The sequence below is a fragment of the Gigantopelta aegis genome, chromosome 6, assembly GCF_016097555.1.
Source record: "Gigantopelta aegis isolate Gae_Host chromosome 6, Gae_host_genome, whole genome shotgun sequence".
Classification (NCBI taxonomy): Eukaryota; Metazoa; Mollusca; class Gastropoda; order Neomphalida; family Peltospiridae; genus Gigantopelta; species Gigantopelta aegis.
In genome coordinates this window covers 20,485,248-20,600,804 of record NC_054704.1, presented here as the reverse complement: position 1 = coordinate 20,600,804, position 115,557 = coordinate 20,485,248, and the positions used below count along the sequence as shown (strand labels likewise).

At 33.4% G+C, this 115,557-nt stretch overlaps 4 protein-coding genes across 9 annotated transcripts; 2 read left to right on the top strand and 2 right to left on the bottom strand.

Moving 5' to 3' along the window:
- Positions 1-1,582: 1,582 nt before the first annotated feature.
- LOC121373870 (beta-sarcoglycan-like) lies at positions 1,583-9,608 on the bottom strand. Its single transcript, XM_041500652.1, has 7 exons — positions 9,556-9,608; positions 7,869-8,102; positions 6,267-6,452; positions 5,224-5,260; positions 4,598-4,719; positions 4,040-4,186; positions 1,583-2,127 (listed from the first exon to the last, which is right to left on the bottom strand). The coding sequence occupies exons 2-7, from the start codon at positions 8,085-8,087 to the stop codon at positions 1,918-1,920; spliced, it is 921 nt and encodes a 306-aa protein (XP_041356586.1). The 5' UTR covers positions 8,088-8,102; positions 9,556-9,608; the 3' UTR covers positions 1,583-1,917.
- Positions 9,609-13,667: 4,059 nt separating this feature from the next.
- Positions 13,668-80,021, bottom strand: LOC121374134 (transmembrane protein 131-like). 3 transcript variants are annotated; one of them, XM_041501086.1, is made up of 38 exons: positions 79,901-80,021; positions 75,074-75,138; positions 70,422-70,450; positions 58,155-58,223; positions 57,074-57,197; positions 56,407-56,520; positions 55,883-56,005; positions 55,345-55,425; positions 54,188-54,338; positions 53,400-53,518; positions 52,491-52,599; positions 51,660-51,765; positions 50,240-50,390; positions 49,722-49,892; positions 49,140-49,250; positions 48,313-48,435; positions 47,897-48,001; positions 47,269-47,355; positions 46,030-46,182; positions 45,446-45,521; positions 44,972-45,089; positions 43,998-44,133; positions 43,501-43,610; positions 42,994-43,072; positions 42,268-42,425; positions 41,764-41,903; positions 40,780-40,981; positions 39,144-40,233; positions 37,687-37,904; positions 36,210-36,322; positions 33,622-33,720; positions 29,185-29,448; positions 28,165-28,264; positions 25,814-25,920; positions 25,086-25,232; positions 24,725-24,846; positions 16,906-17,058; positions 13,668-15,691 (listed from the first exon to the last, which is right to left on the bottom strand). In XM_041501086.1, the coding sequence occupies exons 1-38, from the start codon at positions 80,019-80,021 to the stop codon at positions 15,572-15,574; spliced, it is 5,664 nt and encodes a 1,887-aa protein (XP_041357020.1). In that variant the 3' UTR covers positions 13,668-15,571. The 3 variants fall into 3 exon arrangements, with proteins under 3 accessions (XP_041357020.1, XP_041357022.1, XP_041357021.1); XM_041501088.1 differs by lacking the exon at positions 16,906-17,058; XM_041501087.1 differs by lacking the exon at positions 33,622-33,720.
- Positions 80,022-80,251: 230 nt separating this feature from the next.
- Positions 80,252-96,660, top strand: LOC121375503 (ELMO domain-containing protein 1-like). Of its 4 annotated transcripts, XM_041502985.1 has the most exons (9): positions 80,304-80,335; positions 80,754-80,853; positions 84,491-84,698; positions 85,554-85,680; positions 90,447-90,576; positions 90,861-90,994; positions 93,730-93,798; positions 94,213-94,346; positions 95,095-96,660. In XM_041502985.1, the coding sequence occupies exons 3-9, from the start codon at positions 84,542-84,544 to the stop codon at positions 95,253-95,255; spliced, it is 912 nt and encodes a 303-aa protein (XP_041358919.1). In that variant the 5' UTR covers positions 80,304-80,335; positions 80,754-80,853; positions 84,491-84,541; the 3' UTR covers positions 95,256-96,660. The 4 variants fall into 4 exon arrangements, with proteins under 4 accessions (XP_041358917.1, XP_041358919.1, XP_041358918.1 ...); XM_041502983.1 differs by lacking the exon at positions 80,754-80,853 and having other exon boundaries at positions 80,252-80,335; XM_041502984.1 differs by lacking the exon at positions 80,304-80,335 and having other exon boundaries at positions 80,364-80,853.
- A 6,919-nt stretch (positions 96,661-103,579) lies between these two features.
- Positions 103,580-107,929, top strand: LOC121375760 (zinc finger protein 729-like). Its single transcript, XM_041503375.1, has one exon. It carries the CDS (start codon positions 103,992-103,994, stop codon positions 106,434-106,436), a length of 2,445 nt encoding a protein of 814 aa, XP_041359309.1. The 5' UTR covers positions 103,580-103,991; the 3' UTR covers positions 106,437-107,929.
- Positions 107,930-115,557: the final 7,628 nt, after the last annotated feature.

Genomic DNA, 115,557 nt, shown 5'->3' with positions numbered 1-115,557 from the left:
TCTAGTCAAAAGTGAGGCACAAATTACCTGTAACAAATAAAGTCTACATAAACAATATGTAACAAACAGTCCATAAGGGCTATTCTAGAATCACACATTGGGCTGGGGTTGAGTAGGGTATGAGATTAGCACCTAGCGGGTCAGCTGTATTTTTTTTCTCCTATGCATACATAGTTTAAATAAATACTACACTTTACACTGAGTTTTTCCCCAAAATCTGTGTAGATAGTCAGCCCTCATTAGCCGAGACTATATAAATGGCTGATGTGTATATAGCCAGAGTTCAACAAATCCGCTAGCCCAATGCCCAGAGCTAGTGCTTTTTAATACAGGGCTAGTGGCTTTAAAAAAACAAAAATCAAAACACAGCTAGCTCACGTTTTTCCTCCACTGATATATGTTTGATAAATGTTATCCTGACATTGGTCATCCACAATGTCAACAAATCAATTAATATTCAACTTGAACTAGATTTCTACAAAATGCAGTAACAAGAGTTTCTACATCGTCAATACAGACTTTCTTTTCTTTTCATTTCATGGACAGGAAACCTTAATAAAACGCGTGTTTGAATTGGTTGTACAAGTCACGTGGTAGTAAAATCTCACATGTCAGCAAGGTAACAAATGTGTGAATGGCCAGTCCCAATTAATTAACAGGCTAGTAGAACTGAAATACAACCCCAGCCATGTTTAGAATTACTGTGTTTGTCTTATTTGTCTTCTATTTTAATGCCTTGCTCACTTAGGGATGTTGGCAATCAAGAAACAAAGCCGGCTTGACCTGTTTAATGTGCGTAGCAGTTTGGATAACGTTTCACATTTGTACAAGATAATAAGTTTTTATGTCCATCATTGAATTACAGAGTTAAATCTTGCCAATATATTTGTTGATATCTGTCTGACATAGGATATATTGCCCTGTAGGCTATTTAAGCAACTGACATCACTGTTTCTGTTGACAATTCACTACCGAATACACTGAACAGAATGCATTATCATGTTACATTGTATTGTGCATTAAATTCTTTTGTTTTCGGTGGTTAGAGAGAGAAGTTCGTTAAATTGCTTACCCACTCCAGATGAAGAGGGGATTTTTAAAAGTGAAAACGGGACAATGGTTTAGGATCAAACTTGACAAAATAGGGAAGATCATGCAGCTTAAAACTAAATTAATAATTTATTTTTGAAACCTGTACAGGTCAAGATAAATTTTCACTAAAATAATACTAATACTAATTTTAAAAATAATTTGTTTATACTCATATACATAAAGGAGGAGCAGAATACAGGTCAGCGTTTTTTTTTTAGGTACTATAGGTACTATATTATAGGTACTATAGGTACTATACTATAGGTATATAGGTACTATAGGTACTATACTATAGGTACTATATTATAGGTACTATACTATAGGTACTATACTATAGGTACTATATAGGTACTATACTATAGGTACTATATAGGTACTATACTATAGGTACTATACTGTAGATACTATACTATAGGTACTATAGGTACTATACTATAGGTACTATATGTACTATACTATAGGTACTATACTATAGGTACTAGTGGAATTTACAAACTTTAACAAAAAAATGTCATACCCTGATATAGCCACTTCTGTGTTAAGTAACAAATATGGCTACCTCCATTGCTGTTGTATTAATGAAATCATCTGTATACACAATATTTAGCACAACGTGTGTATGGTAGTCAAATGGACCTGAGCATAAAAATAGCCTTGCTAAATGTGGTTAAGTACAAAGAAGGTGGTTGGTAAATACAAATCAAAAGAGAAGCAGTGGTCAGAATGATGACCTTGTTATAGATTATTTTGTGAGTGGTGAGTGTACTAAAGAACTGTATCATGTGATCAAGTCTGGAACAGCCCTAACAAAGACACATTGTCCAACTATTTATCACATGGATTCACTGTGTCATGCAGAGTATTGCAACCAGCACCAGGCCGCGTGACTGGAACGGCAAAAAGACGACCACTGGGCATGCATACACACAGCTTGTAGTTCAGTAGCGAGATATCGGCAGCAGATCCTTGTGCAAGCAGAGGTAGATTCCTACTGATGTACAGTCCATGAGAGGCATTGAATAGCAGTGAACCCTGCTGCAAAGATTTAATGAGAAGAAAAAATAATATGTGGGTCATGGCAGTACTTATTTAAGAATATTCCAATCTGTTTAAATGTTAATTTTTAACTATTCATTAAGGCATTAAAGTGACAGATCCTAGTTTTTAAACATATTTTTAAGGCATATTGTAAAATATTTTTGATAATCAAATTCAGATATTCTACAATTGTACTGCTTCGATTATCCATTCCCAAAAAATTTGAAGTGTTTCTGGTCATTTTGGTATTTGTAAATATCACGAACTGCATTTTTCACATTTTTAAAAATGCACATACATGTGAGAAGTAACGGTTATGAAAACGAGCTCTAGTCTACTTTTAGAGAGTATTTCTCTGTTTCAATGTCATAGATTTTTTATTCAAACTATTGTAACTTTATCCATATGTGTAGAGGTTTGTAGATTAACCAAACATTGGGTCCATTTTTACGTGTTGAATGTAGGGTCTGCGACTTTAACATGAGCCGGTTTAAAAAGCTGCCTTCAACCTATTCAACAAATTTAAACTGGAAAAATAAAGCCATTTTAGGTGAAAACTTCACATTTAAGTTTTCAAAACTAAATTTGCATTCAGTAATGTTTTTGTATTGTAATTTTGCATTCTTTTAAAACAGCTTTAGCTTCCAATTTTAGATCCAGTTGTTACTGTATTCTCTTAAAGGGACATTCCTGAGTTTGCTGCAATTTTTAAGATGTTATCGACTAACAGAGACTTTTTAACGATTGTAATTACATATTAAATATATTTTTCTGCATAGACTATTGGTGGCTGTATATAAAATGTGTTTCTGATCGTTCTAATATTTGTACTAGGTTAAATTTTATTTTATTTCCTAAAATATTTGTTTTTCGTACGTACAAAATTATTTGAAGACAATATCCTGTTTGGGCTTCTTACAAATATTAAAGGGACACACCCTAGTTACGGCTATTTGTTAACCATTACGGCATTGTTTTTCGCTATTAAACCCCATTTTTCACAAATAAAATTGCACTTTACTTACATTTTATTATTTAGAATACACATTTCCATTCACCTGAAGTGCTTTTTGGTAATCCTGATGTTTGTAAAACCACGAAATGCATTTTTTGCATTTTTTCACAAGACGTGCTGTCGAGAAAACACCGTTAAGCAAGCGAGGTCCAATCTATTTTTAGAGGGAATCTTCCTGTGTAAACGTCAGAGATGTTGGTATACCACGTGACCGTTATCATTTTGGTTCGGTTTGTTTTCTCGTGCACGGTTTGCGCAATCAACATCCGATTGTTGTTGTTCATTTGTGAGATTTTTCTTCACAGTGCGTGAAATTTTCAGTAACAATAAAGTTCAGACAAGTAAGTGTCTCAATACAAAACGTTACAAACCCTTAAAACCAATAATTTTGCTATGTCTTACGAATATCTGGAGAGGGGATACAACCAGGACAGAACAGTTGGAACATGTCCAGGAGAGGTGAAAAGAACGCACCCCAAGTCTGTGCGCACTCTGTGAAATTTGTCGTGACGTAGGCATTGTTGTGCTTTGAGCGATATCTACCGGTGACATCAGAATACTAACTTTCAAAATTATTTCAAGCAATTGGGACATGGGGATTCCCATGGTATTTATCGATATAAAACCTGCTTTTTCACTCCATTTGATAAAAATGTGATCTAAGTGTGTTACAGGTTTGTAGATTAACCAAATTATAATTTATTTTCGCTGGATGGAACTAGGGTGTGCAGCTTTAAGATGACCAAAAACACATTGAATATACAGACACTGTTATTCTAAACAAGAACATATATTTAATATGTAAGTTTAATCGTAGAACTATTTTATTAGTCTGAAACATCTTACAATGCAGCAAACTCAGGAATGTCCCTTTAAGCTAGTTAAAAAACTCACTGAAGCATTCAGGTGTATGGATCCAAGAGACGACTCTACATCTAAAGTCTTCTGGTTGCTTTCCAACGTCACACCTTCAGAACCCATGAACATGACTCTTTTGTTAGACTCGATGAATAGGTCGGGGTAGCCACGACGACTGGTAAGCTTTAGTAAAAAAAAAAAAAAAAAAAAAATTCAAATAAAGTATAACAATATAATCTTCCTCCTCTTATGATATGTACATCATAATATGCTGAGCCAGAACATGTTAAATTATTTGCAAATACAAAATGTATATTAAAAGTAAAAAAGTTAAAAGTTAGTTTTTTTATATACCATTAGTACACATTGATATATTAAGCATTGGCTTTTGGATGTCAATCATTTGGTAATTCTGACTTAGTTTTAGAGAAGAAACCTGCTACATTTTTTCATTAGTAGCAAGGGATCTTTTATATGCACCATCCCACAGACAGAATAGTACATACCACAGCTTTGATATACCAGTAGTGGTGTACCGAGTGGAATGCGAAATAGCCCAATAGGCCCACCGATAGGCATTAAAAAATAAAGTACCTTATCAACTACCATAGACAAGGCATGAAGATTCAGAGCATTTTTCAAAGGAAGCTGGGTGCTGGTTTTGATCAGGCTGATGTTATTTGTCTCAAATACTGTCTTCTCGTCATCAATAGTAACTATATAAAACAAAAACGCCATTCATTAATTATACTTTTTCAACATTCTTCAGGTGCCAAGAGACCAGCCAATACGACATAAACTTGGAGGGAAAACTAGAAGAAATGTCTTGGAATTTTGTTGCAGAAGATATTTAGATTTTTGAAAAACTGAAGAAAACTTTGACCATTTTATCTTCCCAGTAAGGAAAAACAGCTTAAACTAGAGTCTTAAACTAGAGTCTCAAACTAGAGCGTCAAACCAGGATAATTTGACAGTGACAATAGAAACTGTCCCAGACTGTAAGGAAGAGGTTGAAATTGACACTCTTGACATTTATAAAGGAAGGACATTTGATTGACTAAAGAGATGTTTAAATCAGTCTATACATTTGGTGAGATGTCAGGTTAACTTATTATTACATTACCACTATGAAATAGATACAGAACAATAAATGAGTTACCACATTATCTCCCCAAAAAATAATGTTTAACTGTCAACATAAATGGCTCAAAATCACTTACTAGATGATCCATTTAGCACATTACTTCTGACAATTAGCTGAAAACAAAATAATGAAAGAACTTATTAATATAAGCATTTCTAATTATTCATTATAATTGTGTTTAAGCTGCAATATCAATATACGTTTAATATGACAACTATAATCATTAAGCAATCTTTAGCATTCATTGTGCCACATTAGAACAAAATGGATATGCACCATTCCACAGAACAGTAAAGGATCTTGTATAAGCTCTGAGTTGACATACATGTGGACAGCACATACCATGATGGATGAGTTTTGCAGTACTGATTAAAACAGGAAATACTCGGAGAGGGATTGATCCTACAGTACACTGTCTACACTTCAAATGCTATATTATTAAGGACCCTTGGTAAGTGATCAACATCACATGGCAAACGAAATCAAGCACAACACCTTGATTGATAAATCTATAATAATAAAAAAAATCTGATATAAATGTTTTTAACATTTCTTTCATACAGATTTACAAAATTCAAATGACATCCCGCAAGTATTTAACAGAATAATCTATTCAAAACACATCAGCAATATACTTTCAACATAAACAAGCCATTTCTAGGGACTATTGGCTCTGTTTCCGTCATCAATGCAGTATATGTATCGTGTACTTCGTCATCATTCTGAACCATTTGTTTGAATGGAGTCAAGGATTTGATGGAGAAAAATAAAATAAAATAATAATAAAATTGGTCAGCCTGAAAAAGAGAGTTCGCCTGTCAGACTGGTAGTTGCATTTTAAAACTCAACCATCAGAATTTTTACTCACATTTGGCGAGCGGGCGAGTACTTTCTGCACCCCTGATCATGTGAACTAATTTCCAGATATCTACGATTTTGAAATGTGGTCCCGTTTTACAGCACTAACATAAATAGAATGCATGTGAATTCTTGTTAAAAAGTAAAGCAGGTCACATATTATGTGTAAATTACATTACCAGAGTGTTAAAATTGTTATAAATAATTGGAAAAATCCTATGTAAAATATATTACAGATATTACAGTCAAGCTGAAACTGACCGGTGAATTAACACCACTGATTTTCAAATCCTTCAAATATCTTGCTCCTAGACTCGAGTGGTGAACAGAGACTGTATCAAAATCTGTATTTTGTAAGAATCTCAATAATGGTCCTGATGAGACAAATTCCAAACCTTCCATGCCAGTGTGGTATATGTGCAAGAAATACACCAGACTTGCTGTTAGCTAGTTAAATAAACAAGAAAAAAAAGAAATATATAATAATAACCATACACACATTTGTATTTAATATCATCATGCTTAAATACCTTTTTTTAATTGTCAGGTATTTTATAAACTTGAATTTATTCAGAATCCAAAAACACACAGATAAGGAAAGTATGTGAAGTAATAATTAAAATTATGTCTTACGTTTATGAGTCAAGCATTTTACAATAAAAAAAATTATATATATATATTCCAACACAATATTTTCTGTCATTTATTAATTTATTTTAAAAAGTGGAACATACTATAAACTAACCAAAATAGTACTATACAACAAACAAACAAAACTGTAACATGTAATTAGTAAAGAAATAAGATAAAAACAACTGTACTATAAGTTTAAACAAGAGAACCGGTGAGGTACATGATACACCTGTTAGGAGTTTGATGGAAAACAATAGATATTAATGAATACGTTACGGGTATGATTCAGTTCTAATTATGTGACATTTTTGCAATGGGATGCATGAACAGTTTGCGTTGGACCAACTACTGATGATAATGTATCCATTGGAGAAGATACTGTCTGATTAATGAAGCTATTGTTCTTTATTAGAAAGGGAAATTTTGTTTAGCATGGGCGACACATTTATATTGACAGAGAAACAGTTTATGTATGTAACAACACAGTGATCTAGTAATAGTATGTGATACACTGGCATTCTAAGTTGTTTCTACATGTAAGGTTTGTCTGTCCTGTATGCATCTGTATGCAAGATATGATCCAGACAAAAATTTACTGTTATGTGCAGTAGACCATGAAAAGTAGGTCACAGTGACCTAGTAATAGTACGAGACACACCGCCATCCCAAGTTGTTCTTACATGTGATGTCCTGTATGCATCTGTATGCAAGATACGATCCGGACAAGGATTTACTGTTATGTGCAGTAGACCATGAAAAGTAGGTCACAGTGACCTAGTAATAGTATGCAACACACCACTATCCCAAGTTGTTCCTACATGTGAGGTTTGATAGTCTTGTATGCATCTGTATACAAGATATGGTCTGGACAAGAAAAATTAACAGACAGATGTATGGATGGACAGATGGACAATGCCATACCATAATATGACCCATCATAGACGGGCGTAACAAAAATGCTGGGCATGTCAGTGGAAACAATTTAAAGAAAAACATTTTTGACAGACTCAGAATTACCAAAACATTATACAGCATGCTTGAACCTTAACTGGATATAATCACAAAAATAAGTTGAAATGAAAAAGTTACTTTTTTTTTTTTTAAATAAATGTGTTTTACCGACTCCATCCTGGAATATTCAATATGGTACGAGACAAAAAGTTGAAAAACTGCAGACAGGACAGAGACTAGAATAAATACAGACACTAGCAACTATGTACAAACTCTTACCAAAGCATTGAGAATAGCTATGATGACCAAGCTGGTAATGAAACAATAAAAGAGGTATCGCTTTCTGCCACGGATCCCAGTTTTGTGGAGGTATTCTTCATTTATGTTGATATACCCTGCACGGAAGTTGCTGTTGTGTTCTCTGGTGACACGTCTTTTCATTTGTGCTTTCTCCCGCATAGATAAGGTGCCAGTATCACCAGCATCTGAATGCTCCATGGCGATAAAATATGCCTAAAAACAAACAAATACAGTCAACTCCCGTTATAACGGTATCCATTATATAACGGAATATTCGGGTGCTGGCAAACTTTTAGTTTTACTGGGAACCAACATGTCTCCATGTTAATCTGATCGTTATAACAGAATATTTGAGTTCCTGCACCAGCAGTCATTTCATTATTGTTTGATCTGTATTGTGTAAAATATGTTGCAGCCTGCACCGAAAAGATGCCGTACGAATTAGTATATTAGTGAGAAAAATGAAATATATTCATGTAACTAACATTAAACAAAAGTCATCCAAAATATATGAGATGAAATTGCAAGCCACGTCAGCAGAGAATGTTAGCAGACTGACAGTAATATTTTGTGTGATAAAGCAAAATGGGCCAGTGTACCTAAAGATTGTAACAAGTTGGATCAACCAGCAAATTAATGTTGCTGTTTTTTGTTTTTCTTCTTGTTTCTTTGTTAGTAATTTATTATATAATATAGTATTACTAATTAGTTAAACAAAATATACAAGCTGTGGAAGATAACTCTTAACTTGGTGGCATGTGTCTTACGTATGAATCTGTTGCTTTGAAGGCGGGGTTGGGGAAGGGGTAAAATTGGTTGTTGGTTTTTACTACCCACCCCCACCCCAATATAAAATCCTGCACCAATGGCGGGTACCAAGCTTAGAACGATAAAAAAATTATGCGGCCAGTATTTCATAATTGAATACAACCGTTGTTGTGTGGTGTGTGGTGTGTAGTGTGTGTGTGTGTGTGTGTGTGTGGTCATTTGGCTCGCTGGATCATCGTTGTATTCCGGCTCAAATTTATTGGGACGTACAACATATTTTCTCCTTCTTCCTCACCAATTGAGGTACCATTAGAGTAGATGGACAAATGTGATAAGACCAAAATGTCCAAACTAGCGTCTGTTAAGAATCAACCTATTAACAAAATGAGTGGAATCCACCACATGCTACATCACAGGTCTGATCAACTGAGCAGTAGGGCCTAGGGTTTTTCCTCCCCCAAGCAATTTACAAAAAGTCACTTTATTAATAATTGGGGTGGTATGTTTGTTTTATTTAGAATATTGTAATGTTTATGTATTTTAATATGCCATGACTGCCTTGACACTAATTTAACTGCACAGTTGAACTTGATGGAGGCTTCAGAAATATATCTGCTGATAGTTTAAATGATTTTTGTTTTATTAACAAAATATGAAGCAATAAAAGATCTCACTCACACTAGAGTTTTTTGTTTGATAGAAGAACGCAAAACTAAAAATAAAATGGGACGGATTTCGATGGGGGACGGTTTTCGATCTTATCATCGTATATTTAAACAGTTTAAAATTTTGGTATTATTTTGAGACAGCGATGATAAATGACTAAAATATATTTATATATAACTTTCTATATAAGTTAAAGATTGAAATAAGCTGCAATAAAGTACGTTTAACTAACTTTGTAAACTTGTTTAACTTTATCCCAGTTCTGTAGCCATCACACATCTTCCGTTTTACTTCTAGCCATTGCGGATCCTCGTTAAAGAAACACACAAAATAAATTGCAGGCGCGCACGCGCACACACACACAGACCAACCACATACATTTGTGTTTGTCAGTTAATAACAAGCCTTGTTGCGAATTAATTTTGCTTTAAACAGGTCCATAGGAACCAGCCGGGGTGGTGCCCCCACCACCACAATTGAGGACGAAAATGTATGAGATCTTTTGTGTATGTCCTACTCTATATAAATAAAGATTTAAATGTGGCTTGTGCCACTCCATTAGATATTGTGGCCCACTCACCAGAGATGGTGTCCCCATGCACCCTCTCTCCAGAGATCGTTCCTACGGACCTGTTAAAGCGGTAATCTCTTTCCCATCCTCCATACTTTTCGGTAAAACTTGGCCAAAATTTTATACTGGGTGGGTGGGACAACCAGACTGTACGATTTCATTTTAACTTATTTCCGTGCTTATATCCAATTAAGGTTCAAGCACCCTGTCCTGGGCACACACTTCAGCTATCTGGGCGGTCTATCCACGACAGTGGGCTAGTTATTAGTGAGAAAGAAGAGGGTGTATTGGCCGTACATCTATCCATTGAACCCTTAAGAACTCACACTGGGTTGGAGCCGGTACACAGCTGTGAACCCTGTACCTACCAGCCTGTAGTCTGATGGCTTAACTACTGCACCACAAAGGCCGGTACTGTTTATGAGTTGTGTTATTGAGTTAGGATAAACATAAAAGGTGGTGGGAAAGTGGGGGACAAAGATGTGCGATTGCCTCTACACCCGTCCCCAACCCTCAGCATTGGTTTTAATATGGTTGTTTTTGCTATTTATTCTAATTGCTTAAATATATAATCTGACAAGTGAGAGGACTTCAACTTGAGGATACTAATTGTGGTAATCAAAGCTATAATTTAGAAATATGAAATAATCACTTTTACAAATAAATTTTATAAAAAAGAATAGGAATCTTTTAAGTTATTTATAAAATTAATGTTCTGCTTGTAAAATTGTTTGATTAAACAGTTTTGTGTTGATGCTAATGTTTTTGGGGTTTTTCAGTTTAAATATCATTGCTTCAAAATGGTGCAGCATGGATCATATACAGTATGATTTTCAAACATTCTACTTTTAGTGTTAGCATGACATCTTGTATACAAGAAATGACTAAACATTTTATTTATTTTTGTACTTGTATCCAATTTAGTAGATTAGTGGTTAGTGTAGTGGCCTATCCATAGAGTTGTGAGAGCCTGTACCAGGATGTGAACCCAGTACCTACCAGCCTCAAATCTAATGGATTAACCACTACACTGCTGATGCTAGTATGATCAAACACAAATGTTTGATACTTTATACCTGTTAACGATTACATAATTTAGATATGGGTACCCTCTCATATAATAAACAACCCTCCTTCTTCTCCCCACAACACAATACTATCCTAGAATGTTTCATATTGTTGAATATTCCCCAAAGACCAACAGCAATGTTAAAGCTAAACCAACAAACAAATAAGATAACATCATTTGCAGTAAAAACAGAACTTTTTATTCTTGTATTTTGTAAGTAAAACGTACACAGATTCTGCAGCAGAAGTTTTAACAGCACTCCTTTTTTCCACAGACCAGTGATTAAGACAAACTGATATATATGTGATCGACTTCTCCTCAGCCGCCTCGGCATCCTGCCTTTATAAGTGGCAGCCAAGGAGTGGGCACAGTCATCACGTAATGGCATGTTCTGCCATAATAAGGGTAAAATAAAACTATGACCAATCACAGATGGCCACAAAGACTCAATATTAAAAGAAAAGATACACACAATAAAATAGCAAGTCTAGACAAAGTGTCAAGGTTGGCCCATGACTGTCTCATGTGTGACAAGCATGCCTCAACAGCTTTGAAAAATCACCGAAACGTTCAAGGTATATGATTGTATTCCTTCCAGTTCCAGTTGGTACTACTTTTCATCTTTCCGACATTAAAACAATACAACATATAATCATGTTAACTAAATGCTAGATTTTCTATTAATAGCAATTAAACTATAAAAGCAAATGTGATATGTTTGTTAAACCAAAACTTAAAAATCTGTCTTTAAAAGATGGGTTTTTTCTTACAATAACAAAGAAAAGTATCGAACATTTTTATCGAAGTAAAACATCTATATCTTTGATAATCATTTATTTCAATTAAAAAAAAATCATTAAAAAAAAATCATGCCATTTGCATTTTTAAAAATAAAAATAAACTCAAATATTTTTTAGGTTAAACAAAAATCAAGTTACTGACTTATGAACATGAAATAGCAATTTTAACTTGTGATAAATATTGACATTTAAAATAAACATAACTTTGTTCAAACTTTAATATCTCATTTCCTGAGAATAAAAATGTTCCAACTACCATTTTGTTTTACTTCTAAAAAAATCAATGTGTAAGTTGCACGACTGGTTTTTGATGTAATTTTAAGAAATGATAACATTTTAATATTCTGAACTAAATACAATTATAAAGAATTTACATTTATATGTTAGAATTTTTTTAATAAAAGGATAAAATCATGGGTGGGAAGACAGAACAAAATGTAACTATATATTTATATATAGAACCTTTTATTCCAAATCTAATAATACCAAATACCAGTACCTTTTTTTTTTAATGGAGATAAAACATTTCTATTCAAACGCAATGAAAACTTGTTAATTTGTGATTACAAACCAAAAGGCTTAAAATAATCCAAATTTTACTTACGATCCAAAATTAAAAGTGCACACAGTATGAAATTTGAAATACACAAAACTGAAAACCACTGATAGTTTTTAAAACAGTTCCAAAATTACTGTTACTATAAAGAACAGCTTTTTTGTGTTTTATTTATTATTAAAAGACACTTGCTTATACTTGTATAGCTTTGTACATGGTGTTAGTGTTTCATACTTAGTACTTATATTCTTATCCTATATAGATAACTATTGCTACAACACTGATTGGTACAATAATTGATGTACTTATGGTTAGTTTAATTATGGCAATAAATAATATTATAATAAATAAAATAAAATAATCTTGCTTGATAGTAGGCCTACTATTAAAATTTAAAATCACTAGTATGCAAGTTCTAACATGTTTTACACAATACACAAAAACACCAACCTTTAAACAATTCAAATTCAGTTAAGTTATCAATACCATGTGTCTGCAACACTTGAATGTGTGGTTGTTGAACCAAGACCCTATTTCCAACAATTCTCTGTGGATACAAGTCTCTGAGGTTTATTTCTCGACACAAAATGACTGGCAAAAAGATTAAGACAAAAGTATCAGAAAATGTGGGTACAAGTCAATTTCAACACTTTTGAAACCCTGTATTCCACCATATTCAAATATTGGGTCTTATCCTTCATGCCTACACCTTGGGTGATGTCATGATGGAATAATGCCAAACAATATAAATTGTGTCACATACCAGTAAATATATGTCATCTCTGATGTTTCTAAGATAGGGATAAATGTCAAATTCAGTGTGGATCAATTCTGTGAAATGTTGTGCTCTAGTAGTAGTAACACAATCGCCTTGTGTGGGGTTTTTTTTTACACTTTAATAGGGATCACTTTTTATTAAGCATGGTACAGTGTGCTCCATCTTGATGTTTTTATTTCTTCTAATTTTCAGTGGTCACTTTCTGTGCTCCAGTTAACACAACTTTTGTCACTTTCGTGTAACATTAAAAATGTTCATCTTTGTTACGTCACTTTCGTGTAACATTAAAATGTCAATCCAGGGAAATGTCAAAATGGGTTTTGTGAAATAAATCACTGTTAGTAGCAGGTCACCTGCTTCTCACATTGTATCAGGATTGTAACCCATAAGTAATTTGTCTAAATGGGTTTGTGAATAAATCACTTGTTTCTCATATTATATCTGGATTCTAACCCATGTCATTTTCTGAAGCTACACTGTTATCAATTCATAGCAGAATAGACAAATTTGTTCCTTTTAAAATAATTGCAATTACAAAATACCCCCCCCCCCCCCCCCCCCCCCCCCCCCAAAAAAAAAAAAAAAAAAAAAAAGAACTGATTAAAAAAAAAAAAATCCAGATTAAACCATACCGGTATTGAATGTTTAACTACAAATTTAAGGAAGATATATTATTTATAAACAATATAAGGTATAAGAATTATTTCGACTAAATGGAAATGATTATCTGTATTTACTCAAATAATTAAAATAAAATAAACTTACATTCTTGTCTGACTTAATAAAACATTTATTAAAAATAAGTTTGCTAAATTTACCTATTCACTATGAATCCGTAACAGGTTTGTTGTTGTTTTTTGTTCAACTTCCATAAAATCTTTTACAACAAAAAATAAACAGAATACATTCAGAGTGATCTCCCTTACAACATACAGAAGGAAAACCCCAGATACAAACAGTATATATACTATCTAAACACAGCACTTTTATAGCAAAACAACATACATGTCAACATAGTAAAGAACATGCACGGATACATATTTAAACAAAATAAACATTTTATTCTTATTTTGTTTTTCTAACCTTGGACTTAAACAGAATTTTTCCAAATCTATTACACCTTCAAAACCCACCCCCTAAAAGACAAAAAAAACAAGCCCAAACCACTTATTGCTTTACTTATTGGGAAAAGCAGGCGTAACACTTGAACTTAAAACTAACACAAACCAAAATCTATTTATTAAAATCACCGAGTTTCCTACAACGGATATTTATAAATTCTACTTTTCAGTGCTAAATGTTAGAACAACAAAAGTTATTATGCAAGGAACATTTTTGAAATAAACAAGTATTTTCACTTTTGTATTCATCCTGATGCATACCAACACTATAAGCTATAACGTTAATAACTGATATATCAACAACATTTATGTCATGCAGTCCTACTCACAAAGTTCTGTCATACAAATAAACTTGGTGATTAGGGTTGCACTTCAGGAAATTTATTGTTATAATATCATTGTTTATGAACTAAATTATTATGCAATCTGCTTGAGGTCAGAGTGCATGCTACAAAAAGAGAAGACTATGATTTAATTAATCAAGTGAACTGACAAAAATAAGCCAGTTAATGTGACATGCTGTCAAGTCTTTAATAAGTTACTAAAATCAGGATCTTTACAGAACGTGTAGGACATCTAAATAATAATAATAAAATCTTGTTTTCACAAAACATACAATATAATGAAAAGAATACCATAACAATATTTAACACTCCTTTAGTTGTCGTTTACTTTTAACAAATAAAAATACCATAAAAATTGTACAAAAAACAAAAATATATCACAGATGTACATCAAAAACAACATACAAATCAACAAAATTAAAATATAGTACACTCGGTTTACAATTTATTAGAAATAGAATGGCATTACAATGATTTTTATATTATTTTAATATAACTTTATCACTTTGCTTACAACTTTGATATGTAAATATAAAAATCAACTGCAAAACTTTTAGATTTTGGTTTTACAGTAAGTTTCATAAAAATTGATTTTTTTTATTTTTTAAATAAGTAATTTATCACTAGTGGTCAAGTATCTATTTTTTATATGATGATACTCACTTGGTATCATTATTGCAATTAACATTAAATTTAAAATGATAATAACACAATAAAATTATCTAAAAAACATAATCACTAAACAATTATCAAACCACAAAACAAATAAAGCAAAACACAACAATTAGCAACAAGTTAAGCTGAAAATTTTGAAACCTATATACTGCTTAGCTTTGTCATTTCCATAAATAATTGCTCAAAAAGAAAAACTCTATTTTTTTTAACATTCTCACTTCACAAAGGGTTTCAAATCACAGATAAAACACAATATAAAACTACAACATGATGATAAAATCAATTTCCAAAATGTAAATAAAGTAAGGGAGATCACACTACTATAAGTTTGTGTTTATTTCTTATTTTCATTGCTCTCTGGCATAAACTGCCCCCAGTTTGTATCTGCAGGTATGTTGGTTGAATTTGGTCCCCAGATATCAGCCATTGAGTTGAATGGGTTGAATGTAGTCACCTATAAAAAGCAAACAAAGCTTTTAATACATGAATAATATATAATTTATATAAGAACTCTTTTTCAATAATTTTGGAATTTATAGATGTACAGCAGTCATAAATTTAAATTTTTAGTGACGTCATACTATAAAAAAAAAACCCAGTAAATCAGATCACACCAGAAAATATGTAATAATAGGGCCAATGTTCTACTGGTTTTAAAAAAGAAAATGCTTTTTTTTTTTACTATTTTAATTTAATTCCATATTCATTCATCAATGTAGGCTTTAAAACATTTTTGTACTTCAATCTGCATGTCATATGGAAATTTACTGAAATGACCAAAAACCTATATTAAAAAAAAAAAAAAAAAATGGTTAGGCATGCTAGAGTATATTATTGTATTTCATGTTTTGTTAACATTCTGAAACAATTAGTATGGAATAAACCAAACATGACCACCACCATCCCCTCACCCAAAAAACACCCCAACAAAAACAAACATTCACAGTACAGCTAAAGCAATACATGTCCCCTACACACGAAGTTCAAGGGCCATAACTCTGTGACAAATGAGTAAATTGCCAAGACCTGTAACAGTATATGATAAAGATGTACACAAAATTTCAGCTCAATATCTTAAGGCATTGTAAAAAAAAAAAAAAAGTCTGGAAACCTATATGTGGGACAGACGAACAGACAGAAGGATGGAGATGAAACCTATAGTCCCCTCTGGTTGGACCAGTAGGGGACTAAAAACAACACACCAACATTCATTAAGTGAATTTGAATGGCATTGGATAGGGGTAACTTACATTTAATATTTTCCCATCATTCTACTGATGCTGACCTATTTTTTAATAGGAATCTAAAAATGATAACCCCATTGGGTTATTTCTCGTTCTGGCCAGTGCACCATGACTGGTATAATCAAAGGCTGTGGTCTGTGTTATCAAGTCTGTGGGATGAAGCATATAAAAGATCCCTTGCTACTATGGAAAAATGTAGTGGATTTCTTCTCTAAGACTATATGCCATATTACCAAATGTTTGTATCCAATAGCCAATGATTGATAAATCAATGTGCTCTAGTGGTGTTGTTAAACAAAACAAAACTTTAACTTTAAAAATTATATGGCTCCTAACATATTGGAGGTTTATTAACCCCTGAACAATGGCATATTATTTTACCCTGGCATAAGTATGAAATTTGTCAGTATTTTCAATAGCTCACTTGAGGGTTAGCACCGTCATTGAACACAGGGACACATGGTTTTTCTTTTTCAAGAACAGATGCAGTGGAGGTAGGCGTGTTATTCCAGATCGCTTGAAGAGAATTCCAACCACTATGTGCCGAGTTAGTGATAGCATTCCATAATCCTCCAGCCTATAAAATAATTTATTACATACCCATTTAATCTTACTATAGTAATAAAGACAATTCTTAATGCAAAAAAAAACCTTTTTTTATTTTTTTTAACATATGTGTGATACAAAATTTCACATGCATATTACATGTTCACCCAAATGATATCATGTCTCTAGCCAGGAATGACATTATACTCCTAGCCAGGATGCTCAGTGTTCCGTCAATTTCATAAAATTCAACCAACTTTCCAGAAGAAGTTGTGTTATTTAATCAAACTTTTGTTAATCATAAAAATGATTGGTGGTATGTAATAAATACACATACTAGTTGTTTTGCTATGTTATTTATTGCATGAGTTTACAGTGCGCAAAATTTATACCACTCTACCTCCTACGTGGACTCTTGGTAGAAAATTCTTGTGCACTATACAGGCTGTGGCAATATATAACATGGCAAAACAACTGGTATGTGGTTCTATCTATTTATATGGACAAAACCCTCAAAACAGTGTCAGTAAATTATATGAAAAAAAATAACCGTGAAACCTATTTATAAATTACTAGAAAACTAGAATTCAATGGACATTGACACAAACAATGTCTTGAGACAGGATGCGGTAAACTCGTATGGAAACTAACTCGTATGAACGGAAAACTCGTATGGAAAATGAACTCGTATGGAAAAAATAACCGTGAACTCGTATGGGGATGTATGGACAGTGTTCTAGCTAACAATAAATAGAGGGGCGCTGCGCCCTGCCCCCGTTTTGTGCCGCCCTGCCGTGTTTGTTTTCGCACCGCCCTGATTATCGCTGCCCTGCCCTAATTCATTGTCAAAGAAAAACACAAAGTCTTGCTTTCCTCTCAAAGTGTGTACAATGTTGTTACGAGTCTGAATTTCCAACTAAAAAACGTTTGACAATATATTGTTTGGCCACAGTTGTGAAAGCAGACAGCAGTAACGTGAATGCGAAGTAATCCTCACACCGTCACGCACATAACCACACACCACCTAGCCAACACCTAGTTGAAAGTAGACCATCATGATAAAAAGTACATTTTTGAAAGTAATTGTTGCCTTTGTAAATACCCAGACCAAGATACATATAGTTTTAACTGATGTCAGTAGTCCTTACCAATGATACATTGATTGCATCTTTATAATATTTTTAATAGTGTCTATATTTAGTACATTAGTACAATAATATTGCATACAGCGATTAATGTACTGTTTCATCAAACATCCAAATTTAAGAATAATAAATTTGGGTTTAGAAATTGATTGTCCCCCTCCTTACAAAAACGTTTTGTAAATTAAAACCAGCATAGATATTCCTACATGTATATTTATTTTCGCGTTAAAAATGCCCTACAATTAAATTAGCGCCCTGCCCCATCAAAATCCTAGCTAGAACACTGTATGGATATGCAGATATACTTTGATATTTCTCTTAAATGTGTATTTTGATGATCGAACCGAACACCACCAGTAGACCAGAGCGGGAGCCTTCCGTACTGTGTAAACAAAGCAAACATTAATAACCATTGCTAATAAAAATTGTTTAATAATAATAGGACTGCTTGTAATTCAGTTACAACTGTGTACTTTACAATTCTTGATATTACAATATATAGATATAAATATTTAGTGCATTTAAATTTTTATAAACGTGTATAATTTGATGTAGAAAATAAAAATAAAATTAGTTTCTTAGCCTAAAACATTATACGCGAGATTAACTACGTGAGTTGTCCATCCAATCAAAACACGCATGTCATTAGACTTATTTCCTGCGACAGAAACCGTAAACAATGCATGCATGTTTTGCGTTTCTCACTAGCCCGAACTTAATTACCACTAGCCACGGACTTCGGGCTAGCGGATTTGTCGAACTCTGCATAAAAACTACACTATTGGATATATCAGTTTTCATTACCCATATGGGCTCAAATATACGGGGTAATATTTTTTCGATCTCTGCACAGTGTGCAGATTGCTTCTACAGTCACTGATTGGCTGGCTTTAAAAAGACAAGATTTGATTGGCAATTACATATTGCCGGGACTACTTTTTGTTCATTCATGATTCCATTCATCGGTCTAACTATTACTACGAACTTCAAATATTTTTTTACGATACGAACATTTACGGAATTAAAAATCAAAATATATGTACAAATGTTTAAAAATGTTTTTATTTTATTATTTTGACTGGGTTTTTTTGGAACTATTCTTTGGTGGATACTGTTGGGTGTGCACTAGTAACGGTGCGTATAAATATATTGTTATGGCTGGTAGAGCTTGTTAGTTGTTACAGCAGTGAGAACGTAAATATACTTTTAAAATGGTTAAAGATTGACAATGGGTAATAAAGAGAATAACCAACTCACTACGAGGAATTACGGATTATCGCCAGAGGCTCAGGTTTACAACATTAATTCACTCGGGACAGATAATCCGTAATTCCTCGTAGCTCGTTAGTTATTCTCTAAGTAATTTCCATACGAGTTCACTGCATTTTCCCCATACGAGTAAGTCTTCCATACGAGTTAACTTGTGGATTTCCATATGAGTTCACTGCATTTTCCCCCATACGAGTAAGTTTTCCATACGAGTTCACCGCAAGCCCTTGAGACATTACTAAAAAAAACAACTTATAAATATTGAAGTATTTCTTATTTTCAGCACATGAGAACAATAATGTACAATATTTGAACAAAAGAAAATTATTTTACAAACTTCGTTTTTCACGTTTTGTACATCACATTCAAACTACATAGCATTAAAACGAAATATTCCCTTAGTAGATAGTGAAAGCTGTTTGACTGTTACCGTATGACACTGTACAGCATAGTTTTGTGCACAGAAAACAACTTTATTTATAAACACTGCCAACAGATCACTACGATAAAACTGAAAGTATCAGTTAATCACATGTTTTGCCGCCATATTAATACATGTAAGGAGGATAACTCTGGAAAGTACACTGGTTTTTGTACCAAATGATGTATGTCCCTATTGCTCTATTGAACTGCAGGGATCAGTCTAAGCTGTTTTAAAGCCGCACACCCTAGTTCCATCCAGCGAAAATAAATTATAATTTGGTTAATCTACAAACCTGTAACACACTTAGATCACGTTTTTATCAAATGGAGTGAAAAAGCAGGTTTTATATTGATAAATACCATGGGAATCCCCATGTCCCAATTGCTTGAAATAATTTTGAAAGTTAGTATTCTGATGTCGCTCGAAGTACAACAATGCCTACGTCACGACAAATTTCACAGACTTGGGGTGCGTTCCTTTCACCTCTCCAACTGTTCTGTCCTGGATGTATCCCCTCTCCAGATATTGTAAGACTTAGCAAAATTATTGGTTTTAAGGGTTTGTAATGTTTTGTATTGAGACACTTACTTGTCTGAATTTTATTGTTACTGAAAATGTTCAAGAAAAATCTCACAAATGAACAACAAATCGGATGTTGATTGCGCGAGAAAACAAACCGAACCAAAATGATAACGGTAACGTGGTATACCAATGTCTGTAACATTGAAATGGAAATATCCCCTCTAAAAATAGATTAGTCCTTGTCTGCTCAACGGTTTTTTCTCAGAGGCCCGTGCCATTTTATGAAATACGAAAAATGCATTTTGTGGTATTACAAAAATTAGGATTACCAGGATTATCCAAAAACACTTCAGGTGAATGGAAATGTATATTCTAAATAATAAACAGTAAGTAAAGTGCAATTTTATTTGTGAAAAAATGGGTTTAATAGCGAAAAACAACGCCGTAATGGTTAACAACTAGCCGTAACTAGGGTGTGTCCCTTTAAGGGAAAGCTCAGTAATATTCATGAAGTTAATCACCAACAAAACATTGTTTGAACAACCATTAATGCCAGTGACCAGATTTCAAAATAAACTCAGGCAACAGGTAGTTAGTATTGTTTACATTTTTGCTATTAGTGATGACTGTTATTTTAACTAAGTGGACTGTTCTCTTGGCAAGTGAGTGAGATCGCACGCCTTTTTGCATAACCAAAACCGTTCTAATGCCCCCCTCCAAAAAAAGGTTATTAAAAATGAATGTGTCAAATTAACATATTTGAGTATCAATACAGGGCCATACTTCAACAATAAAACTTGTAAAATAATCCCCAAAACGGTCATATTTTTGGGTGAATTTTTTTTACCCTCTTATAAGTCGACCACACTCCCCCCCCCCCCCCCCCCCCCAAGTTATAAAATAATTTTTGGGTGAAAAAAAATCGACTTATAGGTGAAAATATATGGTACATGATAAACTATACCCAAAATTACCACTCACTGAGAAAAATTGTATATGGGACCAACGGACCAACAGGTGGACAGACAGACAGACAGGACAGACACGAAAGCTATAGTCCCCTCCGGTTGGACCAGTAGGGGACTAATAAATGTCTTTTTGTCATTTTTTTTGTTTCTGTGTTCTTTTTTGGTAATGTTTATTAACAATGATCATTACAGCATTAATTTATTTAATTATCCCCTACTATTTTCTCAACCTGGACCTCGTAAAAGTTGCCGTTATTAACAGGTGGCTGTTATATACAGGTAAATAAAAACACAATAATTTACTCTGTTATTCAAAGCATAAATTGAACACATTTTATTGACAGTTTCTCTATTATTCACCACTGCATTCTTTTACCTATTAAATTAGTCCACGAGACACTTAGGTTGCAGGTAAGAAATCATTATACAATAAGAAAAGAGCCAATTTTCCAATGTGTAATGGCTGAGCAAACATTGTGGCAGACTGCTACAAACTGTATGTCATGTCTGACTAGCAGCAATCACACATTTTGGAATACACTACCTTTCATTGTTGACGAGTTGGATGTATGTTAGATGGTAGACTTCCAGGCCTTTCCCCAGGATTTTTTTAAGGCGCTTACGTTTTAACCAAATCAAGCCAAAATAAGTGGGGTAGGCTGCTGAGCAACTCCGACACCCCCATCCCCACCAATCCTCCCTAGTCATTCCAAGTAAATCAGAATTTTGTTTGAATAAATCTGATCAACAAAACCGTATTACCTGATCAAAATCCAAAACAGCAATGTGGGTAGGGTAGTTAATATATTACTTGGATTTTTCAGCAGGGTGATGTATTATCTTCAGAGTTGAAAGTCAGTACCCCGTACACCCAACCCCACTTCTAAAGCCTATGATCTTAAATTAACAAACATACAGAAATATGTGTGTAGATGTTTATGGAGGGTGTTGTTTTTTCTTTCCCAAATAAAAATTCTAGAGCTTTTTTTAAATATAGAGCTCATTATTTCTTTAAATAGCAATCTTTATGTTAGTTTGTACTGCTTTTTTAAAAACTTTTTAAAGTAACCCATCAATTCCTCACCCCCAACAATTTCTTAATTTGCGCCATGCTGTTGCTGTTGATTTCAGCGTCATGTGAAGTTCTTGTTATGATTTCTGCTTGTAAAATACATAGGCTTCACAGTATATTCCATTTATATATATATATATATATATTTAAAAAAGGTTAATGAAATTAAAATTTACGGTCTTTTTAAAATCCAGCTAACTTATTAAATGTCACCTCACAGTGTTACAAATATATCTAACATTATCTAATAAATATGATTATTGTAAACTAATTCAGTGTACGTTTAACTGCAATTTGTATAAATACTGCATGTTCATTTCCCACGATCGCGATCTGGACCATAGGTACGAAATTAACGAAGACAAAGGAAATAACGAAACTGCAGTTAGGTATTCATAGATCTATGCAAACAACTATTGTTTTTCTAAAAATTTACATTAAGATTTACTTCTGTGTAATCATGTTGTTTAATGTCTGCAACGATGTCTTTTGACACGTGGGCGTCAGCTGACCCTGATGTGTGACGTATATTCGCGCCGAGTGCTCTCCTCAGTTCAGCCAACGAACGTTCTCCCTAACGTTTGCAAACTATTTGATTGGTGTCCGTCATGTCTATTTGGTTTAACGTGAAGCGCACAAACCAGTGTAGCGAACGTTTTGTTTTCGCTCGGTCTGGCTGAAATCAGCCATTGGGATAGCTTACAAATCTTTCGGCCCTGAACTGGCATGTGTATTAAAATTGACATGCATTGTCGGGTTGTTTCTATTACTTTGGTTCAAAGACTTTACAAAGTTAACATAACAAGTTACAAATCTTCCAGACATTGAATGACCATCACTTTGCTGTCATACATGTTGAATGCATGCCGTTAAAATTAATAACCGTGATTATTAAAATAAGCAAACATCATTAAAAAGAAAGAAATGTTTTATTTAACGATGCACTCAACACATTTTTATTTACGGTTATATGGCATCAGACATATGGTTAAGGACCACACAGATTTTGAGAGAAAACCCGCATTCCCATTATATGGGCTACTCTTCCGATTAGCAGCAGGGATCTTTTATTTGCACTTCCCACAGGCAGGATAGCACAAACCATGGCCTTTGTTGACCCAGTTATGGATCACTGGTCGGTGCAAGTGGTTTATACCTACCCATTGAGCCTTGCGGAGCACTCACTCAGGGTTTGGAGTCGGTATCTGGATTAAAAATCGCATGCCTCGACTGGGATCCGAACCCAGTACCTACCAGCCTGTAGACCGATGGCCTACCATGACGCCACCGAGGCCGGTTAAATATCATTAGGCCTACGCTGTATTCTGGATAACACCGTTTCTCGTTACCGGTCGCGAAATCGTTATTACGCTAATTATTGATATGTGTTTTGGGAAGGGGTGTTAGGATAGAAATGATTGATTGCCAACTTAACTATACTTTTAAAAAGTGCTTCACCTATTATTTATTCAGTTAAATGGTACAGTTGATTCTGTCAATTGGCATCTTCTTTGATCGGCCTTGAAGCTTGATTGCTTGGCACGGGAATCCCGTTACGCGTAAGCGCCTTCCTGGCAGATTAGCGGTCCCAGTAGATGTGGTAAAATTACCAAACACCGATTGTGAACAGACAACTGGCCCATTGTTTGGTATTTAGGAAGTGTTTTACCTGTCATAGTGATAAGGTGTGCTTGATATACTGGTACACAAGTTGTCTGCAAGAGGTAGTCGACTGCCACACTCGTACTTGTGATAATTTTTTCTAAAGCATTTCAAATCAAGGCGTAGCGGCAATTGATTTAAGGAGCTTACTTTATGGACTAAGGCATGTCGGGCCGCTACGCTTAACGGCCCTGGGGAAACCCCTGAAGTCGCCTTGCATATGACCAATAACATCACAGATATAAGATGCAAATATGATTAATAATGCATTGGAGCATGGACTCATTTTGTTTAAACTTAAGTAAAACAATGACTTTATATTGTGACTAGCATAGGCCAATGTACATATATATCTTGTGACCGTTATGGCAAATTAATCTGTTAATTGGACAGAAAAAAATAAATGGTCAATATATTTTGTGGCAGTTATAATAGGTTCAATCATCAATTTTTGTCCAAAAATAGTGCTTGCTGGCCACATTGTGCAGGTGGCTGTTATCATCAAGTACAATAAAGAAGGAAATGCACTGGGTGGGATTTAGGGTGGCCGTTATGAGACAGGTTGCTGTTAGACCAATCTCGACTGTATAAACAATATTCAATCCTTTACACTGGTGATATTTCTATGAACTCACATTAGGATTAGGTGGTGAGTCAGTAGCAGCCGACCAGGCGTTAGGTCTAAGGGGATTATAGTCCGAGTCCCACAAACTGTCACTTCTCACTGGTGGCACGTCAAACCCTGGCCAATCCTCACCTGGGAAACAAGAATTCCATGGAATTGAATGTCTCATCTGTCATAAATTGTTTGGTATTGTACACAGATTCATTGTATCTCAATGAATGTTAAAAAATTAAAATTAGATTTTTAATTAATTTTATGATATGAAATTCACCATCTAGTTCAATTTAAAAAAAAGAAGAAGAAACAGGTAGAGAATTTTTATTTTTAATTTTTAATTGTTTTCTAGATTGTCAATATTTAAAACAACATACCCTTGGTAAGAATCTTCATCTGATGTTCTTGGTACCGCCGTCTTCGATCAGCCATTAATTGCTGCATCATCGTAGGTTGTTTGGACATAGTCAACTGGTCCATAGGAGTCAGGTATCCTGGGTACATTGGGTCTGTAGCACCTGCCACTGACAATAACGAAATAACATTTTTACAGAAGTAAGAGATAATTATTAAACAAGGAAATAACTCCTTTCTATATTTTGAAGGACCATGTCATTCATATTTGAATTATTTCTTTATTTTACTTTTTTAACTTTAATACATTCAAGCTTGAGAAAACTAACACCTGATGCACCAAATCAGAAATGTTTTAAAAGCCAACTGTTTTTATTTAAACATTGGCCATAAGATTGTTAATCAAACAATTCCAACCCAAAAAGAATGTAATGATGCAAATCACCTGCTATCAAGGAAAATATATTTACTTATACTGATTATTATTACATTAAAATAAAAATTAAAACACAAAAAACAAATCATTGTGCCATTGTTTAAAAATTAATAAAGCGATGACAAAATACATGGCATTAAATTTTAAGTAAATTAAACAAAACTTTCAGCTATAAACTTTCAGTTATAAACTTTCAGCTATGAGTTTCACTACCGAATATGTTTTAACAAAGCATTTTATATTTTGTCAATGAGGAATCTTTCAGTGATATAGTCTACATTTAAAAAGGGTCATATGAAATGTCTTCATTATTACCTCCAGCATTAAAGGCATAATCGCCATTGGAAAAGGTATCCACAGGCGACGGCTGACTGCCAAATGTTGTCTTGTCATTTTCCTCTATAGTCTGAAGGCCAAATCCACTGTAAAAATAGAAGCTTAAAGTGCTATCTAAACAGTAATATACATAGGATATTATAAAATAAACTATAAAATATAGCCAGTTCAAAATGTTTTGCCAATTAAACACTATTAATCCTATAAACAGTTACTTAAAGGATATCAGCAGCATATTTAGTCATATCTTTTAAGCTGTTCTGAAAAAGTATAAGATATCGGAACTAGTCAACAACTACTGAAACAGAACTAGACGTGACTTTTTTTTCTTCTTTTTGGGGGGTTGGGGTGGGAGGGGGAGTGAGGGGGTGGGTGGGTTGATGGGTGGTGGCAAGGTAATTTTCCAAAGCAGCATTAGATAGTCAGAAATTTGCTATCTTAGATTTTAATGCAGATTGAAAGATAAATATTCTAAACTAAAACTTTGCATGTTATGCACAATTGAGTTCAGTCTTATTAAGCTAAAATGGTTAATGTCCACAGAAAACTTTGAATGATGAAATATAGGCAATAATAGAATCAATGATTACTTAAAGGGACACACCCTAGTTACGGCTAGTTGTTAACCATTACGGAGTTGTTTTTCGCTATTAAACCCATTTTTTCACAAATGAAATTGCTCTTTACTTACCGTTTATTATTTAGAATATACATTTCCATTCACCTGAAGTGTTTTTGGGTAATCCTGGTAATCCTGGTGTTTGTAATACCACAAAATAAATTTTTCGTATTTCTTAAAAACGGACGCACGTTTGAGAAAAAAACGTTGAGCAGACAAGGTCTAATCTATTTTTAGAGGGGATATTTCCATTTCAATGTCACAGACGTTGGTATACCACGTGACTGTTATCATTTTGGTTCGGTTTGTTTTCTCGTGCACGGTTCGCGCAATCAACATCCGATTTGTTGTTGTTCATTTGTGAGATTTTTCTTCACAGTTCGTGAACATTTTCAGTAACAATAAAGTTCAGACAAGTAAGTGTCTCAATACAAAACGTTACAAACCCTTAAAACCAATAATTTTGCTAAGTCTTACGATATCTGGAGAGGGGATACAACCAGGACAGAACAGTTGGAACATGTCCAGGAGAGGTGAAAGAAACGCACCCCAAGTCTGTGAAATTTGTTGTGACGTAGGCATTGTTGTGCTTCGAGCGACATCTACCGGTGACATCAAAATACTAACTTTCAAAATTATTTCAAGCAATTGGGACATGGGGATTCCCATGGTATTTATCGATATAAAACCTGCTTTTTCACTCCATTTGATAAAAACGTGATCTAAGTGTGTTACAGGTTTGTAGATTAACCAAATTATAATTTATTTTCGCTGGATGGAACTAGGGTGTGCGGCTTTAATCAATGTGCTCTAGTGGTGATGTTAAACAAAACAAACTTTAATAGAATCATACATGAATCACAAGCTGGTTAAAAGTTTTGATAGAATTTCAACCGCCTTGTTCAAGCAAATTAAGACAATAATAATAAAGTTGGTATTTTTAGAGTAACTGAAAACAGAACAAATAAACAGGAGGAAGGAAAGACTGCTTTATTTAACGACATACTTAACCCATATTAATTATAATTATATGGCGTCGGATAAATGGATAAGGACCACATAGATAAAAGGGCTACTCTTTCCAATTAGCAGTAAGGGATCTTTTATATGCAGCATCTCACAGACAGGATAGTACATACCACAGTCTTTGTTATACCAGTTCAGGAACACTGGCTGGAACAAGAAAGAGCCCAAAAGACTCACCCACAGGGATCGATCCCAGACTGACTGTGCATCAGGTGAGCACTTTACCACTGAGCTATGTCCCACCCCCAAATGAATAGAAAGAAAAGAAAGAAATGTTTATTTAACGACGCACTCAACACATTTTATTTACAGTTATATGGCATCAGACATATGGTTATGGACCACACAGATTTTGAGAGGAAACCCGCTGTCGCCACTACATGGGCTACTCTTTCCGATTAGCAGCAATGGATCTTTTATTTGCGCTTCCTACAGGCAGGATAGCACAAACCATGGCCTTTGTTGAACCAGTTATGGATCACTGGTCAGTGCAAGTAGTTTACACCTACCCATTGAGCCTTGCGGAGCACTCACTCAGGGTTTGGAGTCGATATCTGGATTAAAAATCCCATGCCTCGACTGGGATCCGAACCCAGTACCTACCAGCCTGTAGACCGATGGCCTAACCACGACGCCACCGAGGCCGGTAACCCAAATGAATAGAGAACATAATATGGTTACTTACATGTTATCAGGAGATGGAGGACTGCCTGTCCAAGGATTGCGAGACTTTTCTGTGGTAGACAGCTTTGTCAGTGGTGGAGACGTCTTTATTCCAAGTGGACCTGATAATAATAATAACATTGCTTATTAATGTTTGGGGTGGTGTCGTTAAACAATACAAACTATAACTTTTAATGTCTGGGGTAAACATAAATTTACATAAAGCAGAGAATGATTACCAGTCAAGCAGATATATGAATTTATGAAAAAAAATATACAATCAAATAATACATTGACAACATTTGACCTTAACTGACAATGGACTGAAGACAAAGGCTGGAAGCAAACTAAACAAGTCCATGCAGACATGTGAAAGATATACTGTAAACCGGGAAAACAAATTGCGTGAGTATTAATTTCGTGTCGTTCGTGCCCAACCTCAAGTCGCGAAATTTATATGCATGCATTATTTTCACAAGTGTTATTTTTTACAGATGCCAACGGTCATTCACGAAATTTAATGTCGCGAACATGCGTTACGGTGTGTATTCAAGAAAAAAACCATGTTGCAATATTAATCCAGTTTACAGTAGTCAAACATTGTTATCATAACCTTTCTAATGTCAAGGTTGTATAATTTTCACAAACAATTATAGTTTGTCTTGATCTACTAAATCTTCATCATGTTGGTTAGGTCCCATCAACATCAAAATAATGAAATTTCACATGATTTTAACACTAAGAATAAGCATGAAGTTTGTCATTTTGTACCATCATAATTCTTGAAAGAATAATTGGGAAAACCTACATGAAAAAAAATAATATATACACATGTATATCTATATATATTTTTGGAAATAACCTTGAAAAAATAAATCTCAGGTATTAGCACTCTACCTTAATTATATGTTGCAAAAAATGCAGCTTCAATGACTTCACTTTTTTTAACATCAAAGTAAATAACATCAACTTCGGAGCTGTGTTTACTTGTCTTCCGATGTCATGCTAAGTTGTAGGTTTTTGAGTGTGACAAACATTTTACCTGGTAGTGGTAAACCATTATCTCCAAATGGGTTGAATCCTGCCGGCTGCCGTTTGGCTTCACTTGTCGTCTGCTTGGCCTTGGTCTTCAGTCCATTAACCTCACTACTGCTGCTGCTCACGATGCTGCTGTAGCTGCTAGACCGACTAGAGCTGGACAGAGCGTCCGGTGAAAAGCCATTGATGTTGTTGTTACCACTGCCTAGTGGTTTCAGATGCTTTTGTGCAAATGTTTCTGTCTGTATTGAAAGCTCACTGAAGTCACCTACAGAGACGAAATGGAGCATGTTCTTTACAAAAAGATATCATAAAGTATAGGAGAGAATTATTTCAATTGAAAAATTGAGATTGAGCATTGATTTAATGTTGGTGCTATCACGTCATACAATACTTAATTATTTAACATATATGTCGAAGAAAATATAACATTTTGCATGCAAAATAGCCATGTTATAAAACATTATTCATTGCAAATCCACACAATCTGCAGAATATAGGTCAACATTAGAAATTCAGAGTTATATTTAATATAGAAAATGAATGTTACATAAAAAAGCTCCCTTTTTTCAAAAATTAAAAATATATGGATGTGCTAATTTGTTTTTCACATTTCAACTTGGGTGGATTAATAATTCATATTATACACTAACATTAGCATATAGAATACATAAGCATAATTTTATTAATTTAAAAAAATATATAATTTATATCTGGAATGAATAAACATCAAAATATTACACAATGATTACAGAATATCAAAACATTGATTTAAAAAAATGCACAAGTAAATGGGGAAACATTCAGTTATAAATTAAATAACATGCAACACTACAACAGTCATGCTTAAACTACAATAGTGAACATATAACGAGAGCATAGAATAGGGACTGGATCACTATTACAAATAATAATGCAATATTAGTAAAGAATTGTAATATTCGGGTATATAGGATTTGAACTTAGCAATGTTTCTGGGAAAAAAAAGAAAAAGAAAAGACTAAGCACATTTTTTAAAAGCTACTATATAAACATAATACAATATTTTCATCCAACGTTACTCAATATCAGCTATCAAGATTATGCACAGTAAGGTGTTTTAAAAACGAATATTGCCAATATTTTTCTATCAAAGTCACAGACCCTAGTTTCAGCCTGTGAAAATGGACACCAAGTTTGTTTATCTACAAACTTGTAACGTATCTCAATGAAGTTACAATAGAGTGTAATACCCCTAAACATAGAATACCGCTTTTTTTCATAACCATTACTTTTCAGAGGTGCGTGCGTTTTTAGAATTAATAAAAATACATTTCATGGTACATGTATTACAAATACCAAGATGACCAGATGTACAGAAATGGATAATCTAAACCATAATATATAAGTAATGTCTGATTTCAATTAAAGAATACAACAAATGCTTATATCTATTCAGTATATATTTAGTTACTTTATGTAATTTACTTTTGCAAGTTAACAAATTTTATATATTTATTTTTATTACAAAAAACAAGTTTGTGAAAAACAATCAGTAAAACATAGCAAGGCTTATCTGCCCATTATAAACAGACCTGTGACATAAGCAGGGGAAAACAAAGTTATATGGTTTGTGTTTTACAAATTACATGCATTCGAGCATGGAGAAAAAAGGAAGAACACTGATTAGAACAATCAAACTTGTAAATGGTTGAATGCTATTGTTTAGCCAACTGTCAACCTTCTTTTGTTTGCTAATAACTGCTAGATCTCATAACAAAATGGACTGCTTTTGTAAAGCTGACAGAAGCTCACTGGAAAGGGCCATAGCCAGTTCACGTCAGTCTTTGTTTTATAACTATAATCTGGTTATTATAAAATCATTTATAAATGCAAAACAAAAACCAAAGCATTGTTCGGGTCCTGGTTTATGTTTCTGGGTGTTTACTTAATTTGTTAATATTAATGAATGAAATGTGTCGAGCGTGCTATGTGGGACATTTGACACAGCGATCAAACAGATCCCCACTCACTGAAAATGCCCACTGTATACTAAAAAGCAACATTTACCCCAAAAATTCTATATCGGTCAACTACTAGAATGATAATCTTTCTATCTATACCATTTAAAGGAATACTCGCGCAAGGCTTTTGGACTGGTATGCATATTCAACGATATATAACACACATTATTGCTTAATATCAAGAAGTATAATCTTATATTTAATTAATAACACGGTTAAACGGGACAGCTATTATATATAACAGGCAACACATTTTGTACCATCCCAGTGACTACTCCCTCCGGCGAGCCGGTGGTTACATAATACTTAACATGTCACATCAGGAATTAGTCTTAGAACTGAAGACACAAATGTACCTGATTTTTGCAGATGCATCAAAGTGTTCTGGAATAATATCCATACCAGTAAGCCAGCAATAGGTATATATTATTTTTCAATACAAAATAAACCACCATTGTCGAAGTGTCGGAATAACTGTATTATGTTTTGTCCATACATTAACCCACATACTGAAATGATAATCGGAGTGTTTTCTTAGTTAATTGGTCTTTTCTTTTCGTGGCCTGTACCTGTGGTTCCTGACTGGCAGGTGCATATATTTATGGTCACCAGTCAAGGTAATTACCACTATTTAGACACAAAAAAATATGTGCCTGTTTTATTAAGATCACAACCTGCCAACTCTAAAATGGTAATGGACATTATCAGCCGTCCTGCTTTATTATTATAAATCATTCTGTTAAACCCTTGATTAAGTAGACTTTCCCATCTAAAATCACAAAACTGACCAAGTAGTCACAAAGAAAAGAAAAATATCACATGGGTATCGTGAGTGGTCGTTTTTGCTCCAATGTATCCTACCAATAGGCCTAATAATATGTTTGTTTTTTTCTTTGGATTTTTTTAACTCCGTTTCGTTCTATTGATGCAAATTGAAATATATTTAGTTAAATAGTTTATTACACTATCAAGTCATTTATGTTGTTTTACAAGTTAGGTTGATGAAAGCGAAGCGCCTTGTTGTAAATTAGAGTGCCAAGCTATAGTGCCGAACACCATGAAAATGAAAGGAAATGGCTGCCCCCAGTCAGCAGGAATATCACGGGGTTTTTTTTATTAACTCTAAAATTACGCATTTTTCATTTCTTAAAGTGTCAGTTTGTGTTCGGGTATGCATCTTTCCAACACATAAGGCTCATGTTTGAGTTTACTGTCCCTTTAACATGGAACAATGTTCAAGTCACATTCACTGAAAACTTAAGTAACTTTGTTCCGATTACTAAGCTCCACCCACTTGGTCAGTAGACTAGTTCGTATTGATGTCACAAGTTTGTATAGCATACTGGTAGGTGATCAGTGTTTTCATTATGATATACTGAAGATAAATATGTGGAAACTGGTAGAAATATTCTATCTCTGCTTTCAAGTTTTATTGTTAAAATCACTTCGTCTTTAAATCTTTCTTCTCTTCCTCCACTCCCACTTGCTTGAAAGCAGGCTATAGTCAAACCACATGACTAAATGTTTTCCTCTGCTGATGTCACAGCTGTTTTTAATGGGCAGATATACCAAAGTATGTTTTTGCAAATAATTTTTCACCTGCTTTTTTTGTCACTTTAAAAAAATATTAATGCTTTATCAGAAAGACTTTATTTTTTAATATATTTTTAAGACTTATAATAGTGTTATTAACTATTTTTAATAACAAACTCTGCTGTATACTATTCATAGTATCCTTTAATTAAAAAATGACTCTAATGCTGAAAATATGTGGTAGTGTTTAAAAATGAGGGTCTGCTACTTTCAGACTAAGTCTTAAAACATTACTGTAAAATGTTTGTTAGCTGGGATTCCATTATAGTCACAATGAGAACACTAAACAAAGTACATTTTAATAACAGGTACTTAAAATTAATACATTGATTAATAAATGCAAGTTAATTATATAATTTCAGCATTATATAAAACAATTTCAGCATTATGTAAAATAATTTCAAATTACTGCAAAGCTGTATAAACATAATATTAAAACAAAGGCTTTCCAGTAAGAGAAAGCAAACAAAGATATTAATAAATTATATTGCAAACTTTCTCAAAAGGTTTTCTTTGATTGTGCTTTAAATAAGATATATACAATGATTCGAATACAAGGTGGTAAAACATTTATTGTAAGTATTTGTTGAGTTTGTGGGGATTGTATGTGATTATTTTAATTGGACATATTCTCAGTATAATTTGCAACAGTAGTTTATTCATTGCATCCCACCTATACTATTGTAATTTTAAAATGACAAATTGTTACCATTATTTATAAATGCAATCACATAATTACTATAAACCTTAATATTAACCTAGCCTTAAACTTATGACCAAAAACTGTTAATAGATTCCTAGCTATTGACAATTCATCGGACAAAGAAACAAAGTTGAGCGCTAACCAGGAGGTGGTGCAAGACTCGGCGCGTCCCATGATGGCGGGGGAGAGTCTTTATCTTGGTCGCTGCTGTCGCTCGTGACCACTTGTAACAATGAAACACCTACACAACACAACACAGTAGCCAATCAGCATGCAGAAAAGTGGGCAGCAAAATGGAATCACAAACACTCAACTGCATAACACATGCCAACAACATTAAACTCAACTACAAGTGTAAGCATTGTTATGTTTGTCCCTCGGCTTTAATTAACACTGTCCTATATTTTTCAAAATGGATTATCATTATTTTTAAAATTAAAATTGTACTGAATATTAACTTGATACAAAATGTATGACGTAAAAGATTAAAATCTTTATAGCCATTTAAGGTTAACGCATGCACTGTTACGTTTCTTTGTCCCTCGCTTTTAATTAAGACTGTCCTATATTTTTTAATTTTTAAAAAGGATTGTCATTATTTCAGAATTAAATTTGTATTCAGTTTAAAGTTTATACTTAGCTTTACATTTCTACTAAATGTATGACGGAAAAGATTAAAATGCTATTATTTAATGTACAACATGCTTTCCTACACATACACTCCTCAGCTATCTGGGCTGTATGTGCAGGACAGGGGATAACGGTTAGTTGTTAGTGGTTAGTGAGAGAGAGATATCAGTGTAGATGTCTTTCACCTCCCTCATGAGATGTTCAAATCACTAATAGTCTATAGGTGGGAGCTGGTAATGAGATATGAACACTTTAATACTGAAGGCTTAATCACTGAGGTGAATATAACATCCTGCTGTTCCATTTCCTTTCTTCACTTGAGGTCAATATTTTTGACATAAATTGATTCTTTTTGTCTTTTTCTTATGCATATGAATAACAAACATTATATCAATGTCATTTGCACATACATGTATATTTAATTTTGAGTTTTGGTATTTTGTTTCATGATTTTGATATTTAAAATTTGAAAATATTTCAAATTTATCCATTTACAATACCATACAAGATTATAAAAAGGCCAAGGGACAGTACACAAATATTACTTACAACAATCAACAACAACACAATGTGCTAAAAACAACAAGATCTCTACGTGTCAACTTCATTCACCTAAACAATATATGTAACGTTCAGGTAATTTTGGTAACTGAATCACTAGTTTATTAAACATTTCACTCACGAAGAATAGACGAACAATGTTATATTTAGTTATACACATAAACCTATTCAACGTATCTTAGAATAATTGCCAATATTTTATAAGTCAGTTCCGAAACCGTTTTTATTGTTTCTTGCACATATATTCTGAGGCTTAAAGTTATGATTGTGCAATGATATATAAAAAAAATTTAAAGAGAGAAAAGCTAATAAATACACCTGATATGCCGACATCCATCTGGCCATAGTAGCTATAACAACTTTCCAATTAATTAAACAATGTAAGAGATTTGTTCTTAACATGTGGTCATCATGACCTCTAAAATATAATCACATCCAGTAATGAAAGTCAAAAGGCTTTAACACTGGAATTAACCAGTCCACGTGCATTTAATTAACATATGAGGAAAATGTGGGTAAACTTAAATGATGATCAGTACTTTCTAAGAATGGAAGACAAAGAGTCTTGAGGATGATATGGTTATTTTATGGGGGTTCTAACACAGCACTTACTACCAATGGGACTTGTAAACAAAACTGTTAGTTTGATTTATCAGCCTTTATGTATTTGAGTTAATTTGTAAGATTGATTTAAAAGTTAATATAATCACGAGGTGGATAACATATTATTATTATGTATGTTAATGTTAGAGATAAAGCACAGATAAAGTACAGTTAATATGCCAGAAGCTAACAACGTATTTATTTTTGTTTTGTACTTGTGGTTTAAAATGTCTGAATATCTAATAAATTTGACCAAAACAAATATCACCACACTGGATTTGGACAGAGATTACAGCAACAATATATTTAAAATAAGTGTATAATCTAAAATGCACTAAAAGCAATACAAAATTATTTTTACAACTAATACACTATCAATCTAGTACTCTACTGTGCAACTACAGGTGTTTAGGAGAACAAACTCAAAATGGATGACACAGTTCAGAGGCCAGGATGCCAAAACATTTATAAAAATCTACAATAAAGAAGACAGCCATTTCTCTATTTTTATGTTTCATTGTTTTGCTGTTATACTCAAAAGTTCCATATAATCCAAAATGGTTGTTTTACAACAGATTCGACAAATCAGCATTTACTGTATATCAAAATCCGGAATATTTACTAAATATCTTAAACACCATGTTACAAACCAAACTATTTTTATCCCCTCAACTGAAAATATATTCTATTAAAAAGAAAATAATAAATAAATAAAATTTACTAGCAAAATGTTTCCATTTGAAACAAAATGATAAAAAATACTCAAAGATTCCCATATGACAACTATAAAAACTTTAGCTATTAATCCGTAAGGGATTTACATGATAGAGATTAATCATCCACTTTGAGTTTGAAAGAGAAAAAAGTTAACATTTCAAGAAAAGTTAAAGAAACAAAGAGAGCAAACATAAATAAATGAAAGATTTTCTTTCTTACTTTTAAGCTTTGTCTTAGGTTTGGGTGCTCGCTTTTTCAGTGGCTCGTCAGATGTCTGGTTGTTATGGTCTTTGATTATTTTTGGATCAAGAGTATAAGGCAGCTCCAAAGTACTTTAATAAAGAGTATAAAAATTATAAACATTTACAAAATTAAGTCATGTTACATAATTCAAATTAACCAAGTTGCTGTATTATTTTCAATCAGTTGATCCTTAATTGTTATTATTTTTGTAAAGATCTGGCCTAGTCAAGACAATGTCATACGAATTGTATGCGTGTGACATCATTAGAGATGGAGTCTGGACTCTTTTAAAAGTTTTATAAGCACGTGCCCTGGAATAAAACACATTCTTGTAAGTAACAGTTATTTTGTTTTTGCCATCATAAGTAATAAAATGTCAAAGATTTGTTCTTAACATGTGGTCATCATGACCTCTAAAATATAATCACATCCAGTAATGAAAGTCAAAAGGCTTTAACACTGGAATTAACCAGTTCACGTGCAATTAATGAACATATGAGGAAAATGTGGATAAACTTAAATGATGATCAGTACTTTCTAAGAATGGAAGACAAAGAGTCTTGAGGATGATATGGTTATTTTATGGGGTTCTAACACAGCACTTACTACCAATGGGATTTGTAAACAAAACTGTTAGTTTGATTTATTAGCCTTTATGTATTTGAGTTAATTAGTAAGATTGATTTAAAAGTTAATATAATCACAAGGTGGATAACATATTATTATTATGTATGTTAATGTTAGAGATAAAGCATTTGTACAGTTAATATGCCAGAAGCTAACAACGTATTTATTTTTGTTCTGTACTTGTGATTTAAAATGTCTGAATATCTAATAAATTTGACCCCCAAAAATATCACCACACTGGATTTGGACAGAGATTACAGCAACAATATATTTAAAATAAGTGTATAATCTAAAATGCACTAAAAGCAATACAAAATTATAAGCTTTGTCTTAGGTTTGGGTGCTTGCTTTTTCAGTGGCTCGTCAGATGTCTGGTTGTTATGATCTTTGATTATTTTTGGATCAAGAGTATAAGGCAGCTCCAAAGTACTTTAATAAAGAGTATAAAAATTATAAACATTTACAAAATTAAGTCATGTTACATAATTCAAATTAACCAAGTTGCTGTATTATTTTCAATCAGTTGATCCTTATTTGTTATTATTTTTGTAAAGATCTGGCCTAGTCAAGACAATGTCATACGAATTGTATGCGTGTGACATCATTAGAGATGGAGTCTGGACTCTTTAAAAGTTTTATAAGCACGTGCCCTGGAATAAAACACATTCTTGTAAGCAACAGTTATTTTGTTTTTGCCATCATAAGTAGTAAAATGTCAAAGATTAAAATGTCAAAGCTTTTGGTTAAATAAAAATTAATAAAAACAAATAAATGATTACTGACAATTATATTCAATGTTTTCCTTTCTTCATTTATAAACACATACCTTGGTCGAAGTACATTTCCGCCAAATGTCTCTTTTGGGTTCACTCGAATGTTGCGGTGAGCCTTTGACTTCGATTTGAGTTCAAAATGGTCATCATCATTATAGTCGTCAGCCAAGACAGCAGCTACAGCTCTATCGATTGGCTTCAACTTTTTGTTTCTTCGTGTCATTGTGCAGGAAATCAGTGGCTCGGGAGTAGAGTCCCGTGCACTAGAGTTCTGGAAATAACAAGTAATTAAAAGAAATATTTAACAACTGCCTTATTTATCCATCTAATGATAGTAATGGTTAGGCCAAACAAAAAAATAGGTGTGTTTCCGATTGCATCCCCCAAAAAATTAGGGTAGGTAGGTAGGTTTTTTTGTTGCTTTTTCGTTTTTTTTTTTTAAATTGAATACCATCATAATAATAATAATAATAATAATAATTATTATTATTATTTTATCATCATTATTATTGTTATTGTTGTTGTCATTGTTGTAGTAGTAGTAGCAGTAGTATTGGTATGCACTGTTTGTGTATTTCCTTAAATTAATGGGACATTTTAAATAATTTCGTTGTCCTTAATTTAAATACTTTATGCAAACATTTGAGATGCATTAATAATAAGACCTGTTGATTTAAGTGAAGACGAGAATTAAGCTGAATTGATACGATTATATTTAATCGAAATAACCTGTACCAAGGCTATGTTCGTACATTCGGTTACTTCCGTGACCGACTAAGCTGTTCAGTGGTAGCTAATCAGTGGAAGGAACTCTATTACAAAAGCTTTTCCATAATTTCTCGATGTTTTTCAGAAAGGAATTACATACATGTGCAAAATGTATCGTATAATAGTACATAAACAATGTGCAAGGAAGGAAATACTCTTGTTTGGTGATGTTGTCCTCTTTTATTTTTACTTTTTTTTTATATATTTTTTTTTATTATTATTATTATTATTTTTTTTTTTTTTCAGTTTAAGAGAAAAAAAATTAGGGTCGGGGGGGGGTAAAACTAGGGACGGTCGGTCGACCGGAAAAACACCTATTTTTTTGTTTGGCCTTAGCCAATATCTTTTATCTAGGATATTTAAAAAGAATATTCATACAGTAGTTCTTTAACCACTAAGGACGTGGAATCAAAATATTTAGGTATTGCAGAATTGAATCGCATGTAAAAAGTAACGTCACCGTATATCATTACTAGATATAAAGCTTATATTTTTATTTAGTTTTATTAATATACTTACTGAAAAACAAAAGCTGAAATAATCTTTTAAAAAGGTAATTTTTAAGAACTGTAGGTCAAAATGAATATTTTTTGTGAACCTATTTGTTAAGTTTGAGCAATTCTGTATATTAACTGATAAAATTAGGAAAACCAAGTGCAGGGATTTTAAATCAATACTAATGACAAAAATCCAGAAACAATACCTGTCATAAAGATACAAAGCCAATACATTTAAAACCAACCTTTTCTTCAACATCGCCTGCTGAAGAGTCAGTAGTAGTTGAAGATATCTCATCTTTATCATCCAGTCCGTGATTTTCACGGACTCCTATTCTCTCCTTGAGAAATTCTCGCTCCATCCTATTACGGCTCTTCTTGCGAGATTTCAGTCTATTTACTGGTCGATTCGCATTGATGTCTTCTTTGACAAAAGTTTCGCTGACAATGTCAGTTGTGTCATTGGTTGATTCCCATTTATGGGTGACTGAGGATCGTGTGTGCTGTGAAGCATCTCCATCAGCCATTTCGTTATCGGTTGTCTTCTTGTTGTCTGTATTAGTGGAGTCTCTCACCTTTCGGTCACCTGATCCCAACAGAGCGTGCCCATCGCTCGTATTGGGATCACTGTGACGCTTCTGAGAAGACTTGGTCTTTCTCAGCCTATGCACACTAAGAGATTTCTCAGTTGTGCTCTCCGGTAGTATCGGTGGGGTAGAAGGTTGTTTGTCTTTATCACTGGTCACTGGTTTAAGAGAGTTCTGTTCAGGAACTGGCTTAGTTTCCTTCTCTCGAGAAGTCTGCCGGTCCACATGGTGCTTCCGAGAGGAGAATACTTTTTGTGGAATGAGATTTCTTAGCAAACTGAGTATGCTGCCAAGGAAGGGTTCTTTATTCTGTTGTCTGTATTCAATATGGCCATTAACTTCCACCATCTGCCTTGGGACAGGCCTCAATTCCGGTGCTGGTACCGGGTTTGCAGGTTTAAGATTGAGCTGTAAACCGGCAACATTTCTCAGGTCGAAAACTTTTCCTTTCTCAAAGGGTTGAGTACCATTATTCATTCTAATTTTGCGTTTCAGGATGTCGGCTACTATTATTCTGTCTGCTTCAAAATACGCTGCCACAAGTATGCAGAAGAGCAGAAAGCTCATGACACATACGATTGAGTAATATAGCACCGGTTCCCAGTTGGGGCGGGGTAACGCTGCAGAGCATTTGGACAGCAGATATGATGGAACTGTTGCCTGAAGTGTGTAGTTTGCTGGAGGCCCCAGGCTAGTGTGTATTGTCAGAGATCTCCGAATACGTGACATTGTAAAGTCTGGTGTAAAGCTGAAAAGAAAAGTGAACAAAAATTATATTTACTTAATTCATTTAGCTATAACACACAAAATTATGATAATGATCACCTATGATAGACTTAATTTACTATAATATTATATAGTCAAACGTTCTTGGCCACCATCAGCCTCGGTGATGTAGTGGTTAAGTCATCAGGCTTAAGGCTGGTAGGTATTGGGTTCGCCTCTCACTACTAACTTCCACCCAGAGCAAGTTTTGCAACTCATTGGGTAGGTGTTAAGGCCACTACACCAACTTCACTCTCAATAACCACAAACAGTCCAGAAAGCTGACGTATGTGTCCAGGACAGCAAACTTGAACATAATTGGATAGAAGCATGAAAATAAGTATGAATGAATAAATGAATGTATAAGTGGCCACTTTTTTTATTATCCCGATCATCTAATATAGTACAAGCTGACTTATACTTTGCAGCTACCAAAGTCTTGAAAGGTCACCTTTTGATACTCCCTTTGGCTGCTAAACATACTCCCTTTGGCTGCTAAACACAGGTTTGACAGTATAAAAATACTTACGCTATATCGATTTTGCGGCTTGTATTTGGTAGCATTTCAAAACCATCACAATCGAGTATTTTAAATCCATAGCCTTCACAAGCTGCATCATTTATGCTAAATCCCTTCACATAAAACGAAAGATCCCCTGTGTTCCGCAGCGTAAATGTTCTCCGCACAGTAAAATGAGGCATCATACTTTTGCTTTGCTTCTTATCAGAGACTGAAAAATAAATTTAATATACCAATTTTACCAAATGTATACTTGTGGAAAAAAAAACTTTCTTTATTTTGTTTAACGACACCACTAGAGCAGATTGATTTATTAATCACTGGCTATTGGATGTTGAACATTTGGTAATTTTGACATTTAGTCTTACAGAGGAAACTCGCTACATTTTTCCATTAGTAGTAAGGGATCTTTTATATGCACTATCTCAAATACCACGGCAGTAATGTTGCACTGGTTGGAATGAGAAATAGCCACAGATGGGGATCGATCCTAGACCGATCATGCATCAAGATCATGGGAAAAATTCCTATGCATGTATTATACAAGATATATGTTTAATGGAAATGACAAAAACCCAAAATGAGATGATTTGCCAAATTATGATGTGTCTACATGATCACAAATTTCAACCATTTAAAAACTTTCACAATTGGTTTGAGACCATTTTTTTAGTGCACAGAAACCTTTCTCTGCAAGTATATAAACATAGCAGTAAAATTGAACTGGAATAAACAAAACATATTTTAAAACACATCTTATTTGTAATAGTCAAATAGCTAGTATAAAATTATGCAACTGCTTACAAAGCTTGAATGTTGTCCATCAAATGAAGGATGTACTTTTATTAACACAACTCATGAACAGTAATGCTTCATTATGTCCCTATTGCTTGGTCTTTAATTGTTTTAAAAGATGTAGAGCGCCTACAAAATTGTGAAAACCCCCAGAAAGAAACACTGACAAACTGAGTACAGAAATATTGGAATACTTACTATCACAGTTTTTTAGATGCTTGTCGTTCATGTCGAACAACAGTGGGTAATTCGAGCCTGGTTTTTTGTTGCTGAATCTCATCTCGCCACGACAACCCTGCCCCTGAACCACCAGAGTGTCTAATATGGTCAAATTATTTCTGAAAACAACAAATTGGTATGGACTTGTCACTAAATATTTTGATTAAAATAACAATTTCAGAATTTTTTTTATAAAAGGTATAATTCTGTAGTCTTTTAGAGAAAAGATTTTCAGCCATTTATCAATTACACAACATATATAATATACCATTATTAGAAGGTAAATTAATAAAATAAGAGGTAAATATGAGATTCAATATCACCCAAATCAATTTATTATCAACATATATAAAACGACAGTGGTTTAAAAAATTGGGCAAATTTTGCTGGGTTTTGAAAGGTAAGAGGTTTTTCATCAGAAAACAAGGGAAGAAATTTTTGAAATATTTAGAAATTTAAATTTTATCTCCAATTTTTTCTTACCTAATGAGGATGACAGATGTCCTAGAGAAGTCATCCTTTGGGTGAAATCCTATTTTAATTTTCATCTTCGCATTTGGCTGCAGTACAGCAGTAATGGATTGTGGATGAGCTTTTACTCCAAGTGTACTTTCTATGGTCTTTCGGAACTCTTGAGTAGTCTGCAATACAAAACATTTTGAGTCTTAATATATCATTGAAACCTTTTACCTTTTTTTAGTGGATTTTTACTTTTCTTAAATGTTTTTATAAATAATGTTGTATTATTTTGTAAAGCGTCTTAATGACATCTAATACAAATCCATATGTTTTAAATTCTTCATTATCTTACAACATGATTCAAGTAAAGTTAAAAAGTTAAAACTTTGTTTTGTTTAACACTATAGCACATTGATTTATTAATCATCGGCTATTGTATACAAATTTTTGGTAATATGGCATATAGTCTTAAAGAGGGAACCTAGTAAAATTTTTGTAATTGTAGCAAGGGATCTTTTATATGCACTATCCCAGACAGGACAACACATACCATGGCCGTTGATATATCAGTTGTGGTGCTCTAGTTGAAATGAGAAATAGCCTTATCGATGTTAGACCGACCACTCATCAGGCGAGCGCTTTATCACTAGGCTACATCCCACCCCTGATTTAAGTAAATGACCTGCATAAAAATATTTCAAGATTTTATCAAATGAACACACACCATAAAAACCATGCAAACAGACTTACATTGAATTCTTCAAGATCTTGTAAGGTAAAAGTTTCTAGATCCTCTGTTTCAATGAAATCTGTAAGATCTGTTGACAATCTATAAAATATATGCAACAAACTATAAGTTACATGTATATAAATTAAATTTAACCATTCTCCCCAAAGCCTATAATGAAGACAAGCACATTAAACCTTATATCAAGTAAAACAAAACAGCACACATTAAGCTTATTTTTAAAAACATAAAATCAACCAGAGAATAAAGTTAAGAATACTGTAAGTAATTTCAAAACAATTTTTTAATTACATTAAAAACATTCAAGAAGCCATTATCAAAAACAACCTGCATTAAGTAGAAATAACAATCTGGACTACCAGGTAATCAAAGCTAATTAGGTGGGGGTTTTCTAAACCTAGAACACTTGTACTTAGTTGCACCAACAGCTATGAAGAATATACCAAGCACTATGAATTGGCATAAATATAATAACTTTTAGTTTGAATGTATTAAAGAGTTAAAGGTACCTCTGACTGAGAAGATCAATAATGGTGTGTGGATTAGGATACAGGGAAAGTGGCAGAATCTGAATCAGCACAGGCACATCTCCCGGATTTTCCACAATAAAATCAGAATACTGAAAAAATAAATATAATAGTTTAAGTAGGTTTTTTTGTTTTTTTTGATGAAATGAAATAGTAGACTGTTTGCATAAATGAATATGCAGTCAATAAATAAAAGCAGAGAAAACTGTTATTTTTGTCTTCGGAAATTAAATATAACATGGGAACACTAATATCCTATATTAATCCATTTTCATTTTAACACATTTCAAATTTAGCTTGTTTAAAGTGTTAGTAATTACTCTGAGATTACACAATAACAATTTTATGCAATTATAATTGCTAGTCAAAGGCAACATTGTTATTTCATTGATATTTCCAGATATTTCATAATGCTATTAACAAAATGCACAATTAAGCAACAAAAACCAGCTAAATCGATTTTCTATTCCGATACTTACAGATGTATTCCCTATCTGTGTCAAAGGAAACTTGATCTTGCACCTACGGACCAGTGATGGCCAGTGCAGATGTGCCTGTGCCGAGAATAAAAAACCCCGCACATGGTTTGTGTCTAACTCTATGGTCACATTGGCTCTGTAAAATAACAAACAACAGATCAAGTGCATGTCTTACAGGAAATAACAATAAGCCTACTATTTTCTTTGTCACTTGTTTAGAGTACCTGAAAATAGTATGTATTCTGCATGACAATCCAAAAATGAAGGAAAATAATTTTTAGCTTTAACTGTCAACTGGACCCTTTTGAAACAGACAGTAGTATGATTACCTTCCTCTTTTGACTGGTAAAAGTTGTTATAATAACTTTAACACTTTGTCAAACAAACACTGGTCAGTATTAAAGCTATTGATCCTAGTTTCCTACAATTTTTTGTTTCACATAAAATTCGTTTTGAACTACTGTGAAATTCTTTATTTTCTTGGGCTTAAATTTTTGTGGCTTTGCTAAAAAAACAACCCACACATTTTGGTGGGTATATAAATTTGAAGAACAAAAAAGTAGAATCATAAATTCATATTATATTAATATATTAATGTATACATGTATTATATTTTAATTTCTTTCTTAAATTCATTGATTGCACAAAGAACACGAAATTTATACCACCATGACCAAAAGTGACTTTAGACCAGGATGACCAAAACCACATAGATTTGCCAAAATTGATCATTTAAACAAAATATTTGTTAGTAATGTTTAATAGTAAAAAAAGCTATTATTAGCTGAAAATATGCTACATTGCTGAATAACTAGGACAAGTAGCTTTAATACATTTATATATATATATAACAACACAGACAGGTTTTGGCTTTGAATCGTACAAATTTAACATTTGTTCATCAGGTACAGTGATACCACAAATGTTTGTAGCTAAGAATCAAACTACAAATCAGACATGCACAGATGACTTACATGCTTTGTTCTGATTTTTGTAAGGATTCCCACTTCTGCTGTAATCGGGTGTAAAGATACTGATCTGTGTCGGCCACCTCTTTGTCCAGCGACAGCCCAAGAAGCCACTGGTGACCAGCTGATACAAGAAAACAGTCAAACTAAGTTTCAGGACACAACAGTTGTTCTCGTACTACCAGTTGTTCTCGTACTACCAGTTGTTCTCGTACTACCAATCAATACAGTACTTTAACATGACCTGTGTTAACACTCTCAGTGTTAGGATTCTACTCAATTAAATACTGAATAAAATGATGAGGTAAAATTGCTGGTGTTGTCTTAATACATTAATTAACATTAATATATCAGCAGTAAATGTGGAAATAAAAATTATTTTTAAATGCTGATTCACTGAGCAATGATTACTACTGAAATTTACTTACTGTTAGGCTGAGAATATTAATAGTCATACTGTTAAAGCAAAATGAAACTTACCTGGTGTGTATGTTGGTAACCCTACATAACATTCTTCATTGCATTCTTTCTTGGGATCAAAATAAATTTTTCCAACCTAAAATAAAAAATAGTAAGTGTATTAGTACATTTTCTGCCAGATTTTGTATATTGCACTACATAAAATCAGATTTGTAAAATTAAAATACAAATCAGCTTTAGTCATAAAGGTAGAAAACAATTTGAAAAAACCAACTTGAATTCCTAATTATAAACATATCATTTTATTCAATTGTTAAACCCATTGTTAGTTCATCACATATATGGATAACTTAATAATGCAGCATTTTCTCTATGTATAAAACCAAGTGGTCCAAATTTTAGCTAAAAAGACATTTAGTGTCTTGACTTTACTGGTGAAAAATATTGCTAACAAAATCAGACAAAAACAAGTAAACTTAAGCGTTTTCTTTTTGCATGTATACTTAAATGGCCATTCACTCAATGTATATACACAACCACCCTGGCAATGGTCTGGTATAAATATCAATAGCCAACCAATAGCAAGAATTCTCTACTGTGTATTTTGTTTCCAGTCCAAAGAAGTACCACATTTCGACACTTACCACATTATGCTCATGAGGTTTCAGCAGAACAATGTTGTCGTTTTGAGGTACGAAGTGGAACCTAGTATCCGCTGGCTGAAAGGTCACCTGTGTGACCTCCATCATGTCCTCAAACGTACTATGGATCTGCAGTACTTTAAATGGAATTTTCCCCTGCAAATAAAACCAGATATATGAATACTGAGTAACTGATCTTTAGAAACAAATTATTTATCCATACACATTTGGGGTGCAACGAAGACCAGTGGTAAAGCGTTCCCTCAATGCACGGTCGGTCTGGGATTTATCCCCGTCGGTGGGCCCATTGGGCTGTTTCTCGTTCCAGCCAGTGCACCACGACTGATATATCAAAGGCCATGGTATGTACTATCCTGCCTGTGGGATGGTGCATATAAAAGATCTCTTGCTGCTAATTGAAAAGAGTAGCCCATGAAGTGGCGACAGCGGGTTTCCTCTCTCAATATCTGTGTGGTCCTTAACCATATGTCTGACACCATATAACAGTAAATAAAATGTGTCGAGTGCGCCATTAAATAATTGGAATTATAAAAAAGGGAAGTGATAATTTTTGATGTTCATGCAAGTATGAACCACAGAATTCTTACGACAATATTTGAAAAAAATGTCTGCACATTTGTTCAATAAACGTTAATATTTAATGATTCATCAGTCAAGTTTGTTTGTTTGTTTTGTTTAACAATACTACTAGAGCACATTGATTAATTAATCATTGGCTATTGGATGTCAGACATTTGATAATTATGACACGTAGTCATCAGAGGAAACCCACTACATTTTTCCTAATGCAGCAAGGGATCTTTTATATGCATTTTCCCAAAGACAGGAAAGCACATACCGCAGCCTTTGACCAGCTGTGGTGCACTGGTTGGAACGAGAAAAAAAACAATGAGTTAAATGGATACACCGAGGTGGTTCGATCCTGCGATGCGAACACTCAACTAAATTTCGACCCCAATTCATCAATAAAAACAAAAACAGATGAAACAATCTACTTATTTTTTTAAGCACTGCTAAAAATAGTGCAAAACTTATGTTTATTCAGTTATGAATGTCAGTTTCTAAGTCGCATAATATTATCTGGACCAATCCAAGCATTTGTAACAATAGAGTATTTACAGATTTGAATTATTCAGTGATGTGCTACAGGAATTATCCTTACCTGTGAAAAAATACACAGGAATAAGTCAATTGAAATCAACTAGGAAACAAAATACTCACTGGATAAACTTTCTCAAAAACAAACTTTTCTGGAATGGCATGAAGACTACCCTCAGCAGTTCGTAAGGTAACTGGGATAAAAATATCCTGAAAAAAATAAATAATAATAATGGAGTAGGGTCGTAGGGCATAGAATAACTGAAACCACTCGAATGTTTTCTATTATTACATCTACATTCATTTTATTTTAGGAATGTAAACCTGTGTTAATAAATTTATTTGGCTTTGATTTTGTTTCAGTTCAATGGAAATCGTTTTGTTTTTTAATTCCATTAAAATTAAAAAAACAAAAACAAATCATATTTAATTTTATACTTCCACACATAAAAAATTAATAATGCAAAATTTTCTCAACTGAATAGCTAAATCAATTTTTTCTGAGAATTTGTTCATATTTTACAGTTATTTCCCTTACTTAATGCATCAACAGATACAATCTGGCTGAAGATAAAATGGTCAGTGTTTACTGTTCTTTATTTCTTAACACAAAATTAAGTAAAATGCACAAGAAAACAGTTTTGTTACTTTCAATTTTTTTAAAATTATTTCCCTTTTACAATGTAGTGGAATATTTTCAAGCCTGTAAATTATATGTATATGTACATGTACAAATATATTTATATATTACCTGAAACTGAGTAACTATTAAAACTTCTGCTGCATATGCCCCTTCCTCGTTTGGGGCCATAACATTGACACTGAACACTGCATAGTGGTACGGTTTAATGATTAGCTGGAAACAAAAATAATTATTATAAAATGCTTGTCCATAAACTATGATTTTTTTTCATTCATGTAATTTAATGGATGATTATGATTTTGATAATGATTACTCCCATACAAATTAATGAACTTTGATGAGAATAGGCAGATTATTTATAAAAATCTCTTTCAAATCACCACCGTGTACTTAGCTTTAGTTTTCTGAAAGAAACATTTTTATTAATCTTTACCTTTTCATTAAAAAAATGTAACATTTTGTTATTTTTTTTTTTTTTTTTTTTTACATGCTTATATTGTTTATTAACTTGTTAAATGACTTACTGGATCCAAATCAATTTCTGATATATTATGAATCCTAGTCAGTGTTGTGCCATTTCCTTTCTCTATACCCAGTATTTCTATAGTGGTTCTGTTTATGTTGGAACTGTATTCACCTACAAAAATCTATAATACAAAAGGGTAGAAATGGATGCCATTGTGATAAACAGATACAAAGACAAATAAATAAGTGAAAATATACTGAACCAAAATATAAACTTAACATTCTTAATATATAATATAAATTATATGTGATGTAAAGTCATCTTTATTTTTTAATTCTGTAATGGCAATGTTTTTATTGAAACATATCTCTACCAGAAAGAATGTACCATTCTGTCAAATATTCATAACATTTTAGTCAAAAGTGGTTTTATACATGCCATCTGTCACATGACATTTTTTTTACACATAACCATTGACACCCTATGCAAAGTATACTAACACAATGGAAAACACACTAAAAGATAATATACCACCACTTGTAGCTGACGAACAATTTATGACCTTAGGACACAAACTGGTGCCTTGGCCAGACAGACCACGTGTGATTTCTCATGCTGAGGACCATCAAATCTGCTTATGGTCATTATAAACCTAGAATACTCACTGCATAAATGGCCAAGAAAGACACATCTGAACAGTAAGTTGATAGAAAGGTGCTGTCAGAATGGGATAAAAGATGACATCATTGTGGAGAATGAACAGAAACAAATGTATTTTAGGAATTAATTATTGATAAAATTAGTTCTGAAACTGAATAAGAACTACTGAATGTTGAAAGCAGTACATGTACTTATGACCATTAAAAACAAAACACTTTTGCTTACATCCACTGGGTTATCGTTCCGCAGTGTAAATATCATGCTTCTTGTTTCTCCTACTCCCATTGTTCCAAAATCTAGCTGTCCTTTGAATTTCTCAGGGCGATGATGAATCACCTAAAGAAAAAAGAAAAAAAGAGAGGTATGTTCAGTTTGCTTTTAACATTAAAACTGAATGGCTGATCAAATCATCTCTGACAGTAGAAATCTAATCTGCAATAACAAAACCATCACCAAGGCCTAAAACAGGAAATGCCAGTGAAATTTAGGTAGGGTCTGAGCCCTTTTTCCACGGAAACACAGAATTTTTCTTTCACACTTAATGAATAAAAAATGGTCATATGCAACTGATGCAGTCATCGTCATATTTATGTAAAATATATCCTAACATGAACATACTTGTAAATTTGTTTTGATTTTAAACCCAAAACAGGAATCATATGTCAAAATGGTTAATTAATTATGAACATAAAATGGCTTTTAGTGAGGTCTTAAGCAGATATCATACATAAAGAACAAATCTAGAACGTATAAAAACATCCTTGTCAAAATCAAAGAAAAATCATCATAATTACTGATAAAGTTTACCTTGAAAAGCCCATTGTAGACTATGATCTGGATCTCGAACTTGGATGCATTTGTGTGTATGGTGAGTGTTGTTGTAAAGTGAAGCTGAGTTGCATTGGGATGGAAGCGCAACAGAAACGGGGTGGCCGTCTGCTGGGGTAGGAGTATCACAGGTTGAGAGAAATTTAGAATCTGCAATACATAATAAACTATGTTAGCTTCACCTTAATACCACAATTATTAAAATAATTATATTAAATTTCTTGAATGCATACAATTAACCTTTATTCATTGAAGAGAACTTCAATAATATTCCCTTTTCATGAACACTTTATATCATCTCTCAATTATTTTATTTCCACATAATTCGATAAACTTGTCTGAACATCCAAACAAACAATGAAATTGCTATAATTTCCCAAATGCATGTGCAATAACTGGGAAGGAAGGAATGTTTTCAAATTCAATACATGAAAAATGTCTCAAACCATTTAATATATAAAGTTAATAATATTAATGAATAATTTCCATGTACTTACAGAAAAATATTGACCGATACCAGGTGGAAGTGTGACATTGTAAATAACAATGGAAAAGTTGAAAGTATTTGTCATGGAGAGCTCTCGAGTAACATTTCTCAATTTCTTAGCACTGAAGAAGAATGTAGTGTTCACGTTGTACACCAGTGACCTAATAAAACAAAGTAAACAGAATACATTTTAAGTACATAAACTAATTTATTATTTATATAAAAGATATTGTTTAACAAGGAGGTATGTAATATTTGTTGACACCTCAGTCCATTGTTTAATCAAGTGTTATTATCACTTTCTCAAAATTGTTTTGCATGAAACAAATATTTATGTGACTGCTTACTGCAAATTATCAGCCTCTTAGAATAATTGCATTTTAAGCATTTTTAGATCTTTTGAGACCAATGGAATTTTTTTTTATTATACAAATAAAAAAACAATCTTTAAAAATTCTTTGAAGAAGAATAAGAACAAATGTTAAAAAGTTATGTCAATTTGGATCCTGGAGAGCAGACTGTTTGACTTTGATGTCATGCAGCAATGATGAAAAATAAAACTGTGGGTCCGAGAACCATCACAATGAAAACTTCAAAAAGAATAAAAATCTAGTTTTAGGTTCAGGATATTTTTGACAATCCTTGTTTTTAAAACTCATTATCATCTCTTTTTTTTCCACATGCACATATACTACTCACAATTTCTACAATCCTTTTACTACTGTAGTGGTAAGCCATGTTACCCCTGTTATTAATCATTCAGAGCAGACCTGTACAACCTCCAGCATCAATATTGGGTATAACACAATTTGAACAAGATTATCACAGGCAGGGCTTGAACTTTGGAATGTTTTTGCCACAGGAAAAGGAAGGAAGGAAATGTTTTATTTAACAACACACTCAACACATTTTATTTACGGTTATGTGGCATCGGACATATGAATAAGGACCACAGATATTGAGAGAGAAAAACCGCTGTCGCCACTTCATGGGCTACTCTTTCGATTAGCAGCAAGGGATCTTTTATATGCACCATCCCACAGACAGGATAGTACATACCACGCCAGTTGTGAAGCACTGGCTGGAACTAGAAATAGACCAATGGGCCCACCGACAGGAATCAATCCTAGATCGATCGCGCATCAGGCGAGCACTCTACCACTGAGCTACATCCCACCCGCCATAGGAAAAATGCTCACAGATGCCTATTGCAATTTAAACTAGTAATGTTTGCATCATATATAAAAACCAAAAAAAGTCCCTTTAATTGACGGTAATAATTTTTATATATCAGACACAAAATGCCATCAGTCAAGCCCTGACCGACGGCATTTCATATTGCAACTACAGCAACTGCTATCAGCGCCATCATTAATTTCTAGTCCTGTTATCACTACAAAAAAATCAACTAATAATAATTATGTACAAACCCATGCAACACATCTGCTCGATAAGGTAGCACCAATTTCTGAGAACTGTTCTTGGTCTTTATTATGATCTTTCCTGTCCACTGTTTTGAATGCAAAGCTTTGACAGCTGCAAGGAAATAACATCAATTATCCCAAGCTATAATTTCTACAAATAAACATTTCATATTTAAAAATTCAAAGCAGTGGAATTCACATCTAAGAATATTTCTGAGCTTGTCTTGTTGCTAATCTATTTGAGCAAACATTATCCTCATTAATACAATTCCTACAGCAGTTATAAGTAATAAAACAGTTAACAATAGTGAAAGACTTGTCAGTTGCTTATAGACAAATGACAATATCCATTTATGGAAAAATCACACAACTTTTATTAACACTGTAGATGTGACAAATATTATACTGTTAGAAGTGATAATGCATCTTTAAAAAACAGTAGAGTATTCATATTATCCCAAATTCCCTGCAAATTTCATGACTCATCTCATATTTAATATGGCATTAGGAAATAAAATCAAAGCTTTAGTTTCACTTTTCATTTTATAAGCATAAGTGAATTGTTTTAACTTTATACTCATTTTAATATACTACAAATTTAATATTTGTATTTGTCATATTTCAATTTGTTTTACTTCCTGAACACTTAAAGCATTGTTGAATGGTTCAACAATATTGCAGTTTATTTCCTTGCACATTTCACAAATGTAGGTTTGGCTTCCTTTATTTGTTGGATTAAATTAGGTCAGACAAGCCTGAAAATACACTTGGCTTAATGGTAAACTTAGTAAAAAGTTATTGCTTTCCAAAATTATTTTAATAGTTTAATATTCTTACCATTGAATGTTATGTGAGCTACTGTGGTGTGTCTATTTGGATCAGGCTGAAGTTTCAGAGGTCGAAAATCTATACTTATAGCCTTGTTGCTTGGTGAAACACTAATGCTCTGTTGGAAAATAAAAACATGCTTTCAACATATCCAGTGTCAATATAAAATATTCACAGTACAACAAGTTTACATCTTGGAATACAGTGAAACCCCTCTAAACCAAACATACAATTTAAGAGGTATCTGGTTTAGAGAGGTTATGTTCTGTACTTATATTGTAAAAAAGATTTAAGTCTTAAAAACAAACTGAATATTAACTTTTAAATGACCTTGATCTTAACAACAAGTTGCATTCATTCTCTATGACTTGGTGAACTATCATGCCAAATACAAAAACCATTAAATAATTGAGAGTTAAATGCATTAAGACAAACTTCAACCAAACTTGTCCTGTGATCTTATTCATATCGTAGGGTATGCAGGTGAAGTAAAGTCACTTGACAGCCATGCCAAATATGAAAGCAACCCATTAAACAATTCAAGAGTTAAAGGTAGTTGGAGAAACTTTAACTGAATATTAACCCAGCTTAGCCATACTTAAACTAAATAAAATTTTGCAATTGTATTACAAAATAGTACCAACATATATTAGAACAATGTCTGTAAACAATGGGACCAAAGCAGACGTGGAAATATGGTCATATATGAACGTTACCAAATGTTGATGAGATTAGATGCCCAGAAGGCCAGATGCAAAATGTCATTCTATTAATTCACATAATACGTTGCAAACCAAACAGGAAAACATTATTTTATTAAACCATATATCAGTACTTAAATTCTGCTTTTTGTGATCACCTCATAAAAATCTTCAGCAAAATCTAACACAATCTAGCACAGCAATACACAGAACTTACTGTAATATGAATAGCAGATGATCCTGTGTTTATCAAGTTCAGTTTCACTGTTTTGGGTGCATCTAAAGTTCTCAAAATGCCAAAATCTATCAATTCTATTGGGGAATAGATGCCAGGTTCTGAAACACATTTAAACACCATTTCGCAAATGTAAAAGCAATATAAATGACACCCCTAACAGAATCTAACAACATATAGAAGAATCAATGTGATACTATTTTTTTTTTTTTTTAAATAACCAATGTGCATGCTCATTGTAATAATATGATGCAAAGGAATATTTGTTTAATGATGCCTCAGACTATTTTAAACTACTATATGGTTATTTCAACATTGAGAGAGACAGAGAAAGGGAGGAATATTTGTTTAATGATGCCTCAAACTATTTTAAACTACTATATGGTTATTTCAACATTGATAGAGAGACAGAAAGGGAGAGAGGGAGGAGACAGAGAGAGAGAGAGAAAAATAGAGATAGAGAGAGAGAGAGAGAGAGAGAGAGAGAGAGAGAGAGAGAGAGAGAGAGAGAGAGAGAGAGAGAGAGAGAGAGAGAGAGAGAGAGAGACGGGATACTGATAAAGCAGCAAGGGATCTTTTATATGCAGCTTCTGACAGCCTTTGATGTACCAGCGTGATGGGTTTAAAAGTTCATGGAGGGCTATTAATCCTGTGACCCATTGCACACCAGTCGAGTGCTCGTCCACTGCATTATTATTTACTTTGTTCAATGAACTGTACACCTACTTTAACTTACTTAAGCTGTGTATAAATATAAAAATCTTACTGACCTGATGTAACCTCTATTTCTACAGGCAGGATTAGAGTCTCAGTGTTTTTCTCCTTGTCTGTTTTGATCCTAATAAAGGCTGTATGGTTGTTTTCAACCCTCCCAATAAAATTAGCACGCATTACAGATTTGGTTTCAAAAGGCTGCAACTCCTGGAAAAAATAATAATCATTGTTAGATTAATCAAAGACAAAGTAGACATGCATTCTGAGAGTACTCCTAAATAAAAGCAATACATGTCCCTCACCGGGATCACAACAAATTTATCTTCTTTGTCAAACTGTCAAAAATAAACCAATTCCTATTACGGTCAAACAGGATCTGTAACTCTATATGATATGAGACCTGTCAACCCTCCCGGATTCTGCGCGAGTCTCACGGTATTTGATCAAATCTCCCGGTACCCTGTGCGGGAGACATTCTCCTGTTAAATGACACTTTTGTAACCATAAAACAAATTCTATCCAGTTTCGCCAAAATAACATAAGGGAAGTAACTCTGTCTTTTTTTTTACATTCGGAAAACTTCAGCTAATTTCATAGGCAAACAGATGGAGACAAAAGCCTAAAGTTGGATTGGTATGGGACTAATAAACTGGATGGACTTTTAAGTTTTAAAATATTTTTGGTGCTGCCTACTTTCTGATGATTGTTTGTAATAAGTAAAATTTGTTCTCAATTTCAATGCCATTAAAATTTAAGCTAGGTACCTATTATAAAGGAAGGAAATATTTTATTTAATGACGCACTCAACACATTTTATTTACGGTTATATGGCGACAGACATATGGTTAAGGACCACACAGATATTGAGAGAGGAAACCCGCTGTTGCCACTCTTTTCGATTAGCAGCAAGGGATCTTTTATATGCATCATCCCACAGACAAGGTAGTATATACCATGGCTTTTGATATACCAGTCGTGGAGCACTAGCTGGAACGAGAAATAGCCCAATGGGCCCACCGACAGGGATCGATCCTAAACTGACTGCGCATCGTGCAGGTGATTTATCATTGGGCTACGTCCGTCTCCCCCCCCCCCTCCATTATAAATTATATAACATTTAGTAAAATGGTTGAATATAGTGCACCCCCAAAAATTACCCAGGTTATCAATGACAAAGATATTAGACTTGTCCATGTGAAAACGCCAAACTTACCCATAATTCACGAGAGCCTTCCTTATCCCCTGAGGGCAGCTCCAGGTGTAAATCACCCTCACTTGAAAACATTTCCAAAAGCTGTAAATAAAATATTAACTCCTTAATATAATATGTGAAACTTCATCACATATTTCAAAATTTACAAAGATGTTCATTAACATAATGTGTAGAAAGCTAAATAAATGTTAACATTTATTAAAAATATTTGCAAGTATTTATTAAGTAATACGCATTTAAATTTTATAGTAATAATATTTGTTCAGTCTAACAAACCCAGTACCAATTTTTGTTTTGTTTTTAAACATCAGATGATTTAAAGCATTTGTTAACTTTATAACTACAATCTGAGTGACAATTAAAGCTAGCAAAAGAATTTTACTGTGTTAATTAATGCTTAAATTGATAGTTCAAATATGTTTGTTTTTTCTTGGGAAATAAAATTTAATATTGTTAACTGCAAATAATTTCACTAAATAGTAATTGTTTAAGTGTAACAAGAAGGTATAGATCTATGTTTCTTAAAACACAGGCTCACCTGCAACTTGGCATTATGAGGATTATGCATTTGTATCAATGATGAAAAACTACTGTTGAGAGGTACCCTTGCTCCTAAGTAGGGTCGCAACCGGTAAGGGTTTGGAATACCAACCCCAAAAACCTGCAAAATATACATATAATTCAGGATAGAAACAAAATGCCATAACATACATCATTACAATCATATATAGTAATGCTCACATACATGTATACTATAGTAAATTTCCACTTTACCCATTCATTTTACATCTACAAATAGCTCAGAATGAATTAATTTTTTTAATGTTTTTTGGGTTTTTCACCTGTGTGATGAACAAACAATTTAGCCTTCTTAACTGTATGTTTCTGTTGTAAAATTTGAAGGGGTCTATACTGATTTGGTTTTACTGCAAGAATTTTAATATCAATACAATATTTATATAATATAAAAAAATAACATAAAAATTGCTTAAAAGTATGCCCAGAAAGACAAAAGCTTAAAACATAATGCACAGTTCTATAAACTGTTCTATAAATGATTACCTGATATTTTATTGACCCTATGGAAGTGTGAATATATAGAGTATTTTCCACATTTCCTACTTGGCGGGCTAGAAATACCACATCAAATGTAGTGTTCCCTCCAGGGGGTACAATCTAAAATGAATTTAAAAAAAGAATGACGAAATAGTTTGTAAGTTTGTAGACACATGAAATAAGTCTACTGATTAAAAAAAATTTTTTTTAAATTAAACAGTATTTTTGTATTTTATAAAAGAAATTAGAAGGTGAAAAAAGGTGGTTGATATACCGAACACCAAAAGAAATGTGAATAAAATTTTCAGCCATACTATTGTATTTTGTATTTTAAGAAGAGATTCAGGAAAAGTACAGGTAGATATATCATTTATCAACTGATGAACTGAACATGTGTATTCATGTAAACATAATCTAATTACAAATTAAAAAATAATCTTGATTTGTGTTTCTTTTAGTAGCCAGTATATTAATAATAATAAAAGTGCTATCAATTCTAAAACTGTGGGTGGGAGAGATCTATCAATGATATTTCCAATAATATTATATCCTACATGAAGTGCTTATTTATAAATCTAAAATAACATTAACTGTACTTGTTAACCTTTAATCTCATCTACATCTAAGTGGACACCAATATCCCAAATAAACAGAATGCTTATCTTTTACTTACTTTATCTTGAAAAAATGAGCAATGAAAATGAACTGTGCTCCCCGATATGGACAGCAAATGTAAATTATTTTTTGGATCATTATTTTGAACTATAACCCTCTCAATTCGTGGCATCCCCACAGGCCTGAAAAACAACAAGAGCAATAATATTATACATTTATTTTTTTATAAATATGTTTACTCTAAGCAGATACATGTACATTAAATAAAGAAAACTGACCTTTTTTCTTTTTTTTTAAATTAATTTTATTTGAAAATGTTTATCCAAGTTGTTCTTAGATAAACAAAATGTGACAAAATAAAGATTCTGCAAATATGTTGCTCTCGAAATGCAATTTGATGATTGATATGTTAAACTGTATAAATCATTAATGTCTTTCATTGTTACTCTCGCTTTATTTATTGATTGACAGTCCTGCCGAGTTTTATTCATTGAACACAATAAACATCAAACATCCTGTTCATCTTCATTCAATGAAACACAATAAAACATCAAACACACCGATAATAATTTTTTATAATGGTTGTCAAAACAAATATTATTAATATCATTTCTATTTAACCATTTATTCTGAATCTTTTGTACGTAAATCAAGAAATAAACTAAGGGTGGGCTATGAAAAAATTACCTTTGCAATCTTTAACTACACCTATCATTTGATGATTGGACTCCATGTAAGAAAAAACATTTCTAAATATTTGGGATTTTAAACTATATTTACCAAATTACTTTCACATAGAAATTCTAGGAAATTAATGTTATATAGCAAAGTATTCCTAATCAACATTTTAACTTTATTCTATGTGTATACAGTACTTTTATGCATGGGTGGAAGGAGCTAATTGCAATATTGGATGGTGTGTAATAATGAATGTGTTTGTCTTGTAAAATGTCTATATGAATTTTTTTTTTAATATAATACATTTGTTTTAACTCATATGGTTAATGTAAAAGAAGAAAACACATGGAAGGTGGTGATTCAGGGCTCCCCAACCCTGACATCACCTAATATGTTTCTGGGAATAATAAACAATTTTTAAAAAATAAAATAAATAAAACACGGAAACTTTATGTACTCACTGTTCTTGAAAATCCAGCATGGACGGATCCAATCTAAGACTACTGGAAAAAATTTTGTCATCTTGTATTCTGAAATTTAAAGAAACATTTAAGACACATGAAATTCAAATACGAGACTCAGTGCAACTTGTGTGAATAGCAAAATTTACTGAACTAGACAAAGAAACCAATCTCTTTCTTTTATTTTTTATTTGATACAAACCATAATCTTTTGTGGACAGATCAACATAACTCATTGATACATGTATTTTTTTCAATCTAACATACAAACATCTAATCTAATGCAGCAAACATAACTTATGGGAATATTTAGTTCAATTGGTATCTGAGAATTGAATATTTGCGAAAACCATTTATTGGTTATGCAAAAATAAATTTAGGTAACCCATTTTCTTTTTGCCTACCCCATAATGTCCATGTAAATAATGTCCTAAATTTAATGCGTGAACGGAAAACAGGTTACGCTAAATTAGATTTGCGTAACGACGCGTGAATGAAACGATCGTTCTAAATCTTCAAGCTGCAGAGCTATATGTACATGTATAACATAGTGAAACTCCCTAAAACAGACATCTATGGGACCAAATATTTTGCCCGGTTTCAGAGGTGTCGGGTTTTCAGGGCTTTGCATTGATACAAAAGCTCTGTAGTTTGTTTCTGCTGGTGTCCTATTAATATTTGGCCTTATATATGTATTTAAAGATGTATTCAACAAATAATCCAATAAAGAACATTTGACTTAAATATTTTAACATCATCAAGTGATAGTTCAATATAATCACATTTAGCTGGACATTCCATGTTGAAAATCGATATGGCAATGAAATGTTACCGTCATCTTTTCAACACTGCAAAGACAACATTGCTTTTGGCTACACTTTATTTTGCTAAATAAATGGGTTTAAAACAAAATCAAATTTAAACTATAGGAAGGAAGAAGGAAATGTTTTATTTAATGACGCACTCAACAGGCATTTGATTAAGGACCACACAGATATTGAGTGAGGAAACCCGCTGTCGCCACTTCATGGGCTACTCTTTTTGATTAGCAGCAAGGGATCTTTTATATGCACCATCCCACAAAAAGGGCAGTACATACCACGGCCTTTGCTACACCAGTTGTGGAGCAGTGGCTGGAACGAGAAATAGCCAATGGGTCCACCGACGGGGATCGATCCTAAACCAACCGCGCAACAAGTGAACGCTTTACCATGGGGCTACGTCGCGCCCCTTTAAACTATAGGAAGACAGTGGATCATATTCACTATTGTTTCGTCGATCCTTGAAGCAAACCATAAATATTGTGAAGGATATCAAAGCTGCCAATTGTTCTTTAAATGCAAACCATACTCAGTCATATGTAACAGATTAAACATCTGCTGGCTAACCCGAGTATGTGCATATTTCACTAGCTTTGTTCGCAATCAGGTAACCCGGCCAAAGATGGCGACAGACCTTGTCTTTTAAGGTGTGTGAGTGTGATCGCGCGAGTGTGAAAAATAACGCACGTTACACAAATAGCGCACGTAAAATAATTTTGTACATTGATTGCCACTATTTATCTTATGTAGCTGAAAGAAAGACCCCTTTAATAATACCAGAACAAAAAATGTGATGAAAACAGTAGCGATTTTAACATATAACTGGTGCTTATCTTTCAGTTAGCCTACAAAGCTTGCGTGAGGTCCTGAAAATGGCAAGCATGGCACTTTCTACTTTTTTTTAAAAAGAAATGAAATTTAGACAAAGACAATTCAAAAGTTGACGGTATAATAAAAGATGAAAAATAAATGACAATAGGCAAGTAGGAATAGGCCTAGGTCTCGTTTACAAAAAAAGTTACAAATATACAGTTACGTTTTACCAATGACAATTTTATAAAGGCAATGAACATGTTAACAAAACGGTATGCTAAATCAGTGAACAATGTCATTCCTACGTTGAAGGAAAACTACTGAACAAAGAACCAACAATTAAAGATACTCGGAGGTGTGAGACCTAATCTTTGGTCTTTTGATGTTTACTGACCATGGTAGTCTTAAGTGGATACTACTGCTTACTGGCCATGTTGAACTAACTCGTAGCAAGTTACAAATTTTTTTACTAGTTAAATGATCAGTTGGAAGAAATTGCATCTGGTCAACTGAAGCAATATGTCTTTATTTTTTACAAATTGTTTTACAAATGGTCGTCCGGTTCCGGAAGCTAAATAACCGGATTAACAAACACATTCTTATAGTGGAGAGTTTGTTTTTTATGTCGAGTGTCCGTAAGGTGGGGTTTCCGGACTACTAGAGTTCGGATTATCAAGGTCTTACTGTTATTACTGAACCAAATAACATAAAATTAGAAGAAAACATTATTGGTTTATTGGTTCATTTTTGCAACATATGTCTCTACATTTACATGCACCAATTACTTCATAAATTAATAATCCTTTGTTTTCACTTGCCTTAGCATTTTAATGAGTGCGATTTTTCACTCCCCTAAGTGTTTTGAGGTATGCAATTTTTCACTTGCCATGGTTTTTCAAAAGCCAAGGATTGTGACGAAGTGACAATAAATGCAACAATTAGTCTAATAGTGGCGCCATCTTGATAACACTTGGATAGTCTGGTTTTTAGAGGTACAATTTGCACTAAATAAAGAGTTTGGAACTGAATTATTTGTTCAGTATTCATTTTAAAGGGAGGGTCAACTCAAATATGAGCCTGATGTGTTGGAAAGAGGTTTCCGGTTTAGAAAAGTAAACTTTAGTGTGAAAAGATGCGTAAATCATGGGACAATGAAAAACATTTGGGGTTTTTTAAATAGATAATTCTGGTTTCACAAGCATCTAGTCTTGTGGGGTTTCACTGTATAATAGTTCCACATCAATGGTAACATCTAGTGTCATGGCTCAGTAGCAACAAGTATTCTGTTTAGATAAAAGCCGATAATTTTTCAAGTTAATGGTTAAGTTCAGATCGGGTAAACTGATACAATTAACAATGCACTCAGAGAAAATTCAAATTTATCAATTCTGTCACAATTGTATACATATTCTTCTCTTTTTTTGGTACTTACCCCATGCCCCCTCCACACTATAAAAGCATACATAGAGGTTATTAACAGTGTGTGTTTCGGTATCGTCAATATCATATATGGCAAGCATAATACATTATTTTTATTCTTAATATGTATAATACTGACGATACCAAAACACACAAGGCAGGGTTTCTGCCAGAGGGTAAAATGGGTATGGCGCCATATCCAAATTTTAATTTTTTTAAGTTAACATTTTTACAAAATTAATGACTCTTATCATTATTGTATGATTTTCTTAAGCCTAACCCTAAATGTAACCCATTTTCTTTGTGGTTGCATTCAATTCCATAGCGCCATACCTAAAAATTTCTTTCTGGCAGAAACACTGCAAGGGTAATAATCTCTTTATCATATAATCTCAAGCTTAATACGTGTGAACTGTATACGCAATTTAGATTCCAGTTAGCTGTAACTTGATATTCAAATGAAATAAGAATATGTCACAAAGTGTATTTTGAATGGTATAACGTCCTTACATAAAATAAACTATTACATAATGTTGAGGGTTTTTTTCCTTCTGAAAGCTGGACAGCTTTCAGTGTAGTTGCTATTGAAATGTTTTTATTTCATGACTTTGAATGCATACTTCAATTATGGAGTGTCACCATAGTACTTTTGCTGAAATGACAATAAACATAATACCGTGACCTGATTAATTTACATCCAATTTGCAAAGTTATTAAATTCTTAAAGTATGTGATCTGAAAAATATCAAATATTTAGATTACATTGGATAAGCTAGCTATTATATCATTAAAAAAAAAAAAAAAAAATTCACAAAAATGGTTTGTCTTAAAACTTATGCAGGCATTTTCCCCTGGCCCAGTAAAATGTTTTATACACTCATGAAAATATTGACAATTGTGAATGACCCCTTACTACTGTAATTCTACGAACATATCCAAAGACTGTGAATTTTTTTTATTTTAATTTTGTCAAGTGAAATTCATTACGGATGTTCATGCATCTTGAGTACGAGTCACCAAAATTATTAATCATGCATCCTGGCAAATATGTAAGTTACATAACAATAAACTTTTCTTTAGGCATTAAAAACACTGTCCTTTGACTTCTTGAATATGCTGGCAGGCCTTCTTGTATTACAGCTTAACTGAAGTAGTATGGTCCAATGATTATGAAAAGGAAACCCAAATGTTATGTGTATTTAGTTGTAAAATAATCTCTTCACAATTACAGTGAAACCTCACAAGATCGGACCCTCTGTAAACCGGAATTCCCTCAATACCGGACATTTTACAAAGTCCCTTTTTAAAAACTAGGACAGAACTTAACCACTCTAAACCGGATTCCTCTTAAAACCGGACATTTGTTTTGGTCCCAAGGGTGTCAGGTTTAGAGGGGTTTCACTGTGTTGTTATTATTATTACCACAAAAACATCGAAAACAAAACGTACAAAAACCATTATATATTTTAAAATATATGATAAAAAAAGACAACTATTGGCACTTTCAGATTGCATTCAACATAAGTATTTGTCTGTTTGCCCTTACAATAAACAATGAAAAGCAGTGGTCCTGTCTATTTTTAACCAAGTCAGTCTGATAGCAGTCCTCGAAATAAGGTGTAGTCAGCATAACCAATTAGTAGATTACATGCCATTTCTCAGTTGTAACTGACTTTGTTATGACTCGTTTCAAAATTTCAACTAGATGGCAAAATAGGTTACTAACCACCAGATGGATAGACGGATCATACTAAACACCCATGTGGATGTCCCCTTCCCATCTCACCAAAACAAAATCATGTTTTATGTGTTTGAAACTATTTGCAATAAACGATATATTCATGTCATGTGCTTGTGGGCACTTAAAGGCAATCTAAAAAGAAAGATTTTTTAAATGACAAAGATAGTAAACAAATTATATCAAGGAATTTATTAATGGATCATACATAATGCCGAAATTCTTGGAAATTAAATTCCAGTATGTTTGGAAGTTAAATTTCCACAAGATGAAATCCTGCAAGATGTTAATGCAATTAAAATGGTGTTAGTAAGAGTTTCCATGAGATAAAATATTGCAAGATATTAATGCAATTAAAATGGTATCAGTAAGAGTTTTAACGTGCCCCCTATACCAGGCCCAACACATTTTCATATCTCCTAAGTTCAAAGGCCACAACTCTGTGAAAAATGGGTATATCACTACAAAAGTCAAACTCAGGTCACAAAATTTAAGCTCAATATTTTGAGGCACTGCCGAAAAAAGTCTGAAAAACATATTTTCATATCTCTAAGTTCAAAAATCAAACATGATCTGTAACAGTACATGATAAAGCTACAAACAAAATTTCAGCTCAACATCTCAAGGCATTGTGAAAAAAATCAATCTGGAAAACTATGTATGGGACAGATGGACAGAATAACGGATATGAAACACTTCAGTTGGACTCATAGGGGACTAAAATACATCACTATGGCAAACACAAAACTCAGCCCACCATAGTCTGAGCGAGTCCAGGCAAGATGGAGTCGATACTTTTAATCAATACACACTGAGTACACAGAGCTGTAGCAGAAGCAGCCACACACAAAGTACTGTAGCACTGTGATCTTTTTGTGCAGTCAGGTGAATCAGGTCAGATACATTTATTTGTGAGACTTGTACACCAAATGGTAAAGTACAAACATAAAATGAAATATGATATGTTCTTTAAAAATGCACTGCAAAAAATCTGTCCTGGGATGGGCTTCTGGCTATCCAGATACAGAACCCGGGACAGACATGGTTGAAACCTTTGTGGTATATATGAGCATGCAAAAAAGGTTTGTATGGACAAAAGCAGACTCAACAATAGGTCACTACTTCGGGTAGCTGTTTTCAATTGGATAACTGCCCAGCATTTGTACACATCTACACACATTTAATAAGCAACATAACAGAATATGGCCACGCTATTTATATTTTAAGCACTGTATTTGGTTTATTACCATAAGCAGTTTTGGGACTGGGTCGATCAAGGGACACTATATATTAAATGCTGCCTAAAATATATACACTGTATTACTGGGGTTTTTTATTTTGCAACTGAATATAACTTATGGTGGGCTAATAGCCGATGTTTTTTTGTTTTTTTTATCTGGAAGAAAATAATTGTCCTACCAAGGGCTGACAACCAAATCAGACCATGACTTGGCGGCTTTCAGAAAAATAAGTTTTAATGTTAAAAAACATTAAGAATAATCTTAAAATAAAGCTTGTCAGAACTTGAAATATAGGTTTGCTTTTCACACAACAGCAAGTCCAAGTCACTCCAGTCTTACATATTCAGTTTCAGTAGTAAATGCCCCTTTAAATTTAACTAGGATGGTGATGATTGTTCGCAATGCAAACCATCAAATTAATCTATTTAAAACATGAGACATTAAGAGACTTTATGTACTGGTATACGATTCCAACATATGAATAGTGTAAATGCATTCTGTTTTCTAGAAAGAATATTTATTGTAGTGATAACATATCACTTCACCAACAGAAAAATAAACCTACAAGCAGAATTACAAATGAGACATGAACAAGATATATATATAATTATAATCTACATGGACCAACTGCTTGATGAGCAATTAAAAATCAATTAAATATGTGTTGTGCTTTCGGAACCTTAAATCTGTTTGCCTTAAACTTTTAAACAATATTTAGGTTTTGTTTTCATATATATAAGTATACTACTAATATTAAATAAAGATATAAATGAGAATTAGTATTTATTTTGGATTTTTATTAACTTTTGTTGTATAAAATAATTTTAAATGTTTATGTAAGAATTGTTTGCCATTTTTGGTGAATTTATCGATGTATAATAGTCACAAATTTAGTAAAAATCATATAGTGTAGAGTACAAACAACAAAAGCAGTTTCTAACATCATTTCCATGACCTATTTGACATTATGATTTAATTTTCTGAGATTTATCAAAGGATAACATTCAGTTTTTTCGCAATGTCAATCAGAGTAAATAGTACTAAGTATAACGGCAGCAAAATTAACACTGAACATGTTTATAATATTTATGTGGATGACAAAATAACAATAACAGCATTTTCATTGTCTTTTTTTATATTGTAAGTCTTAATTGTTAGTTGGGGAGAGGGGTTTTTTTGGTGGGGTTTTCTTCTTTTGTTATTTTTGTTAACCTATGTATTTGCAGTAATATCTCATGATTATTAAATCAGCCAAAAATTACAATTAAAAAAAATAATCCAGCCCTTGTACCAATGTGCCCTGTTCTTTAATACTTATGTACTACCTTCAAAGTCAAGCACTGTGTCCCATTTTAAATCTGGAGGAAACATTATACATTAAAAACATGTCATATTTATGCAAAGGACTGGCTAAATATTGTGCTAAGTAGTGTTAAGAGAAGTGATTATGTTAATTCAGAACGTAAAAGCTCACTCTGTCTGTTTATTTCAATAGTGGTAAAATTATGAGATACATTGGTATGAAAACCAAATTGAAAAAACATTTTATGTTTTACAATGAAGTGCTTGAATATCAATTATAGGTTTCTTTACTATAGTCCTTCCCACAGGGTATGCCTTTTTTCATACTATAGAATTTACTACAAGTTATTGATTTCTGAGCCAAAATGTTTTCTAAATTGCACACAAAAATAGTAATTTTTTGTTATTCCCAAAATGCTTTTAATTTTCTTCTCATGTCAAACCAAACTGAAATTATTTTGTTAAAAACCCATCTTTGTAAGTGCAACATTTCTTCCTCATATACATAAATACCATGCCTGTGTAATGTCAGTACTGTTACTACAGTAAAGCTATTAAAATTAAGTCAATTAGGGGTATTTAAAATCTCATTTATTTAACATTATAGTTATCCATACACAACCATTAAAACTATACTAGAAATTATAACACAATAAATCATAAAATTTATTAATAGAAAACTGAGAATTTTATAAATATAGGAAAGCAAATAATTAAATGCCAGTTTCATGTGAATATATAGAATTAGATATGCAATAGCCTATACATACATTAATTTGAAAAACATAAATAAAAGATTAAACAGATGGATGTAGGTTTATGTCAAAAGTGTCACGTTATTGGCATTATGTCATGTCTAATTACTACTAGAACTGCACTTGCTAGTCATGTATTCTCATCCAGGATTTCTTTTTTTAAGTTCAGTCAACCTACAACATTTTTGTTAATGTTCAGTCATGTATTACTGTATTGAATTAACATCTGATTTCACAAATACACCATACAGTAACACAAACACCCGTCTCCTGGGAAACAACCTGGAATGTCAAACAATCTCCATTGTGTAATGGAAAAAACGAGAGGAAAAAAGTACAGCCCTCTCTATTACGACTCATTTGGTCACATATGTGACAATTTTTTCATCTATCGAATAAAACTTTTCATAATATCTACATAAAAAAATAGAAGTAGGCGTCATTTGGCTCCTAGATGTAAAAGTTAAGATAGAGGGATGAAGTATGTCTTCATGTTTTGCAGTGAATTTATAGACTTTAACATGGTATTATTATCCAGTTTCTTCTCTAATGATCTGTATTTGTATATTTATAAGCATTTAAGCTGTATAAAAATATATAGCTTTTCGGCAATTAGCCAAACAAAAAATAATAAAATAAAGGCTGAACATTTAATGCTATTTCTCAACATTAGCTTTTTGGTAAATATACAAGTATTATGAAAATTATTCACCAAATTTAATTCAATTCACATTTAGCAAATAACATTCTAACTCACCCACCATTAAATGTTAATAAATAAAGGTTATTTTCATGTTCTTAATTCTTTTCACCAATAAGAAATGTCAATTACTCCTATGATTTAATTGCATGTACTTCCGAAGATTTATCCACTCAAATTTTAAATAGAACACAAACAGATCATAAATGATATATATGTTGTCTGACATGTGATGCCGAAACACTTAATGAACACTACACAGACCTGCATTCAACATAAACAGATCCCTTGTGATAACTGCATGTATTGTGTATATTTTTCAGGATTCACAATAAATTATTCATGTATCACCCTGGATTCACGTCATGCACAAGTGCCTATGAATGGATGCAAATACACACAGAAACACAATTATAGTTACAGACATTTATACTATTTAAAATTGATATGCATGTTTAATTATAGCTCAACATTTAACAAAATAGAATTAACTAACATGTTATTTTCTTTAAGTTGTTACTCATTTCTCTAATGGCTAAAAAAAAGGTATTTAGAAGTGTTTATTTAATATTATGAATTAATATGTAACAAAGAAAAATTCAAAAGTTCAAAAAGGTCCTTTAAAATACTTTATTTTCGAGAGATTAAATTTTTGCTATTTAATAAAAATTAGTTACCGTATTTTCCCATGCATTATGCGCACCAATGTATAATGCGCACCCCCCACTTTGAATGTTTATTACAAGAAAAAAAACATGAACCACAACATAATGCGCATTGTTTTTTAACCACAAAATTGACGAAGAATGCAAGATGTAACGTTTTTAAAAAAAAGCAAAAGCAGCAGTATATTCAAGAAATAAAACTTAAGTTAGGTACTTGAGTACATAGACCTACATGTCACATTCAACATCTAGGCTAGTACTTGGGTACATGTCACAGTTTTGGCATTTCATTGTAATGAACACTGTCAATAACCTGTAAAGTACCTTAAACTATCAATCGGCGATTTTTTATGGGTGATCGCTGGACATTTTTAAAAGATAGTTTTTCTATTGTTATGTATAGTGTGCACCCCCATTTTTAACCTGTATTTTTTTTTTTTAAAGTGCACATAATACTTTCGCAAGCATTTATTTTTCCCCATCCCCCCCAATATATATATATTTTAAATGTATCGTTATCAATAATTTTAAACATTTATTTATTGATTACAAAATTTTTAATAATTCATAATTGGTATGAAAAAATGAATCTGTAAAACAAAACAAAATTTGAAGGTGCAATGCCAGCTCAAGTTTAATTAATTTAATTTATAGCGGGTTAAATACTAGATCTGAATGACTAACAAGCAAAGATGAAACATGTACTACGAGCATAGCACTATACTGTACAAGCCCAGGCTGGATGTTTTCATTTACATTGCTTATACATCGCTTTCTTTATTAAAATGTTTTTAAGTGTCGGATTGTTACTACTATTAAACAAAAACAGTGGAAACTAACAATGTCCGTATTTTTTTCATACAATGTCCATCAGCCTTTTCACAAATTTTATTTAGATGTGAAAAATGAAAAAATAAATTCCACATGAAAATAAAGTAAATGATATCAGTTTGAGAAATGTAATACCAGAAGGAAAGAAGGAAATGTTTTATTTAATATGCATGTTTATTAACATCACACAGATATGGAGAGACGAAACCAGCTGTCACCACTTCACGGGCTACTCTTGGATTAGCAGCAAGAGTTCTTTTATATGCACCATCCCACAGACAGGGTAGTACATACCACAACCATTGATACAACAGTCGTGGTGCACTGGCTGGAACGAGAAATGGCCCAATGGGCCCACCGAAGGGAATTGATCCCAGACCAACCGCACATTGAGCGAGTTCTTTACCACAGGGTTATGTCCCGCCCCAGTTTTGTTATGTTTCAGTTTAGGCAGGTTCCACTGTATTTACATTGCAGAACAGCAGTTTCACCAAGTATAGCTTAATTTCACACACACATATATCATGAATAATAATAGAATATACACTGTTATTAATATTATACAGATCCAGCTGTTACATGTAAAACAGTTATTGAGATCAAAATACAGTATTTGGTATAAAATACTTTTAGACTGGTTCATTATTTATCTAGATTTACAATACAATTACACAAGACAACATTAATGTATTTCTTAGTAACATTGCGAGCTGATATTAAAATAATTTAAGTACTGAGTACATAAATGAATTCTGTTAGTAAAATAATTAAGTATAGTATACATAAATGAATACTGCTTTTTGTTCGTAATTTCTACTGATGACACATTACAAAAATTGATCATGCTACAACAGAGCTTGAAGTAGGAAGTAAAATATGGCCTGCTGTTATTTTTTTTTTTTAAATAGCAGGTCAAAAGAAATATGTCCTGCTAAGTAAACAATACAGCCTGCTGAAAATAAGACACTACAGGGTCACAGGAGGGATTGGGGTAGTGTGATAAAAATAAGGACCTCTGAGATGTAATTTTGAGCATTGCTAAATGAAAATATAACAAAACTGTGAGATAAATACCAGATGAGACAATTGTACATACATCTCTCTCTTGTAAGATGAGCTGCAATTTTTGGGGTGGTTTTTGCAGGTGAATTTCATTCTAGGCATAAGTTTCACAACAATTCAATCAAACTGATGGAAAAGATAAGACTTCAAAGTGGATGAACGGACTAGCAGACACTGGACAAATCGTTATTAGAAAAGCTCCATTGATGAATGTCATAGCAGAGCTGACAAAATTTCTTTGTCTTGTGTGTTAAATGTTTGCCATGTCATATTTTAAAATAATCCTTTCAGTTTAATATAATCTATTAACAATATGAAAAATTATATTAAACTGCATGCTGTACAATTTCTATTCAAGACATGTTAAAGAAAACCATTTGACAAGAATACCCAGTTAGTAGCAGTCACTTAATCATTCTAAGCTTTTCTCAACAACTTATTTTCAGTCATTTGATAACTATCAAATTAGGTTTTTGCTTGAGTAGCTACATAAATTTTAGAAATGTAAGCCAAAATTCAGCTTGGAGAAAAGTTGAAGTATTTTCTCTTTTATGGATACATTACCTATCCTCAAACAAGTGCACCCCCCACCCCCACCCACCTTGTTAGACATTGAATGAGTGAATGTACCTGCATATTTCCTATATTCATTTTTTTTTTTATTAAAAACATTAAACTGTAAAAACAAATCTTTACCTGTTTTGTTTACAAATCAAACATTTAATATTTTATAAATGTCTAATCTAGATTAAAAAAAAGTTTGCTACTTGACAGGGTTCTTGGTTTATGTACATGCACATACCCTATCTACATTCTTATCACAGTATTAACAATGACATAGTGTTCAAATATTAGATAAATCCAAACCAAATAAAATTATGTATAGCTACATTCATAAACAGACTATAAACTATACTTACGATAATGAATCTGGATAACCAGGTTTTATCTACAAAATTAAAACAAATATATATATAATTTTAATGAATTCAATTAATTAAATACTGATTATAACAATAAAAATAAAAGATGAAATTATCATGAAAAAGCTGAAAACTTTTTATCATACCATAAAGGTCATACTTAAGCATCTGAGGTAACTCCAATCTCCTTTTTGAGTATTATTTTATGCAAACAAGGTAGAAATTGGATATGAAAAAGCTAAATAAATTGTACTTTCATATGAAGAATGGATTCTGACCTGATGATCAATTCAAATTAACAAATACTAGTCATATTAATTCAGGAGTAGGGTAAAAAAAGAAGCAACTGTCTTTAAAAATATTTTTTTAACTCACACTAGTCATAGTAAAAGTGAAAAACGTTATAAAATATACCATAAACAATAAAAACTCACATAGATATTTTTGGTGGGTAAAACAAATGTTAATTAACATTTCAAAGTCACTGATCTAGTTTCCAAGATATATACCTTGGCAGGGATAACTGGGTAAGCAGAACATTTCCCCAAATTATCTATCAAACTTCAAAAATAGCAAAAACTTTGTTATTTAAAAAAAAACAATATATCAGTTACTACATCCAATTATTTTGCAAAATTTTAAAAACAAATCTGCCAATTGTTTTTATAATTTGCAATTGGCAAATTTGCTGAGTGCTAGAGCTACTTGTAGCCATGCTTGGGAACATTTTTGTTCATTATCGTGTTGTGATTTGCTATGCAAATTTAAAGATCTCTATACAATTTTAAAGCAAAAATAAGTAGCTGTTAATTTTTAATCAATTAAGAACTGTTGCTAATCAAAAATTTTAAAATAGATTCCCTAGTACTTATTCTGCTTTGTATAAAATACACTTTTGGCAACTACTGTCACGAAAAGTCCAGAAATAATTTATTATTGCCAAAATTAATGTTTAAGCGAGACCTTATAAGCACTGTAAATGTAAACTAAATAAATTATAATGCATAATAACTAGGCTCAGTGCATTTAATAAAAATTAAAAATAAATTAGCACTTTCATGTTTATTTATCCCAATCATGTGTTCATGATTTACATTGTGTTTCAATCACAGTCTAGTTTGTGTGTGGGGGGGGGGAAGGGGGGGATAAGCCATATTTTAAACTGGATTTATACAGTGTAGTTAAAAGTGGGGGTACAGTCCCCCGCCCCAGGCTCTCGGTTGCTGAGAATGGCAGAAATGTAAATATATTGTATATACAGATATTTATATTTGAAGCAAGAATATATAGCCTAAGAAACATGTTAGGTTTATTTATACTAAAACGCAAAAGAAACGCAGGTTCTCATTAAATTGGATATAAAATATTAAAAAAACAAAACGAAATGAAGATTTCAACATTTATTTTGGAGCTACACCAATTCGGCACACATTGGTGTTGGAAATTTTTGATTGAATTCCTTTTTGGCTATTGTTTCATGTCATAAAGTAGGGTGGGGGTCCATGTTAAAAATGTGAAAGAGACGACCTGTAGCATTGTCAAAGTCAGTATCGCGTGTGACCACCCTGGGCATTCAAACAGGCAGTGCAACGTCTCCTCATTGAGTTGACAAGCCGTTGAAAGAATGCCTGAGGGAGTGAGTTCCATTCATGGACCAATGCTGCCTCCAGCGCCTGCATATTCTGAGGTTGTCCGCGAGCCTGAAGGCGACGTCCGATTTCATCCCAGACGTGTTCGATAGGCGCCATGTCCGAGATAAGGCTGGCCACGGCAACGTTGGGATGTTGTGCTGAGCCAGCAACGCCTGTGTTGCCCTGGCAGTGTGCGGCCTGGCATTGTCTTGCTGCAGCAAGCGCACACGTGGGCGAGCGGCAAAGAAGGGAACGACGTGATTGTTGATGACGTCATTTTGGTACACGGCGGCATTAACGCGTTGTCTGAACACATGAAGTTGTGTTCTGTGGTTGAATGAGAACCCACCCCACACCATCACACTACCCCCGCCCCATCGGTCGGCCTGCAGAACGCAGCAGTCGGAGTAACGTTCATGTCGACGTCGCCATACTCGGATTCGGCCATCAGCGTTGGAAAGATTGTAACGGCTCTCATCAGTAAACAGAACTTGTTGCCACTGGCCACGTCGCCATCTTTGATGTTGTTGCGCCCACTGTTGACGTTGTTGGCGGTGCCGAGGGGTCAATATTGGTCCCACATAAGGACGGCGGTTACGGAGTCCTGCTGCCCTCAGACGGCGTCGGACTGTATCGGCGGACACTGGACCACGTACCTGGTGAGCGGTGTTAGCTGCTGGCAGCATCCGATTCCTAAGGTGGGTCACCCGGATGTACTGGTCTAGGGCTGCGGTTGTCACCCTCGGGCGGCCGGTGCGTGGTCGATCGTTCACAGATCCAGTGATTTGGTGACGTTGAGAAAGGCGTGCGATTGTCGAAACATGACATCCCAATTGTCTGGCTACAGCAGTACGGGTCTGTCCGGCTTGCAACATCCCGATGGCCATATCTCGCTGGAGTTGCGTCAGTCGCGGCATTTTTAAAATGTGATTCTGTTGTCTGTCACTACTCAAATTGAATTTATGCGATTAAATCCAGGTGTGTAGGCTTTATAAGCATTTCATTGAGTGTGTTTGCACTGGATTCATGATACGGATGATCCAGCACGTGCAAACAACGTGTTTTGAGAATTCGTGACGTCACACAGGTAATGAAATTGACACGCAGGTGAGACTGCGGTGTGGGTGTGTGCCATGTCCTTTAACACAGTTGAGGTTCAATTCCACCAAAGATACTGCTTTACAAAGTGCAATTCTTTCGCATTTTCAGGACCTGCGTTTCTTTTGCGTTTTAGTATATAAGAGATTAAACTAGCTGACAACTTGATAATATGGCTACAAACTCAGGATGGTCCCTTTATTATAAACTCAAGAGGATTTATTATGTAGAGTCAAAAGGTACTTTGAATGTTGGAAGCAAACATATGAAGTATTATGCCTCGGACGACAGACAAGCCTGAATTTATGACAAAATAATTAAAATGGTGAAAAAAGAAGAAGAGTAAGGCCAATAAACTGTAAATTAATCAAGATATCGGTGCAACGTTTATTGACATTTAAGCAAACATACTACGGTGAGACTACAGAATTGACACATGCATCAATAGTCGTCAAAACAAAAACATGTCAATAGCAACTTTACTTTAAAAGTTGTCCAGTGTTCAGAAAACAAAAAAACATCATGCGCTAGTTTATTTTGATGTAAGGATATCCGAGTCGTTCCTATTCAAAATGACACAGCATCACATATTCATATGTCATTTGAATATATTGATCAATGGTTAACTGGTATATATACAGTTTACAAAAAATATGTCGTACTTTACAAAAATATGTTGTACCAAGTTTGAAATGATATGACAAAGAGATTATTACCCTCATGTGTTTCGGTATCGTCAATATCATAGATTAGGAATAAGCATAATGCATTATGCTCGGCAGATTTGAAGTTGTATGTGTCTCATATAAATGATAGTGAAAAGTAAATACAAGAAAAACATAAAAAGGAAAAATAAAATAAAATAAAATAACTGTATTTAAAACTTTGCAAATACCAGATATTTCAAATGAAGTTGTATGTGTCCAATATAAATTACAGTGAAGAGTAAATAAAATAAAAGAAAGAAAAAAAGGGAAAAAAAAGATAGAAAAAAATAAAATAAATAAAAATAAGATAAATTTAAAGAATGTTTTTAAAACTTCGTAAATACCAGATACTTCAAATGAAGTTGTATGTGTCTGATATAAATGTCAGTGAAAAGTAAATAAATAAATAAATAAATAATTTGTAGATAAAGACATGTAGCATTGATTAGTAGTTATATGACTGTCTGTTTTTTAATGAAACAATAAGGTGAAAATATAGCTGTGATAGGTCTATGTGAGGTACGAATTTTGTTGGGTTTTTTAGGTGGAAGGGGAGGCATATTTTTATTAAATTTTAATTAAACATCACTAGAAATCCGTGTGAATATAACTATAATTCTAATTGTTAAAAGTAACAAATACATTCCAATTAAGTTTATTTTATTGTATAAATATTTTAATTTTGCTTTGTTAAAACCCTTGACAGGCAACCCCAGACACTTCATCTAAGTTAATGTTCCACTGCTTTTGGTCTTAAACCATTCCAATGTAAACTTTAGTAGACCATTTTTCACTGCCATTTCACCATCTGATATGTAATATGTATGTTAGTCGCCAGAGATTCCCCATCTCTAATCACACCTGTCATGACAACTATCTATCATGCCCCGCAAGTTGTAAATAGCCTGGATACAGTGGTATTTGACAAGGGACGATACTCTTAGCGCACATGCGCAATAAGAATGCGAAAGAGGTCTATTGCAGGGCTTCAGAAAACTGTTTAGAATTATATTATATATTTGATAATAACATTTTTTTAAATAAATTTTGATTATATATTAATTTAATTTTGGCTAAAACTTATGACTAATTAAAAAAATCTGAGTTGGCTAATTTTTTTATTACAGCTATTTTGATTTAGAGTGTCACTTTGAGCATATATTTCACACACAAATACACACACACAAAGACCATATCAAACAAAAATACTTACTTCTAAAGGGATTCCACTGATATCTCCAACTATGTATGTTAGGTGTTGGTCTGTTTGAATAAAAGCTGGAAAAACAACAACAAAAATGTTTAATTCAGGGTGTTAATAATTCAACGTCTATTATAGGTCAACAACAAGGATCATTTTCAATAAAGCCATTTTTTAAATTGTATACTAGTTAACATTAAGTTGTTATGGAAAATGGATCTAGGTTACTTACAATGCAGAAATGGCAAAAGGAATTAAATATATTTTTCTGGTTTCTTTAACTGCTCTCCTGATTTGAAATTTGTCGCTTCGAATTATCAGGAATTATTTTCAAAAGCCAGGTGTAAGTTTAAAAAATCTGTAGTGTAGGGCTTCAGACTAAATATAGCCACCAGCTTGGAATTTACTATATACCTAGATCCACATGATCTATAATCTAGTGAAACACAATTTTGTTAGAGCAGAATCGCATACCACTGCAGAATGTTAGAGTTCCCATGATTGTGTCAACTCAAAACAATTATATATATTTGATTCACTACAATATACTTCTTGCTTTTAATTTTATAGCAAAATTTAAGAGACAAAAAAAAAAAAAAAAAAACATTTTCAATACAGCAACATATTTTTTTTTACATTTTCAGTTTATTCCCACAAGTGTAATACACTGAAGGCATTAAAAAAAATCTGAGCAACAGAATTCCATGACCATACATGATCCTATTTATGATTTTCAAGAATTTTTCTATAATCATCAACATGTTTTGATGCAAATTGCTCATATGTTAGTTTAATAGGTTAAAATAGTAATTTGTCAACTAATGTTAATTTTCCATGACCTATATCACAACCCCTGCAACTGCCCACGGCAATCTGCAATGCTGTGGAAATTGTTGCAGAGTTTTTCGTTCTCTGCTGCATTTCTTTTGCCGTGGACTATATTGGATTTTGTTTAACATTGGATTTTTTCCTTATCGTTAAAAATAAATTACTATGTGAACTGAAAACAGATTAAAAGTAAATATTAAAACAGTAACTGCACCGTTATTACTAAGTATCTGAATATCAGCATCATCGGACATGATTGTAAATACATGTAAATTACTGCGAGTATCAACTATATCGTTGAACTCTGTTGACTGTTTATAGCACTGCATTGCAGGGACCATGGGATTGCAAGGGTGTGACAGCTTATACATCGTTGAGCCGTAGCTATGGTGTATTGCAGGTGTTTTATTTTTATTAACACATACACTCCTACAAGTCACTTGAAGTGTTATGGTCAGCCTGATGATGAGACATTTGTAGAAAGACATATATACAGAGATATTGTTCCGACAATTTAATCAAAATTTCTGTCATTTATATTGGCAAAATATGCTACCCTTTTCTGGTGACAGGTGGCCTAATCCAAAAAACAACAAACTTTACCTATTTACTTGGGCTTGAAAGGGGTTTTAGTCTTCTTGACAGATTTCCTAACAGAAATTATGCTGTTTTTTAAAGAAAATTTTAATTCTATAGCGCATTAAATATATTCTGTCACTTTGATATAATATAATTAAAATATAAAGTTGAACTGGCACGTCACTGCGGACAATGATAAATCGTCATCCCCTTGCAACCCCATTGTTCTTGAAAGTGCACATGTCATTTGTGTGTTAACTGTTATGTCACTTTTAATCAACGAATAATGCCATTGGTATGAGTAAATCTTATAGCATATTGGCAAATAACACAAATAACAAACTAATCATTAAAATTTACTTACAATCCGAGTTTCAAACAAAATTGAAGTGGACACTATTTTTCCATGGCACATTATTTGCCATAGACATTTTCTTAATTTCAGGGGTTGTATCAAATTTCCATTACTTTCCATGCCTTGAACATGTATGACCCATGGATCTTCTTTCTTTTTTATGACTCGCAGAACCCTGAGCAATGTCAGGACTGAGGTGTGTTTAGTAAGGATAAAACCAGCATCTTGCCAATTTTACATTAAAACAGCACGGCTCAAACTTAACAATTTATCACCCATGGCATTTCACTAGTTTGCCAAACTAGCACCAACCAAAATTTGCAAGTCCACCAGAATTTCCAATAGTATACAGTACAAAATAATATTGTTGAACGTAATTGTTATATAATAAACTTAACTTCAAATGATCATCTAGATAGTATTTAAACAAAAACAAGTTGAGATCTTTTCCTTGCATTTTTGTTGACTTCATGGTATTAATTTAAAATGAGTGAAACACACTGAAGTAAGTCTAGAATGGTCATTCAGGGATCCACATGTATATAAAAAAAGTCTAGTTCCTTATTTCTGTACAATTCATATGGTACCATCTGCAATTAGATTTCTACAAATAAAATTACTATAACAAAAATTAATATGAATATTCTCAACCTATCAAAAACTATCCCATTAACAAAAAAAAGCTAAGTACTGTGCATCAGATACATTTAATGACCGTGTAAATATCCAATGCTGTGTCAACCAACAATAAAAAGTTGTTATTTTGCTCATTATTACTATGTCAAAATCCTATTATATGGTTGGTTACCACCACCAAAAACTATCCTACATACCAAAAAATGGCCCTCTAACAAATGTGCCATCTGCAAAAAAACATACTTGTTTGCCTTGTATGCACACACTAAATAGAAACAAGTGCATGTTTTTTTTTGTTGTTTTTTAACATTGTGCAATGGAATTTAGTTACCAGTACTAATTTTAGAAGGGTTTATATATATTCTTGAGTAACCATGAACCGGCCTATTAACGGAAAACTGTTGTTTACTTAGGTTTGTTTAATGTGACACGCCATTTAATATAGTGCACACAGTGCAAAATGGCAGTCGTGTATACTTTGTTTTGGGGAAGTTTTTTTTAAATCAACAAAAGTATTTTGATTTCAGGATTCAATCGTATGCAGATTCCTTAAAAACAAGTCACATGTAAATAGACCGGTTTATGGGGTAACCCGGTTCAAGGTTTTTCATGATATATACATGGCAAATACAGTGAAACTTCTCAAAACAGGAATTCCCTCAAAACCGGATGTTTTTCTTAACACCTTTTTAAATATCTGTGCAGAAGACAACCTCTGTAAACTGGACACCTCTTAAAATCAAACTTTTTACTTGGTCCTGTGCATGTCCAGTTTAGAGGACTTTCACTGCATCGCCAATTATCGAAAACCATACGAAATCGAAAACCGTATTATTTTGCTTCCTGGTATTTTGTAATGTCTGTGCATGTTTGATCGTTGACACGACAACAACTTCTTGTTAAGGAAGTACACTTAAAACAAATTTACTTAAAAATGCGGGGGAAAAAAGGTAACTATAAGTTTTATGCACAATGAAACTTATTATTACAGTTAATTTGTGCCCTGGAATCTTACTGAATGCAATGCAAATGCATGCCTAAACAGTAACAGGTGCATGACGGAATCCACAAAACCAAACATGTCTGCTAGCACTGCCGATTGAGTAATGATTGGTCACTTCCGAATAGCCGCTTTCAGGTCATGTGACTGTTTTCGAGGTGAAAACCCAATTTTGTTTTGTTGCCATTACGTTGATAACATCATAGTACGGTTTTTGATAATGCTTTCAAAATGACGTTTTCTTACCACCTGGTGCAATTCTTGATGGAACAGAGATAACTTGTGAGTATGTACTTACCTTTTTATACATTTTATTTCTAAATTGAACAAGGTAAACATTAATGTTGTTAAATTGATAGCCTGACATGACTGAGCATGCGCACCAGCTAGCCCGAGTACTCTTGACTATAAGAGAGCTAGACAGAAATTAGGACATCGCCGAGCTTTGTAATTGTTGCGACAGAGTGTCACGAAGCGTAGCTGAATGTGGGTGCTGTCGGGCTTCTTTCTGTAGTATGTGTATTAGTGATTAATATGTGGATATTTCTGTATCAGTTAACTCGAAAATGATCGATATAAAGGTATTTGACGTCAAACATAGGATTGTTGTGGTATTACAGCAGGAATCTTTGCCTACCGTTTGGTAGTCAGGAATTGCCAAAAATATACATAGGTTGGGCTCTGACTGTAATGATAGCGTATTTATGTCCAAATGTCCGTCTAGCTCTCTTACAGTCAGAGTGCACGGGCTAGCGCACCAGCTATTTCCTCTTAGTCGTACGGTTTTCAATTAAACGAGATAACACCAGATTTTATTCTTTTTCATATCTAGTTGATGCTTCTATTGTGAACAAAATGTGACATACTATAATCAAAGATCGTACTTACACATTTTTTAATAACAGAACGCAGAAGTTAAATGGGACGCTTTTTAATTGGTGATGGTTTTTGATAGTTTAGGATACTCCAATATTGTGAAACCGACCATGTCATTATAAGGAAACAAACAATACTGTTACTATCTTACCCATGCTCCAAAATGAAGCAAAACTGTATATATATTTTAAGAACAAATTAATGATATCCATATGATACATATCCAGTTGTGGTGTTATCATTACCACTACCAGGTCAAAGTCATATTCTGCCATCAAAATGTATTTCCTGGTTCATCAATGTGTTTTCAAAACTGTTACAATGGAAATAAAAAATTGAATTCAACTATATATCTTATTTAATTCTAAATTAATCAGAAGAAATACTACAGAAGTAATCTTTGGCGAAGTAGTAACTGTGTTATTTTAGGCCATTGTAGTGAAGCATAACTTCCCATAAGTAACCAATGACAGATTCTATTTGTAAACACACAAAAACGGAATGCATAGTAATGATAATAATGCACACATTTAGTGCGTTTCACATATCAATAACGATGTCTTACCTTGACCGTGACTTTCAACTGCATCAACTTGTGAAGAAAATGGTTGTAATGTTTGTAAAATAAGTAAAAAATGTAAAAAGTCTAGCACTCTATCCGTAGAGTAAACATCCAACCGCGCCATGCTGCTAAGTCAGGTCAATGTTGTCATTTTAGACATTACAAATAAAATCATTCATTTTTACGCAGATAAATAAAACGGTAATAAGTATTGGAAACAGTGATGTCAGATTCTCTATTGGTTGTCTTATTTATTTGTCGAATCATAATTTAAGATTATTTTATTCGAAACTAAAGTGATTGATTATTACTGCTAGCTCATTTTAGCAGGTGCGAGTCGTGTTGTGATTGGCTGTTCACTTGGTAACTTCCAACGAGTCATTTCCGGGTTATTAATATTTGCTATGTCAGAGTTGCGATATGTTCTTGTTTGATTAGGTATTTGTAACTAATCGCTAAATATAATTAATTGGGTATATTAATGTAAGAAATGTGTATTAAATCTATTTTTGTGAATTCTGTGAAACTTTGAAATGTTAAAACTGTATTGCTCTTCTGTATGCCCGTTAAGAGTGCTTGTTTATTTTTTGTATCGTTGGGTGCCCTGTTTCGGTAAGGGAACTGTTTGGGTGGATGTGAAATTTTGTAACGTTAGGAAAGTAAGCAAACGGTCTCCTTCCACATTATCAAGACTGACTGTCACTCATAAATTATTAGCCTTAGGCTAAACATTAAACTCTTAAATTTGCAAGACTATCCCAATTTTTTTTTTTTTAAGTAGTCCGAAGGGACATAGAAAGTGTGGTTCTAAAGAAACAAGTATTGACTTAATGTGCGCCCTTCACACATTTTTAAGGTGATGTTTCTTTGATAATGATTCATACCATTGACGTCCCAAACTGTTCACCTAACAAAAAAACACTGGCGTCGTGGTTAGGCCATCGGTCTACAGGCTGGTAGGTACTTAGTTCATCAAGATAAAACTCGCGTGCAAAACACAATGGCGAGGTTTATCCTGTCTATCCATTCCGCCATTCGCAGTTTCTGGACAACGGTTCCGAGGAATTTAGCTCGGAACGAAATTGCGGTCAAAATAACGATTACCATCACATTTCCCCACCCTAATCGTATATTGTGATTTATTTCGAACTCACTGAGACCAAGAAATACTTAATTTGAAACGATCTTCACTTTGAATTAAAGGAAAAAAATCCGACTTTACCGAGCGGATTCTAGCAGCCACTTTCAGCAGACAATATCAGCTGACACACATGGTGACGTTCTAAACACGAAATCATACGCCTTTCGATTGTTACTTGTATTTCCCACACTTTTAAACACACTGATATGCTAATTATTAGTATTCACTGTAACTTAAGAATTTCAGAGTTTAAAAGAGTATCTTACAAAACACACAAAATCAAAATAACAACCAAGACTCATTTTTATGTCTTAAAGGTCTTCGAAAGGCGCATGTTTCCGGTGTTTAGAACGTTGCCATGCGTGTCAGCTGATATTGTCTGCCAGCGTAATTGGCTGCTAGAAAGTGGCTGCTAGAATCCGCTCGGTAAAGTCGGACCGTTGTCCAGAAACTGCGAATGGCGGAATGGATAGACAGGATAAACCTCGCCGTTGTGCTTTGCACACAAGGTTTATCTTGATGAACTAGTAGGTACTGGGTTCGGATCCCAGTCGAGGCATGGGATTTTTAATCCAGATACCGACTCCAAACCCTGAGTGAATGCTCCGCAAGGCTCAATATGTAGGTGTAAACCACTTGCACCGACCAGTGATCCATAACTGGTTCAACAAAGGCCATGGTTTGTGCTATCCTGCCTGTGGGAAGCGCAAATAAAAGATCCCTTGCGGCTAATCGGAAAGAGTAGCCCATGTAGTGGCGACAGCGGGTTTCCTCTCAAAATCTGTGTGGTCCTTAACCATATGTCTGACACCATATAACCGTCAATAAAATGTGTTGAGTGCGTTGTTAAATAAAACATTTCTTTCTTTCTTTCTAACAAAAAAACATGAATACATGAAACAAAATAGATTATAATCACTTAAAGTAAAAAAATTGGCAATTTGGACTTAAAACAAATCCATTCTAGTAAACAAAAGTTAAGCACCCTCTGGAAAACAGAAAAAAGTGTAACATTTCTAACTGTGTTCAGGTGCATGCGTTTGCAAAAAGCGTTGTACTGAGCATGTGCAGTTCGTCATTTTCCATTTTTAAGACTTCTACATTTGTCAAGCCTTCTGGTCTGGTCCGCATCTTACCAACACCCATCGCTAACACTTAATGTCAATACTGATAGGCATTACGTTCATACCAGTGAATAGTTTGTAAATTGATTCTTAAGTAACACAATATATACATTCAAAATTATTTACAATTGTTATGAATGGATTATGAATACTATTCACTACAGTAGAGGCTAAAATTTTTAGCATACCTTGTGTAGATCGAATATAGTAATTGAAAACAAATTCTAACAAGGGGCTTAAAAATCATAAAAATTAAATGATCTGGCACGCGTGAGGTCACCTGACACGCACCAAATGTTTATTCATCTTCTTTCACTTCATTTCTATGAGTCATGTGGACCCGATATCAATAATTTTAAGGAATAAACAAAAATGACTTGGTAAAATTAATAGTTTTAGGGGTGTGTAAAGTTTTATATTTAGATACTTACTTGTCTGAACTTTATTGTTTATGGAAATGTGAAAAACCTCACAAATGAATGACAACAAATAGGATGTAGATTGTACAAACCGTGCACAAAACAAACTGAAAAGAGTTGGAAGCATAATGCAGTTAAGGACATTGATGATACATACCGGGTACTGAAGCAAAAAAACAATATTTATAAAATTAATCGAAATTGTGTACCCATCATGTTTCCCATTTAATAAAATTTTACCAAAAAACAAGTAATTTTTCGAACCTCATGACTAATTTTTTTTTAAACCATATCTATAATGATATAATATCAATTGGCTGAAGTTCCTGCCAGACATTCTGTAACACCAAATCAAAACCTTTCGAACCAAACATGATCAGAGAGTATAAATGTTAACGAGAGGAAAAAAGACAGTCCGAACAGCAGTATTTCAACCACCACAGATGTCTGTATTGTCAAGCAAGAAAGGGGCTACAACTCTAAACTTATATAATATTAATAACTGGGAATTTCATTATACAGTTTTCAATACATATTTCATTTAAACTATTCATTTTAGTCATGCAGCATTAAATACACCACTTTAACAAGATAATTAGGAAATAACCATATGGAGTTTTTACATTTGTGGGTGTTATTGTCTATTTGATCCCGCAACAATGAAACACCCGCAAATCTAAAAACTCCATATGGTTATGTCCATTGTAAACTGAATTGTTTTTTTTACGGAACTAACTGTATATTTGGTATTTCTTGAAAAAAATACCTGGCTACAATCTAACTGTAGACCCTTGAATCGTCAACTTCACATGTTCCATTTGCTAATGACGTCATTTTCTAATAACGTCATTAGCTTTCCAGGTGTTATTGTTTATTTGATCCCGAAAAAAAGAATGTAATTAACCAATCACAATACAGAACACACTCGCAGTCAGTTTACAATATAAATTTAAGTAGAAATGTTTAATGTTATAACCAATGGAAATTGATTTATATCAATACATAATAGTGCAAGAGTTCAAACAAGGGTATCTAACCGACAATGCATCCTTTGTCAATAAATCCCATATTTTATTATTATTTTGAAACATCTTGTTTTTACAACAACAAAAATTATTAGAACTAGCTTGTTTTAGCATGGTGCGGCACCATGCTTCAATAGTCCAGTGCCATCGTGCCTTAATCAGTGCCATCCTGTCCTGATATTAAACAAGCCTTTTTTCAACAATTAATTTTAAAATTGCATTTTTAAACACTCAGAAAATGTATTATTAATTAATAAAATATGCATGTTATATATTTTGCCATTCATTTATTAAAGCAAACCCATTGATTACAGTACATTTATTTTTATTTATTTTATTTTTTTGTCTTGAATGAAAAAAGAGGACCTTAAAAATGGTATACCATTCCTTGCCAAATTTCTAGGGAAAATACTTATCTGAACTGCATGCAAACATGGTATTGCCATTGAAATTTATCGTAATTTTTTATTAATAAATGTTTATGTCTTTTTGATTGACAATAAGAAATATATTACACTACTCACAGGTTACAATTTCCCAAAACATTTTCTACCCTTAAATGGTTTAAAATCCGATCCTACAATAAGTACAAGTGAAAACATTTATTTAAAAAATGAAAGAGAAATCTTGCTATGGTAACATAAGTTGTGGGATTTTATATAAAACTTTGTATTGTTACCATACATAACATGGACATCAAAACAGCCATTCAAACAAATTAATAATATTTTAATGTGAATAACTCATTGAAAATAACATCCTCCTCACTTTCAATAATGTTTCTTCATGTAAAAACCTGTAGAACCAAAGAAAAACGTTTTTGCTCAGAATAAAATTCACAACTATGATTTAAATTATAAAAATATTTTATTTTATTTTTTTAGAAAAGCTTGAAGAAGTGAAATTCATTTTGGGACCTTCAAAAAGACTTTCTGATGTTAACAAAATTTGTAATCTGCTTTTGGAATTATCTGTACATGAACATATTGAGACCAATGTACAAAAGAATATTGAGAAAATGGACGGGACAACCAGAGATTCTCCGAATTACTTATGCAGAAGCCCCTGGAGCTGCAAGAACAAGGAAGATTGGTATGTTTGCATGAAGAGGCTTTTTTTTTTTTACAAAACTCATCATGTCCACAATTGAAGAAAATAAAGATTTACACATAAATTGTTTGATATACTGTGCCATATTACATGGTCAGTTAAATTACCATTTATGGTTTGGTATAAACTAGAGATATAAGTTAACATCATTTTTCTCATATTGCCATTGACTAGTTTTTTGTGTGTTTTTTTAAAGTTAAAAAAAAAGAGACATACTGTTCAGTTGTACTGGTTTGTAGGGCCATCCTAAAACTAACGTACGTCATATACATGTTGTTATGTATATTTTTAGAAATTAGTTTTACTGTGCTGATAACTGGTTTCTAGCCATTGACATCTGCAGTGGTTATCAGCAGCACTACTCCAGTCTTGGTGCAAGGTTGATTTGTTATATTTTATTCCTCACTGGGTATTGACATTGTTATAATTTGGTAATCATGGTATACAGTTTTAGAGATAATATGCCTTTAATTATTTGGCCTGCTTCTTACAATTAAAAATGGCAATTTATTTTAATGAATTACTTGTGTCATATGATAATCTGTAGTATCTGACATATTTTTTTCAATAGTTAATATTATTGTAATAAGGCATAGCTAGCAGCTATTAATTTTTCAGATGTATTAAATTTTATATAATTACTGTTTTAACATGTCTTTCTATAGTAATACTTTTTAAATTAAAAAAAATATCTTATTGTTACAATATGTTTTGGTAAGAGTATTTTGGCACTGGAACCTACAGTAAGTGGGAAGATTTATATAGTTAGCATTGTTAGTAAATTGTTTTTATATTACCAGTAACTACTATGAAAAAAATTAATTAACAATTTTTCAGAAAAAAGTTTCAAATGGTCATTTACCCCTCTTCTGAAACACCTATACACTGCTTTAGAGGTTGATGTGACTGAAGTGGTTCCACAAGTAATGGAGTTGAAACAAATTTTGCCTGAAGTTCATCCACAGTAAGTTATTGTGGTTTATTACACTGTTTTTAGTGGTTCATGTTGTGTATATTGGCATGATGATTATGCATATTGTTTGTTGTACTAAATGTGTTTGCAGCAATTTTTACCTCCTGGATTTTTAAAACATTTAACAACCAGTTTCCAAGTTGGTTAGAAATAACGTTTCTTGTTTGTTACAGATTACATTATATTTATAACTTTCAGGAACTAATTTTTTGTTTGTTTAATTGCTTGTATGATCAGATGAAAACAAATAGCAGTTATTCAGTCTATTAATTCAACAATTGTTTTAAATTCAAATTTTTCCGTTATAAATTTAACAAAAGAAAAATTGTTTATTGAAATCTCAGCACATTTTAAACTATCCCTTTTTGGTATATAACATATGATTATTCTGTCTCTTGGTCTGAAAATGAGAGAGAAAATCCAATATTGTCACACAAATTACTCTTAACAAAAAAGCAACACTTTCCCATAAGTCAATGTATACCACAGCCATTGGTTGGGATGGAGGCGAACCTGTTTGACAGTGGGCAATTGATTCTACAATTTACTGGATTTCAGTACATTGCCAAATTAGCCAATTGCTAATTTTCTACAAAATGAATACAACATGCCTTAAATTAACTACATAACAGGTATTAATAATTTTCTACAAAATACTCTAGATTATAAGAAAATTTGCCAAACCAAAATTTGTTCCAATCTAAGTCTTGGATCCTTAGACTATATCACTGAGCTACATTAGCAGCTGTGTAGGTAATCATTATCAGTTGGCAGGGAATTTTTTTTTCGGTGTCTAGGTCCGATATGCAAATTTCAGAAATCGCTATACAATTTTAAAACATTAAAGGTGCAGACCTTAGTTTTAACTCGTAAGAATTGACACTAGGTTTGTTTAAGTTACAAACCTGTAACACATTTGGATAGTGTTACAAGAGAGTGAAACAAGAATATGTGAAGTTGGAACTGTGAAATACCATTAAAAATAGACTAAAACTTGACTCCATAACTGTTATTTCTCAGACGCATATGCATTTTTAAAACTATAAAAAAATGCATTTTGTGGTATTAGAAACACCAGGATGACCAAAAAAACTTTGGTTGTATGGAAATGGATAATCTAAACAATAAAATATAAGTAGCGTTTGATTTCAGTGATCATAAATGGCTCTAAAATTAGGTCTTACTGTTAAAAACTAGGGTCTGTCCCTTTAAACAATAATTGCTAATCAATTTTCAATTCACTAGAAATATTGCTAATCAATATTTTGAATACAAAATGTTCCCTGTTTTGGATTTATATAATACATTTTTTTCTTTTTGTATTTCTGTCAACTATAGTTGGAGCCAGTTATGGGTTAAGTATACTGACATATTTTGATCACCAGCATGACATTCTTTTTCAGTATAACTTAAATACACTTGGCAACTTCTTTTTTTTTCCTTCTTTTTTATTCACAGATACCTTGTTTACAATTAACTGCCCCAATCCAGGGGAAAAGGGACAGGTGGTCTACATGACCCATGAATGTGTTTTTTAAAACTAATAACAATTTTAAGTAACCTGGAATTTAGACAGTATTTGTATAATATTAAATAGTAGACCTTAATTGGCGACTTACATTAATTGGCACCACTAAATCATGATAAAAAATGCTTGCAAATTGAAGACCTAACTCATAAGTGGTTAGACTGCAGAATTAACAATACAATATACCCTTTACCAGCCCCGATTTTAAAGTGTTTTTTGTCCAATTATTTGAAAAGAAAAGGTGTTCTTAAAATAAAGAAAATGTTTTATTTTTATGCACAATTTCTAAAACGATGAGTAAACAAATAATAAATCAGATACATTCAGCCATAGCAAAGAATGCCATCTGCTCATTGAGTCTTGAAATTATATTTTCTTGGTTTATTTATCCTGATTATGTTATTATTATATTTGATTATTCTTTTGTTAATCAGTCTCTTCTAATTGGAGATCCATTTTGTATGTATGTATTATGAAAACAAAGTGAGAAAATATAATTTAAAACTTTGTGAATATACAATATTCCTTACTAAATGTGTGAGTAGTCCTGTTTTATTTATATCTTGACCAGTGTTGTCACAAATAGCACTCTTAAACTTGTTTTAAATTATTATTTCCAAAGCAGTTTTCCATTTCCATTAAAATGGATGCTAATAAAGGCTTTAAGGGGAAATGATACTACCGCATGCCGAGCCACTATATGGAGCACTGGTAGACGAGTGTTTGAAATAAGTACTTGTCTGTTTGTCCTGACAAGTGAAAATCTGCTCGAACAAGCAAAATGTACCTCAATGATTGTCCAGTGGACAAGTAAAACTGTTCATTGTAGTTTCATTTTGAGCATTCAAAAATAGGGTCCCTGTACTTGAATAAAACAAAAGATTTATTTGGACAGGTGAAAATATTGCTGGACTAGTAGATTTCTCGATGTTCTTGTCCGGGGGACTAATGAAAATGTCTGCTTATTTCTATCACTGTAGACTCGTTAATTAGCAGAACAACAGTAATATGACGTCACTAAGGATAGGTTTAGCACTGAAACATACTCAGGCCATCGGTCTACAGGCTGGTAGGTACTGGGTTCGGATCCCAGTCGAGGCATGGGATTTTTAATCCAGATACCGACTCCAAACCCTGAGTGAGTGCTCCGCAAGGCTCAATGGGTAGGTGTAAACCACTTGCACCGACCAGTGATCCATAACTGGTTCAACAAAGGCCATGGTTTGTGCTATCCTGCCTGTGGGAAGCGCAAATAAAAGATCCCTTGCTGCCTGTCGTAAAAAGAGTAGCCTATGTGGCGACAGCGGGTTTCCTCTAAAAACAGTGTCAGAATGACCATATGTTTGACGTCCAATAGCTGATGATAAGATAAACAATCAATGTGCTCTAGTGGCGTCGTTAAATAAAACAAACTTTACTTTTTACTGAAACATACTCAGTGACGTAACAAAATACTGTCCATCTATATAGCCATAGTGTAAGGGTTTCGCCATCAATTTCATACCTGAAGTTCACATTTCCCAAACACATGACAAATCATAGTGATGATTGATGATAGTTTGTATGTTCGCACACAGATAAAAGTTCACAAATACATATCACAACACGCAAAGCATGGGCGGATCCAAGGGGGGGGACCAGGGGGACGCGTCCCCCCCCCCCCCCAAAAATTGTTCAAGTGCCCTCAAAATGTCCAAGTGCCCTTTTTGTTTGTAGAATTTTTTTTTTTTTAAGTAAACAATAATTATATTGTAGATAAATGAAATCAAGATTTCCGTGTACATGCGCAAGCTTGCAGATATGTGTCTGTGTTATTGAGTCTCAATGGGGCCCCATTGAGGTTCTAACGCGAGTGACGCCAATTTACTTCATTATTGCTAGTATATTATGACGTAGAACTGTAGGAATTCATATTAATTGTAAATATCAAAACTTGTAGTAAGGTGCCCTTTTGACGAGTCAATGTGCCCTTCTTTTTTGGTCCCCCCCTAAAAATATTTCCTGGATCCGCCCATGCAAAGGTATACAAATTGGCAAAGTACATCAACTCAAAGTATATAAACTTAAATACATGAATTACGCAAATAATTGCATGAAAACATTAAGGGCCACATGATATTTAGAACACACATTGCACATCATTCGCAAATGCAGACAACTCTGCTTCCCCGAAGGGATGCAACTCGCATACACCTTCCGCACATTTACCATATATAACAGTTACACACATAGTCTGCTTTTAGTTTTCAAAACATGTTTTCTCATATATAATTTTTGTGTGTGTCAGCTTAGGGAAAAAACAGGTTTTGGCTTCACGTTCAATAAAATATCACATATCTTAGTGTACTTTGTTTGACTAGTTTGCAACGTTGGACAGGCAGGTCATATTATGACATCAGTTTCAGTACATACAGGTATGAGGGAATAATGCCACACACACACACACACACACACACAAATCCTCCACTCTGACCCCAGCTGCACTCACACCCACGATATAATTTTTTGTGGAAAATAATATTATTTGTACTGTTTGTGTTTTAAAAACATTGTTGATCACTCCAATAAAGCTGTTTTTAAAACAAAAAAGTTAAATGACTTATCGTGGAATTTTAATGAATATTTATCTATGTATGGGGTATTTCAAGCTTTAACTGTAAAAAAGTTTAATCAGTGACAGTACATTTTGATTATCTCATAATGAACTAATGTTCTCTTTATTGCATTACAGAAAAGTTTAAAATTAAATATGGTTAATGGATATAAAATATGATTAATTCAACTACACACAGGAAAAAAAAGAAATGTCATAGTGATTCATACACCTATTCACTTTATGGCCTGTGGATCAAAATTGTGTCAGGTGACCTATGATTATTATTTTTTTGACATTTCCATAACATAAGGATATCTTTATAATATTTGTAAATTTCAAGAAGGTGGTGTAATGACTTGTAAATTTAAGGGTATAAAACATTAATTCCAAAATATAATTCACTTAACCTCACAACTTTACTGGAGCACCACTCTTGTTTTTTAACCTTCTCATCATGATCACACAATATAGTTTGGGTGTGTTTAAGATACAGAGCTTTGGAAGTGTGTTTAGTCTCTATATTTCCTACAATTAGAAATTTGTCTTGGGATAATTTAATAATTCTGAAATGCATGTATCTTCATTAAAAATACTTATGTGTCTTTTTTTTCTTCTTTTTCTTTTTTCACCCAGCTTTGCAGATACACTGAGTATTTCAGTCTCTCAGATATGTGGTTACAAAAAGTTACTTGCAAAAGTAGAAGCTTTAAGAAAAGAGCGGTATGATTCAGATAATGATGATCATGAGACCAAACTTCTAAATGTAAGTAATTGATTGGTTTTAAAAATGTCCAAGGGTTCTGTGATCATTTTAAATATTCTGTTTAATTCACAAACACTTGTTTACAAGCAAACTAAACACTCATGTTTAAAAAAATAAAATAATAATAATTATAAAATAACAACACTTACACAAAGGCATTCAAATGTATTTGCATCTGTTTAGAAACCATAAATTATTAATATGTTCTAGGAAAGCTAATTGAACTTGTAACGATCATTTCTATTACAATTGTTTAGTGTAAGTACTTCCACATTTTTTCACAGCTGTGGGATCTGATGATGCCAGGCACAGAGTTGCAGCAGCGTATATGGAAGCAGTGGACCGAGATTGGTTTCCAAGGCAAAGATCCACGCACTGATTTCAGAGGAATGGGCATTCTGGGTCTCGATCAGCTATTGTATGTTAAACAAATTGTAGTATTAACCATAATGGAGGCACATTTAACTGAAAGTGTTGTGTTTTAAAATTATTTAATGCCTCTATAAAAATTGCAAACAGCTAAAAATAGTAATTATTTTTTAAATGGTACACTTAGGTCTAATTAAAGAATGTTTTTACAAAACTTGTCGTCCATAATTGTAGAAAAGGAGATGACAACATGCTTTGATATACCAGTCTTATTAGTAGCATGGCGTCTTTGATATACCAGTCATATTTAATTTAGTAGTGTAGAGCCATTGATATACCAGTCATGCTAGTAGAATAGAATCTTTGATATTCCAGTTATGTTAGTTGTATGGAGTCTTTGATATCCCAGTCATGCTAGTAGCATAGAATCTTTGATATTCCAGTTATGTTAGTCATATGGAGTCTTTGATATACCAGTCATGCTAGTAGCACAGAGTCTTTGATATACCAGTTATGTTAGTAGCATAAAGTTGTCGATATACCAGTCATGCTAGTTGCACGAAGTTTTCGATATACTAGTCATATGTAGCATGAATTCTTTGATCAATCTAATTAAAATTGGAGCTCATGTCCACCAATCAAAACCTTACTTGCAGAATCATGCCAGTGATTTAAAAATAATTTGAAAACATTCCGAATTATCCTGAGGGTATACGATATGTTTCATGTGAATTACGAATGCCTTATTTAGACCAGTAGAACTAAATTTAATCAGATTGCTAACAACACTGCGTAGTCTCCAATGTCCATGTAACATTTCGTCTGTAAATAATAATTTAAATATTGACCAATCACACTTTGTCTTTTATATCGTTATTTGGGAGCATACAAATTCTAAAAATATCGGGCGAGTCTATTTTAGTGGCCGCAGTACAGCGAACCATACCAATACCTACGGGATGGGTTATCAGTCTTCAGTTTTACATTACAAATTATTTATTTTATAAAATAAAACATGTTTTAAGGCATTCGTAATTCACACGAAACATGTCATATACCCTCAGGATAATTCGGAATGTTTTCAAATTATTTTTAAATCACTTGCAGGATTCTGCAAGTACGGTTTTGATTGGTGGACATGAGCTCCAACTGGCTGCTGTTAGATCCACATGTAATAGTGGAGCTAATTTTAATTAGATTGGTCTTTAATATACCAGTCATGGAACACTGGCTGATGGGCGTTGATCTTATGACCCACTCCAGATGAGTACTCTGCTACTGAGCTACTTCGCAGTCCGTGACCATAGAAGTCTGTCAATGCTATATATGATAAACCAAGGTCTTGTCACTATTTGTGAAAGAGAGAGTAAACTCGAACATGAGCCTTATGTGTTGGAAAGATGCATACCCGGACCACCAACACATACTGACACTTTAACAAATGAAAAATGCGTAATTTTAGAGTTAATAAAAAACATGATTATTCTTGCTAACTGGGGGCAGCCATTTTCTTTTGTTTTCGAGGTGTCAGGTACTTTAGTTTGGGGCGAAGTTACATCAGCTCCGACCAACTTCTGTATGCACAGTGTAAACAAAAGCAGTAATTTATGACAAGGTGCTTCTCTTTGATCAACCTGACTTGTAAAACAACATAAATGACATGATAATATAATAAACTTTTTAACTAAATATATTTCAAGTTGCATTAACGAAACGAAATAGGGTTATAGTATTTCTCTCTGTTAAATAATCCAAAGGAAAAATGTATACTATTAGGCCTATTGGTATGCTACGTTGGAGCAAAAATGACAAACCACGATACCAAAGTGATAATTTTCTGTCCTTTGAGACTACATAATTGGTTAGTTCTGTGATTTTAGATGGGGAAAGTCTACTTCATCAATAGTTTTACAGAACCATTTACAGTAATAAACCATGTCTATTATCACTATAGGGGCGACAGGTATGCATTTTTGTGTCTAGACAGCTGTAATTAATTGGCTTGTCTGGTTACCTATCAAATATACACCTGTCAATCAGGAAACACAGGTAGAGGCAACTAACTGTCGTTATGCATCAAGCATTACATAACTACTGGCTGGACACTGGAATGGAACAAAATGGCTGCACCCGTTATATATAATAGCCGTCACATATAACTGTTTTATTATTTAAATATAATAATATACTTGTTGATATTAAGCAATAATGTGCATTATATATCATTGAATATACACACCAGTCCAAAGGCCTTGTGCGAACATTCCTTTAATATCGGCTTGTACTAATTGATTATCGAAGAGTACTACATGTATATATTTTTGTTTATGGTTGTTCTTAATATAATTAGTAAACCTTTCAATGGCATGTGGCAGTAGCTAATATTATTTTACAATAACATTCAAACAAATGTGGAATAAAATTATACATTGTATAGTTATAAAATTAGGTGGTATCGTGCTCATTCAATAGAGCTCTTGCCTGGGGTGCTTTGATCACATGATTGAACCTCATCAGTGAACCCATTTTGTGATTGTTGGGGGTTTTTTCCATTCCAGCCAGTGCTATAAATCAAAGGTCATGGTATGAACGGTCCTATATGTGGGAAAATTAATATAAAAAATCTTTCTTTTATTGAAAACAAAAATGTAGGTTTCCTCCAATAACTTCATTTCAAAATTAACAAATGTTTGACATCCAATGTGCTCTGGTGGTGTTATTAAACAAAACAAACTTTAACTCTAGGATATGAAATTCAATTTAACAAATGCATTTTTATTTCAGGTATTTGGCAAAAGTTTATCCAAACCAAGCAAAACATTTATTATCTCAGTCTCAGCATCCTCAATATGGGTGAGTATATATACTTTATACTTGTTTAACAACATCCCAGCAAACATTTTAATCTACACCTGTTAGATGTCTGATATACGGTTTAGATGTCTAGCATATATTAATTATAACTCTTGGTGTAAACAAGGAGGGAAAAAACTATGTACATTTTTAGAATTGCTGTGTTGATTGTGAGCAAAGATTTTTCTCAAAGTAAATATTAAAACCTCCAGTAACTTGAAAGTTAGTTTGTTGGTCTGCCAAGTGATAACCATGGACAAAAGAATACTGGACAGAACAGCCAGATATTCTTAGAATTAGTTAAGAATAATAGATTGACATTGACAAAATAAAATGATTTTTTTGTAATACTTGAAATAAATAACATGAGAGAAAAACAACAACATGTTATTGTAATCAAATTCTTATTTTCAGCTTTTCATATGCCATTGTTGGAATCAACATGACTGACATGTGTTACAACTTATTGAAATTAAAAAGACTTCGAGGTCACTTCTACAATCTAAGAAATGATGCACCAGAATTATCAGATTTTCATGAAGTATATTGTAAGTTATGTTCTAGAGCACTACTTTTAGTGTAATTGAACATTCTGGTCTGTGAAAATTTTGTTTGCTGAAATATAATGAAATGATTTTATAAACATGTAACTATTCACATACTGTGTAGAATTTTCATATATAGTGAAACCCCTCTCAATAAACTGGATTTTCCTCAATACCAGATGTTTTCCCGGTCCTGTGACTTACCAATCTTATTACACCAAAATTTACACACAATTTTAAACTGAACTCAAGACTGATAATTCAGTTCCAACAATGTGTTCATCTAATGCAAACTGTACTTTAAAAAATAGACAATCACACCAATATCACTTAATTATTCCAAATATTTCCTCTGCTGATTACAAATGAAACCAGCATGTGCATGTTTGTGTTAACTGTCAAATGTAGTCACTGTTAAAGATGGCACATCCTGTTTACATATAACACATAAATTAAATTGGCATCTTAAATATTTAACATGATAAGGAGTACACAAGAGTACAATTCTTTGACTCGGCTTAGTGGAAAATACATTTCATTTCATATCGTTTCAAAATGTCTGAACATACTGAAAAACTCCATCCTACTGAATTGTCATAAATGCACCTTTTTTTTAAATAGGTGTTGTAATTGACAGTTTTGTCATTTTTTGATATCAGTATAGAAAATACGTATAGCATAATAAAATAGGTCTTTGTCAATTTGTTATATTCTTTTACTAATCACCTTTTCTTTTTGGTTGCTTTTGTAGGTTATGTGTTTGTGGACTTTGTAACCTTCTGGTTTGATGAAAAACCTAAAGATATTATGGAGTTTGAAAGACTGAAAGACAAGTATCAGAAAAAAATGATGAGGAAATTGAAAAATCGTTCAACACTCCTTGTAGCCAACTTTAAAAAAAGAGACAGTTGACCGTTCTTTCAAGATATATTTCATTTGTCTTAATATTCTCAAAAAGATGTGACCATTTTGTCAACATTCTTTGAATTGAATATTTGACATTCTTTATGAAATGAAGGGACTACATAAACCAAAATATTAGTTTTGGTGATTTAAACGGAGCAAGTGGTTCATTTTGAAGTCTTTGTGGATAAAATAGTTGATTGCTAGAACTTTTACTTATTTATTTGGAGAGAGATGATATCTGTTATCATGTTACTAAAGGCTGACCATTCATTAGATTAATTTCAAGGTAAAATACCTTATATTTAGGGAATATCTAATATTTATTAATTTAATTTATGAAATAAGAAACAATTAATTAATGAGAAACTCATTTCATTCTTAAATAGTTTTTGAAAAACAACTTTAGAAACCCCAACAAATTAAGCATGCTCATTATGGATCAAAATGCTAAATTTATAAAAGATTTGTGATCTTGTTTGCAATTTGTGGTAATTGAGATCTGGCCAGGTGCATATAAAACTTTTTGAGTCTAGAATCTGAGACTCTTGACACCAAAGCAATGCCATACAAATTGTATGCATGTGATATCATTCGAGATTTGAATCTAGACTCTTTAAGTTTATAAGCATGGACCCTGTTCAGATTTGAAAATGTCCAATTCGACAGGAATAATCTGAGATGAACATAATATTCAGAAAATACAAGATGGCATGTTTAAATTCCAAACTGTGGGAAAAGTAATTTGAATTTAATACAATTATACATTCCAAATAAACTTTGTAAGTGCTATAAATAAATAAATATTTTTATGTGAACTGTGACATTTATTTGCAAATCACTCCGAAAAGAATAAAATACTCAACAAATGTAATACATTTCTTACAGCACACATAATTGTGGTTATTAGAATGCATAATTATGTGCATAACAACTTTGAAAAATAATAGTGTTTTCAATAGCTGCCAAAACTTAAGACACTATAGTAGAATCAGAGTGAGAGAGAGAGAGACTACAACTGATTACACTTTATGACAGCACAATACCACTGAGCTACATCTCGCCCCTTCATACATCCAGATTCCAGTTAAAATAACTCTTTTTTTTTTCTTTTTTTTTCTTCACTAGAATTAATCAAATTTTCTTAAAACTAAAGTACTGTTATGTGAATTAAAATAGGCTATGCAGCTTTTTAATTTGTGCTGGCATGAGTTCCATTCCAGATGTTGGGAATATGGAAGTAAGGGATGTGAATGGAGAGAGGGTATCATAATTTTTAGCAAAGCTATTCCTGAACAAGCTTCATTGTGAAATTGAAATTATGTTTTTATTCAATGATGTTTCTACATTTGTTAAAAAATATATTTGCAATAAAAATGTGTTTTGAAATAATTAAAAAACACAAATTATTGGTATTTTCAGTTTACATCTGTTTACTAAATAAAGAATCTGTTTCTAAGAATTAGTTTGAACATTATATTGTCCGTCTTATTAGTCCCCAACTGGTCCAACCAGTGGGGACTATAGGTTTCATCTCTGTCCTTCTACCGGCCTCGGTGGCGTCGTGGCAGGCCATCAGTCTACAGGCTGGTAGGTACTGGGTTCGGATCCCAGTCAAGGCATGGAATTTTTAATCCAAATACCGACTCCAAACCCTGAGTGAGTGCTCCGCAAGGCTCAATGGGTAGGTGTAAACCACTTGCACTGACCAGTGATCCATAACTGGTTCAACAAAGGCCATGGTTTGTGCTATCCTGTCTGTGGGAAGCGCAAATAAAAGATCCCTTGCTGCCTGTCGTAAAAAGAATAGCCTATGTGGCGACAGCGGGTTTCCTCTAAAAAAATATGTGTGGTCCTTAACCATATGTCTGATGCCATATAACCGTAAATAAAATGTGTTGAGTGCGTTGTTAAATAAAACACTTCTTTCTTTTTCTCTGTCCTTCTGTCTGTCTATATGTCTGTCCCACATATAATTTTCCAGATGTTTTTTGTCCCAATACCTTGAGATATTGAGCTGAAAATTACAGATCGTGTTTCATGGCGATAAATTAATTTTTCAGTTTTAAAATAAGAAAATTTATTTTCAGACTTAAATTCCAAACCGTGGGAAAAGTAATTTGAATTTAATACATGTATACATTCCAAATAAACTTTGTAAGTGCTATAAATAAAGAAATATTTTTATGTGAACTGTGACATTTATTTGAAAATCACTCCGAAAAGAATAAAATACTCAACAAATTTAATACATTTCTTACAGCACACATAATTGTGGTTATTAGAATGCATAATTATGTGCATAATAACTTTGAAAAATAATAGTGTTTTCAATAGCTGCCAAAAACTTAAGACACTATAGTAGAATTGTGAGAGAGAGAGAGACTACAACTGATTACACTTTATGACAGCACTGAGCTACATCTCACCCCTTCATATACATCCAGATTCCAGTTAAAATAACTTTTTTTTTTTTTTTTTTTCTGTTTTCATCAGAATTAATGAAATTTTCTTAAAACTAAAGTACTGTTATGTGAATTAAAATAGGCTATGCAGCTTTTTAATTTGTGCTGGCATGAGTTTCATTCCAGCTGTTGGGAATATGGAAGTAAGGGATGTGATGGAGAGTGGGTATCATAATTTCTATCAAAGCTATTCCTGAACAAGCTTCATTAGTCAAAAGTTTGTGTGAAATTCAAAATTATGTTTTCATTAAATGATGTTTCTACATTTGTTAAAAAATATATTTGCAATAAAAATGTGTTTTGAAATAATTAAAAAACACAAATTATTGGTATTTTCAGTTTACATCTGTTTACTAAATAAAGAATCTGTTTCTAAGAATTAGTTTGAACATCATATTGTCTGTCTTATTAGTCCCCAACTGGTCCAACCAGAGGGGACTATAGGTTTCATCTCTGTCCTTCTGTCTGTCTATATGTCTGTCCCACATATAATTTTCCAGATGTTTTTTTGGAACAATGCCTTGAGATATTGAGCTGAAAATTACAGATCGTGTTTCATGGCGATCAACTCATTTTTCACAGTTTGGAGATAAGAAAGTGTATTTTCTGACTTTTCTTTTTCAATTCCATGTGATATCATAATGCTTGACCTAGAACGTGTATACATGTCTGCAGCAGTCTACGGGTTAAGATGACATTTTTTATATAGCTTTATACTTTCATAGCAATTAACACATTTTTAACAGAGTTATGGCCCTTGAATTTAAAAGATACAAAAATCCTTTTGATGCATTTGGGGACATGTATTGCTTTTGCAGTACTCTCAGAATGCTTCAATGATTAATATATCATAAACAAATAAGACCGATGGGGCAAAAAAAACAAAAAATAGTATTGATTTATTAATCATTGGTTATCGACTCAAACATTCGTTAATTATAACATAGTCTTAGAGAGGAAACCTGATACATTTTTCCATTAGTAGGAAGGTATCTTTTATATGCACCATCCCACTGACAGAATAGCACCACTGCCTTTGATTTACAAGTTGTGGTGCACTGAATTAATAAAATTTTCTTAAAACTGAAGTACTGTTATGTGAATTAAAATAGGCTATGCAGCTTTTTAATTTGTGCAGGCATGAGTTTCATTCCAGCTGTTGGGAATATGGAAGTAAGGGATGTGAATGGAGAGTGGGTATCTTAATTTTCAGCAAAGCTATTCCTGAACAAGCTTCATTAGTCAGACGTTTGTGTGAAATAGAAAATTATGTTTTCATTAAATAATGTTTCTACATTTGTTAAAAAAAAATATATATATACTGAACAAAATAAGAAACTTCTGCCAACTTTGCTTGAACATAACTTGATGAAAACAAACCGGGATAATAATTGTTATATATGCGTTTAAAGAGTGTTCCATGATGCATCGTTTGGTGCAAAAATCATGGCCATAGGTTAACAGAAACTGGGAGAAATTTTGACCAAGTGTGGTAGGGGTTAAAAAAAACGGGTATGACCACCTCTTGAATTGACCACTGCAGTGCTTCGCAGGCGCATAGAATTGACTAAAGTGTTGGATTTCTGCCTGTGGAATATTGTTCCATTCCTGAATGAGCGCTTGACGAAGTTCGTTGACGTTAGCGGGTGGGTTGGGACGACGCCTCAATCGTCTGTCCAGACTATCCAAGACATGCTCGATGGGGTTGAGATCAGGACTTTTAGCGGGCCAGTCATCAATGAAATCAATGTTATTTGTCCTAAGAAAATTTACAGTGTCTCTAGCTATATGAGAGGTGGCATTATCATGCTGAAAAATCGAGATGTTGGCGTTGTTATGGAACAGAGGAATGACGTGATGAGCGAGAATGTCATCGCGGTAACGTTGAGCATTTAAACTGCCATCAATGACGACTAGTGGTGAACGATAACCATGGGCAATGGCTGCCCAGACCATGACACAACCCCCACCCCCGAAACGATCTCGTTCAAGAACACAACAGTCAGCATAGCGTTCATTTCTCCTACGGTAGACGCGCACCCTGCCATCACCACGTAAAGAAAATCTGGATTCATCCGAAAAAAGAACGGTATTCCAGCATCGCCGTATCCAACGAGTGTACACGTGCCCAATTAAGACGATTTAGACGATGACGTTGCGTTAAAACGCATCCGACGTAAAGACGTCGTGCATGTAAACCGTTCTCCCGCAGACGATTACGAACAGTTTGCCCACTGATTCGGTTATTATGAAGCCCAGGTGTGTTAGCAGCAGTAGCAGTGGCAGTTTGGAATCGATTGCGCAAATGCGTGTTCATGATATAGCGGTCTTGACCATGCGTTGTAACACGCGGACGTCCACAACGTGGCAAGTCGTTGGTGCTTCCTGTCGTTCGAAATCTTACGCGAAGATTTCGTATAGCTCGACTAAAACTCCGAACATGCCTTGCAACGTCTTCTGTCGACATGCCAGCATCAAGCATGCCAATCGCCCGTTCGCGTAAATTATTGGGTATTCTTGGCATACTAAAAATGCTACAATGTGAAAAACGTTAATTTTTTTACAAATTTTGAAGCGTTTTCGTTCACTTGACAACAATGTCAGTAAGACAAGTAAAACAAATTGATCGAATACTACACGGGACATGTCGAACCATGCATGCACGTGCAAATTGAATTTTACGTTGTGGACGATTAACTGTGCAAAAATAGTCGATAAAATTCATGAATCCTGATAATACAGCTCACGGCTAATACTACCTATATAATTTCATTACACAATGAATTCTTTAACACCACAAATACTATATGTATAAATCGGAAGTGGGTTTTTTTTTCAGTATATAAGAAAATGTATTTTCAGACTTAAATTTCAAACCGTGGGAAAAGTAATTTGAATTTAATACATGTATACATTCCAAATAAACTTTGTAAGTGTTGTAAATAAAGAAATATTTTTATGTGAACTGTGACATTTATTTGAAAATCACTCCAAAAAGAATAAAATACTCAACAAATGTAATACATTTCTTACAGCACACATAATTGTGGTTATTAGAATGCATAATTATGTGCATAATAACTTTGAAAAATAATAGTGTTTTCAATAGCTACCAAAACCTTTAGACATTATAGGAGAATCAGAGCAAGAGAGAAAGAAAGAAAGAAATGTTTTATTTAAGGACGCACTCAACACATTTTATTTACGGTTATATGGCGTCAGACATATGGTTAAGGACCACACAGATTTTGAGAGGAAACCCGCTGTCGCCACTACATGGGCTACTCTTTCCAATTAGCAGCAAGGGATCTTTTATTTGCGCTTCCCACAGGCAGGATAGCACAAACCATGGCCTTTGATGAACCAGTTATGCAAGTGGTTTACACCTACCCATTGAGCCTTGCGGAGCACTCACTCACGGTTTGGAGTCAATATCTGGATTAAAAATCCCATGCCTCGACTGGGATCCGAACCCAGTACCTACCAAGCTGTAGACCAATGGCCTAACAACTACGCCACCGAGGCCGGTAAGAGAGAGAGAGACTACAACTGATTACTCTTTATATAGCACTGCTATCCTGCCTGTGGGAAGCGCAAATAAAAGATCCCTTGCTGCCAATCGGAAGAGTAGCCCATGTAATGGCGACAGCGGGTTTCCTCTCAAAATCTGTGTGGTCCTTAACCATATGTCTGACGCCATATAACCGTAAATAAAATGTGTTGAGTGCGTCGTTAAATAAAACATTTCTTTCTTTCTTATATAGCACTGAGCTACATCTCGCCAGATTCCAGTTAAAATAACTCTTTCTTTTTTTTCTTTTTTAATCAGAATTAATAAAATTTTCTTAAAACTAAAGTACTGTTATGTGAATTAAAATAGGCTATGCAGCTTTTTAATTTGTGCTGGCATGAGTTTCATTCCAGCTGTTGGGAATATGGAAGTAAGGGATGTGAATGGAGAGTGGGTATTTTAATTTCTATCAAAGCTATTCCTGGACAAGCTTCATTAGTCAAAAGTTTGTGTGAAATTGAAAATTATGTTTTCATTCAGTGATGTTTATACATTTGTTAAAAACTATATTTGCAATAAAAATGTGTTGAAATAATTAAAAAACACAAATTATTGGTATTTTCAGTTTACAATCTGTTTCAAAGAATTAATTTGAACATTATATTGTCTGTCTTATTAGTCCCCAGCTGGTCCAACCAGAGGGGACTGTAGGTTTCATCTCTGTCCCTCTGTCTGTCTATATGTCTGTCCCACATATAATTTTCCAGATGTTTTTTTGGAACAATGCTTTGAGATATTGAGCTGAAAATTACAGATCGTGTTTCATGGCGATCATTTTTCACAGTTTTGAGATAAGAACATTTATTTTCAGACTTTTCTTTTGCAATTCCATGTGATATCATAATGCTTGACCTAGAACGTGTATACATGTCTGCAGCAGTCTATGGGTTAAGATGACATTTTTTTATATAGCTTTATACTTTCATAGCAATTAACACATTTTTAACAGAGTTATGACCCTTGAATTTAAAAGATACAAAAAACCTTTGGTGCATTTGGGGACATGTATTGCTTTTGCAGTACTCTCAGAATGCTTCAATGATTAATATATCATAAACAAATAAGACCGATGGGGCAAAAAACAAAATATAGTATTGATTTATTAATCATTGGTTACTGACTATCAAACATTTGCTAATTATAACATATAGTCTTAGAGAGGAAACCTGATACATTTTTCCATTAGTAGGAAGGTATCTTTTATATGCACCATCCCACTGACAGAATAGCACCACTGCCTTTGATTTACTAGTTGTGGTGAACTGGCTGGAACGAGAAATAGCCCAGTGGGTCCACCAACTCTTTCAAGACTAACCCATGTTTGATCTCTGTTTTGTGAAAGGAATGTTTGTTTTAACTTTACTTCAAGATGTTTTAAACAACAGGTATTTCATTTGTGATATATGATCATATATACACTTGGTGAAGAGTAAAAACTTACTATTGCCACATTCCTACCAAAAAGCAGCAAAGGCTCTTTTTATACGATACGGTATGTATTTCTCATAAAGGGCATAAGACTGATGGGGGCTGGTTTAATCTTTTAAGACAAAACAAAGTTAATATATGAGTCAAAAGGACACCTTTTGGGATAAGAAAAACATTGAGTTCAGCCAGGGCAAATGATCCTACGATTCATCACATTTGAAGCAAACACTCTATCACAGACTACCTGTCTGCCTCTGGTCTGAAAAACCTGGTAGATTAGTTGAATACACAGGATAACATTGATTTTAAAACTATTTGAGGTGGGTGGGGTCGGTTAAATATTAAAACTTTAAAATAATATGCACTTATTTAACTTTATACAAATTAAATCTGTAACTGAATTGTTATCACTTCATTACAATTTTAATGCAATTATCTCGAACAAAGATGCATTCAATTTGGCATAGTGCAACCACTAATAAATGGAATAATTACTAATACTATGATCTAGAAAAGCAGCTCTGTGACTGACATAGCTTATAGCCAGTATAGCCCTATCGTGTTATTTTGTATTTGTCACATGGAAGACTGCAAGTTTTTTTGGGGGGTGGTGCTAGTAAATAAAATATATAATATATATATTAAACTTAAACGTTTTCTGTGTATTTGAAAATGTAATTTTAGGAGGGTATGGATGAAGTTAGGCTTGTTTATTTTAAAATGAACTATATTTTATCATAGCTATGGTCATGTTTATGATGAAAATTATTTTCTCTGAAACAATGACACAATAAAACGTAAAAGAGTTATCTCCCTTGGTTTGTAATTTTTCATTTGGAGATAATTTGTTTGCAAAAATGGAGAATTTGTGTTCTGTTTGTGTGAAGTTACTATAAAACTATTGCATTTAATCGATTTGAAATATGGGGTCAACAGACGAACTGCAGGCATTTTCTTACACAGTTGCAGAACTGTCCAGTGAGTACATAGGGAGATTTTCCAGCGCAGGAAAATGTACCTGATCTACTAAAAAATTTGGCTGAACAAGCAGGTGGCATTGAGTTTTTCGACAGTGACGGTGTATTGAGAGTAAAGGGTAGTTGGTCGTCTGTCAGTAATGCCCAGTCGTTTTTTGTCGATTTTTTAAGAACTTACACCGAAAGTAAAATTGTAGATGAGCCACTTGATGATTTTTGCGAGCAGGAGGAAAAAGTCTTGCCAGAAGTATCAGATAATTTAACTCCGCCGTTGGCATCAGTAGACGTTGTAGAGGATGAAATTATGGAATATTTGAGCCGAAAAGCACTGGCCACATGTACGGTACCAGTAACAAGGAAGCGTTCATTTGTAAATGGAAAGCCAAACACCTTTTCTGCTGCAAGCAGTATTCCAGATCCCATAGTGTTACTGAATTCACTAGAGCATCACAGAGAGTTTTCCAGTACACCAGCTGTGCAGAGGATCTCAAGAAAGAAATCAATAAAAGTGCTTAGAAATCTTTATGATATTGATAAAAATATAAAGTGTTTAAAAACCTCAAAAGTTTCTATTTCTAAAAAAAGGTCTGGACAGAATAAAAACAGAGCTATAAAAACAGAGAATCTCCCAGCAAAAATTGAGAATACTTCTGCTGAAAATATTGAGCAACACCCACAAGATGCCGCTGTGAAAACTGGATTAGAAGATAAGAGTGATTCTTCATGCCATGTAACCACTGCTGTGGAAAATTGTTCGTCTGTCATTCATGATGGTAAGCCATGCAAAGAAAATGAAAGTTTAGATTCAACAGAAAAAGCAATTCTATGTAAAACTGATGACACTGTAACCAACAGCATTGACGAAACACCCAATGATGACAATATTGTTTACTGTGATGATGATATTAAGGATCCAGATTACATTATTGAGGAGAAAAACTCCATTTTGAAAAGCAAAAGAAAAGTAAGTAAAACATTCACACCACAGACTAACAAAATTAAAACAAGATCCTCATCTGTTAAAAAAATTCCAGAGGTAAAAATATTACCTGTTAAAAAAGGCAGAGGTAGGCCCAAAAAAACGGCACCAAAGAAGTTGGAAAATTCAACCAAATTTACAACTACAAAAGTACACAGTCCACACAAGTCTGCAGGAGTCTCACTTGTAAAAAAGGAAGAGTGTGTTGAATTGGAGGACACTGAAAATAACAGAGGTCGATCAAAAGCAGGTTGTTCCAAAGTCAACAAGGAGTACAAATGCAAGTCATGTCCTTATGTTACTCCAAGGAAATTTCACTTGATAGAACACGAAAAAAGACGGCATATGACAAAAACATTTAAATGTGAAATTTGTAACAAAATATTTGGCTTTGGTAAAGACTTGAATAGGCATAGAAATACACATTTAAAGCCAGAGAATTGTTGCGATATTTGTGGGAAATTGTATAAAGGTGTGAAAACCCTTGCACAACATAAACTTACTCATGATTCAAAATATGTGAAGCCAGAGTTCTCTTGTGAGGTTTGTAACAAGACATTTAGTACAAAGTATGTATTGGCCTATCATATTAAGTCAGAGCATTTGGGAATGAAGAGACGATTTATTTGTCCAACATGTGGCAAAAGCTTTTCTCAGAAAAACTCTTACATACAACATGCAAATGTTCACATGGGATATAAGCCCTTCCGTTGTGAAGTTTGTGGAAAGTGTTTTTCATATGATAAATCATTAAAGGAGCATAAATTTATGCATGATGAAAAGAAACATTTTAACTGCCCCATTTGCAACAAGGCATTCAGACAGTCATCGGCTATTACCATTCACTTGAAGGTACACAAGGAAACAAAGGACTATGTTTGCAGTGCATGTGGAAAAGGCTTCAGTCAGAAACAAGCTCTGGTTCGTCATGAGAGGATCCATTTGGGTGAAAAACCATTTTCTTGCCAACTCTGTCAGCGTACATTCACAGATTCTTCAGTTTTGAGACGACACATGATCCTCATTCATAAAAAAGACCCTAAAAAGTGGAGAGAAGATACAAAGCAAAATACAGCCCGACGTGCTGATTTTTTCATTAGTGTTATTGGAGATATAACTCGAGCTGATGCTGGAGAAGCATTGTCTGAGCCTGCAGATGTCAGTAATGGTAATCAGATGGATGAGGAAGAAACTGTAAATTTGGCAGAAGACACCGAAGATGTCAAAGGGACAATTAATATATCATCTGTATCTGTTGCAAGTCAAGGACCTCCCATGGGCCTTGGAGTGGATGGCAGTCATGAAGCAGCAACACTTCAGCAGGCGAGTCCGCAGCAGCCATCTCAGCTAGGTATGCCTGTGGAGGTGGCTATAGTTAACTCTGGCCAGCAGCAGTTTCACTCAACACGACCATTTGCTGACATCATCCCAAAGTCAGAAATCCAAATCCAGCATGCCATCATGCTTCCTGAAGAACAAATTCTGGCCTCACCCCAGATTGAACATGTGGATAGCAAGGCATATCTACATGTATTAGACCAAAGAGGTGAAGGGTTTATTAATCAAACTCATCCTTCCATTCTTCCATACAATCTGATGGGGACAGCAGACTACAGCAATGCAATGGTGATGGTGTCCGAAGTGTCTTCAGCAGCATTTGCCTCTGCATGTAGTAAAGCCACTTATTCTCAACCACAATATGTTGATCCTAGCATATCTACTGCTAATCATGGCAATCCTTACACAAATTACCAGCCACCAGATGGATAGTTAATTTAATCTTGATTATATCTTGAAACATCCACTAATTTGTGTATCAATTATATTCAGGGCTAGCTCTGGATCAGCTGAAAATTTCACCAAATTATCTACTAAGCTTAAAAAATTTCAGTTATTTTCTAACAAAATATCAATTATTACATGAAATAAATTTGCCAAATTAATATAAAATTTGCCAGTTATTTTTGAAATTCACAATTGGCAAATTTGGTGAGTGCCAGAGCTAGCCCTAATATTGTCTTTTGTTTCATAAAAAACAAAAAGTACTGTCCAGAGCAATAAAGGTGCTCAAGATGGTCCCTCCAGTATATCATTTATCATTAAAGTGTAGTTATGTTAAGAGTTACTTCTTTAAGACTTAAAAGACCTTGTCGCACAATAGTTGGTCTACTAAATGGCTGAACAAAATATTGTCTGAAAATATATACGTTTAATTTGTTAAGAAGTACAGTTTTTTAATATAGAGTTTTTTGTTGTTTTGTGGAGGTTTTTTTTTACAGCTCTATCTTAACTTAATGTTTTAGAGGATTTTTTGTTTGTTTTTGTTTTAAAGTTTATCCCCAGATCGGTTGACAATGCCCAGATTGAAAAGTACAAGTTTTGTTAACAAGCTATTTAGTCATCAAATATCCAGCTTGTTATTAATATTTTGGCATTTAATAGAAATTGGTAGCCTGCATTAGATGTAAGGAATGTACACAGTGTATATTTCATGTTGTATAAATCTGTACCATTAGTGGGTCAGCTGCTGTGTAACCCTTCCTTTAATTATAAAGTTACATGTACATGCCAATGAACAAACTATGAAATAGTTTATATGTTTGTATACATAATTACTTGTGACACAGTTGTATGGGAGAAATCTGTGACTGTAAGTCACTATCAGATTTTCATGTTTCAAATGGTCATAGAAGTTAATTTTTAGTTTAGTTTTCATGCAAGATTAAATTTTTACTTGAAATTATTTAGTACTAACTTAGCTGAGTATATGAATGTTACTTTTTTATAGTCTGTTTAATCATGCAAACAATACAAATTTGTACATACCCGGTATATTTTTTGTTTATAATTAAAATAATTACAATAGTTTTTGCAACATTGTCTAAATGATAAATATATGGCTCAGTTTGTTTACCTTGCATAATTTCAATTTTATTTACATATAATTATGAAGTATAATTTGACATGTCACCTTAATTTGTAACATACTAGTATTTAAAAGTAAAATATACGTATATTTTGTTTAATGCAAGCAAGCTTCTTGTAAAACAATGTTCTGTATATAGATGCATGTATATGGTCTGTGTATATAGGATTTTTTCAAAATTTGGTTAGCTCCCCTTACTGCTGGTGCTCTGCATATTTGGCCTCAGATTACAGTTATCTTCCCATTTGGTTGTCCAAAATCCGGAAATTTGACCGCACAAGTAGTCTGCTGTTTGACTGTGATTATTTCATGGCAGACAGCTATGAAGTGGCAACTATTTGACTGAAGTGACAGGGGAGAACATGCAGTTTGTAAACATGTGTAACTTGTTGACATTGAAGACTTGTTTGTGGTAATTCTGGCCCATGCAAAAGTAGTGCTTTTTGTGTAAAATGGGTGTACTCCGGCCTGGTTTAGAGGGTGTGTTTGTTTTGGAGACTCACAGATGTACATTAGTTATTTAATATTTTGACTGGATAATGACTTACTTACTTTTATTGACAATTTCAGAATTTGGAATAAATATTGTATTTTACTTTTTATCATCTGCTAATCAAGGGCCTGTGTTTGAGAACAACACCTCAGGGTACATTAATGTGTGCAAATTAAAGAGAAAATTACTGTTGATATCAAGACAATTTTTAAAATTTTATTTCATATTGCGGTTGTGTGCATCGTCTTCTATATACCAGAATGATAGGAACAATATCTGGAGTAGGGTGGGGAAACAATCTTTTATTTGAAGGGGGAACAATCTTGGGAAGGGGGGAGGCACAAGCCAGATTTTTATCTTTATATAGAGATGGGGGGAAAGTACATTTTCACCCCTCATGGGGTGAGGATATTTCTATGGGCCCGTTTACAGAGCTGTATGTTGAAAGGCATGAGATTCACCTTAGTTAGGGTTCTGAGATATATTAGGTTTCACAAATGATATTTATAATATATTTACCTAAACAACATTTGTTTGTTAGTTGGGTCTCCATGGTCATTTATTTAACAACATAACAAAAAAGCCATTCAGACAATCATCATATCATTATAATGTCATTGTGTTAATAATGTTAGATAAGATTAAGAGAGTTCAAAATGTATTGAGCTCTTGTCATTTCGCTAAATATTTTCTTGTGAAGAAATAATTTTTAACGATTTGAGATTTGACATCTTAAATGTGAGAGCATGATTTTGAACCAGAAAGTTCAAGTCTTGCGAAAAAAATGTAAGTTGACAGGTTTGCTGTACATACGTTGTTGAAAATGTTTTGTTTAGGTTGTTTTTATATGCAAAAAAATATTTTTCCTAAGGTAGGTTGTTGAAATTTTAAGTCTTTTTACAATTACCACCATTGTTCCTTTTGGCCCCTTGGTAAAATTGGAAAAAGAACTAGTTTAACTATATTGATAGACAACTTATAAAACAAATTATATAAATGTGTCTTCACTTAAAGTGTAATCGATTAATGGGTAAGCAAAATAACTGGTTCATTATCTTGTATTTTAGACAACATTGAAGTCTTTTTCAGGATTAATGTTATACCACAGTCCATTTGAGTGAAAAGAAAATGTGACATCCTTTATTTTCATGGTTTTGATAAAATACACATTTTATTAGGTACTTAAATTCAAGGTAATAAATTTGTAATTTAAATGTATTTTGTTCTTAAATTCACTGACAGCACTAGTCCATCAATTACAGGGACATTAGACTTAGAACTCCACGAACAAAAGCAATATCACACTATAGTGTTAAAACTCATATATTATGTTAAAGGGACACCCTAGTTACGGCTAGTTGTTAACCATTACGGCGTTGTTTTTCGCTATTAAACCCATTTTTTCACAAATAAAATTGCACTTTACTTACCGTTTATTATTTAGAATATACATTTCCATCACCTGAAGTGTTTTTTGGTAATCCTGGTGTTTGTAATACCACAAAATGCATTTTTCGTATTTCTGAAAAACGGACGCACGTTTGAGAAAAAAACGTTGAGCAGACAAGGTCTAATCTGTTTTTAGACGGGATATTTCCATTTCAATGTCACAGACGTTGGTATACCACGTGACCTTTATCATTTTGGTTCGGTTTGTTTTCTCGTGCACGGTTCGCGCAATCAACATCCGATTTGTTGTTGTTCATTTGTGAGATTTTTCTTCACAGTTCGTGAACATTTTCAGTAACAATAAAGTTCAGACAAGTAAGTATCTCAATACAAAACGTTACAAACCCTTAAAACCAATAATTTTGCTAAGTCCTACGATATCTGGAGAGGGGATACAACCGGGACAGAACAGTTGGAACATGTCCAGGAGAGGTGAAAAGAACGCACCCCAAGTCTGTGAAATTTGTCGTGACGTAGGCATTGTTGTGCTTCGAGCGACATCTACCGATGACATCAGAATACAAACTTTCAAAATTATTTCAAGCAATTGGGTCATGGGGATTCCCATGGTATTTATCGATATAAAACCTGCTTTTTCACTCCATTTGATAAAAACGTGATCTAAGTGTGTTACAAGTTTGTAGATTAACCAAATTATAATTTATTTACGCTGGATGGAACTAGGGTGTGCGGCTTTAATATGTAACTTACTGGTATTAAGTTTTAAATCCACAAACTCGCACAACTTTTTTCAAATGTTGATGTAAAAAAAATGTAATAATAATAATAATAAAATAAAAAATTATTGTTAAATTGTATAGAATAAATTTCATTTTTAATAGAAGGATAAAAACAAATGCTGGGAGTCGAGGTAGGTCATTGCACCTGAATTTTAGAAAATTTCACCAAATGATCTATTAAACTTTAAAAATGTAGAATCCTAGTTATTTTCAAAAAAAAAGTATCTTATTACTTGTCCATGATGTCCACCCATGTATTAACCCGTCTAATAATGGTATGCAAATTTAAAGGTATATCTGTTGATATTTTCCGTATTAAAAACACTTGTGACAAATCCTTTATATAATTCTATATTATATGGATTTATTATGCCAAATCGTAATAAAATTTGTATATTGTTCTTAAAATTCCCAAGGAGGCAGAAGTGTGTCAATCTCTCTTTGATGCAAATGGATTGAATTATAGCGACATTGATTTTCAAAGTTCTGTTAGTTTTGCTTTAATCTATATTAAATGTAATAGCATATATTTATAACTTTGTTGAGTGGGTAGCTCAGTGGGTAGAGTGACGGCTGAGGTACATGGGTCTTAGGTTTGAATCCCCTTGGTGTACCCATTCTCCAGTTGCTTCAAACCCTCCTTCTCAACCAATGCACCACAACTGGTATATCAAAGACTGCAGTATGTGCTGTCCTGTTTGTGGAAAAGTGCATATAAACAATCCCTTGCTACTTAAAGAAAAATGTAGCAGGTTTCCTGTAAGACTATACAGTTGAATCCCATTGGCCCCGAACCCTGTCAGTGCTTGAGAAAGTGTGCGACCCATCGGGTAGTTTGACCTAACCATTTGGTCAACAATGTGTAAATGTAACGTGGGACTTCATTTTTGGTTCAAGCATTGCAGTGTATTCGACCCTTCCAAGTTCAACCCAATGAGATTCTACTGTATGTCAGAATTACTAAATTAATTAATCAATGTGCACTAGTAGTGCCGTTAAATAAAACAAATTTAACTGTAGAACTTGGTTATGAGAAACAGTTTTAACAAATTAATTTTATTATTGTTAGTGTATTATATTTTGTTGAACTTATTGAATTAATAGTTTTACTTAGTGTTTTGTTGCATAATTGAATCATGATCATAAATATGTCTTCATGCAGAGTTGACAAGTTTGTTGGCAATCCATAAATGTCTGCGACAAACCAGCTCTTGGAAGTGAAGAAAATCCTTGATTATTGGAGTTGTCATATTATGAGAACTTGTATGACACATTTGGTGTTTAACTCTGGCCTCTGAAACTAATGAGAATGTTAGTTTTGTTCAAATGTGACTCACATATACTAAAAGGCAAAAGTTATTGTGACACACAAAAGACAAAGATAACTAATAATAAGTTTTTACTGCCGTGTATGAAACGTTATAATATGGAAAGAGAAATGTCCGGAGGTATGGAAATGAGCAATAGTCCATGAAAAGGGCGCACCTGCCATATGCAAATGAGCCACATCACTAGAGGAGGTCCAGAGCGAAGTTCACACAGTCAGTAGCGAGTGTGTCCACCGTGAGCATTGATACAGGCCTGGCACCGTCGTCTCATTGAGGCCACTAAATGCTGGAGAAAGTTCCTGGGAATGCCTGTTTCGCAGATGTGTGGTTAGGATCCATGTGTCTTGGCAAGGGGTTGTCACGGGTGGTCGGCCGCTACAGGGACGGTCCCTGACCTGGTTGTTTTGTTGATTTGTGCCATATGGTGTTTCTGTGGACGTTGAATTGATGTGCGACGTCATGCTTTGAGGTCCCAGATTCAAGCATCCCTATGACTCGCCATCTGTCATTTTCACTGAGGCGTGGCATGACAAAATTGCATCAAACAGTTCATTAATGGTGTTTTTCTGACTTTTGAACTTTTGAAGGCTGCACAGAGTGGCAATGATTTGTGACTGAATGTCTGGCCTTTTATGGTGGACACTGGACAGGATTTCTCCTGAATACTGCATGTTTTTTGCACAAAGCATGCAGTCGCTGCAACAACTGCTTGGTTGCATTTCTTCGAGCTGTTTTATGCACATTTTCTCTGGTTTACATCCATAAATCCATTCACAAATTTATTACTCCAAACAATCCATGTCACAATAACTTTCGCCTTTTAGTATATTTTTGGTAACTCCATTTTCATGTCAGAAATATTTAGAATTTTTTAGAACTATATTTTCAGTACAAATATTCCATACACACCACTCCTGATGGAAAATTGCATTGTGTAATACCACTATTACTGCTGACCAATCACATTTCCAAATTAAAAAGACTGACTTAACAATGTCATCTTGCATGTCATCTTGAAAAAAACAAAAACCAGCATCTGATATGGCAGTAATAACACTATTCCAATTAAGTCAGAAAAATATAACAAGGAAAATATAAATTTAAAATCTACTATGAGCAGAACATTTCATTACCTATCATGTCACAATTCATCATGGAAGTTTCAATTTAAAATTTTGAAACCTAACTATTGTAAAATCAGGAAATGTTAGAGAGCATAAAATGTTAGTGAATTTAGCCAGGCCATACAATATGTTAATATTTCATGGCGCTAAATTTAAAGAGACCTACAACAGTCTGTTCCGAAAAACATTTGTGCAATTGTTTTGTCTGTGATTAACCGACGACACAACAATGGTTATATGCTATTGATTAAACCAAAAGGATAGCAAACAACAATATTTAGTTAGCATGCACATTACTGCAATGTTCTACTAAATTCAAGATGTCTGTAGGCTGCATAAACTCATCAAAAACATTATTTCACCTGATCAAACAACTAAAGCTTATTCATTTTTTTAGTTTCTGATATGTCACATATTTGGATTTCGCTAAATTTTAAGATTGCTAATATGTTATGATTTACAGTATTTCCTACATATTCTGAATCTAGGCCAGTGTGATTAACTCTGGAACTGAAAGCATGTAATTGATATGTACTAGTGTATTAAAGATTGTTAAATGGTTTTCATCTTTCTGGATAAATAAAATAATTTACTAAATGATTCTTTGAATATATATATTTTTATATACTGATTTTCTTTTTTGTTTGTTTTATATTACATCCACTAAATACTCTGTCCTGGGAATTCACCTCAGCTACCTGGGCCGTCCATCCAGGCCAAGAGTTCAGTTGATGTTTGTTGTTGATGGAGAAATCAATAGACTGTACACCTCCCTGTTGAGCTGTTAGAACTCACACTTGGTGAGACCTGGTACTGGTGAACCCAATAGCTGATGTATTTTTTGTGCAGGGGTGTCGTTAAACATTCATTCATTCATTCATGGTACTGGTGAGGTCGAAGGATTAACTGCTTGTCCACGAAGGCAGGATATTTACAAACAGTTGTTGCTTGCTCAGACCTGGGCCTGTGTTCATAAAAATTAGTCAGAACTCAAATGTTTAATGACATCACATGCATCAGGTCAGGTCATAGGGCACTGATGTAGAGCACACCTGTCATGGGCAGGGAAGAGTTTGAGGAGGGGATCACCTGCACTGACAAGTGCAAGAGAGCAACAGCAGCCCGACCAAGGTTGGTATTGGGTGGGGGCATTTTAAATTTGAGTGTCCCATAGGATCAAGTCCAAAATATAAAAGATTGCAGTTTTCATGAGGTAATTTGGCACATAATTTGGAACAGTTCATCGAAAAGAAATGGAGCCGTTTAAGTAATTTTGACTTAGTTTGCCGAATTGTAGCTCATCGCATGCAGTTTGTATGGCTTTGTCGTAACATTAAAGTATCCAACTCTATTAAATGAATTTACCGGCCTCGGTGGCGTCGTGGCAGGCCATCGGTCTACAGGCTGGTAGGTACTGGGTTCGGATCCCAGTCGAGGCATGGTATTTTTAATCCAGATACTGACTCCAAACCCTGAGTGAGTGCTCCGCAAGGCTCAATGGGTAGGTGTAAACCACTTGCACCAACCAGTGATCCATAACTGATTCAACAAAGGCCATGGTTGCTATCCTGCCTGTGGGAAGCGCAAATAAAAGATCCCTTGCTGCCAATCAGAAGAGTAGCCCATGTAGTGGTAACAGCGGGTTTCCTCTCAAAATCTGTGTGGTCCTTAACCATATGTCTGACGCATATAACCGTAAATAAAATGTGTTGAGTGCGTCGTTAAATAAAACACTTCTTTCTTTCTTTCTATTAAATGGGAGTCTAAGACGAGACATCATGGCAGTGCCATACAAATTACATGTATCTGACATCATTCTAGATAAGTCTAGTGTTCTAAGCACAGACCATCATGAATGGGAGTCTGAAAACCCAACAACTGTACAGTACATTGACCAGTTGCTATTATTAGTCATTCACAGTTTTTGCAATACTGTTTTGCAGGGCTTCTAGATTATGGTAGTCCCACTCCCGTGGCTAGTGATATTCAGTGTTGGGCTAGTAAATAACTACTATTACCATGCCCAACGGCTAGTGAAAAAAAGTTGTAAAATGCTGCATTTAAGTCGATTCTGAAAATATGAATATCCTGGCCCCACTCCTACCTCCCCAATCTTAGTGTTTTTAAAGTAAAGTAGGGCTAGTGGATTTTTAATTGTGGCTAGTAAATTGTTTTAATTACTGATCCCATGGCAAGTGGATTTTATAAAAAAAAATGTAGAAGCCCTGTGTTTTGTTTGCAAGACTCCTTATCAACAGTAATACATTAGCCCCTCCTGTTGGAAGGTGAATTAATACATTACTGGTGCTTTCCAATGCCCCCACAGTAGTTGCTTTGTAAAAATAGAGCACAAGCAATTCATTTTTATAGGCCAGTCCATCGTTTGACACGTTAGATTTACCAAAGGTTCAAACCTGTCTTTCCATAGACAATAAGTATACAAGTATAAGTGGTACATTCAACTGCATCCACTGAATTGGTATCTGTTGTTTTGATAATATTCTGAACAAGGAATGAAATGTTAATATCAATCTAGTTTTCTTTAATGTATCTAAAATTATTCAGTCTGAATGTCATTAGTTTTTGTGCCGAATAAAATTATTAGTCTTGTGACAATTTTAGGCCCACTTTGAGACTATTTACTGAATTAATTGTATCATAAAACAGATAATATATATTTTTGTTTAAATTGTCATTCAATAAAGAATGGAGCTGCAAATTTCATGTAACTTACTTAGTGAAAAAGACATCACTTAATTTTAATTCTTAAATTGATTTAAGAAACTGAATGTAATAGAAACTTAGTTAATCATGGAAAAAGACAACAAAAA

Coding starts and splice junctions, on each gene's coding strand:
- LOC121373870 (XM_041500652.1), bottom strand. CDS start 8,087: ATGGAGCATTCAGATGCTGGTGATACTGGCACCTTATCTATGCGGGAG. Junction 6,453..7,868: donor TAGCTATTCTCAATGCTTTG/GTAAGAGTTTGT, acceptor TTATTTAACTAG/CTAACAGCAAGTCTGGTGTA. Junction 5,261..6,266: donor TCAGTGGTGTTAATTCACCG/GTCAGTTTCAGC, acceptor TTTTGTTTTCAG/CTAATTGTCAGAAGTAATGT.
- LOC121374134 (XM_041501086.1), bottom strand. CDS start 80,021: ATGGCGCGGTTGGATGTTTACTCTACGGATAGAGTGCTAGACTTTTTA. Junction 55,426..55,882: donor CTCATAATGCCAAGTTGCAG/GTGAGCCTGTGT, acceptor TTTTATTTACAG/CTTTTGGAAATGTTTTCAAG. Junction 50,391..51,659: donor CGAGCAGATGTGTTGCATGG/GTTTGTACATAA, acceptor TTGTTTTATTAG/GTCACTGGTGTACAACGTGA.
- LOC121375503 (XM_041502983.1), top strand. CDS start 84,542: ATGTTAACAAAATTTGTAATCTGCTTTTGGAATTATCTGTACATGAAC. Junction 85,681..90,446: donor TTGCCTGAAGTTCATCCACA/GTAAGTTATTGT, acceptor TTTTTCACCCAG/CTTTGCAGATACACTGAGTA. Junction 90,995..93,729: donor CTGGGTCTCGATCAGCTATT/GTATGTTAAACA, acceptor TTTTTATTTCAG/GTATTTGGCAAAAGTTTATC.
- LOC121375760 (XM_041503375.1), top strand. CDS start 103,992: ATGGAATATTTGAGCCGAAAAGCACTGGCCACATGTACGGTACCAGTA.